The sequence below is a fragment of the Talpa occidentalis genome, unplaced genomic scaffold (genome assembly GCF_014898055.3).
Source record: "Talpa occidentalis isolate TD23 unplaced genomic scaffold, MPIMG_talOcc4v2.1 talOcc4.5, whole genome shotgun sequence".
Lineage (NCBI taxonomy): Eukaryota > Metazoa > Chordata > Mammalia > Eulipotyphla > Talpidae > Talpa > Talpa occidentalis.
The window spans coordinates 135,143,190-135,287,368 of NW_023604861.1; the positions used below are offsets into that span (position 1 = coordinate 135,143,190).

Consider the following 144,179-nt stretch of genomic DNA (forward strand, 5'->3'; position numbering starts at 1 on the left):
GCTTCCCTGGGTCATGGAGAACAATACAAGTTGCCCCAAGAATGCAGATGGGGGTTCCTTTTGGGATCCACATGCTAAGGAGCACCCAGCTGAAGCAGGATGACTCCTTTCTCCTGGTTGGTATAACTTGCACATCTCACAGCAAGTGGCCTCCACGGGGAGGGCACAGTGGTTGCCACAGCATCTGGAGTGCTGACACTGCCACCCAAGACGGAGGTCTCGCCTAGAGACCCCTTTCCTGAGTTTCAGAAGACACTGATGCTGTAGTACGATAACTAGTATTTCTCGATATGACCTTCTTCCCTGCCGCTCTGTGCAATGCCCTCCATGCTCCAGTCACAGAGGCTCATACTCTGGACTGTGTGAGATGCTTTTCTCTCCCCATAAACCCTGCCAAGAGTCATCCCGAATGTCAGCCCTTGCAGGGACACGGGTTGAGCGGAGAGGCTCTCCACTTAGCCTCCCTTGGCTGAGCCAGAGGATGCTGAAAGGATCTCGGCAAGTTCTTCTCTTCGACTTGTCAGTTCACGGAGCGTGTGGGTGGCGTCTTAGTCACGGTCGCATATAGAAAGTGTAAACACTGTCTGCACACCACAAATCACAGACAGCGCTTGCACACTCTCTTTCAAAGGGGTTCATTTTTATCTCTGAAGAACCACTGAGCTGTGGCTCAGAGAGGAAAGTGACTTTAAGATCACCCCACCACAGGGGCCCTGCAGAAAGACTTGCTACTCGTCCTCCCCGATCCCAGGAATATGGACTTCTCCTCGTTGGGAGGGAGGTGAACGCAAGCCCTCTTCTCCCCATGGATACATCTCCTTTGTTTCCATGTCTGGGAAGTGCCCCAGGATTCCCTGCTGCGTTACCCTGGGAGACTATTGCTCAATCCCAGCAGCTGTTCTGGAGGAAAAGCAAGAGCAGACCTTCTGAATGCATCCTACATACAATGCAATATTGAATTGAAGATCCCTAATGCGCGAGAACACTTTTATTGTGCGGTCTTCTTCCAGTGAGGTCTAGCTCTTAATTTCCAGTGGGCGTAGCAGGAAGTGCTGGTGTAAAAAATAAAACATATATATTGCTAATACTGTTGCTGTATAAAACAATGTTTGGCCAAGATGGTTGAGATATGATTCAGCCCTTGTTCATCAAGTTGCTAAATATTATTCAATGAGTGGAGTCACCATATGGTCTAACTGAGTTTCCTTGGAGGCTGGGTAAAATATTGTGTTGGATATAGAATTTGGAATCGTGCACGTCTCTGGCGGGTAGGGTCCGAGCGAGCAGCAGACGGCTAATGGCATCAGCTCTCATGCAAAGATTAAAATGAATCAGAGGACGGCAGTGGCAGAGATCGGGAGGGGTAGCTCTGCCAGGTCGGTTTCTCTCACAATCTGATGAAGAGTGGGCAGAGCCACACATCTAGACAGAGATGCAATCTTTAAAGAAAAATGTGTGCAGGCAAGTACATACCAGCTGGGAAAGTCTAAATGACTGAAACCTATGACTCAGAAATCTTAAATTGCCTGAAAATTAATGAAGCTCTGTGGGGATGACTCAGTTCATTCATGTCCCGAGCTTGCAGACTTTAAAGCCTGCAGAAGGGACCGTTGTGCAAAGTTGGGAAGATCAGACCCCACAGAGGGGGTCCTCACACCGGGAGGTGGTGTGGGGTGCAGGTCCCAGGAATCTGGGCCCGAGAGGCAGATGCCTGGTGCTTTTTCTTCCCACAAGATGAGAAAGAATGGATGGCCTCAGGCAACTGAGTCTCTGTCACCCCATGTCAGTCCGTGTACAATGAAAAGTAAAGGTCAGATGATTTCTTAAGTTTCTGTCAGTTTCAACATCCTGAGGAGCCAGGGTCCCCAGAGGAAGCAGGATTTGCCCCAATGGTTCAAGCATTGAGATTTTAATGAAGGGCCTCTCTGGACGTGTGTGCCAGGTTAAAAGAACAAAAAGAAAGTGAAACGCCCAGAGATAAGTAAAAGCATGACTACTACTACGGCCAAAGGATAAAAAGTCATGAATGCTCCTGCAGCCCTATGAGCCCTGGACCTCTGGGGTGGCTGAAGAGGAGGGGGTGCCCCTCCGGGGCCTTCCCAGACACACAGTGCTAAAGTGAGAAGCAGCAGAGAAGGAATAAACTAATCTTTGTCTTGTCTCCTCCACGTACCAGTTCCCCACAGGGCCCTCTGTGGTGTCCCCCCCGTCGGCCCCCGCCCCATGGAGGGATCAGGGGAAAGAGCCCAGATCATGCAGGCCACGAGGATGGGCCTCCTGCAGCGCAGGCAGTGCACAGGAGCGGAGAATAAACCCGGAGGAGTGGACGCAGAAATAGCCGCGCGTAGTCCACCACTTGGAAGGAGCGGCCTCCCAGGATGTTCAGAATAAGCATCCCCAAGACACACGTCACTGGCATGTGGATTATTCTGAGCCCAGGTCAATCTAGGCTCTGAAGACTCGCCAGAAACTTACACCACTCTCTTAACTACTAAGAAGAGTGAAGATAGAGTGTTACCCAAATTAGGGTTTACTAGAAATAACCTTTCTACTAAATAAGCCCGTCTCTACAGCAGGACAAATGCACGCTTATTGGAAATCTGGTCTTCACGGTTCCCCTCCTTGAAGCCCCAAGCCCCTATCCCATCCCTTTGTTTGCCTTCTATATCCTCAATTTGCCCCACTGACTTTGGAATCCACATCGATGTGGGTTCTTCGTTTGTATGTAATTAATTTTTTCTACCTCTAAACTGTGATATTAATTTGATTGCCTGACCAGACTAACAAGGACATAGAGGGGTCGGTGGAAACTTCCTCTGCTTCCCATAACTTAATACAGTTCACATGTGACTTCCTAGTAGGGAAAAGGGCAGGAAATTGTTTTCTTCCTTCTGGAGTCATTCAAGGGTAATTGTTAGGTGACAGTGTTGCTGAGGGTAGGAGTCTTTTTGCTTCTTTCTTGAACTTTTCAGAACTATCACAATATCTGGCACATAATAGATAATCAGGAAATATTTGCTGTAATAAAGACTCATCACAATCAACATTTATAAACATCTATATGTGTACAGGGCTTGCTGCATGGCAGATACTCTGTTAATATCTGCTGAATGAATAATGAATGTGTAGGTTAAAAACAAATTACGTAATCTTTTGGATGAAAGGTTTTGCAAACCTCAGGCAAACCCTTTGGTATTTTTAGTCTCAGTCATTTTGAATGTGATTTATGGCTATCATTGTACAATCTGTATAGATTTTCTTGACTATGAAAGTGGGCCTGACAGTGTGAGGCCTTGCGAGGTAATAAATTAATAAATAAGAGACGACTTGAAAGAGACATCTGCCGATTATCGGTGCTGAGTTTTACCAGCTGGAGTGTTTACAAAGTAGAGTGGCACATTCAAATTTTTGTAGACTCGCCTCCCAGCAGGTCCTAAAAGGTTGCTCTTTAGAGTCACGTGGGCCACAGAAGGACACCAGCTCTCTGACCTCACGGCTCTCAGACTGGTGATAAGACTTGAGCTAGTAAGCCTCTGTTTCCTGTTAATGCCTGCCTCATCATGTCAGTGACAGGGCTAAATGAGACAACGTCTCATTTAGGAAAGAGTCTGGCATGTACTAGATCTTCGCCTGTTCTTGAAACCATGACTGATTCCCCAGATGCATGTTTAACTACCTGATGATCTTACAGAGACAACAGAGCGTGATGTTCACCTTTGAGTCATATAATCTGAGCATGCACAGAAACAATGAAGTTTAAGCCAAATTCCAAGCCCATCAAAACAAAGAAACTACTGACACGGAACTCAGAAAACAGAGGACAAAATGGGAAAACCAAGACCATATTTTGAAGTGAAGGTTCATCCCAGCCATCCAGAAACCCTTTCCATATGTGGACCAGTTTGTAATTAATCCGACTTTGCTAAGTCCATCATCTTACATTTCTATCGTTTATCTCCTTCCTTTCTCCATTGTTATAAAATCATGCATAGATCCCAATTTGGGGAGACATATTTGCGCCTTGTCTCCTATCTTCTTGCTAGCCAACTCATAATAAAACATTGCTCTTCTCTCAAAAGCTGGTGCCACAGCGATTGGCTTCTAGGTGCATCGTGCAGCGATCTTATTGCTTTATTTCATTCTTGGTTCCATTTTCTTAATGTAGTCATTGACAAGGTGTAAGATCAAGGAAGATAAAAGACATTTTCTGCATGACTGTGCATGTGACATTTAAGAAAAAATTCATTATTTATCATGGGGAGACCCTTCCATAGAGGAGAAGCACAAGAAATATCACAGGTTGTATCATAAATCTAAAGTATCATTTACTGTTCCCATTTGAGAACTGAAGTTGACATGTGTCACTAAGCAAACAGAGACTCATCCCACATCTGTATTAGCAAGTCTTCTCTGAGTGTTCACATAACTAATGTGCAGATACCTCTGCCCAGAGCCAGTAGACATTCCCCGACCCTTCTAGGGGCTTCCAATTCTTTTCCTTCCAGAGGCTGAAATGCCAGATACATTTTCCTCCAGGCTTCCTTACAATTTAACAAGGATATGTGATAAATCATGAATGATGGAAGTCAGGAAAATATATTGGGAAATATGTTCCTGTCCCTTATGACTTGAATTCATTGTGCAAGGTAGTGATGCTTGAGGCTTTGGCTGTATCATGAGACCATTAAGGGAAAGCCATGATGTGACAGGTGATTTATAAGAAGGAATATGTACTTGGTCTTCATCCACTGCTCCTGACATACCTAAAATCTTTGTAATTTCCTACACTCTAGCCATAGGGACACCATGTGCTATAATATCTAGCTTTAACCTCAGTTTCAGAAATAGTTCTAGAAAAATAAAGGTGAATTGAGTGTCTTCTGTAACACATAACTCCTTTTTAATTATACCCAATGTCTGGTTAATAAGATAACTTTTGGAAAGCCCCTAGGGACAGGGACTGGTTGCCAGCGAAACCAGCCTTGATTGGAGGAGTAGAAATTTTGGCCCTAACCCCCACCCTCCAGGGTGGGTACAGGGGCTGCAGATTAAGTTCAATCATCCATGGATGATGATTTAATCAGTCCTCTTATGTTTTGGAGCCTCCATAAAAACCCAGAAAATCTCTGAACATAGGAGTCACCAGGTTGGCATCCCCATGCCAGGAGGTGGCCTAGACTCCCCAGGACAGAAGCTCCTGGGCTCAGGATCCTTCTGGACTACTGATCTGTATACTTTCATATCCTTAAACTGGCAATCTGGTAAGTAAACCTGTTTTATAAGGTATGTGAGTAACTCTAGAGGATCTTGGGATCCTCTGATTTAAGTCAGAAGCACAGACAGAAATTGAACTCGTGGTTAACCTTTGAAATGGGGGCACTATCGCAGGCCTCGGCCCTTGCTTTGGGAGATCTGAAGCTAGAGAGTGTCAGAATTGAGTTAGTAGCAGGCAGCCCGGAGGGTCCTGCAGAACTACCTGATGCACAGCAGTGCACACCTTGGTGTCAGAGAGAGGCAGCATGTGGAAGAGCAGCATGAAAGTAAAGGACACACCCCCATGTTTCCCTCCTTTGTACAAGAGAACAGGAGAGAAGATGGCAGCGACTTGGCATAACTGAGCGAGATACTCACATTCCTATCTGAAGAATTCACGCGCTTACAGATTCCTTTACAAACTCTCACTGATTATGCCACTTGCAGTTACGCATTCCCATCACCTGTCCAAAAGCTTTCTAATGGCATTAGATTTGTTCTGGGCCAATAGTTGAGTCCCACTCTTTTCCTCTCTCCTGCCTTCCTCCTTCCGACATCAATTTAGCCAAACAAAAGGTGGAGAAATGCAGAAATAACCCACTCCGAGGCCCCTGGTGAAGAGAGAGGACCTGTCTCTCCACCTCAGCCCCCATGGAGTCTGACAGAGGCGCCCTGCCTGCTCGCTTGGTGGAAAGTTGGTTCTTGTAATAAATTCCACTTTCAATTCATTAGTTCCGTGTGACTCCAGCCACCTTGGGTAGAAAAGGGGTCGAATTTTTATCCTGTTTTTTTTTTGCCATTAGATTATTTTCAGGATCAACGGAAGCAATGTGAATCTTGAAGGGGGCGCATAGAGCAAAGTGTAACATCGGCCCGTCTACCTCATGGGTGACTTTGTATGTCCAACGATACATTAAAAATGAAAATGGAGCCTCTCTGGTAGCACAGGGTTTAAAGTCTCAGTGCCAGCAAGTTACTGCCAGCCACCGCGGCCTGAGCTAGATCCTGGCCAGGGAGCTACCCACACGGTACAGCAGACCTCTCCTGTCTCCCCGCTGCTCCCCTCAGCAGTGGATTTCAGTAGATCCTCTGTTCTGTTCCCCACTCTGTCTCTGGTGAATCCTCTCACTCCCTGAATCTCTGGCCTACACCCAAGTTCTTGCATGCATCAATAAATAAAATAAATCGGGCCTCCCCGGTGGTGCAGCGGTTGAACGCTGGGTTGCGAAGCTGCCCGCAGCCTCTGCAGCGCCTGTTCGATCCCTGGCTGCTCCCCGGCCACTGGAGGAGGGTCCCACATGGCGCGCAGACCTCTCCTGCCGCCCGCTGCTCCCCTCAGCAGTGTCCTTCGGTCCTTCTGCCTGCTCTGCTCCCCGCTCTGGCTCTGGTGAATTCTCTCACCCTCCCGCGCTTCTGACTGTACCCAGTGTTTGTATAAATAAATAAATAAATCTTCAATAAATAAATAAATAAAATAAATCTTAAAAAAAATAAAAATGATTCTTCAATCATTGCAATTCTATGAGATGAATATATTAACATATGTAATTTTCAAATAAGGAGACTAGAACTTTTTGGTGAGTGGATGACAGAGGCAAATTTCTCAGGTCTGAGTGACCTCACAGTCTCTCCTGTCAGCTCTTTTGCTGAAAGCCTCTACCTAATTATCTGGCACAAAGAAGCTGCTTTCCTCACTGTTGCGCGAGGTCCTGCTAGCAGCTTGGAACACTCATGCATTCTCATCTGAGCAGATATAATTATCGATATAATTTTGAGCTGCTGTAATTTCATTCTACTGAAAAATCACAGCAGGTCTCTGAAATATTAGGAAGACTTTGGGGCTAAAGAAAATAAAATGTCTGGCAAAAAAGCTGCCATATGCCCAAGATCTCAGGGGCATCTGTGTGTGCTCATCACCCTCCGCCACTCTCCCTGTTCAATTTGTTCACCAGGTAACTCTAACAGCTCATGGGGCTAGAACACGTGTGTGCGGGGTGTCTGCTTCCAGCTCATGCCTGGCAAGTGGTTTATTACTTCATGTTGTAACACACAAGGAAACTGTCCTTCTTCTGTTGGCCACTGAATAAATCTCCTCTCAAGATACAGTTTCTGTCTACTGGGAGGGACGTGTTTATCAGAACACTCAATGAGTGTCTCCACCCCAGGCATCTGAGACTCATGGTGTGAGCTTAGCAGCGGGTGTAGAGGAGCAAGGACCCAGGCTGGGAATTGGGACAGGATTGGCAGGAAAATAGAAGGTTGATGGGGAAAGGGATCATGTAAGAGGAGGGACGAGTCTACATATTGTAAGCTACAGAATATGTAGCTTGTGTGTGTGTGTGTGTGTGTGTGTGTGTGTGTGTAGTGTAGAACTTCCTTCTGTTTTCAAGTTAAAGAAATGACAGGGACATGTTTATTAGGGCACATGTTGAGTCTCCTCAGCTCAGGCCTCTAAGATCCACGGTGTGAGCTCAGCTGTGGCATCACCAGCAATTCATGGCGCCTTTCATTTCTTTAATTTGTAAACATAAAAATTCTGGAATAGACTCCAAATCCCAATTCTGTAGCTTATAATAGGTAGCCTCATCTCCTCTTACATGATCCCTTTTCCCATCAACCTTCTATATCACCGCCAGTCCTGTCCTAAAAATGAGGGAGTGGTTTGGGAATAAGGTAATGGGTAGAAGCTGGAGGAATCTTGAGGCCCACACTAGAAAAATCCTAGATTAAAGAGACTACTGGTAGAAATATGATGTTATAAACACATCTGGTGAGGTCTCAGACAAACACACGCAGAGAATTATATGTGATAACACAGGCAGATATGGGGGGTGATGATATAAGCCAGGAGACTCCTGGGACTCCCAGAAATGGGAACAGATGAGAAACTGTGGAGAGACCTCAGTGCCTGATGTAGGACTTCCAGACCCCAGAACTATGGGGAAATAAATTCCTCCTGTGTTCCACCACCCAATCTGTGGTTCCTTGTAATACTCCTAAGAAATGAAGGTACCGGGGGCCCTATTATGATTCTAGAACATTGCTGGACTCTAAGGCAACCAAGAAGAATGGACATGGTCCTGCTTCTCAAAAATAGTTTATACTGGGCCTCCCTGGTGGCCTACAGGTAAAGTCTCAGTGCTATCACCACTATGGCCTGAGTTCGATCCCTGGCCAGGGAGAGGCCCTCATGGCGCAGCAGACCTCTTCTGACTTGCCTGCTGCTCCCCTCAGCAGTGTATTTCGCCAGTCTGCCAGTTCTACTCCCCACTCTGTCTCTGGTGAATCCTCTCACCCCCCACCCCTCTGGCCTGCACCCCAGTTCTTTTACACACACACACACACACACAGGTTTATACTTACCGTATTTACAAGTAGTCAGCTGGGGGCTGGCCTCGCACAGCTCTGCTGAAATAGGAGGAAGGACGCACTGGAGTCTTCAGACGGCTTCATCCAACACCAGTTTCTGACTTGAATCTTGCAAAGGTACAGTTCCTGTCCCATGTGCCGTGAATTAGAAGTGCCAGGTCCATGTGGACTGGAAGGGCAGGGAAGACTTCTGGGAGGAATTATTAACTGAATATGGTCTGGACAGATAGAGGAGTTCAGCTAGACCAGCAGTCGAAAGGGGCACGTTCCAGAGAAAAAGCTCTGCAGGCCAAGACCGGGGACAGACGAGCCATTATTAAGCTCCCATTGTATATTGCAAACTGTAGGTTTTGTGTCAGTTACTCCGCAAACACCCCAGCAAGGTGGCTATTATTTTCCACATTTCAAGCACAGACAGCGAGACTGGGAAGAGGCGGGGTCCCAGTGACCCAGAATTGCTGGTGTTGGGGCATGGGGAGAAGCCAGGTTGGCAGGATGGAGGGTCCCTCTCGACAGGGTTGCGAAAGCCCTTTTCTTTCATTCGCTCTGTCTGCGCCTTTCTAGATGTCCTTTTGGTCGGTTCAGTTAACATGATAGATTATCTGAAAATAAAGTGAAAAAAAAAAAAAAAGATCAAATTCCAGACTGATGTAGCCCAACAGTCGGCGACGATGTCTAGAATGCTGCGCCTATTACTGGGCAGACGGAGCATTTTCTCCACCCTGGATTTGTTGCTCTGGCACCGCGGGCTCCCGTTGGGCCCATCTGCCGGGTAACTTTTCTCTGCGATGGAATCATTAATTCTCTAGCGCTGAGCCCAATTGTGCATCGCGACTTTATGCCATTTTTTAAAAATAAATCTGTCCTGTGCCAATTTCTAATCTACAGAACAGAAAGGACTTTTGAGCCAGCAATTCATCCCCTGTGAAGCTGGAAGCCGAGGCAGTCGGGACAGCAACCTGGGTTTCGTCATCCAAACTTGCCGATGGCCGCCGTCCTGCTTCCTACTGCCTGGAAATTGCAGCAGAGCTGACATTTAGTGAGCTGCGCTGATGCCGTGTTGGGCCAGAGGCCTCATGAGCAATGTCTCATTTTGTCACCAGCACAACCCTCTGACTCAGTGCTCGACATGTATGAGCGGAAATGCCATCTGGAGTGGTAGAGTCTGGAGCCTCCCCGGACACGGTGGACAGGGGGACAGGTGTTCACATCCAGGGCACTCCAAATCCAGTCCATCCCTCGACCGCTCCCCTACACGCCCTTCAGGGTACATAGTAGGTGCTCAAGAAATGATTGGGTTGCTGAACAAAGGATGTTCTGTGTGACATGCATTCTCGGGTTCCTGGTTTGGTGCCTCTGATCATGCCCTTTCGTTTATTCACTCCCTGTGGTCTCTCCTGCCTAAGGATTTGAGAGTTAAAAAAATTAGGGAAGAAAAAAAGAACAAAGTAAGAGAAAGAGAGTGGAAGGAGACCAGGGCAGACTCAGGAATCTGGGCACACGAAGGATGGGCCTCATCCCTGTGTCTGCTCCCAGTGGTCAGATGTCCCGGCAGGCAGAGGAGGGGCTCCGCATGGCCTGGCTTTATAATATGCTCGCAGCCCGCCCGAGGGTGATGCCAGGCAGAGAGCCCAGGACGGAGCCACCTGGTGGGCGGCAACAGTTCCTGGGTCAGCCCTCTCCCTGCTGGGCAGCGGCCTGGGTGGGCTGGGATAGAAGGACCAGGCCTGGGGCCCATGGAGCCTGGACAGTCTCTAGCGGTGGTTGCAGCACGTGATGTGCCCGTGGGTGCTGGAGGCAGGGGGAGGCTGGGTGGTGGAGGACAGAGGGTGGGGGGTGGTGGCTCAGGCGGAGACTGCTGATGTGAAGTCAAGTTGCCGGTTCCTGGACGGAGGTGAAGGACTAGAGCCGAAGGAGATGAAGCCAAAGGGGACGATGAAGCTGGAACAAGGAGGAGCCAAGTGGGCAACCTCAACACACCTGGATTCCAGGGCAGAATGCGGTGACTGCCTGTCTCTGCAGGCGCTTCCCGTGTGGACTTGGGGGACCATGCGAGTGGATTTGAAGAGATGAAGCAGGTGGGCGGGCGATGGGCCTGGCAATGCCCCATCCTAATGCTGGGTTACTGTCTTAGGAGGTCCTGCAAGGGGCTGCGTGGACCCTCCCTCCCTTCCTCCCTCCCTAACAGGTGACCCTGGCCCCCTCACCATTCCCATACGATTTCATGGGAAGCCTTGGCAAGGGGCTGACGGAAACTGCCCAGAGCTGTGTGCCCGAATGCACCAGAAGGAAGCAGCCTTTTGCTTTCAGGATGCGGCCTGTTTGGGAGAGGCCTGGGTCCCGGACAGAAACACAGCACGACCTGTCCCTGGGTGGGTCACAGGCAGGGGAGAGCCGGCTTCCAGGACTCCTGCCTGGAGGAGGCAGCGGCCTGGTGTCGTGGTGCCTGTCGCTCATCAGATCAGTGTCCCTCTGCCCAAGATGCAAGGCCCCTCCCCTGGCAGCTGCGCTTGTTTCCAGAGCAGCCCCTGGAGAGCGGGGACTCCTTTCAAATGGAAGGTCCGCAGGAGCCCTGGCTGGGCGGATCCGCATGATCTGCCTTCCCCTGGCATGATCTGCTTCCCCCTCGCATGACCTGCCTTCCCCTGGCTCGCACCACTTGCCAGTGGAGACTGTTTGTAGACCGTAAAGTGCCAGTGATGACATCAAGGTGACTCCCTCCCGAGACAGGTGTTCGCCGGGGATCCTGCCTGGTGCAGAGGCAGGGCCGAGCCCTGACCTTCAGCGCTCGGCCAGGACCGTCACTGGCCTCAGGACTTGAGGGGCCCAGGGAGAGAGAACGAAGCGCATCATCACACTCAAAGCCACCTCACGCCAGCCGAGAGTTCTAACAGGAGCCCCGAGACCCCACCTCACCTGCTGGAGACCCAGAAGGAAGAAGGTTCTGGGACTACGTGTTGAAAAATAGCCCAGGTCCTGGGTGGGGCAGGAGGCGTCCTCAGCAGGACGGGCAGCAGGAGGACAGAGCTGGAGGGAGCCGGGTGGGTGAGGGAGGGGCAAAGGTCCCAGGGCTCAGCGGAGCGCGGCGCGGAACAGGGAGAAGGAACAGGATCAGGACGTTTGGAGCAAGGAAGGCAGCAGGCACTGAGGGGCTGAAGAGGGGTCTGCACGTTTTCATGTGTTATTATTTGTATTTTTCAGGGCACGGCGCTATACATCAGTGGCTACATGCCCTGCGTCGTGGTCACCATGGAAAGTCTAGTCTCCATCCACCACCTTGCAGGCGACGCTTCACCCATTTTACCTGCCTCTCCCCTGCCCCCCCACACTCCCCAACACTGTTCTGTTGTCAGAGTTTCTGTTCACACCACTCAGCCATAAAAGAAAGATGCACTGTTGCCATTGTGACAACTTGGATGATCTTGAGGGGATGATGCTAAGTGAGGTAAGTCAGAGGAGAAAGACAAATGACTGGATGATTTCACTCATGTAGAAATGAAGAAATTAAGCCAAGCAGCCCACACAACCACGCTCTAGACCCTGACGGCAGATTGGACGTTTGAAAATAGATGCCGGGGAGCTGCTCCATTGTTTGTAACAGGGAGAGCACGTTCTTTCTTAACCCTCGATAGTTTCATGATCATCACTGTTATCATTTCACAGTGAGCACTGGCCCCACTGGACACTCTCACTTCTGGATAGGCCTGAGAGTAAACGGGGTTGTTGTTTAAAATGCGCCAGGATGGACGCACTGCAGGGGTGCAGAGCCAGAACCCCTCCTGCAGTGAGAAGTGCTGCTGATCCAAGTGGGGCAGGAGGCGCCAGAGCAGGGGACGTGAGAGGAGGCAGCTGTCAGGGTCTACGTGCTCATGACTGGTGGACAGTACAGTGTGGTCATTGCAGTTGTGTGTTGGCCTGTTACCCAGGACTCGAGTGACCAACCCTCACCACTGGTGAGCCCCTGGGCCCCCTGGGAGATGGTGGGTGAGGTAGCCCCGGCCCTGCTCAAGGGGCATGCAATCCTGTGTGCCCCGATGCACTTGGAAATCATGTTCAGAGATTTAAAAACGTAATGGCTGGGTTTCACCTCAGGCCAACGGAATCACAAACCCATGGGAAGGTGGAGTTCCTACCCCAGGTGCGAGCTCAGAGATGCAAATATGCCAAAGGCTGGAGGGGGAATGGGGTGATGCTGGGAGTGTGCAGGGAAGGGAGGCTCAGGAGGCCTACTGCTGGATGGAGACCACAAGCAGCACATTAACCGCAGACCAAATCGGGTGCTCACCGAAAAGCCCTTGCAGAACCAACTACATGCTCTGACCCGCCACGGGCTGAGCTTTCTCCAGAGGCCTGCTCCATGCACGGTGTCGTGTGGTGTCCTCAAACGCAAACAACCACAGGCCGGGCAGCTGCAATAACAGAAGTGGATCATCTCGCAAGGTGGAAGATGGAATCCAAGATGCAGGTGTCTGCAGATGGGTCCCTCTGAGACCGGGCGAGGCAGTCTGCCGTGCTCCCCCTGGCTTTGTTAGCTATGAGCAACCTTTCCCCGACAGGCAGAGGCGTCCTCTGCATCCTCCCAGAGTGCTCCCCTTTTGTGGATGTCTGAGCGACCCCATCTCCAGGCAGAACCACATTCTGCGCTCACAACCTTAACCTTATGGAGGGATGGTGTCCAGCCGATAGCAACCCGAGATGAAATTACTGTGGTGGTTATTATTTTTACTCACTTTACAACATCAGGTCCCAGACTCTGCATAACAATGTCTGCATAACCCAATCCTCCCCAAGACACTGCGCGCCGGGTTTGACCTTATTTTGGAAATGGAGACTGCAGACTGCAGAGGGGTATAGTAGCTGGCCTGGAGGTCAGGAGCAGGACGCCACTGGGGAAGACTTCCCGAGCCCAGGCCTGCCTGTGTGTTGTCCTGACCCTCCCATCCAGGATGGGGCACCTGCGCTTGAGCTCGCAAAGCCCTTCCAGCCTTTCTGAGATGCGTATTTTCAGGAGGGGCAGATGGAAAGATTATTTGGTTTTGCCATTCTCAAGAAAACGCAACTGCAGGACTCACAGGAAAGGTATGCACTTATTGAATTAGTAATCGGATCCCGACATACCAGCTGCCTCTCTTTACTCCTAGCTGTTCAAAGCTGGAGGTACAGTATATGCAGGAGGACAGGAGGTTGTGTAATTCTTACAGGAAGAAAGCCAAAAGGAGAAGGGAGAACACAAGCCCCACCGGCACGCGGGCGATCTCGTGCAAGTGAGATGAGTGTTGGGCTGCGTCCTGCGATGGTCATGGAGCGCAGGCCTGCAGGGACGGCTGCTGCCTTTTGCAGCTTTGCAGAGGCCTTTTCTAGACTTTGTGAATTATTAGCTCAGTGAAGCTTTGTTCAAGAAACAGACATGGAGAAGCCATCGAGGCTGCCAGAGGCCTTGCAGCAGGGGCCGTAGACCCCACAGAGATCACGTGGGGCCCACCTGCAGACAGCAGAGGAGATGCGGGAAAGCAGAGGAGGCTCCCCAGTCCACCAACAGGAACAGGGGAAGGAGTCAAGGAAGGCTTCCTGGAGGAGGTGATGGTTGACTCTGCAGATTCAGAATAGCTGGGTAGAGATAAGGCAGGCAACAGAATGAGCAAAGACACCCACACACTGAATGACACCTGCCTTGCAAGGCAACCAGCACACACGGGCATTTTAGTTTGAACTGCAGTGGCATTTCTGGGGAGGTGCACCAAGGTGGTCTTCAAGGGTCAAGACAGAAAACCATCCTTGCTTCTTTCTCTAGAATCTCACAGGGACTGGGATGTTTTCTCCTCCAACATTACAGTTTTGTTTTGGCACAATAGATTCGGAGTTGCCAAATATATATTCAGCTGAATATGAATCAGAAACATCAAAGCACTTGAAGGAACAAATTAATTATTAAAAGCCTATCTATTCAAGCTTAGCACTTAGGAAGTAGCTACAAATTGGTTCTGAGGAGACCAGCAGGGAGACTCAGGACCCATTTGTGAGGTCCCGGGGCCGTCCTTTCTTGCCAAATGTTAGCAGACCCAGGTAATAAAAAGAGAAGTTCACGTAATCTCTGCAAACTATTAAAAGTCTTCCATTACCTTCTCCTGAGATCACCCGAAGATCTGCCAAGCTTGAAGGAACTTCCTGCTGTTGCAAAGTTTTATGCTCTGTCTTCCTGCTGGTTTGTAGAAGTAGCAAGAGGTGTAAATTCAGGGGAAGAATCTGCTGTTCGTACAAATACACGGCCCTCCCCGGTATTGTGCTGGCAGATAAAACAAGAGATACCCCAGAGATACATTTTTCCTTGGAACAAAAGCCTGTTTTCTTTGGAATGTTAATCCTAATGTAGTTTTTAGAATAAAATTAAATATTGATGAAGCTTTTAGAAAAGTTGCGCATCATAATGTGTCTGAATTCCTTGCAAAAACTTTAAGAAACGGGTGATTTTTCTTTCAGAATTACCTGACTGGAAACACTGGCCTTCTCTTCAGATGAGATCTTTGCTGATCAGAGGGACGTCTGCGATGGACGTCACTGTTCAGGCCGGTGCTTTGAACACACGAGTGTTGTTGTTAAGGCGGCACCTTTAGGGGAGCGTGACTGTCTATTATTTGAAAGCAGACCTGTGGGTCATTCCAGAAAAGCAGAAGCCTCTTTAAGTTTTTAAAATGGGAAGACTTCAATGCAGGGAATTAGCGACAGGGGCAATGGAGGACCAGAGAAGCTGAATAGAAGAAATAACAAATGGAACACGGAGACTCAAAGATTAGCAAAAGGGGGAAAGTGGAGATAACCCTAAACTGGTAAGAGGCCAGGGGGCCAGGGGTCCAGGGGGCCGGGGGCCAGGAGGCCAGGGGACCAGGAGGCCAGGAGGCCAGGGGGGCAGGAGGCCAGGGAGCCGGGGGCCAGGAGGCCAGGGGACCAGGAGGCCAGGGGACCAGGAGGCCAGGGGACCAGGAGGCCAGGAGGCCAGGGAGCCAGGGGGCCAGGAGGCCAGGAGGCCAGGGGACCAGGGGCCAGGGGGCCAGGGGACCAGGGGACCAGGAGGCCAGGGAGCCAGGGGACCAGGGGACCAGGAGGCCAGGAGGCCAGGGAGCCAGGGGCCAGGAGGCCAGGAGGCCAGGGGACCAGGGGCCAGGGGGCCAGGGGACCAGGGGGCCAGAGGGGCAGGGGGCCAGCACTGAAGTCCCTTAGTGTCAGCCTGGCGGGGTTCCCTGAAGCAGCACTTCTTGCCCTCCCTTTCCAGGCCCTGTCTTTCTGCACTTCCTTTGACACTTCTTGAACAGGTGGGGAGAGCAGGATGCTAAGAGGACCAGGGCCTGAGTTAGCCTGTCTCCCTACAGAGCACTGTCTGGGCTCCTTTGCCTGGGGTGCAAGACCGCTCACCCATTCGCCAGCCCACTCAGGGCTGCTCACGCCTCCCTCCAGCCCGTTGCCCCGGAGGCACTGGCCCTCTACAGCATCTCTGGATTGATTAGAGAGCCTTCCAGAGCATCAGGTTTTGAGTGATTCATTTCCCCTCCCCTAGACAGAGCTCAGGCTGCTTGCATAGTCCTCTAGGCTATGGCCTCTCAGGGCCTCATGGTCCTTCCAGGTGCCCGAAGCAGAGGCCCAGAGTACGGGGAAGGGTGTGGAGCGTGGGGATCACCCAGCCGCCCTTGTTCTTGGTTAGCCGCGTGACGTGTTCTGGCTGACAGGGCCGTGGTTGAAAACAACGTGCATCCCTCCAGCCTCCTCCCGGCGCCCTGCAATCCCCAGCGGCCAGAGGACAGTAGAGTCACACGGTGGACACAGCCCAGGCCCCCCAGTGGCCCCTGAGGGCAGCCACATTGGAGCGCCATGAATAGAGTGACTGTGTGAGGGAGGAGAAAGCCTTGATGGTGGAAGCTCCTGCACATTTTGTGGCTATTTGTCAACAGGCCACCCATCACAGATACATGCTGATCGCTGCGATGTTGAGATCCACAGGGTGATGCTTAAAATGACCCAGAACCTGCCCCCAGGGAGCTTGTAGCTCAGCGTGGCTGACAACGTCCCCCCAATACCCGGGCAGTGTACAGTGCAGGGTGTTCGGGAGGGCCTGGGTCCGGGTGGAAGGAGAGATGAGTGTGTGCATGAGATGTCAGGGCACTGGTGAGAAAGGGCATAGCTCAAGGTTCTGGAAGGATCCTGGCCTAAGGGAAAGCCAAGGGAAGATGCGAGGGGGGCTTCCTGGAGCAAGGAGCCGTCTCAAGGTGGCCCGGCAGCTGGGCGTGCTGGAGGGAGGTGGGTTATCTGCACAGGCAGTGAATTTAGCCTGTCATAGAGATTAAGACCTATTTGCGAAGCGAATCACCAAATAAATGCGCCTGCCATTTAACTGATACTAGGGAATGATCAAAGGAAATAAAACCAAAAAAGGGAATAAAAAATTCAGAATACAAGGAGGTACCTTCTCAGGAAAGAAGAATATACGTATCTATCAGAAAGAAGCCATGGGGAGTGTCCTAGTTAGAAACTTGACGCAGTTGGCAGGACTGTGAAGGTTTTCCCAGTCTAGCTTCCGTGCGTGGAGCTTTATAAAGGACTTACTCTGTATCCAGTTCCCATTAAGGGGATTCCTCTAAGGCCAGACCCTCCATAGGGGCTGGGAGCTCTTGGGGGCTATCAGGCAGAGGAGAGGCTTTTCACATATTCTATAGAACTGAAAACAATTGATTGGTGGGTCTTGATGGCAAAGCCGGACACAACGTTTGAGAGAAGAGGCACAAATCTATTTCCGGCCCATGGTCGAGAAACCCCATGTGCTGTCGGTGGTTGAGGAGCAGATGATTTATATTTTATAATGCCAACTGTCAGAGTTTCCTTTATGTAAGGATAATAGATTCTACACAGCTACCTTTGTGGAACCTAAAACCATCATCGCTTGGGGCCAGATGTAATGTGCAATAAATAATTTAGCAACAGAGCTCTCTTCATTCTATTTACAGTAAGTTAGAGCGCATCTCTGTGGCCAGCGTGGAACACCACTTAGTGGATGGCAAGATCCAGATCTATCTCCAGCATAAGCCAACTCACACTGAAGGGTTCCAACACTTGCAAACACACTTCAGAGTTAGGAAAGTCTTCCGGTCTCAGAAGCTACATCCTTTTTTGATTTCTGGCTGTGTTTACTCCAAATTAACTCAATGCATGAGATATATCTCTCCTTGTTTGTATCTCTAAATACATTGCTCACCACCTGAATCTTGTGCATTGAACTGTAGTGCCACAGTCCCTGGCTGTGATGTTCATATTTCATGTCTAAAACCTTTTCCTATTCCATATGTCCTCCCCCCAATAATGTCACTGGTCAGGGAGGCCCTTTAACAGAAATGGAAACCAAGGCTTGCTATGCTTAGGGCTTCCCCAACGTGAAATAATTGGTGTCTCCTTTCATGCAAGATGTTTTAATGAGCAACTACTATTTGCAAGGGGTTGTGGTGACAATGAACACTGGGTTCTAATTGTTAGCACACAACCAAGGGGTAGCCAGGGACCCCAAACTGTTAAGGTGTATGCTCTAAAAGGGACCTGGCCATAAGCATGCACAAAGGCAAAGAAAGCAAACTCTTAGTGTGAAATATTCTTAATAGAATTAATATGCAGAGAGAGAGAGAGAAGATAGGATGTTCCTAGAAAGACCACGAAAATTACTTATTCCCTCATGGACAAATAGCCAACCAAATAGGCTCCACCTAACGTGGGGAAACCAAGGCCCAGAAATTTGCTAAAAGACTAAGGTCCTTCTGGCAAGGAACCACAAGAAAGGGGTTAGGCAGATCCCAAGGAGCTGGTACAGAAGGAAACATCCAAAATTCAAAATGTAACATATAGCCCAATATGAGGCCAAGATAATGGCAGCCATTATCTCCACCAAGGACCTGGTCCTTGGCCTCCTCATGAGTCTCACCCACATGTCCCTTCCAAGTGTCTCTGCAAGTCTGTCTTCTCTGTGTCTCCTTCATGTCTCTCCTCCAAGTCCCTCAGTGCAAGTTGAAACCAGAGAAACAAGAAGAGATGGCCCACTTGCCTCCTGTGTCCACCTGGCCTTGGCCTCACCCCTAGTGCCCAGTGACTCCTGATCAGGAAATCTGGTTCCTGGCCTACTGGAACTTATTACCTCAGGCATCTGCAGTGAGTGGGAGCAGGGAATCAACACCCATTCTATGCTCCTCCCTCTTTCATGGAGGTGAGTCTGCCATACAACGTTTAAAAAGACAGAGCTTCCTCATGACTTCATCAAACTTATACTCTAATGATGACGATATGGACTAACATGCACTGATGACTTCATGGCATCTGGAGCAGAGCCGTGGACATGCATGGGGGGCAGTCAGCATGGAGCTGGGGCCCCGTACACTCCTGTGGGCCGAGGCCAGTTCCTGAAGTCGTCCAAAGAGAAGAGGGAAGACTTCAAGGAGAGGTACTAGTGGTGGAAAAGCCACAGCCAGGACTTGTTTGAGCTTGCAAAGATCTCATCAAATGCTAGAAGTCTTTTTCAGATCCACACTTTAGATACTGGTCTCTTTTGCTCTTATGATGGAGAGTTCTGGCGGCGTTTGGCCTGGCTGTGGCTTGAGAAGTCTGGCTCTACTTCCCTGGAAAAGACTCTGTCTTCAGTCTTCGCACACAAGCTGTTCTAGGACATGAGGGACATTAATAACACCCAAGGTAAATACACCCAGGCGTAGGAATTAATTGCACACGATAGCACAGCTTATTTCCTGCAGTGCAATGGAAGCCATAACGTCTTAATTATAATCATGTCATAACCTGGGGTAGGATGGAAGCATGTCATGTTGCCCGACCATTAATAGCAACACACAGTTTGATATACTTTCATATATAATTGCTTGTCAGCCTCTCAGCAACCGTATGAATGGGTGCATTTTATAGCTGAGGTTGCTGAGGTTTTAAGATTCTTGTGCATGTGACTTGGCTGTTGAGCAGGATGACTTGAATCCAAACCTTTTGCCCTAACTATTGCATTTCCCATCGCTAGCATGGATTCTGGAGGCCGCAAGTTTGATTAAATAATGTAATCTATGTAATGTACTTAGGGCAGTGGCTAACACATAGCAAAAGCCACAACCATCCTAGCCATTCTGTTAATCTTCCTTGTTATTATTACCTGGTTCCAGAACAACTTGGTTTAATATGTTAATTGTATGTTAACAGTATTTGACCCTTTTATAAGTTTATTCTGAAACTAGCCATCAGTAGATAAAATCACCAATAAAGGATATATTTTCTTCTTCTTTGATAAATGGAATCAATTAAAATCAGATTAATGGACTTGAACTTCAAGAGAGTCATGAGATTCTATGATAAAGTGATCCCTTTTCTAACAAATCTGCCAACCACACAGAAATAGCTAATATCTGGCATTCATTCATTCAGTCCTTCATTTGCAGCCTAACATGTGCTGGGCACTGGTGGTGCTGCAGGGCGTGTTCTAGATACAGCAGTAGGCAGAACAGGGAAGACTGTGACACACACTGCGTTACCTGTGTCCCTTCACCCAGGGACATACAAATAAAGCAGAAAAGGGCACGGGGAGGGCTGGTGTCTTATAGACAGTGAGCAGTGAAGCCCTCACGGAGGTGACAGCTGTGCCAGGACTGGAAGTGTGGGAGGTGACCCAGGCAGCTTGCCGGGTTAGCGATGTCCTGGACCGCTTCCTGTGTGTCCTCAAATTGCTTCATATTGATTTCTTTGAGGAAAGACACTTTTACAGTTGATTAAGTAAGTAATCATTTCATTCATTTACTAAGCGCTCTACGATGACTTGTTCTGTTCTCAGCCTTGTCCAGGGTGCTGTGGCTTCAGATGAGCGATACACCATCTGGCCATTACTGTGTCATTCAGTGCAACCCGGAGAGCACAAGTCAGTCCACAATGATGACCCGTACGACCAGGGCTGTCCCTCAGGGAACTATGGGAACAGAGGGCGAAGCTCCTAAAGACCCATGTGAGAGAAAGGGTCAGGGTCTCAGATCTGTGGAAAAGTCTCAGGTCTGTCTGAAGTGACAGTCAGAGCCTTAGAAAATGAAGGGACCTTCTCAGGAGCCCCAAGGGAGAGGGGCATTGCAAGTGGAGGACCGAGAACATCAGTGACAGGCACGGTGTGGGGACCGAAGATGGGCAGAGGGCGCCATGTGGGGCCAGAGCCCACAGGGCCTTACCTGCCATAGGGTGTGACTGTTTCCCTGGAGCAGGCAGAGGTCACAGAAGAATTCTGAGCAAGAGAAGAGTAGGGTGTGATGCTGTTTGTTGGTTAGTGTGATGATGTCCACAGCTGGGACCTGGCAGGGACTGGCTCCCTCACAGTACCGGGTCACCAGACCAGCTGGCAGTGTGAGCCATTGTGACGTCAGAGCCACACCAGCGGCCCGGCCCCAACTGGGTCCTGTTTTAGGGTTCCATGACTCACAAAACAATATGCCGTCTCCCCACACACGGAGGCTCGGGCTCATCCTGGTGCACTGGCTTTGCCCTTATAGTGGCCACTGGAAAGCTTGTCCCACATGCTGAACCCTGTTGGCACCCTCAGCTGCTCTCCCCAGGGTAGGCACTGAGGCTATTTCCTTTTGATAGAAGAAGAAACAGACTTTGAGGGGTGTATGCAATGTCTCAAGTCACTCAACGAATCCCAGAGTCCAGACCTAGGTCCAGATTAGGGGACAGCAAACAAGTTGCGCTTGGGTTTTTGTTGTTGTCTTGTGTTTTGCTTTTTTATTCATTTTTGTTTTTTTGACAGTACCCTTAAAAGAAGGAGGTCGGTTGGAAGCTGGAATTATGTGAAAATAAACTACTGTTGAGGAAGTGTTCAGTATAGAAAGGAAGCCTGGAGAAACATTGGTCCTCTGTAAAGAGGATCCCATAAAAAGCTGGTTGGCACAAGAAGTAAAACTCCGGGTCTCTTGGCGATGTCCCAGAAAGATACATTGGTTTGTCAACCATCACTGGGCATCAGCAGATACCAGGGGTGTGTGAAGACCAAAGCAGCTAATCAGATAACTCAGACCCACAAAGAAGTTACCAGAAAGAGAAACCAATATAGCGTCTGCTGAACTGGGCCTGAACTGAGGTCCTTCCTGGCACATTGTAGAAACTAAAACCTCAAAAGCAAATTTGCAGGATTGATTGAACTGAATGGACTGTAAATGTAGGGACTCTATGTGCTTCACATAAAATATCAAAATGGCGGCATCACCGGGAGAGGTTCGTGCGCCCAGCACAGGCATGGCTGCTGCCCTTGGGTCTCCTGCACCTGGCAAGCAGGACAGACACTCTTCAGAGACTGTGGTGCTGCCATCTTGCCCTTGTGGGGTCATCCAGCCTAGATGCTACATTTTGAACTTTAGATCTCGCCTCTCCCCACCCTTCAGGGCCCACCTGGCCTCCCTGCCTGGATGTGACTTGGTTTGTTCTCAGGCAGGTTGCTGCGGGCCCTGGCAGCTCGCACCTGGCCCTGCCTATTTGGCTGGGCGCTTGCCTATGAGGAGATGGGTGATTGCAGAGCTTGATGGGGAGCCTGATCTTAAAATCCTTCCTCCTCCGCTCCTCTTTCTATATGTTAAACACCCTTGAGCCCAGGAGCAGGTGATTTCTCCAGTGCGTGAGTGCCGTGGACCTGCAGACCCTTAGAACAAGCAACGTGGGGCTTTCCCCTTAACGGTTTCAGATGCTTGGGTGTCCCTTGGGTTCACATGGTCAGGTTTGGACCCTGACCTGGACATGAGCCCCTCGTAGCACTTCCAGGGTGGACCTGCGGCACTTTCTACTGGGCCTTCAAATCCAACTCAAGTCCCCTCCTTGTGTTTCTCCCCAGCTGTTCTTCCTACCCTAGGGAAAGTCTTTCTCTTTGCAGAGCTTTTGTTTCCCCTGCCTAGCATGTACTTGGTGGTTTGTTGTTAGCTCCTTTTACCTTGGAGTGGCTCAAAGGTGGTGGTGACTAGGCTTGCTTAGGCTCTGCCATCCCCCTACTCAAGCTCGCTTAGGACCTGCAGGGCAGTGAATTTGGTAAGGAACTAAGTTCGTGATATCATGTACATGGCAATTTACCTAGAGAAAGTGATGATGAGGGAGCCACAGCTTCAATCTCCTCTTCTTTTAGACAGCTATTGTAAGATGTGTGTGTGCACATGAGTGTGTGTGCACATGTTTGCATGCAGGTGCGTTTGAATGTGTGTGTGCACACGCATGTGTGTATACAGAAGGCATTGGAGGACAATAGCTTCTTAGCTAAATTTGGAAATAAATTCGTAGACAGGTAGATGACTGATATTTTTTTAATAATGAGCTCCTCACTTTTCAATTGAATAATATATAGTTACTGACAAAGCGAGGTTAGAAATGTTAATTAAATCCAAATCTAGGTAGTCAGATACCTATTATGTAAGCGTAATTATTTAACTTTTTTTAGTTATCTCATGCTGACTCATGTTCCCCATTAACTGTCTTTCAAATCACAAACTCTTCTGCTTGTCAAACTTTTCAATGCCTAGAGATATTTCTATTTCATCTGCCTTCTCTTGTCAGACCATTTGTGGTTTTCTCTATCTTCCAATTAAGCACTAACACAGATTCGCAGATAATTCATTCAAATGCACATGAACTCAGTAGTCTAGGGAGGAATTTTTAAGGCAAGGGGATTCAGTCTTCATTTTCTTCCATGAGATAACTAAAAAAAGTTCAACAATTAAGCTTACAGGTTTTTCTGTGAACATGTTTGTGATTTCACTCAAGGCTTGACCGCCTGTTCTGGAAAGAAGAGAGAAATGATGATCTTGTGGTGGTTGAAAGTTTAGCAAAATATAAATCATAAGTGAATTTAGATTCACTTGCACAGTCGGAATGTGAGGGAGATCTGAGTGTGACACGTGTCCCTGTGGGTCACCAGGGTTGATTCTGCTGCTGGCTGGCTGGGCGGGTCTTTCCCACAGCTGTGCTGGGCCCAAGAGGCAGGCTTCCCAGAATAGAGACAGAAGGTTGTTTGGCCAAGGGTATGCAAGTAGCTGCGCTCTCCTGCTAGAACCTCCAAACAAGCTCTCACTGTACAGTCTGGTGTTTGTAGGTATAGGGTTGAGATCCCCAGAAAGAAAGTCTGTTGTCCCCACTCATGTAGGTCTTCTAGTTCTCACTGTGTTGACCTTCCCTGCACCATATGTCTTCGTCAGGTCTATGATTTTGGGTGTAGTCACCGTCCATTCTGAGCAGACATCAGAGGTGACAGGGCTGACTATTGGATACCTTGCTTCAAGAGTCTCTGTTTCCCTTTCTCCATCTCTCATTATGTCTAAAATCTCCCCCCACACATACGCACTCCTCAGATACAGTGGTATATCATCTAGACAGGACACAAATTTCAAACCAGAACTCAGAAGGAAAAAGGTCAGCTGAAATCAAAATTTTGACAGCAACAGTGCTGAGAGCTTACTCTATAGCTCGGCTTTCCTGGAACTGACAACTTAGAACTTTTCATAAAGATATTTTACTCACAAGCAGCCAATTGGCAAGACTTCTTTTTGAAAGAAAATGCTTTCATTTAAATAGTTCATAACAGAGTTGGCCTGAGAGAAGTTAACAGTGTCACTCATCCACTCGTTCCGGGCTACTGGCTGAGGGTAGGAATTGAGTATGAATTATTTAGAGAAGTCCAAATGGTAATGGACATGCCTTTGGTTGTGAATTGACAACTCTGCTGGGGGAACTTTTGAGTAAGACCGGAGAAGGTTGCTTAAGTAAAACCAAACATGCATCTTTTTAAACTCATGAACATATTGTAAATTCTTAGAGAACCACCATCTTCTTCCACCCCCAGCAGGCAAGAGAGCAAAGGCACAAAGACATCTGTAGAGGTTTAAAATAAACGAGGCTTTCCACCCCACTGATGACCAAGGAGCCAGGTGAAGAAGAACTAAACCGTGGGTGCCCAGCCTTTGCGTCTTCACAGTGCATTCTTTAAACATCAGGGAAATGATGAAATCACATTATTTGCTCTCCTTTGCACTTACATAGCATCAACTTGTCTTTAGGTCAAGAAAACTTAGGAAATCGTAAGATCTAAGACTATAGATGAAAACCAGAAGCTCCCCATCAAGACTAATTACAGTTTTTGATTTCAGTGACTCATTGTTCCTATCTGCACAAACTAAACTCAAACTTGTGATTGTTGGAACACACACACACAGTAAAATCTGCTGGGCTGCTTCCCAGATTTGGATCCTCATTTTGATTATCTAATAACTTATTTGTCTAACTATTATTGAAACTTTTATTTCATCAACAAGCTTACAACTATTAGTTCCAATAACTCACTCTTTTATAAAAACAGACCCTGTGTTAGCATTTTTTAAGGTCATCAAATGAGAGACACCATTAACTGGGCATTTGTTATAAGCTAGACACTCTGTTAGAGTTTCATATGAACATGGATCATCATAATGCCTTTTAAATAATGATACAAAAAAATGAAAATAGAATCATCCCACGTCTGCAAGTAACCATGGGACCAAGGAGGTGTAGAATCAGAGAAACCACAAAAGTCTTCTTTTTTTACTAATATCGAAAGCTTTTTTAAAGGGTAGCACCCATTTTATACTAAATGTCATGCAAAATACTGAAAGTATAAAACAGAAAAGCATGAACCTAGGAAGAAGACCTCTGAGGGACTCTACCTAGTTAGTCATTGATGGATCAGATCTAATCTTCATGGTTTGTTAGTTAGAAAACTGAGTTCCAGAGAGAGTCTCTGATGGTTCCCAGGGTGCAGAGGATCACAATTAATGGTAAAAGACTGAACGTTTCACTTCAAAGTTCAGAAACCAAGGATGTCTGCTCTGTACTCAAATACTGGAAGGTCAAACCACTACAAGAAAGCAAGAAAAAGAAATAAAAGCCATATAAATTAAGAAAGAATATAATTTGCATATGACATCATTTTCGATTAAAAAAATCTCCAAGGACTAGACCAGGGTGTAGGAGACAAGATCAACACACAGAGTCAATCATATTTATTTTGATTAACAATGGAAATGTGGAAACCAAATTGAAAATACACTATCACTTATGATCGGTCCGAAGGAAAATTGATAGGAATTGCATTACATTTATAGATCAACTTTTGGAAAATTGCCACTTTTATTAAGTTGAATGTTCCAATCTATTAACACTGAGTCCTCTTATCATTTGTTTAGATCATCTTTCATGTCTTTCAACACTCAGTGGTTTCAGTGCGCACGTCTTATTTTAGGTACATGCTGAAGTATTTTCTTTCCTTTTCCTTTTCCTTTTCCTTTTCCTTTTTCTTTTCCTTTTCCTTTTCCTTCTCCTTTTCCTTCCTTCCTTCCTTTTTTTTGGTGTGGAGAAGGGAGAAAGGCTGAACAGAAGCAGGTTCAGAGGTGGATCATGAGCCAGAATGCAAGAAAGAGACCAAAGGGGCCAAATGTAATACAGGAAGCAAGAGGTCCCAGTTCCAGAAGAAAGAGGTCTGGTTCTCATAGGTATTTGTAAATAAAGGGGAGAGTTAGTCTGTCCCAATGTAGGGAAGGATTATATGAGATTTCCATAGTGTGGGAAGGGGGATTCTAGAGAAGTCACCTAGGAGGGAGATATTAGAACAACTAGAAAGAGAGGTAGGCAGTTAGTGACTGGGTGGGATCCAGAACTGGGGGTCAGGTTAACCTCAAATAGAAAATGTGCCATGTTTTCCCTTGAGATACGAGGAAACGCGGACAGGGAAGACAGACTTTGGAGAGGCTGGGGCTGGTGAGGTAGTTCCAAATGAGATTGAGAGGCTAGGGCCGTGTTCTGCTTCCTCTTTCTTCTAATGGTAGAATCCAGTTTCTTCCAAAGTTCTCGAGAAAACTGCAGTTTGAGAAGCTCCATTGAGAGGAAGAAAAAAAAAAAATCCTAAGAGAAATGTTTCCTAGGGGACAGTGTAATTCATTCTTCTTTTTTTAATAAATTGGTTTACAGCTTGTGACATTCAGAAAATCAATGCCATTTCTCATGTTTACACAGCATTTGCTTAGCTGAATAATTCTCCAGGGAGTGAATTTCTTCATGATGGATTTGACGGGAGATATCATTAATTCAGGAAAGCTTCTCTTTACCTGTCTGTTCCCCTCCAGTTCATTGGCTCATGCAAAACTGAAATCTTTAGTTCAATTTTTTTTTTTTCAAATCAGCCCAGTAGACCAGATTCAGAACACAAAGTGGGTCTACATATTACGTGCCTGCATCTTGCCAAGTTTGTTCCTGGTGGAAGGGAAGAGCAAGCCTAATTCTACAGGACAGTCCGTTCTTGATGCTCTAGTCTGGATGCTCTGTTACATTCTCTGGTCAGGCAGATTTCAGTTAGTTTCAAACGCTGTGGGCAGAGGGAACTGGACTGAACTCTGCCACAAATTCACCAGATGACTTCAACCCTCCCTTCTGGGGCAGAGGAAATAAGGTATTCGACTTGCCCTTTGGGACCTGTTACTCTCTGGAATGTTCTGGTTCTTTCTGGACAAGATGGTCAAGCTGAGCACAGCCACTAAATTCTAGAAGCCCTGTTTTCCCCTTTCACCAAAATTGCTGAATACTTCAGCTCCTTTGGGATCCTCCTTCTTCACCTTGGTGTTTTTGGAGAGAGGTGGAGGGCCAGCACCATTCTTTACCTACTTGTTGCAAGGACACAACCCTTTTCCCCACGCCCTTCAGAAACTCACTGTCCACCTTCTGAAATGGAATGGGCAGCAGTTGTGCCCAGGTGTCGCTAGGAAGGGCTGTCCTGTGTCTGCTTTGCCCTTGTCTGATCTGCACATGTCCTCATCTTGACATGAGCTGATGGCAAGTGACCTTGGAGGCTGCCTGGAGAAAGGAACAATCACATAATGGGGGGCAGTTATGCTGAAGGGAGCAGAAACTTCAGGAGGTGGGCCTGCAGCCCAGAACGGAGAGGAAGCAGTGAGCACAACTAAGAAACCACACACGTCACACCATGAGCCCAGTGTCCACAGCACAGTGCAAATATGTTTTTAGGAAACTTTCCAGCTTATCCAAACATGTTCTTCTGTTAGACCGCATTGCCTTATCCAAGAGCACAAATACGGTGATTTTGGGTTTATGTCATCCATTGTTCATTATGATTACAAGATTTTATAATTATAAGTAGTCTAGACCCTTATGCAAGGTACATTTCTTACCGTTTAATGGAACTGAAGAAAAAACTTTCCAGAAGAGATTTGCTCATATCCTGCCCTCACAGTGAAGCATCTAGAAGTGAATTCTTTCCTGGCACTCTAAGTGGGTGATTTTGGCTCATTTGTTCCTTCTCTCTGGACTTCCATTCCCAAATTAATGAATTAATTTAATCTTTCACTTGCTCATTTATTCATTAAACATCTATGGACCATCAGCCACAGTCCATATGAGGGGAAAATAAAATAGAGAGAATGCCTGAAAATCACCTGGTGACCCTCTGTGCCTGGGTGGGAGGCAGGGACTGTGAGCTTGAGTGCCACCTCTCTGGTTCATAGAACCAATAAACGCGTGATGTCGTGACGCTGCGTCATCAGGTTAGGTCGTCATGTCACCAGCAGCTGTGGAAAGAAGAGAGGGCCTAGGCTCTGCCGGGTTAGAACCTCTACCAGGGTTGGGAGCTCTACCATCAGTGAGATCTTACTCCAGGCTTGTGGCTCTGACCTGTGCATGGTGGAGGGTGCCTGTCCTCTGCATTGTGCCCAGCAATGTCAGATGACAGGAGTTACCGATGTAGTCAAAGCCTGCCCGGAGTGGAGAACACACTGATATCTAGGAAGGAATCTTTCCCTGATGGCTGAAGTCCAAGGCTGGGTTGTATGTCCGGCTCAGTCTTCTGTTGAATGGTATCTGGAAGCTGTGGTTGTTCTTTGTATTAGTCAGTGACTTTGGCAAGGTGGTGTGGATTTCAGATGCCAGATACGCCTGGGAAAGCGTCCTAGAGGTTGTGAATGGAGTTTTGTTGGAAGAACTTTTAGGACCAAGATAGTCCAACCTGGGCATCTTCTGGTGAATAGAGTCCAGAGAATGCTCAGGATTTCCTCTGGAGCTTATAGGAATTTGACCCATAACTGGCGTGGGCAGTTGGTGACGGTCAGTTCTTATGCTTCCCACCCGAGTATTTGTTTGCTTCTTCCCCTTGCCTTTATTGCATGTCTTTTATTTATCCCTTTGGACTACAATCAGAGACAGACTATTCAAATGCTTTGCGCTTGGATCACTTCCTATTTACGCTTATATCTATTAGTGCTAAAATGTGGAATGCTGCGTTGGGCCATGATTTATTTTTTACTAGTTTTATTCAAGAGGTAGTACTATGTTGGATGGGAGTAGGCAGGATGCTCAGGATGACCCTTTCAGCATTTCTGAGTAATAATAATCTATTCCAAGTCCAACAGACTTAATGAGTGACTTTAGGGTGACCACTGAATAGGACAAATAGGCATCTCCATTTTTGTAGGAAGGAAGCCCCGGTATTTATTCTGTCTGAACTTAGGTGAGTTGCTTAATTTCCCTGAGGTTTCTTGCTCAAAAATGCCCGCAAAACAATGATGATGTATTAGTTTCCTTAGTCTTTTGTAACAGATGATCGCAAATCTGGTGACTCCAACCAACAAAAGCTTATTGTCTCACAGTTCTGGAGGTTGGAAGTCTGGAATTCAGCAGCGGCATTTTCCCTTTGGAAGATCCAGGGGAGAATATTTCTTGTGTCTTCCAGCTTCTGGTGGCTTCCCTGGCATTCCTGGGTTTATGGTGGCATTATTCCAATCTCTGCCTCCGTCTTCACCCCACCTTTCCCGTGTCTACCTGTGTGTGTCTGCTCAGGGACATCCTCACTGGCTTTAGGGCATATGCAAATAATCCAGAGTGACTGCCGCCTTTCCAGATCCTTCATTTAATTACTTTGGCAAAGATTCATTTTCCAAACAAGTCAGTATCCACAGGTTTTGGGAGTTTGGACGTAAGCATGTCATTTTAACGAGCCCATGTTCAATCCACTGCAAATAACACGGAGATGAAATGTGTGCTCTGTGTCTGGCCTGCAGAGACGGGGCTGCACAGTACGGTGGTCTCTTAGCCAGGCAGTGAGTGAACAGCCTAGCTGCCTATTTTTAAGAGTGGAGAATGATTTCCTTCCTAGATAAGTTGGTTAATGTTGAACCTAAAAGCAGTGGCTGTTTACCATACACCTGCTGTGATGCTGGGATTGTGCACTCGGGCCTGATGCCATCCTCACCACTGTCAGATTAGAGACAGGCTCAGAGAGGCCCCATCTCTGGCCTGGGCGCTGTCTGTGAGCAGTCAAGTCTGGGGTCAGCCCAGGCTGGCCCCACTGTTCTCTGCAGTAGACCAGGCTGCAAGTAACCAGCTGATCAGACCTCACACTCAACTCATTTGGACTCCTCAAAATGTGTTGCTCCCCAAAGGAAACTGGGAATACACCTCCCCACCCCCTTTTAGTTCTGATTTCTAGGCCACCTTATGCTAGATGAGGCAAAAGGCTTCTGAAAGGATTCTGAGCTTTTTCCTGAAACAGTGATGCATCTTCTAGCTTCTGAGTCATCTGCATGTGCAATATGATTAGACTATTAATCAAATTCTCAATAAATTATTTCTGAAAGAGTGCACACCGTGAATTATGGAATACTTGCCTTCACTTGCCTCATCTTATTTAAAAACAGGGAGCCCCGTCATTAAACATTTCTTCCATGAACATTTGTGTTTTCAGAAGAGCTTTCCACTGAGATTTATTGAAGTGTTTGGAGGAAGTTCTAATAAAACAGTAGACTGTGGAATCTGCAGCTCAGTGTATTGAGCTGATGGAAAAAAATATTCAGATGTCTGTGGGTTCTGAGGCTTGGGATAATTTTCATATCTGATCATCCTTCTCTGTTCTGGCCTCTTTTTCATTTGCCCTGTGGGGTTAGTGACAGTAAAGGAGGTCACTGGGAAGACAGGAAAGGTGCTATTTGAGACAAGAGTCCATCTTACTAGCATCCGCTTGGCCTGAGTTGGGGATACTCACCCTAGAATAAAGCAGTGACAGTCTGGCTTATCTCTGCATGGCTTAGTGCAGTTTTGCATGATTGTGTGTGGCTCTCAGCACCACACTGCCATGGGGCATGGTGAACAGAGTATGTTCAGAGAAGTCAGGCCAGAGAAGTTCAGAGAAGTCAACCAGAAACCAGATTATAGGGGTATAGTAGAAAAGCATAATGCTGGTCTTCCAATATCCACGTTCAACCATGGAAATGGTTGAACTGCCAGGGATGAAATGAGGACCAAATTAGGTGAAAGATGTAAGAAAACCACAAAAAGTAAGCATCCAATCTGCATGTTTGTACATAGTATTGTTCAGTGAATGAATGAATGAATGAGTATAAATCAAAGAGGATTTGGTGTAGAGAGATTAGACGTGAGTCAGACAGAGTTGGCTTTGCTCTGCTGTGTCTTAGCTTGTGTTTCCTTGGTTGAATTACTTTCATCTCTTTGAGTTGAGATGTTGATTTGGAGTGATACAAATCTGAAATGCATAGAACGTTATAATACAATGCTACTTCAAACAAAATTACATATATATAAATAAATGAGAACAATGATATTTACCTCACCAAGTCATTTGTTATGAGGACTCAGGTTAGACAAGGTCAAGTGCTGAAACCACCTTTGAAAGCCTAGTTTGACTTGAGGAGAGGACACTGAGGCAAAGACACTACAGAGGAAGCACCCACAAAACAGGAGCAGTGGTGGCCAGTGCCAGGGGCACCCCCAAAGTGAACTCCAGGAAGATGGAGTTCCTTTCCTGTCTTCATGACGGGCAAATGGATGAGCTGGGTCTACCAATGCACACACACAAGCCCATGAGCATGACAGCCCGACGCCATTAAGAAGTGACAATATCTTATTTCTTTGAGAAAAAATGGGAGATGCAAGAATCCATCAGGGAAGTGATCTCTGGAAGCTGGATTTTAAAAACTTGTTTTTCCCATAGAAACAGAAAGCAGACTGGTGGGTGATGAGATGGGAGAGGGCAAGAGTGGTTGTCCATGTGTATGGCGCTTTCTTCTGGGATAATAAAAATGTTTTGAAATTAAAAAAAAAAATCATTGAACTGTAAAAAATTTTTAAAAATTTTGTTTTTTAAGAAATGGTGTTTCATGATTTTTTTTTTAAATTTGTGCTATGATCCTAATCAGGATAGAAATCAGTTTTTAGGAAGTTAAAGATATAGAGGCTCCTTCCTTACATAAGTACCAATACCTTAATTCCTCAATTGATTGGTTAGTATTCACTACAATTTTTATGAGCATCAAACACTATTCTATTTGAACAAAGCTTCTGTTTTCTGTGGATGAAATTAAAACTGTTATTGTTAATTCTCGATTAGCATCAGTTACAAAACCATGTAGTTGTGTCCCCCCATCACCAGCATGGCCAAGATTAAGATGGAAGCCAGGTCAGGTGCAAGGCCAAGGTTAAAATGGAAGCCAGGTCACGTTGACATGGCGGCCAGGACTCCTGATGAGTCTGTGTCCCCAAACTCAACTCTTCTTCCTGTTTGAAACACAGACCCAGAGACTTCGGTGTTCCCTGATTCGGTGCATCCCTGAGGGCTCCAGGATGTTTTTTCCTGATGCACCTAAGCTGACTCGTGATTTCTTTTCTGCTGTGCTCACTGTATATTCTGCCCCCTTCTATTATAGCACAAACAAAATAATAGCAGTTCCTTTTTACAGAGAGCCTAGCAGGTAATAGACACTAAATCAAAATTTCAGAGTACACTGACTCATGACTCCCATCAACAACCTTGAGAGAAGATAGCACTGTTTTAATTTTACAGCTCTGAAGCTTCCAGGGTGAGGACGCTTTTGAATAATCACTCAGCTAATGGAGGAGAGATTCTGAATTTGAATGGAGGGTTGTCTGGACCCCAAATCATTTCCCACTGCTTTTTAGAGTATCCTGTGCCTCTCCACTAGCTGTGAACATTTCCAGGAACGATGCTGAATCTAATTCACTTCTGCATTTTCACTGTCTTCAATAGGGCCAGGCCTGCATGACATGATCTGGAAAGTTCTTTAGTATCATGAAAGTCACTTCTGAAGTAGATGGTTCCCAGGGAGGAGCAGAACACCAGTGGACACATTCACGTACATATACATACACAGGCCGTGCACACACACACAGAGACACAGTCAGATGCATATGCACACACAGATCCATGCACACAGAGACAGACACACATGACTCATGAAGGAAACTCTTTTTATAGCCTCACAAAATGAAAATAGAAAGTCCCGAATAGTTTGTGCAGAAGGCTCCAGGTGCCCCTGTGATGTGACTTCTGACCAGCACAGCAGCTGGGGTGGTAATGAATGTAAAGAATGTTATATTTTGAGTGCAATCATTGGCATATATAATTTATAAACAAATACATATATGTGTAAAAGAGGTGAAATAGAATTATCTGTAGACTACTGACCTATAAATATGAATCTAATTGATTGATTCTACCTAAGACAGACTAGAAGGTTCTAACTCAGTGATCCCCAAACACCGTCCTATAAATCTGTATTGATCAGCTTCATGAGAGCCACTGGTAAAAGGCAAAATTTCAGAAGCCATGCCTGGAATTTCCAGCTGCATAGGCTCAGAGTAGGCCAGGGCTCTTCACTTTCCACTGTCTCCCCAGATGGTTCCAGAACACAGTCAGTTCTGTTCCTTTCTGGGCCTTGTCTGTCCTGCCCACAGAAACTGGGTAAAAGAGAAGCTAAAACCCATTCTGTCCTTGCGATTCTATTAACTTAACTGGAATGGAGGAAAGGACATGGCACCAAGAGTCAGGAAAGCTTGATGCTAATTTCTTTTCACTAATTCACCCTCTGACAAAGCATCTGGGCATCTCAGGCCCCTCCTCTGTGCAGTAGGAATGATTACTAAATGCCAGGGATTCCTCACAGTGAATATCTGGAAACTCATTTAATGCATCAGCTTCAATGAAGCCCATCACTAGTGACTCAAGGAGAAATCAAGACAGAGAAGGTGGAACAGTTCAGCTGAGGACACAGTGAGCCTGCTAACCTGTCTCTAGTGCCTGCGCTTTTAAGCACAGTACAATGAGCAATGGGTGATGGATTAAAACTTAGGAAAATAACTGCCGCCCTGAAGACCAGAATCCACCCAAGTCCAAGACTACGTACGGTGGGGAACAGAAAGAAACCTGTTGATCTGCCCATGAGATCTGCTGAGTCAGGTTTGTCCAGTGGCCACAGCTGTGGGAAGAATTCAGAGCTGGTGGCCGTGGCCTGGGTACCAACCCTGATTTGGCACAAAATCAATGAGTCACACACTCCCTTCATGTTCTCTTTGACTTTGCTGTATGTCTGCAGTGCTCGAGGGCCTTCTGCCGCCAAGGATTTATTCTGTGCCTGGTGTTTGCAGGTAAAATTTTGGGAAAAATTGCTTATTTTAGGTGGGCGTGGTGACAGCAGCAGTCACGGCTGAGTTTGCTTTGCTGGAAGGTATCGGAAATGACTGCATCTCCCCATGCCTGAGGCCAACCCAACCACGTCTGGAGACTTGACAGTTTCTGCCTCTTTGCTCCGTTGGCTCCCACACTGGCAGCCCAGGCAGCCAAGGGCACGGCCCGCTGTGGGCAAATCCGACTGAAGGAGGTGCAGGTTATCGGGAGGCATGAGGTTATCGGGAGCCTGAGTTTTGGCCACAGGCAGCCCCCTGAGACCTGAAAGCTCCTTTTGAGAGCACATCCCCTGGCTTAAAAGTGAAAACTTTTGCACTGAAAACCTGTATTCCAAAAATCTTTCTCCCTTTCTGTTTTGAAATGTCAAAGGGCGATTTTCAAAGGTAAGGCCGTGACTTTGAAGAAAGAGAGGTCCTGAACGTCACCATGAACGTGCTCCTGGAGCTCAGGCTGGATATTTTTCTTTTCTCGACTTACAACTCTTGGGAGTTAGTAGCTTTCTTTTTTCCCCCAATAAATGGAGAAATTAAACAACAACAGTTCATAACCATCATGTCACCTGTGCCTGCTAGGCAGGTGTTATTTTGACACTACTGACGAGCTCTCGGGCACCACAGGTCACTCAGCTGGTAGATAAAAGGCTGAAACAGAAGTCTGGATTCTCCAGATTTTCTTGTCAGCTGCACCATGGCTGCCTCACTGAACCTGGCGCTATCACTGAGCTTATAATTATCTCCGTGTCTCCCCTCTCATGGAGAGCTCAGGGTACAGTGGGATTTGAAACAGAGTTTGTTCACCCGGTGGCCCCACTGAGGACCACCCAGAACAAAGTTGTTTCAGTCACAGCTGGACAAATTTAGGTCAGATCTGTAGAAGAATTTCCTGGCCGGGTGGTTAGACAATGGAATGAGTTCCTGAGCAAAGTTGTAATTTTCATCTTGGGAGGATGTGAAAATCGGAGCAGGTTTCCTTTCTAAGGAGCAGAGACATTAACTTGGCATCCTCTCCAGTTGCCTTTACGCCAGAAACGTCCTTAAAAGCCAGAAGATACAAAGCTTGTCCCTGGAAAAGGAGCTGCCTGGCATGGGAGAAAGAGGAGGAGGCCTGAGTGTTGTAACTGCTGTGCCTCAGACCTGCCGAGAGACCGGGGGTAGAGCAAGACGTGAATGCTCATCTGGGTGGAGATTCGATTTCGAATGAGAGGAGAAAAGCCTGACACGGATTAATGACACATGATAACAGGAGGACGAAAATAAGGTCATTTGACGGGGAGACCGAGATGGCCTTACTGGGGAGGCCCAGGTAGTCCTGCCCTCATGTCTTAGTTGCATCTTTGGAATTGTGAGCTGGAAGATGAAAAGGCAGCGTTCTCTGCACAGACAGGGAAGTAGCAACCAAAGCAGAAGGGGCAGCAGGTGCAAGGTCTAGGTCTGTGGCCACATCATTCCATCACTGTGTTTTGCTCACCTGCTGACTCCACCTCTGGGAGCGTGAGAGCCTCGTCGGTAAAAAGAAGAAAGTGACAGTGAACTGTCAGGACCTGTTTCATTGTCTGGCTGTGAGGACTAAATAAGAAATAGAGATATACATGACAGACACACATCTGACTCCCCAAATAGTCTCTAATCATAGTATTGGGGTGTGCAGGTGTTGGGGTGAACACATTGGGTAGAACTTCTGTAAAATGTGGGGTTAACAGTGGAGTGAATACCAAATGCAAAGCCAAGCAGACCCTGGATTGGGGTAGCTGTGATCATCAAGCGAGGATTGCCAAGTCAGCTGTCCTCGAGTCTCAGTACCCCTTCCGTCACTAGTGGATCATAGGCTGCTTCTCTCTGAGAGTTACTGGGAGGGCCGCACTGGGTTCGTTTTCAATGAACATCTCTTGAATGCGCGCTGTCTGCCAGGTCCTGCTATAGAAACTGTGTGGATCCAGCAGAGAACAAAGCCCCCTCCTCTTCCACTGCCATCCTGCCACACTCACATCACGTCCAATCTGGTGAGAAGAAAGAGACAAAAATGCAAATACAAATAACTGAGGTTCTATTTGGAAACATTCCTCACATGGAGCAGCCTTGGTGGAGCAGCAGGTGGTGGTGCACCCCAAGATGAGCTGAGCAGCAGGAGGAAAGTGAGCCCCCACACCTGGATTTCTTTCCCAGGGTTATGACATCAGCTCAGAGCAAATGCCACGTTCATTCCTCTCCAGAACTCCAGGAGGGAGGTGTGGTCACACACAAGCTACAATTTGTCTCTCAGTTCGAGGCCATGAAACATAGCAATTCCGTATTTGGAGTCATGGTCAGTATCCTGGCCTCTGGGAAACCTTTTCCATCTGTTTGGCAATCTTCATGCTGGTTTTTCTCCTTCCGATGTGCACAAACTAGGGTGCTTTTGTTTCACCTTTTGAGCTATGACTTCCTGGAGGAAGGACATTTGTAGCAACTTCTAAGAGTGTGCGAGACACATAGCATGATTGTTTTCTTACAGATGCCACATCATATGCATATACTACATCACATATGGAATATACACATTATTTATATACACTATATAGTATATGTGCTATATACTGTATAGTATACATATGATACATGATATAGACTTATAAAATATGTTTAATATATGTGATATAATAACATTATATTAATGATATACATATATGATATATGTGCAATATATTAATAATATAGGTGCATGATACTATATATATAATATACTATATACATACTGTTATAGGATATATAGTAATATAGTATATACTATATATTGTAGTATAGTATATAGCATGGTATATAATATCATATGTATAATATATATATATCGGTAAGTATAAATATATTCATTTTTGTACAACAAAATCCCACCTTTACTGAGGTCTACTCTTGGGTCTATGCTATAATGCTAAAAAGTAAAAGTAAGGTGCATCGTCTTCTTTCAGGCAGTCACAGTACAGATGATGGAGAGATATAAACAACTAAATTTAGAAAAAACAAATGAAATGCATGATCAATAGTTACTAAAGTCTGAAATCCTGGTATCTTCTGACACGCAGACCTACTGCTGCAACCCGACATCAGCTCATCCGAGCAATGAACATAAAGAGTGAATCAAATTCTGCTGAAAAGGCTTCTCCCTCTGAGGCACCCCTAATACACTGCATTTCCCAGTGTCCCCTACACCCAGAAAAGACTGAACATTTTTTAAATATTGATTTGTACAAGGAATCCGACAAAGAAGAAAAAGAAGTCTGAAGCATAAGTGCCAGTTGTTGCAGCCATAAATAATGAACCTGCAATTGTTTGTCTTCTTGCATGGGAGGTTGTGCTTGTATCTGATGTGCAAGGTTGTGCTGGTAGAGATGAAAACGATTGTCTAGTGTTTCCTTTTAAAGAGCCACAGAGCTTACTGGACCCAGGGTTCTCACCTTCCCAGGTAATTAAAGGCTACAGTTCATGCTGATTATGGCTTTATTCCTGGGGCTCCAGTTTTTATTTTTAGCCTGTGAAGACGGTGCCTATTTCAACTTTGGATACCAACGATGTGGTCTCATTTGGTGGTGATATTGAATGTCTTTGTATCAGCCAGTATGCCGTCATAGCTGAGGGATTATATACCAGGGGAGGGCTGTGAAATCAATTGAAGAGTAATCTCCTTGGAAAAATAGTGCTGCCGTAGGAAGCAGAATAATTGACTGTTCTATAATAAGGAGCAGAACACAGGCAGCCTTTGGACGCAGGACTTCCAGCCATAACCTGATAAGTCTCTGACGTTGGTGTGGGCATGTCGTCCAGTTCACACTGCATGGATGCTCAGCCTGTGAAGGCACCAGCTTGCGGGCCATGTGGGTCTCGTACTGGACTCACACACACTACCTGCGACCTTGACAGAGAGCGCTCGTGGCTCTCTCTACCTAGTTGCTAAATGAATAGAGTCAGAGACCAAAAGGGGTAAGAGGTGGACCTAACTCCTAGCCCTTGCTTCTTTGCACGAGACAGCATTAGGATTCATCTCTTGAAATATTTTGAATAAACTGTAAGATCCAATTCAATTGCCTACAACGGTGCTCAGCATTTAATGGTGACTATGGCTGCCCAGATATTTGGTGATCGCAAAGATAACTTGATCCTTTTCTGAGAAGAGACATCCTTTTCCATGTGCTTTAACTCAAATTGCCTCTTTACGGGAATGTTTTCTGGTCATTTAAATAGATCATACGCTCTGCCCAACATGACCTTCTCCTTTTATCCTGCCTTCTGGTAAATTATTCGTAGTCGTTTCTAAGAACTTCCAGATACAGGTAATCATTCCAGCCTCTGCTCCGGAGATCCTCCCTCCCCGCCTCGCCCACCACTGCGAGCTGTGGGATCTTGGCCGTGTAACCAGCCCTCGTTATGTCTCAAGGTCAGTGTCCTTGGAAAGGAGACCCAGGCCCAGTTCCTTTTTGTTTCCATGTTGCCTAGTATGTGCCCTGCACATAGTAGGTGCTCATGTGGTGCTTAAAGCCGAAAGGGAGTTGAGAGGGGAAGAGGGAGCTTGACATGCAGTCACCGTGTGGAGTCAGACGTCTTGCGGGAGCACACATGGGCATCTCAAGCCAAATGTGGCCGCGGCAGGGTGTGGGAACTGAGGGCTGATGGGGTGTTTTGGAGTCTACAGAAAGATGAGAGTCACGGAGCAAGTCTGCCCTGGGCTATAGGATGGGTGCTTCGTCCACAGCCATTGTTCAGACGCCAAAGACTCCCCAGAGACTGGAGCTCTTACTGGTTTTCATCTCAAGCTCCTGTGATAGCAGAGTAAGTGGGAAATAGGCTACACTGACAGCGTGGCCTCCCCTTTGGGCCGGAGTTACAAATGCCGGGCACCAGGCCAAGTTCTTAAAATGCGTTCCCTGTAGGCAGACATCATCCCAGCCCTCTGGCTGTGAGGGAGGAGGCAGGAGGCAAGAAGCTCAGGCCAGCCCCGCTGCAGTCCCTTTAGTTAATGGGCCACCCACAGTTGCCCCAGAGATGGGTAAGTCCTCGCCTCATTTCCTGATGAGAAAATCGATGTTCGAGGGGTGAGAGCTGGCCCAGCTGGGTGTGACATCAGGATCCTGCCAGGTCTGCCCAGGCCCCGTCCTATCCTTTCCGGTCCCCCTCTCTGGGCCTTGTCTACCTTCCCCAGCTCTTGGAAGAAATACAGTCACTCACTATCAAGCTGTGAAGCACTGCCCCGCCCCATCCCAGAAAATATATTTTTCACCATCAGCAGATCGTGACACTCTCACGAGCATTTGGACATTACAGAGACTCATTTGATGTGGATTCTGTCCTCAATGGGGAATGAAGTCAATGACAGACAAGACCTGGGTATTCTACCCTTCTCATAATTCACCACGGCTGATGCATGACCAAGCATATTCCATGTTGGATGAGAAGGCCCAAAAGATTGGCGGGTGGGGGGTGGGCCTGCATGTCTTCGGGCAGAGACTTGCTATCTCCATTTCATTATCTGTAAAATAAGTGTAGCGACAATCACAACAACAAAAAAAATGCTACAATCCCCTAGATCCTGGGCCTTTCACATCAAGTATCTCACCATCTCTTCTTTTTCTTCCTTGCCATTCTGGGAAGATTAATTTTTACATGTCAGCTTGCCTGGCCCACCAGGTATTTGGTCAAGCATTATTTTGGATGTTTCTGTGAGGGTGTTTTCCAAATGAGAGTAACATCTAAGTGGTTGAATTTGGAATAAAGCAGATTGTCCACCATACGGTAGATGGGCCTCATCTAATCAGGTGATGGTCTGATAAACCAAAAGACAGGATTCTGCCAGCAGATGGCCTTTGAAATTGAATTGTTACTCTTTCCAGAGACTCCAGCCTGCCAATTGCCCCCATCAGGCTTGCCAAATCTCCAGAATTATGTGAGCAAATCCCCTAAGGAAATCTGTGGTTTCTGTGTCTCTGGAGAGCCCTAACATACCTTCCTTTCTTCTTTATTCACCTCTTTACCTACCTCTTTTCTCCCTCTCTCCCTCCCTTCCTTTCTTCCTTCCTTGCCTCTCTCTTTCCTGCTTTTTAGGTGAGGAAATTGATTCAAGGAGATGAAGCAAATTGGTCAAAGTTTACTGAGAAAATGGGACTAAATTTTAGGTCTTCTTCCCTCCAAAAACCTCCACAGTGTCCAGAGCTCCAGTTTAGTGAACTGTAAAGTTCTGTGCAAAGATGTGGGCCTCTCCTCAGGGGTCTTGGACCTTTACGCAGGTTGTGGATCATAGAGCTAATCTAGCCTCAACTTTTTATCCCTTGTTGCGAATCCCAGGCCTGTGAGAGTATCATGGGACAGTCCAAGACTCTCACATCTTCTGGGGCTTCACAGAGTCTTGACACCAAGTATTTATTGTCTTTCTCTGTTACATTTTGCAAGCAAAATAGCATTTTTATGAAGGTGAGCATCGCATTTCATGGAAAAAGGAAACATTGCAGTCGATCAACGGGTCACGTCCACAGCAGGTGCATTAAAGCCACTCTGAGCTGTCCCTCCCCTCTCCATTCTCACCTGGGATGGAGCTCACACTTCCATCAGCTCTTCCAGAGCATTCTCTTCATCTGTCCTGCTAGCATGGTGCTGCATGCAAACCATTTTCCACACACAGACAGGGAGATGTGTTTCAGTTGGAAATATGACTCTGCTACCCTTTTCCCTCACTTCCAGGCAAACACCTACCACGTTTATGATTGTCCACAGGTTCAAATCCCAGCTTCTTGGTATTGTAAAGGCCCCTTGACACCAAGTCTCACTTCTCACTAACCCTCCATCTAGCCTTATGCTCTTGCCGTAGTAAGTGGCAGTTTCCCCTGAGGCAGACCGTGCTATTGTTCACAATGCCGAATGCTACTCCTTGCTGGGTCCCTCCACACTATCACTAACAGTCCTGGGCGGCCGTGTGTCTTGCCTTGGCCAATGAAATGTAACATGAGCGACAATGGGCACTTCTAACCCGCCAGGACCTTTTGCCATGTTCTCTCTGTGATCCGACACAACATCACATGTTCCAGGCGGGGGCTTCTCACGTCTGGGTACCAGAATAGAGACCGTGTGGAAATGCTCCCAGATCAACTGTGGTCATTATGTAAAACGAGCAAGAAATTCAGACTTACGGTAAGCCGTCAAGATTTTAATCATCCCATGATTTAGTCAGTGTTGACTAAACCCTTTCTCATTCTGAGTTAGGTCGGCCTTTTGGTAGTGCTCCCTGTGCGCGCTACTTTTCAGGTAGTCAGGAGTCACATCAGCCTCATCTGTGCTACACACACACGCATCTCTGGAGTTGGAGAAACCCACAGAAGTGCGCTCCTCACCCTGACCAGCCTGGCTCTGGAGCGTGCTGTCTGGACACACTCACTCAAGCTCTTGGCTGAAACCTCTTGCTACAATACCTATTATTGAATTAATAAGCATCAAAGAGATGATTATCACTACTTCGGATCAGAGAGAGGCGGTGAGTATGTGGCTAAGATCAGAACACTGTGCATTCGGGACATGAAGGAAACCTGGCATTTTCCAATAAATGGAAACTCTGTTTAGCACTGAGGAAAGAATTCTGGACGAGATAGCAGGGTCGATATGAAGTCATTCAAAAGACTTTCCTCTAAAGTCTTGAGCCACGTGGATTCACTTCTCATTTACAGTTGCCAAAAAGAAAAGTAACATCCACAGCATCCTTGCTTTTAAAAAGAAAAGATTTGATGATGCATAAAAGGGAAGGGAGCTGTCTCATAACCCCCCTGACACTCAACCCTTTGCTTTGGCTGACGGAGACGTCCCTCATGGAGGTGGCTGCTGAGCATCACCCTTTGTACCCCTTCTCTTGCCTGGTGCCAGTGTTATCCTGACACCAGCAATTTACACTGCCCGCGTTGATAGAGATGGCATTTATTTTATTTTTTTTTTAAACATTTGTGCTTTATTTATTTATTTATTTATTTTAATTTATACAAGCACTGGGTACAGTCAGAAGCGCAGGAGGGTGAGAGAATTCACCAGAGCCAGAGCGGGGAGCAGAGCAGGCAGAAGGACCGAGGTACACTGCTGAGGGGAGCAGCGGGCGGCAGGAGAGGTCTGCGCGCCATGTGGGACTCTCGCCCGTGGCCGGGGATCGAACCGGCGCTGCAGAGGCTGCGGGCAGCTTCACAACCCAGCGCTCAACCGCTGCACCACTAGGGAGGCCCCGGTAGAGATGGCATTTAAAGGTGAAAAAAGCATGCACGGGAAGACAATTTCTTGAAAATCAAACCCCATAAAATTACAGGGATGAACATGATTCATAAATTCATTCATTTAAAAATGAACATTGAGGGGCGCTGGCTGCTGATCAGGTGCCAGCTCCCCTGCCCGGGGGTCTCTCGTAACTTAAGACTTGGTTATTCAGAATAACCAGGATACCTGGATTTGTTTTCCTTTTCAGTTTTGCCGCCTGCTTCCCCATCGTGGAGGACAGTCAGAGATGAATGTACTTTTGAAATTATTGTCCAAACACTTCATCTCACTAAGGTTAAGCCTGAAAAAAATGACTCACTCAAGGTCAAACAGTAAATTTGTCATGAAAGTCAGAACCAGGCCAAAGAAGTTTGTGTCTCTTCTTTTTTCCTTCATTTAAAAATAATGTCTGAAGGATTTATTAAAGAGAGTTTCGAAGTGAGTCGAGGAGCTTGCCTGGTGTTTTACGGTAATTGTGTAGATGGTCGCACGCTAGCCTCTGAGTCTCTTTATCGGGATGGCAAAGCAGGTTCTAGACGAGGCCGGGAGCGGTGAGGGTGGGCAGACCGGAGCCCCCCGCAAGGCTCTCTCCAGACCACAGACCAGACCACGGTCTCGGACAGATCAGTGTCTTCATTCCCATTTCTGTGAAGCGGTCAGAGCGACCTCTCTGCTGTGAGGAGTCACGAGAAAAAGGCTGAGAAGTGGCTCTGAAACCGACCAGGCTCAGCCTTCGAGCCGTGGCCATGTCAGATGTGTTTTTCTCCACTGGGGCTCAGGAGGAATTAACATCTTTCTGTTCAACTAGGCCAAGTGTAAGCTTAGAATTTCCTGAATACATAATCTCATTGTTAGGCAGAGTGTTAGTATGTGGGATTTGAAAATACATATTTTTTTCCTTTCCTCATTAGTTACAGCATGCAATTTCGCAGTAAAAAACATTTCCTTTGTGACTTTCATGAAATCACTATGATTTCCTAATAAGGAAATAGACTCAAAGTCTACCCCAGGTCTCTATTTTCCACTATTTAGGGACTGCAGATTCTGAGCGTAATCACTAGTGCTGTCAGCTAATTCCTCATTTAAGTTTCCATCCTGAACTGCGATGGGCAGAGGAGAGCATTTAAAGAAACAAAACAAAAAGGAGTTTTTGTGAATGTTTTCAGATGTATATTTATAAAAGCTTGAATTCCAGTAGACGGGGTGACACATTCTGAAATAGACCAGAGAATATAATTTGGTTGTTCAGCCAAAGGTCAACCTTGAGGGATTGATTCATTCATTTATTCAGCAAGCATTTGCCAAGCCCTGGGGTGTGAAAATAAGTTGGAATATTTGTGCACCCAAGATGCTCACAGGCTAGTAAGAGGAAGAGGTAAACAAGTAAGTACAGAGCTGTGCTAGCTCTTCCCTGGTGGACTTCTGCGTGGGGAATAGAAGACAATTCTAGGAGTTCTGGAAAAGCTCCTTGGAAGGGACTGAAGGCCAAGTAGATATTTGGCAGACAGGTGTTCAAGGACAGAAGAGAAGGTGGATGGTCACCCAGAAAGGGGGCAGACATGGGAATTGCAGAGGACTTCAGGAATAAGAAAGCCATCCTGATGTCTACAGTCCAAGGTGGAGAAGGGGGAGTGGGAGGCGTGAGGACTGGCAACAGTGAAAGCCAGTGGATCCCGATGCCAACCCTGTCCAGACCACAAGCTGAAATCTGACTTCAAGAACAGTTATTTAAGTTCTCTCAGTCCTGGCCGCACACCTGGGTGAGCCCCTGGCCATGAAATATGCTGATGCACGTCAGTGCCGAGAGCTCCTCCCCCTGCCATGCTTCCTCGCTTTCGTCATGTTGGACACATCCCAGATGTCCAGGCTGAGGCCGAAGGAATCTCACTTCCTCCCACAACCAGACAGTCCCTCCCTGTTCCCATCCTTCCTGCCTTCCTTTTGCTACATCTAAATGACAGTCAGCATTTATTACCTTCTCCAAGACGGATTTTCCTCCTTGAAAAGTCTCCCTCTGCTAATGTTCTCTCAGGCATTTGGCTTGTTCACTGTCTCTGACACACTGAAGCTTTTATTTCCTCTGACAGCTTTTTTAAATTTTTTTTCCTTTAAAACACATTCCTGTTTCCTCCAATGTGGAAAAGACAACTCACAGCAATCCAGAATCCCCTTCATCTTGACAGGATTCCTCTTTGCCACTCAGTCTCAAGCAGTGTGATGCCGATACAGAAGTACCCCAGAAATATGTGGGTTCAGTCCCAAAGACATCAAGGACGCCAACAGGGCCAAAGGGGAGTCGCACATTATTTTGGGTTCCCAGTGCATATAAAAGTTATGTTTCTACTGTGCCATAGCTACGACGTGTACGTTATGTCTAAACAATGTACACACCTTAATTTTGAAAATGCTTTATAGCTAAAATTCTAACCCTCCTCTAGGCTTCCAGAGAGTTGCAGGCATTTTGAAGGCAGAGGGTGTTACCATGTATTGATCTCTGCTCACTGATCAAGATGGTTGCTGAAGTTCGGAGCAATTTCTTAAAATAAGATAGCAGTGGGGCCTCCCAGGTGGCATAAGGGGTTAAGTCTCAGCACTGTGAAGCTATCTGCAGCCTCTGCAGCACAAGTTCCATCCCCAGCCAGGTTGCTGACCCACCGGGCACAGCAGACCTCTCCTGTCTCCCTACTGCTCCCCTCAGCAGAGTATTTCAGTTGATCTGCTTGTTCTGCTCCCCACTCTGTCTCTGGTGAATCCTCTCACCATCATCCCCAACTCTGGCCTGCACCCCAGCTCTTGTATGCATAAATAAATAAAATAAATCTTTTTTTAAAAAGAGACAGCGGTGAAATTTGCTGCATCCATTGGTTCTTTGCTACCGTTAAGCCCTTAAAGGTCCTCAGAGGGCTAATAATTTGCCTATTTTAAATATAGTGTCTCAGGGAATAGAGGAGAGGGAGAGAAATGGGAAGTGGCCAGACTCCAACCAGAACTTTCTGCCTCCAAATTCTACCTTCAAAACGCAGCGTTTCTGTCATTGGGATGGGTCATGTCATATGTGCACAGGTCAGAAAAGGTGGGGACCTCATTCATTCAAAATGCATGAAAATCCGGCACTAAATGCATTCATCTAGGTTGCAGAAGAAATGACAGAGCTAAAAGGAGATCTACAAAGAGGCATTTTCATGTGAACTCGCTGAGGACACGCTGGGGAGCAGTGCAAAGCGTTTGATCTGTAATCTGGAAGACACTATTCCCTGTCTCTCATCTCTTTTATGTTTGAGAAACTTTAGACTCAGAGAAGTTAGGAAATCTTCCCAAGGTCACCCAGTGATAACTAGCAGAGCCAAGTGTCGGGCCCTTTTTGTCTTCAAAATTGGTTCCTTTTCATCATTTTCCTCAAGGTCTGGCAATTGTGCATGTGCACACACCCACGCCTTTATACTTCCTCAGTCGTGAGTAATGATGATAGGGCTGAAGGGCTATATCCTTTCTTTTTTTTTTTTAAAGATTTATTTGTTTATGCAGACAAGAACTGGGGTACAGGCCAGAGATGCGGGGAGTGAGAGGATTCACCAGAGACAGAGTGGGGAGCAGAACAGGCAGACTGATGAAATACACTGCTAAGGGGAGCAGCGGGCGAGACAGGAGAGGTCTGCTGTGCCATGTGGGTAGCTCCCTGGCCGGGGATCCAACTCATGCTGCAGTGGCTGTGGACAGCTTCGCAGTGCTGAGACTCAACCCCCTGCACCACCAGGAGGCCCGCATATCCTTTATTTTGTACTTGAACCATTTCTCCTGATTCTTACTCTGTGCCTTGTTCTTCATGCCTGTGTCCCTGGGATAAATTTGTAAGAAAATGAGTCTTCTCGGCAGTGACAGCCTTCTCTCCCCCAGACTTCTGTTTAGCAAACTTACTTGCACACAGTAGGGCTTTTGAAATGTGTGCCCACGTGGTACATACGTTGTGTTGCTTTTCTCGCATTTTGGTCCCAGAGTCCCATTTGCGCTGTGGAGTTCAAGGTCATGGGAGGTTTGATGGTCCACTCTTTAATCACTGGCTTGTCTGCCCCCCTAGAGCAGAAGCCAAGCCCCCAGCAGCGGCCTACTCCTCCCACCCCTAGTCGGGCTCTGCCCCAGCCACCCCACCTCCTTGGAGGGAGTTGATGCCAGTCAGCCCATTGACATTCTAATAAGATTCTGTCTCACTATCTTTATATCTTGAAAAAAAAAAAAAACGCCTTTGACAGTCATTCTTCCCTGATGAGGTGTCTAAGAAGCTGCCTCTCAGAGACAAAAAGTTACTTATCACAGTGTTTTACAAATAAGGAGAAAGTTGTCAAGGTTCAAATGAAAGTGGTGTCTACCGCTCCAGCTCTGATTCCAGGGGAGCTGGGGGGCTGATTGTGAAAGGGGGGCAGAGCAGCAGCAGGACAGAAGCCTGTGGACCACACACAGAAGAGCAGGGTAAGGGCTGGCTCAATTGGGGGTACTCAACTGCACCCAGCACCCCTTCACAGTGGAGCAGAACAAAGAGAGAACACTCAGCCTTGGACTTGGGTTCAAATCCTGGTTCAGCCCATGTTAGACAAGTCACTCAACTTTTCAGATTGTTTCAAAACCTATTCTTTGCTAGCAACACCACCTCCCTTTCCCTCGCAAAAAAAAATCTACTCTTATATATAAAGAAAAAGAAGTTATTACTTATTGAGGAAAGACCATGTGCCAGGCACTCTGATTGTTGTTCTGTGTTTACAAATGTGATCATGTGTCACGTAACAACACGGATAAATTTTGAGAACTGTTCTTTGGAGATTGCATTGTTGTGTAGACACCATGGAGCGCCATTGCATACACCGAGAGGGAGCAGGCTGTGTCTTGAGGTCACAGAGGGCAGCCTGTTGGGGTTATTGACACACAGGTAGCCTCTGTCACCGGAATGTCATCAAGCAAAGGGATTTTTAGGACTAATAATCCACCCACCGACAGTCTCCTCACAAACCTAGAAATTAGAGTCATTTGCCTTTTCAGAGCTTGGATTCTTTTTGTGATAACTACTTTCTACTTCCTTTTTTTCCCCCTCCAAGCAACCTAGGATTTCACATCCAACATATTCCTTCCTACCTTTAATGAGTAAGGTACAGGAAACCTGAATTTCACATGACCTGGGGTTCATGTCCTGAGTCAGGCAATTTGCATCCTTTTATCTTCAGTTTGTCCTTTTTTTTTTTTCATTTTGATTTATTTTATTGTGTGGTGATAACATTTAACATGAGATAACCTATTTTAATAATTATTTGTCTAAAATAAATATCAATACCCATTAAAACATTAAGTCTCTTGATACAATTTCAAAAAAACAACGTTTTGCATGTGGAAATGTGAAATGTCAATAGTTAACTTGCGATTGTGACTATATTATTGTGAATGTTCTGGAAAGCACACCCCCTCCCCCCATACTATCCCCCCTCCATCCTGACCTAGCAGGCAAGAGAGCAAAGTTATCTATCTACAACCCTAAGTCAGACCAGGGTCATTTCCTGTTCTGTGGAGAATCATGCAGGAATCTGCTCCCCTAGGTAAACCAGATTTTCCATTGCCACAGAGGACCAGGGAGTCAGATAAAAAAGATTTAAACACAGAGAGGATCCAGCCTTTGCAGCTCCACAGCGCATTCTTTAGAAATCAGGAAAGTGATTAAATTCAGCATTTGTCTCTGCACACAGATAACATCAACATTTCTTTAGGTTAAAATTACTTAGGAAATTGAAAGATCGAAGTCTACAGACAAAAAACAGACATCCCCTTCCCCATCAAGAATATCCATTTTTGTTTCAATGACTCAGTGTGGCTGAATCTATATAAACTACACTTAACTTGTGACTGTTGGAACAGGCACAGAATAACATAAGTCAGATTGCTTCCTGGGTTGGGAAGACTCACTTTGCTTATCTACCACATTCTTTTCTTAACTATTGTTGAAACTTTTGTTTCAGTTGACACTATCAACAAGCTGTCTGGGAGGATGGAAAATTTCCCTTTACCTCTCTAGGTTCTTTCCAGGCTGGTCAAGCAAACAAATTAACATCAGACAGTTTAGTAGGAGGAAACTAGCAAATCCATGTTTATGAATCTACATAGACAAATAAATTCCAAAGAGAATGAGGCAAAATGGGGATATATATCCTGAGTTAAGGAATAGGACAGCGGTCTGGGACCTCAGAGAGCAAAGAAGGGGCCACACAAGAAAAGGAGGCAGTGACTCACGTGATAAAATGTAGATACACAGTAAGGAAATGTTTGTCCTATCACACAACAGGTTTTCAGATAAACAGGTTATTTCTGGTATTAATCTTAATTCTAGGTAAACCCTCTTGGAGAGGACTAAACTTAAAAACACTTAACAATAATACTCAATAATAATAATAAAAAAAAAACCTATTCTAGGCCCAGGGCACACCAAAGCACATATATTTCTTTCTAGTCTATTCCTTGTAACTTAAAGGGAGTAAAGGGGAGCATAATATACCACCCTAGAATGTTTCTTTGGCATATGGATTATTTTGAGTTGGTTGTTTTTAAGCAACAGCAGACATAGGAAAGTCTCTGAGAACCCAGTAGAAGGTATACGTTTTTCAGTGATATTTGCATTTGTGAAGGAAATCTTCATTTGTGAGGGTGTCTCCCTCTTGCTGGATCAGGACACCTTGTTAACAGATGTTCAGGTGTGCAATACGTTATAGCTGACTGTAGCTACAATGCTGTGTGATAGCCTAAAGCTTGTTCATTTTTCTGAACTGAATCTTCATACCTGTTGATGAACCACCCCCAATATACCTACCCCAGCTCTTGGCAACCACAATTCCAGTCCTACATTCTATGCATCTAACTATTTTAGATGCCTCCTATAAGTGAAATCACTCAGCATTCATTTTCTGTGATTGGTTATTGCACTTAGCACAATTTTCTCAGGTACATCCATGTTGCTACAAGTGGCAGAATTTCTTTCATTTTTATGGAAACTTGCATGGGAGGGTTGGGCCCTATCTTCTATATGGATGGGTTTCATATCTTGGTATTGAATTGAAAATAGTGCTGAAATGCACATAAGGACAAGAAAATGTCTTCAAGATCCTGACTTCTACCTCAGGTCTAGAGGGAATGGAATCCCCATTTATAGAGGACCAATAGTGAAACTGCATCTCTAGTCTAGAGCTCCACACTTAGTGGTGACCAGGTCAGGATTCACTCCTGTCTGGCTACTTCTAAAATCTTTGCCCATCCTGCAAAACCGAGTTCTTCATTCTCTTACAATTTCTTCCAGGACTTCAAAAGCCTTTGAAAACATTCCATCATTCTTGATTAAAGATATAATTTTATAAGTCACACCAGTCAATCTTTATTAAAATCTTCTAGAAAATTCCAGTTTGTGATGCTGAGTAAGTGGTGAAATTTACAGTAGTTTGTTTTTTTTTTTTACTTAATTATGCTAATTGCTATTTCTAAGCATAATTAGCATTTTGAATTATTTAGTGTAATTACGTCAAACAACATGTTTAATTTGTCATGTCAAGTATAATAATTAGTAATAGTTCTTGAAAGGATGTCATTACAAGTTTGAGGTATTTACAAGGTATAATTATGTCAAATGTGATAATACTAAAAAGTAATACTAAAACTTATAGAAAAAATGTTGCTGCAAGTATTTTGAAGTTTAAGGTGGCCACTTCAAATATTTTTGTTCTTCAACAAAAGTCAGACTGGCATGGCGTAGTGGCCTGCTCACTGGTTAAATTAGGAGACTAAACATGGACTCCTGGATTAATATTTAATGCATTAAATCTCTCACATGCATGCACCCCTCCGTTCCCCTCCATCTTGTTTAAACTCCAGTTTAAACTCCAGTGGTTTTCCGTGTTAAATAGTTACACTTAGAAATGCCTTTAGGGAAATAAAAATAATCCAGAGACAAAGCTATTCCTTTCAAATATGGGAATTTCAGGCTAAAGTGAGAGGTGAGTTCATTGAAATGGTTCAACCACTTCTTGACGTTACCAAATTGCTATAAGATGGGAGAACACAGGCTGTGGTGGAGAGAAAATGAGATGATACTAAATGGATTGGCATTTTCAGGTGATCTACTGTATATGTTTCATTATCTGGATATTCTAGTCTCAATCAAGACTAAGGGCAGAAAAAAATAATTCCAAATGGTTCAAGTTCCTTTGTGGGTGGAGGTGAGCCCCCTAGCAGTGGGGCGTTCCTGGACAACCTGTTTTGCTTCCTGAGCTTCAGTGGTCCCACCCATAAAAGGAGGAAAATGATACAGTATTTAAAATCATACAAATTTCAAAAATAGATTGAGGAAAATAAGAACTGAGGGTCAAACCCTCTAGCTCAGGGCCAGCCACATGCCCTTTCCAGTAAACCCAGCAATGGCATATGGGGAAAGCTGGATCCAAAGTCTTCTTCCACCTCCATCCCTTTCTACCCAGCTTCTTGGAAAACTGAATGAGTGTTATGAATAAGCCTTTGGACTTAGGTGATGCTGACCTAGAATCCTGTTCCAAACACTTGCTCATTAAATATTGCAAATAAACATTTTCGCCCCAGTTTGCGTGTACTTGGGGCAGGAAGAGAAATGGGTGGTTTATAGTAGGGGTCTCCTCCTCATCAGAAACTGATCGGGAAGCCTTGCTGTTATTTTTATTATTGGGATGGTTTTACGTTAGAGACATCCCTCCTTGTACGGGAGTCACACCTAGACCCAAGCCCGGAAGGACCAATGGAACTTTCAGGAACTACCTGCACCGGGGGAGCCTGCTCCTCACCCGCCCCACAGTGGAAATTTTTTCTAACTTCCTTCCTCAATGCAGAAATGATCACTCCCTTCTCTGTGGCCCTAACCTACATGCACAGGCATCTATAATGTTTCATTGACATATTCTGATATCTTGCTGGTCTTTACCCAAGACTTCTCAGGGCTATCAGTTTTGCCAGCTTCGATTCTGCAGGACATTTGCAGTTCAATCAATCAACAAGGTATGAAGTGCTCACTGAGAGGTGTGTGTTAAAGATGTGGGGGTACAGTTTCTGACTTCCAGGAGCTCGTGATCCTATTGGGGACACAGCCCCGTATGTATTAGTCAAGGTCCAAGCAGGGAAACATCAGTGGGGGCATTACAGGAAATTGGTTACCCCGGGAAGGAAGGCTTAGAGCCCAGCAGAGGGTGTGGAAGGGGTAGGGAAGCTGGGACAGCAGTACGGCCCTCCCACCTCTCAGCGGGAAGGACGAGGGAGGAGATAGAGTGAGCAGGCTGGGGCACCTGGCACCAGAGAAAGGCATCAGACAGAGTCAGCTGCTGCTGGGGACACCTTTGGGGGTGGGCTTGGAGAGAGGGGAGAGAGAGCAGGAGGTCCCAGAGGAGCCAGGTTGGCTGACCAGGCAGAACCTTGCAAAGGGACGGAAATGCCATGAGATCACCGTGGTTTGGCACCTTCCCCGTAGATTTTTCCAGTTGAGATATTGAGCTTTGCCAAAATGCCCTTAAGTGAGCAGATTCTGGAGCTCTCAGCCCTGGGGATCAGATCGGGCGACACAAGTATAAACCAGACTCTATTGCTGGTGCACAGTGAGAAGGAGCCTCCTGGGGTAGCTCGAGCTCCCTGCCTGCAGGTCTCCCTGTTAGTGGCAGGTGTGTGGGCAGCTAAGTCACAGCCAGATGCTGACCTTGAGTCTAGAACAGGGTGAGGGTGAGGAGGAAACTGAGGGATCTTCCATTCAAATCTAGTGTCATTCAGCCACATCTCCTGTAGGATCACTGCGTCTCATTTTACCTAAGATTCTACCCGCACAAGAAGCATCATTATTTTATGAACTGCCACATAGGAGGAGGAGGAGAGAGGGAAGAAGGGAGAGACGGGAGAGAGAGGGGGCAGAGAGAGAGCGAGCTGGAGAGGAAGAGGAGGCGGGAGGAGGGAAACGCTGTCTGCACGGTGGTCACCCCGCCCTGCTGCACCCAGGGCCCTACTCTCCGCTGCGCCAGGGTGCGCGTGTTCAGTATTTAGCATCTTTCATGTACAAGTAACTTACAGCCTGAAAAGTTTAATCGTATTTTCTTATTTGGCCTCCACAGTAAAGTCGTGTGCTGACCCACAGGGCCATCCTTGCTGTCTTCATTTGACAGGGAAGGAAACAAACGTTGTGCGATTCCTTCTGCCATCTGCCAGGACTGCCGAGCGTGAGAGATTGGGGCAAATGCTGTCCCCAAGCATGAACCGGTTACTTTATCTTGTGGTCAACCCAATAAAACAGTGATCAGATGCACTGCTGGAGGAGAAAGTGCGCGCACGCACGCACACACACACACACACACACACACACACACACACACACTCACAGAGGCCAGTTGGCCTTATTCAAAAATAATGGTCCGTGCCATGGCATCTTCAAGGGCAGTTCGCCAACCTTCCTTTCCCTGTTCTGACCCTGCACCCTAGTTCACACGACACAGACTTTATCACATGTCCCTGGAGGGGCCCATTATCCCGAGCGCTCCACACGTCCACGGCTCCGTGCCCAGCCCCACAGCCGCCTCCTGTCCTTTCCACTGGGTCTTATGAGTCCCATTTGATGAGGTAAAGCAAAAAGGCCACGGTCCTGCTCAGGATGGCTTGCCCGGGAGGAGCAGCACTCCACACAGCCTGCCCCAGCCCGCAGGTTCCCCAGGGCCCAGGGCTCCCCTCACCGCTGTGCTTTGCTTCTTAGGCCTCCTGGGAAGGTCTTGTCCTGCCAACGGCACTGGGAACCCCCAACTCGCACTGGTCGGTTCTGCCTTGTGGCAGGGTCGGGGGAGTAGTAGCCTCCCCAGGGGTCACGCGCTGGACCCACTCACACCCTGACTCGACGTCCACTGAACTTCCAGCACTCCATTGTCCCCCCAACGAGCAGGTCCACTGGGGCTGCGTGGCGCGTGAGGGGTGGGGGTTGGCCAGGTGCTGGAGAGGAACCGGTTTCCCTTCACTGCCAGTGCTGAACATAGTGGTTTTCAGATCATCCCACTTTATCCTTGTCCACATCGATAGACCAGGCTTTCAGGGACCTATTGCTGGTGGATTCCGCGTATGCAGGAGAGAGTTTATCACCCACACTCTTTAAAGACACTGGGTGTGCCTGGCCAGCAGAGTGCAACAGACCGGGAGACCGGAGACCACATTGCTGATGTGTGCGAGTGTTCTGGGACCACAGGTTTCAAAGTCAAGATGAGCGATGCTTTAGTCAGATCGCCCCTCTTCAGGAGGAAAAAGGTGAGTGGCGGCAGCTCGTGGCTTGCATGGCCCGACATCTGTAGACATGGAATGGCGCATGCCCAGCTGCTCCAGCCACACAGCCACAGACCCACAGACCTGCTCCCCGGACTCCAGACTGGACTCTCACTGCTAATCATGGAAACTTCCATTCACTGCGGTTTGCTTGTGCGCCAGTGGTGTTGCATGAAAGCCTTTCTCTGACCATGCCTTTCCCGTCGGACAGATGCACAGCTGTCTCTCCAGGCCAGTTCCCCTCTGCTGTCTGCTTCCTTGACTCCTGGGGGCCAAGCTCACTGTCCTTTCCTGCCCCCCATCATTGATTTGCAGTTGCTTTTTAGCATATCAGGAGCATTTTGCAATGCATTGTTTCATACATTTCCCTTTGGCTTCACAGCGAGTTTTTCAAAGACCTTGTTCATTCCTCATGTGCTCACCCCAGAGCCCATCATAGTTTCTGGGACACGAAGGTTAATTCTGGGACGGACGTAAGGTAAATACTTGTGGGAGAAAGTTTCTTCCTAGACTTCGTTTATGAATGTCCTGCCTTGCTCAGATACCATTTAAATTGGAGAGAGGAAGGAAATGTGAGGAATGAAAGAAGAAGAGAAAGAGAGGAAGAGACACCAGGAGAGCCAGGGAACAGAGGTTTAGAAATGATGAGTGATGGGGACTAGACGCCAGGGATTCGGGGGCTGCCTTGGGGAGCAGCTCCCAAGACACTATGCCATGCCTCCCCCTCTGGATGAATGTGCAGGTACGTGGGAGGGAAGACAGTGCCAGGATGTGGTTTGACGTCTGTTCAGTCAATGGAATGGGTGGGATGGGGACTCTGAGCTCCCAGGTGCTCAGGGCAAAGTGCCTGCCCAGAGTCAGACCTGGAAGTTCTTCCCTGAGCTGTGTGTTGACTGTGGCACCCCCTCTCAGCCCCTTGCCCTTGTTTTAGGTTGATCTCGAGACCATTTTGGTTTCTGTCCTTCCTGCCCTGCCTGTCTACCCTTAGGCCAGATCTACTTGCGGATTTCTGGAAGCCAAATGAGCCTTCCAAGAGCTGAGAAATGCAGGCCAAGAACTAGAAAGAGCTGCCTTTCCTCCCACTGTCAAATAGTTGTGAGGGACACTTGGGTTTGGAGGGGCTCTGTGCTCCCCTGAGTTCTGTTCAGCTAAGCTGTCATTGTTTTTCCTCCAGGCTGTCTGGCGGTTACACCAACCAGATCAAGTGGAGCTGTTTAACATTCACATCCTGCAGCTGATTTTGGACAATTCAATCAATATTTCATCAGAATTTTGTTCTCTAGTCTCTTGGAAAAGTGATATTTTTTTTAAAGCTTGATTGTATTTTTAAGTAGAACTATCCATAAAAAACATATTAATTATTTTTATATAAAAGAAAGAACTATCCATAAAAAACATATTTTGTTAAGAATTGGCAGATGTATATGCTCTTGAAACGACCACCACAGTCAAGATAAGGAAGATATCCATCACCCCAAAAGTTCCCTGATCACTTTGTCACCTCTGTGTACTCCCACCTTTGTTGGCCTGTCTCTCATTCTTACATTCCTATCTCCTAGAATTTCAACGAGGGTGTTCTCCTTAGTCGGCCATCTTTCGCTCAGCATAATTATTTTCAGATTCATCCACAGTGCACATTATTTTGGTCACTCTCCTACCCACCACCCCACCTGCCATCAACACTGTGTGGATGCACCACAGTTGATTCACTGTTAGTGGCATTTGGATTATGACCTGGTTTGGTCTGTTATCACTCACTCTTCTATGAACATTTTTGAGCAAATGTTGGCATGCCCACATGCTTGCTTTTCTTGTGGGAAATTGGCCAAAATAACATAGGTAAGATGGCAGCTAGATGTTTAATATTTTAAGAACAAGCCAAAATGCCTCCTCAGATGGGTTCACTGTTTTCTATCGTATCAGAGTTCTGTGTCCTCCCTCACACGGGGTGGGGTGATCTTTCTAATTTTAGTAATTCTAAGAGGTGTGAGGTGTGTCCTAGCCTCTTGCTGAGACTTAATTTGCATTTCCCTAATGGTTAGTGAGATAGAACTTATTTTCATCTATTTATTTCACATGTGCAAGTATCTTCTTAATTCAAACATTTCACTCATTTTTTTGTTATTGCTTTGGGGGTCATTTGCTTGTTATTGAGTTTTGAATGTCTATTATGTATTTTTTGATACAAATCCTTTGCCAGATATATTCTTTGTAAACATTTTCCCCCATTCTTGGATTCTTCTTTTCATTTTTTTTTTAACCAATGTCTTTCAAAGAGCAGATGTTTTAAATTGTGACGAAGTCTCATTTATCAATTTGTTCTTTTGTAGATTTTGTTTTAGTGTGATATCTTTGCCTAAGCAAGTTTACAGAAGACTTTCTTCAAGAAATCTTATAGACTTAGCTTTTACATTTAAATCTATAATCTATTTGAGTTAAATTTGCATATAGTGAAAACATATGGTGGACTGTTTCGTTTTATTTTTACATATGGGTATCAAATTGTTGCTGCGTCATTTGTTGAAAAGACTATCCTTTCTCTACTGAGTTGTTTTCGCATCTGTTAAAAATCCATTATGTGTGAGTCAATTTCTGGACTCTATTTTGTTCTATTGATCTGTCTTTCTCTCTCTATTTGCACCATGTCTTGGTAACTGTATCTATAATAAGTCTTAAAATCAGGAAAAGGCTATCTTCCAACTTTATTATTCTTTTAAAAATGTTATTTGTCGGGCCTCCCGGGTGGTGCAGCGGTTGAGTGCTGGGCTGCGAAGCTGCCCGCAGCCTCTGCAGCGCCGGTTCGATCCCCCACCACTGGTGAGGGTCCCACATGGTGCACAGACCTCTCCCTGCCGCCCGCTGCTCCCCTCAGCAGTGTACTTCGTCAGTCTGCCTGCTCTGCTCCCCGCTCTGGCTCTGGTGAATTCTCTCACCCTCCCGCGCTTCTGACTGTACCCAGTGCTTGTATAAATAAATAAATCTTAAAAAAAAAAAGTACTTAAATATAAATTAAAAAAAAATGTTATTTGTCTATTGTAAGCCCTGCTTGATTTCACATGACTTTTAGAATCAATGCCTTGGCCATGACTAAAACACCCGTTACAATTTTTTATTGAAATTGCATTGGGGATTTGATTTGGGGATAACTGACATCCTAAAAGTATGGAGTCATCTGACCCAGGAATAGGGTCTATCTCTCCACTTATTTAGGTTATTTTAATTACTAGATTTTCATATAAATTGTCAGCATTGTGAAATTATTTTATTTATTCATAGTAAGATTCTTTCCTCTAAAATATTTTATGCAATATTAATACAAGCATTACCATTTTGGGGGGATAGCAGCATTCGTATGGTATACCTTTTATCCTTTTACATTTAAATTATTTGTGTCTTTTTATTTAAGGTATATGTCAGCATATAGTTGGATATTTCTTTTTCATAAACTACAACAACCTCTGCCTTTCAATTAGGATTTCTAAAGTATTTAAGTTTAGTCAGTTATATATGTCGGAAGGTTTAAGCCTATCATGTTGTTACTAAAAATAATCCAACTGCAATGTTTTATCCTTTTCTCCTTGTTTAGTTTTTGCTTTGGATTAATTGTGCACTTTTAATGGTTCAACTTTATCTTCTCCCTTGGCTTATTAGCTGTACCATTTTGCTTTTTGCTTTGTAATTTTAGTGCTTGCTGTAGGATTTACAATGAACATCTTTAATTTATCACAATCTACATATAAGTGAGGATGTACTATATCACATATGGTCTGAGAAAATTAACATAATATATTTCCATTTTTCTTCTCTCAGGCTTTATGTTTTCTTCATATTTCCTAAGTTTATAGTTTCATCAAATTCAAAATATTTTTGGTCATATTTTCTTCAAATATGTTTTCTGTCCTGGCATGTTCTTCACAGACTACAAATCACATATTTGGTTATACAAGATTCTAACGCTCACTAGCATTATGTCATTATCTTCTAATTATTTTTAAACTACGTACATCATTATTATTTTAAAATTACCATTTCATCAGTGGTTCATTTTAGTTGTTTTTATTGCTACAACTTAAAGTTTACTGTTATTTTTTTCCTGAAATATCCAGTCTGACATTAATCCTATCCAATGTATTTTTCATCTTGCACATAACTTTTCCCTCTGGAAGGTCAATTTGGCCTTCAAGAAACGTCTTCCACGTCTCTTACTTGACTTTGTGAGTTTGTGCTTATAATGATGAAGGTATTTGTTTGCTAAGTCTATCATGCATGTCAATTCTGGATCAAAGTATTTTATTGGATCCTAGACATCATAAATTTTACCTTGTTACATGCTGGATTTTTTTCACTCTTGTAAATATTCTTGAGCTTTATTCTCAGATGCAGGTAATATATTTGGAAAATGTTTGATTCTTTTGGGTCTTGCTTTTATCATTTGTTAGGCAGATCTAAAGCAGTTATGGCCTCCTCTCCATTGTGCGGGCAACAGCTTCCAAGTATTCTAACCCAGAACCCAGGGACACGGAGTTTTTTCCAGTCTGGCTTGTGGAAATAGGTCTTGACTATGGTCATGTGTGAATGCTGAGTATTATTCCATTGAATTCTTTGTGTGTTTCTTCCTTTAGTCTCGAGTTGCTTTCTCATGAAGGCGCAGGGCTGGATGGCTATTCTGGTAAACCTTTAAGGGGGCCCTCTTGCTATCTTCAGAATCTCTCTCTTCATAGCTCTCTCCTCTTCTGGTTTCCCAGAAATCTCACCTGTGTTTCTTTACCCACAGAATCTAGCAGGTGTAGTCTCAGTTTGCTTTTTCCACATCCTATTCTGCACACTATCTCAAGATAGTAACTGAAACAACTTTAGCAGTCACCTCATTTGTCTTCTGTTCTCATTGATCATTGTCTTTTGACGCTTGAAGTTCAGGGCACTGAAAACCATTGTCTTATATATAATGATAGTTTGATTTTTAGTTTTTCAAGTGGGAAGGTAAGTTTAGTCCTACTGTTCCAACGTGGCTTGGTGTGGGAGGTAAATGGTGTTACTTTTGATCCAGAGTTGTGCCCCCAATATTGTAATGAAAATCAAAGGACAAATATGTTCAATATATATTTGCTTTTGGCACCTTTCTTTTTTTTTTTTTTATCTGGATCCAATCAAAATACCATTATAATTGTTCTGGGACACAACATTATTGATTTGTGGCATGTTCGAAATTAATGTTGTATATTTGTTGTAACAGTCATTGAACATGTGATGCTGTTGTGGTCCTTAGAGTCAATGCGTAGATAGAACACTCTGGAGATGGGAACTCAGAGAAGTCTCTGTGTCTTGTACAGATTTGATTTTTTTTCTGGCCACATTCACAACAGGTGCTCCAAGACCATGGTTGAATGAGCAAATAAGCAAAGGGGACAAGATTATCAGATGATAAAGTTGGTTATTTTTTTGTGCCTGTTGGCATGGATGGAGAAAAAACCTGCTGTGGTGGAAAAGGAAGATAAACCTTGGATTCAGAGAGAACTGGGGTCAGCTTTTCACTCCCTTGTCCACCAGTTTAGTGAGAACAAGATAAAATGTCCAAGTTTTAGGACTAAGGGTAACATTGTCTTGCACTTCTGCCATGGAGATAAAATCAGATGTCAGACGTCCCCGACATACAACAAACATGGCAGCCAGTAATCCTCAGCACTCTCGCCTTTAAGCTCGTCCACGGTGGGGAGGAAGCACCTTTGCACATTTATTGCACAGTTATTGTTCAAAGTCTGATTTAAGACGTGGAGGAACAGACTTTTTAATTCCCTCACTGGTGTCAAATCTTTGAGAATGGATTTTACTTTTGTAAAGAGGCCAATATCATTTACAGATGAGCTATGAAACCAATGGCATGACTTACCAGTGGGGATAAAAACAGATACAAAAGGATGTAACTATACAATAATGTCCTATAAACTCAAGTGTTTCATAAGCAAGTACTCATATATCCATTTCCAACTCACAAGTCACATGATCTGAGGATGACTCCCCACAGACCTAAGCTTTGCTCTCTCTTAGAGGCAACCCTTGGGAGGAGATACGTTCCTGCAGATACATACCTTCTGGCTTATACTAAAAGATAGTAAAGAGATAAAAAAGTCGAATTTCATTACTATCTGATCATACTTTTGGTTTCAGTTTATAACGAGCTTTTGCATATGTTCATTTATAACCTGAGCAGACATTCAGATAAATTCTTTATGACTCGCCCAAGCTCCCTTAATTCTCATAGCTCTTCTCACTCTGCACCAGAGTCAAGTTTACTCCCTTAATTCTCATAGCTCTTCTCACCTCTGCTGCTCTGGCTCTGTCTCTGCACCTGAGAGTCTAAAAACATCTTGTTTACTAGAGCCAATTTACGTGGTTGCTCAACTGATACTACGAGAAAAAACAGTTTGGGAAGTAAGTAATGCTACACTTTTCTACTATGGTTCTTATTAATTTTTACTCTCCATGTTTCAAGCAGGAGACGAATTTAATCTGCAGGCATTCTTAAAGGGTGACTTCAGTTCTGTGGAGCTGTGTCTTGGCAGTTGGAAAAACACACAGAGTGACTTTTGTGAGATTCTGAGTCCTTATCTAGGGGTCTCTGGTGGCCTGTGAGCTTAGAAGGCAGCGGGAACCCTGTTCCCACACCTCTTTCTCAAGTTCAGGGCGCCGGGGGATGCAGCTGCATCCAATTAGATGCCTTGCAACAGGAAGGAAGAGGAGCTGGACTGCAGTTGCTACAGAAAACGCCCCGTGAACAGCCTCATTTCCACCGATGCCTCGCCCGCCTCGCCAGGGCATACTCAGACGCCGGACCCTGGAATGTGGCCATTTGCACAATGGGGCATTGTTCTCTGGCGTGGGGCTTTCTCGCAGTGGAAGCACAGTGCCCACACCGGGCAGCCGGGGAAGCCGAACCCTCAGCTCACTCTGTCTTCTCTGACCCAGATTCAGCAAAGTCTGATTTTAAAAACCATGCACCTTTTAAGAGCAAATCTGAGCTCTCCCTATTACTACTGGTAAGTAAAATGTGGAGGTAGGCCTGCAAACATGACATAAAATTAAGCAGCTGGGGCCTATGCCAAAAACCTCAGTAGGTTAGTGTGGGAAACCAGGGAGTCATTGGACTTTCAGAGTTTTCATTTGACTTAAGCACAAGAAACACATCTTAGCCTAAACTGGGTTTTCCCTCTGCCTTGTAAAATCTGTATCGCATGTCTCACCAAAAGACATGCTTGTTGGCTTCTGTGCTGGGCATGTTTTGCTTATCTCAGCTCAGGGAGAAGCCATGCATTGGAAAGGCATGCTGTGTAGTCTGCAGGGCTAAACTTAAAGGCCAGTCTTATTTGCCTGTTGATAGGGTTTTTAATGCCACTGCTGTGAAGTTAGTTAGCCTTAAACTAGACTGTCAAAGCGTCAAGATATCCAACTTTGTTCATTCCAAATGTATCTCATCCAAATCAACCCATGGCGTATGCTTTGAGACTGGAGTCCAATGTTCAGGAAGCTTCTTATTCCTCTGTTAATGTTTAAGATAATGGGACCAAACTGGTAAATTTAACCCATTGGGAACAGTATTGATGTTGAATTAAAAATATGGGAGCTAGGCATTGTTATCCCTATTATAAAGAAGAGAAGGTCACTAGTCAAAGGTTGGGGTGTGTCCTTTGTAATGATGAGGCTAATGACCAGCAAAGTTCACTTAAATCTGGCCTTGCTGCTACTTGGCATGTTACTCCCTTTGACAGCCCCCAGATTTCCCTTCAGAACTTCAGAGTAAAGCTGGAAATGAGGAGGTTGCTCTCCCATCCTGGCAGAGCCTCAGGCGTGAAACGTGGCCATCAGCTTACAGAAGTGGAAGGAAGGACAATAGCAAGTGAATGGGTCAGTTGTGCACAACCCACACCCCCTGGTCCACGAGCCAAGGGTGGGTCACTGGGTCCAGGTAGATAACAGGCCCCTGGCAAAGCTTTGATGGGGCCAAATGGGACAATGTATGTCAGATGTCGGTGAGGCACCATGTGTGTAAGGTCTGAATTTGAGATCTGGCGGGGCTTGCGGTGGGACCGCCAAGCTTGGAGAAGGCCTCATTCTTTGGGGTCTACTTCTGTGCTTCCACGTGGTGTGTGTGGATCAGGCTCCCTAGGGGTCCACTACTGGTGCAGCCAGGAGCAGGCAAGTGGCGCCTTTTCTGCCTGACTGGCTCCCCAGTGCTGGCGGCCAGAGGCTCACACCCCCAGCGAGAGGGACAGTTTCTCTGCAGAGCATGTGATGATGGCGGCCAGAGCCAAGGGCAGGCCCCTCGCTGGTGAGCTGGTATTGGCCGTGTTTGGCATCTCTGGGGCAGGATGTAAGAGGTTGTGCCGGCATGGGCTTCTGGCCTCTGTTGTCTGTCACTGAGATCTACTTTGTCTTCCTTTCAAAAAAACCCACAGAGTAGAACGCCTCCACAGAGATTCTCCCCCACCCCACCCTGCATCATGCCCCACACCTGTTGTCACTGTCCTTTCTCCCTCCTGTCCCCACACACCCAGGTCTCCTGGATTAGGGCCGGCCCTCACTGATGAAAAATGGCATGTTCTCGAACCTCCCATGACCCACGTCACAGCTAAGGGCACTGAGGCCTAGGCTAGGGCGTGGCAAGTCCTAGAATTGCCCCCTGGCAGAGCACGAGCTGGAATGGCAGCCAATCTGCTTATATTTCCGTGGGTTGCGCTGACCGGCTGCTGCCTGGTCCCGGCGAGCGGAAGCATTCTTGCCTGAAGGGTCAGAGCTGATAAATATTAACACATATCGATCTCCAGGACAGAGAAACTCTCAGAGCTCTAGGCCTTTCATGCCACCCACTGCTGCAAACTCTAATTGTCTCACAGGCATCGACAGACCTGAACATGCATTTATTAACATCCCCATCAAACCAGCTTCAGGTGCTGTGTTGTCCACAGCCAAAGAAGAGGCCCATCAGCTGCCAGTCACCCAAGCCGGACGCTTCCCTTTTCTCACCCCTTCGCCTGTTAGTCCCTGGGCTCACTCCCCTCCCCTCAGCCTCACCCTATGTACACTCTCACTGGCCTCGCTCCGGTCCTTGCAGTCCTCATTGCTTACCCGGACTGTTACAACATCCTGGGGAAAATTTAGAACCATAACAATTTCTGGTCCATTGGAATATTGGGGGGGGGGCATAGTCTGGGTACCAGTATCATTTTACAATCTTCCTAAGTCATCCTAACGTGGAGCTGGGATGGAGCCATATTCCAGTAATGCAAACTCACCCTGCCACTCACTCCATGCTTGAACAGCATTCTTTGATGCTGTTGTAAAAACTTATTTTTCAATTTAATTTTTAATCGCAACAAGGTGACTATGGTTTACAGCACTGTATGTGATTTGGGGATGTAGGTCCACACCTCTTCAGATGTATGTGACCACACCGCACCCACCTCCAAAATACCCCCACCAGAGAGCCCGGGGCTTCCTCCCACCGTCACAGCCCCCCTTAGTTGCCTCACGTCTGCAGTCAGACTTCTAGGGTTTGTTTTGGTTTCATTTTGTCTGCTCCTTTGTTTTGTTTCTTTAATTCACATATGAGTGCAATAATCTGATATTTGTTTTTCTCCCTCTTTCATTCTTGCCTGACCTCGAAGCAGCCTCCTAACTGGGCGTCTCTGCCATCTCTCCTGCCATGAGAAACCTGACCCATCGGCGCATCAGTGGTTGTCATTCCTGCTCTTTTTTTTTTTTTCTTTTAAAGATTTATTTATTATTTTTTTAAATAATAAATTTTATTTTTATATTCCCCCGTACAATTGCAACCCCCCCCCATTCTGACCCTAATCCCTCCCCTCCCACCCTCCACCCCCCAAAAAGTATCTCTGGTTCATAGTTTTTTGTTGATTCTGATTTTCACTTTCTTATAGTTATTCATTTTCCTGGTCCCTTATTTAAGTTTTCTAGATTCCTGCGATGAGTGAGACCATCCGGTATTTTTCTTTTTCTTTCTGGCTTATTTCGCTGAGCATGATCCCTTCCAGCGCCATCCATGTTGCTGCAAATTGCATGTGTTTATCTTTTTTGAATGCTGAGTAATATTCCATGGTGTATATGGACCACATCTTCTTGATCCAGTCATCTATTTTTGGGCATTTGGGTTGTTTCCAAAGCTTAGCTATTGTAAACAGTGCTGCTATAAACATAGTGGTGCAGGTGCTCTTTGGAATTGATGTTTCTGTGTCCTTTGGGTAAATGCCTAGGAGTGGAATTGCTGGATCCTATGGAAGCTCCATGTTTAGTAGGTCCAGAAATCTCCACACAGCTCTCCATAGTGGTTGGACCAGTTTACATAGAAGGAAATATAGGCGAAACACTACGTGATTTGCACATCAAAGACATCTTTACAGACACATCACCCAAAGCAGTGAGAGTGAAGGCAAAGATAAACAGCTGGGACTACATCAAATTAAAGAGCTTCTGCACAGCAAAAGAGACAATAACAAAAACAAAGAGAAACCCCACCAACTGGGAGAACATTTTTGCACCCAACACTAATGATAAGGACTGATCACAAAAATCTGCAAAGAGCTGATGAGACTCAGCAACAACAAAGAAAATAATCCAGTCAAAAAATGGGCAGAAGAGCTAAAAAGAAACTTCTCTGAAGAGGAAATGCAAATGGCCAACAGGCATATGAAAAAATGTTCAACATCACTTGTAATCAGGGAAATGCAAATCAAAACTACCATGAGATACCATCTTACACCAGTGAGAATGGCACATATTAAAAAAACTAGCAACAACAAATGTTGGCGAGGTTGTGGAGAAAAAGGAACTCTTCTACATTCCTGCTCTTGACCAGACTCTGTCCTGTCCCTCCTGGAAGCCAAGCAAAAGGGCCCTTCTCGACATCGAATGCGAGGGCTGTCACCAGACAATTCTACTAGAGCAAAATAAAGCAAAGCTTATTCATAGTTTATTTTTATTTGGGCACGTCCCAGTAGGATAATATCTTGAAAATCCCTAGTCTGGGAGGCAAGAGAACTTGTTTCTGCCCTGGATATGTGAATAGCTGTGTGTGATTTTAACTACGTTGCCATTTCTCCTGCACCCTGGGTCTCACCTATAAAATGAAGGAACTGAATTAGATGCTCTTTTACTAACATGTTATAAAATGTTATGATGATCTCCATTAATATGCATTTCCCTCGGAGCTATTTGTGTTCCTGGAACTTATTTCTTACCTTGAAGCATTTGTTTTGCTCTGAAATTGAGCTCCCTCCAGCTCAGATTTCATCATAACTAGTCAATTTTGTTTTCCATAGGCTTGAGCCTGGCAGAAATCAGTTTACCCATGATATGGATTCTATGGAGAGGGGTTTCATGGGGATGGGGGAGAGAGAGCGAGAGAAGATGGAGAGATGGAAGACTGGTCCCTAAACTTGCAGAGACACCACCCGTTTGGTAAGGACAAAGGAAGAAAGGTCTGTGCTTCCCTCACATCCTTCAATAGTGCAAATATCAGCAACCCCAGTTCTAAAAATAAAGAAATCAGCTATTCTGAGGCTTTCTCTTAGAGAGTACAGGTCTGGACACCAGTGAGGACCTCCGGGCCTTCCCTCCTGTCTGCCTAGCGGCCCACGCCATGCGCCTCAGCTTCCAGGCTGAGCAACCGCGTCTTCTCACGTGGAGTCCCGAGGCATCAGCGAGCACTTCACAAAATAGCATTCTGATGATGACTGAAGTCATCTGAATTAAAAACAGATGGTTCATATTGCCTCTTAAATATACATGTTTGAAAACTAAAGGGAGGAATCTTTGACACAAACTCACACGGGGTTTACCCAGTCTTTTAGTGGTGAGAATGCCAGTGTGTCAGCTTTGGTTGAATTTCAAGCCTCAAAAATAGGCTCTTTAGTAGTCACTGATCTCACCTGTGCAGATGAGCTGTGCTCCCCGCATGAGGATGCATCAGTGTTCCTAACCTTGGTGACGCATTGGAATCAACTGGAAAGCTTTGAAAGGCAAACTGAGGCTTCGGTCTTTCCCCAGCAAAGTCTGTGGCCCCTGGGCTGGGCCCTGGGGTGGGGTAAGTCCCCCATGCAGCTCCAGGTGATTCTAATGAGCAGCCAGCATATTTGGGATGCAAGTTGCCTCAGTACCTGGGCTTTGCATAACAAAGAACCAATCTCCTCAAATTCTTTAGCTGAATCAGAAAGAAAACAAAATTGATATATTCTGTATCTGTGAAGACTCGAATTACAGAAAATAACAATGACTTTCAAGATGGCCAGAGATAGAAAGATTGCCCGGAAGGCAGTCATTGTTCATCACTTGGGCCAAGGTAAGCCCAGAGAGGCTGTAAATGGGATTCTGGCAGCAACTGGAAGATTCGTGACTGGTGGAATCACACCCCCACCCCATTCATATGTGGGAGCACTGATTCCCAGTTTCCCAGAATGCGATTTAATTGAAGATAGGTTTGTTGTAGATGTAATTAGACAGGACACATATTTGTTTGTTGTTGTTGCGGAGAGAAGCAGAAGGAAATCAAAGAAAACAGCTTTAAAGCCCCTTCCACCTATTCTCTTAGGCCGCTAACCGTAGCCACCGGATGGCTGGCCTGGCCCCCGCCTGGACTGAGCGAGGCTGGTGCCCAGGCCTGGCTGGACCCACACCCAGCAGCTCACACCCCCAGACCACGCCGCTCGGGAGGGGCTGCAAGGCCGGGCTGGTATTCCCCACACTGGGAGCAGCACCAGCTCCTGCTGTTCGCTTTGGGACACAAGACGATCTATTTCTTTGGCCCCTTTACTGGCTGCTGCAGCGGGGAAGGAAGGGGCCTGGCACATTTCTGAGAAGAGGATGAAAAATCACTAAGAGGACTCAGTGATCCGCCTTGCACGGGACAGCGGCTGGGAAATTTTCAGTTAGTACTGAGGGAAGTCACGGATAAAGATCACCCACTGCTCCCCTTACGTGGAGAGCAGAGCGCACAGGATGAGGGTCCTCGGCTGCCTTACACAGAGGACTTGAAACTGCGCTATGATAAAAATTATCCAAGGTTTTCTTGAATCCAGTTCAGGTCCTTCCCGACACCGCCACGTGATGGGCTGACCTCGCCGCCCCTCGCTCAAGGTGCTCCCGCCGGTCCTGGGAGCACCCTAAAGTGCTCAGGTAAGTCCTCCCCCTCCAGAAAGCCTGCCCTGCCCCACACCTGCCCCAGGTGTTGCGGTGGAGCCTTTCTCTGCCTGTAGCTGTTCCCCTCCATGCACCAGGTCACAGCGTGAAGAAGGGCATGTGTCCTGGGGGCGGAGGATCAGCGGGCTGTCCTACCAGGCCATCACCCCGTGGCATCTGGGGGTGCTGTGCACTTGTGCAGGGCCTGACCGCAAAAGAAAGGAGAGGCCTTTTTAACTCCACAGAGAGATGAATTCGAAGCCTCAGGAATTGGTCTCAACTTCGAATCAGAGGACTGCCTTCAAGAAACGTCCATGTCCGGGTAGGACTCCTTCACGCCCGCTGACAGCACGGGCTCCCGAGCAGGCTTCGAGCCCACCAGCATTCTCAGGGTCTTCTTCAAAAAGGCTCCTGTGGTGGTTGTGGTTAGAGACCCACGTCCCATTTTCAAATAGAAATGATCTCAATGAGTTGAGAAATCCATGGACCTAGTGCCTTGGGTTGAGGTGCTACCTGTTACCCCGAGGGCGTCAGAGGCCAGGCAGGGGGGCACCGCCGGGCCGGTGGGGAAGGCCATTGCAAATTCGAGGCTGACACAGAGACCATGTCCCGTGACTCAGGCTTTAGCTGCGCCTGGGCGCATGAGTTCCACGAACCGAGAATTCTCTGAAGTCTAAGTCAGTGATTTTGAAACCTGCCTGCCTGTTGGACTCATTTGTGGAGATTGTTAAAAACAGGAATGTCTGGGGTACACCCTAAACCACGAGCTAGACCCTTTGGGGGGTGAAGCGCAGGCATCAGCGTTTGCTAAACCTTCTCTGAATGATTCCAATGTGCAGGCCGAGGAGAGACCCCCCTGACAGGAACCGGCGCTTGGGCATGGTGGGGAGCTCCTCCCTCCAGCAGAAGCTGCCAGTCCCGGCTCTGTTGTGCTCAGAACACTTAGCGCGAAATGTGCCCTCTGGAGTGTTCCAGGGCGCAGGGCAGGAACATCAGAGAGGGAAACACAGCACTTCCCCGCAGCTCTCCTTGGATACATCTTGTGTGACTGAGACCTCACACCACGGAGCGCGGTGTCCACCAGCAACCGGCCGGCTGGCTCTCTGCTTCTGTTCCCCTGTTTTACATCCTTGCTGTGTCCTCCAGCGCTGGCGTGTGGCCCTGAGCGCGGGTTCAGCCACGCCATGGCATGTGCAGAGGCCCCTCTTTTAAAGGAGGAATCGCGTGTCCCTGTCGGGACGCCCCACCTTCCCCATCCCCTCGTGCACCAGCTGTTTCCCCATCACGCTGTTGCCAAGGCGCTGCCTCTCCTGCATCCTGATTTCAGGTCTTTTCGTTATTTCACCCAGAGGTAGAATTGCTGGATCTCATGGTGATTCGTCCATGAAGGTCTCCCCATGTCACATTCCTGCCAGTAGAGTACACGGAGTCCAGCTTCTCCACATCCTTGTCAAAACTCCTTGTTCCTTTCAGTGACAGCCATCCCGGCAGGCATGAAGTGCTACCTGCACCGTCGTGGTTTTAATTTGCAGCAGCTAATTATTGGTGAGACTGTGCATCTTTGCATGTACCTGCTGGTGCTCGGCCCTTTATGTGTCTCCTGAAACGGGACCCTTATCTTACATCATATTCAAAATGGACTAACGAATTAAATGTAAAAATGAAAATGCAAAACTCCTTGATGAAAACAAGGGAAAGGCTTCATGACATTGAGCAGAAAATAAATCTTCAATATAACCAAAACCAAAGGAAAATTAGACAAGCAAGACTACACTCAGCTAAAAAGCATCTGCATAGCAATTAATTGAGTGAAAAGGCAGCCTATCAAGAGGGAGAATGCATTTGTGAGTGTGTATCTGATAAGGATTAATATGCAAGATATGTGAGAACTCACTCAATTTAGCAGTGAAAAAACTAACTTGATTAAAAAGTGAAAAAAGGACTGAAGAGACATTTTTCCAGAAAAGGATCATTATTGTTTTATTTTTTTAATTGTTTATATTAAATATTAATTTATTAATGTTTATATTGAACTGAACATTATGTCACATTATATTTTTTATTTATTTTTATATTGAAGTAAACATCATATAACATTATGTAAACTTACAAAACATATAAGTTTCAGGTTTGCATGATTAAAAATCAACAAGTGTATAGACTATATTAATTTCACTGCTAAAAGTCCAATTATATCCTTCACAGTATAATTAACTCCTTTTACCTAATTTCCCAACCGTTTTGTCCCTTCTTAGTAACCACTAATGGACTTTTAGACTAAAAGTTTATTTTTTTGTATTTGATCTGCTTGTTTTGTTTTCTCTATATACCACAAAAATGAGTGAAATCGTATGGTGTGTGTCTCTTCCTCTGCCTTATTCCACTGAACATAATACGCTCTAGATTCATGCAAGTTGTTGCAAATGGCAGGATTCCCTCCCTCCTCATTCTGTTAGGGGGAGAAGGCTGTCCTAAAACTAATTCCATACAGGCTTTGTGGACTCCACCCCCACCCCAGGTCAAAGCCAAAGACACTGGGAACTCCAAATCCCATCCCCACCCAAGGGAAGGTACCTGGGACCTGAGGGTGGGGTTAAGCAGCCAGGTTGATATAAAAGACAGACACATGGGCTTTGGGGGTCCCCATTTTGGCTCTCCGCCAGCTCGCAGCATCCGGCCAGCTCTGAGAGTGACTTTGGGTTTCCAAGTCGTCGGATCGGGTAAGACACATTAAAGACTTGATTTCCCTATTTTCTCCCTGAGTTGTACATTTTCCTTATTTCCTTTTCCCTTGTAAATAAACCTTATATTAACCTTTTGTGTGTGCCTGCAGTGGAGTATTCTTAAGTCCCTTTAAAGCGCGCGGGTGAGGACCCACAGCCAGGAACCCGTTCAATATCGGGGCTGCTCTATAACAATTCCATTGCGTCTCCATAGCACATCTTTATCTGTCTACCTGTACGTGGGCCCTTAGGTTTTCTCCAGCTCTTGTAAATAGCGTTACAATAAATGGCGGTGCATCTATCTATTTGAACTAGTATTTCTATATTAATCAAGTAAATACCCAGAAGTAGACGCACTGGATCATATGGAATTTCTATTTCAATTTCCTGAGGAATTGCTGTACTGCTCTCCATGTGGCTGCAATTTCCATCCCCACCAGCAGTGGACAAGGATTCTCTTCTCTCCATGTCTTCTCCAATACTTGTTATTTCTTTTCTTTCAGCAAATACCCATTTTCACAGGTGTGAGGTGCTAACCTTCAGAAGACACACAAAGGGGCAGCCACCAGCAGGTACACCAAAAGACCACAGTCTCACAGTAATTAGATGGCTGCAAATTAAAGCCACACTATGTATGTAGCTGGGAGAAGACATTCTGCCCTATGGGGTCGTGGACACAAAAAGCAAGTGTTTTTGCAAATCTTTGTCTTTCCTGCCCAGCAGGGAGGTGGTGTCCTGTACGCCCTCGCTAGAGCGTGGGAGGCAGGGATGGCTCCGCATCGAGAACATTCTCCCGACAGTTGACTCCATTGCATTCAGAGGTCCTTGCGTCATTAATTTTAAATGCACGTTTTAAAGAATCTGGGGAAGATGCCCAGTTCTGGAAGCCTTTAACAATTGCATTTGAGCGCTTTGAAACGTCTCTTTCAGGAGGGTTCCATGAGCCTGTGATTCACGTGGTTGCACAAGAGCCTGACCTTAGAAAGACCCCATAGTTGGTTTAATAATTTTGTCAAACTCTTTAAATTCATAACAGTTTTTGAACAAGGGCTGCACATTTTCCCCGGGCCTTGCAAATTCTGTGGTTGGATCCATGCATCTTCCTTCTCCAAAACAGACTCACAGTCCTGGAGGATTCTTGCAATACAAAATTGCTTAGACAAAACAATATGTTGATGAACTAAGTGTGAGTGAATCAGAAACATGTGCTAACGTGGACTGCCTGGGCTTCACACAAATGGAGATGAGAGAGGGGGCTGTGCAGACGCCCTTGAAGTTGAGCTGACCAGCATATATGCAAATAACTCTTACAGACATTGCTACAAAGAGGTTGTTCTCTTTATCTTCCATCTCTCTGGTGTTAGATTCTGAAAACCTTCCCCACATTACTGTCATCCGAGAGCAAGTGTTTTATTGCTCTCTCAGCTGCAGGCTTGCTTCACTCTGAGCTGGGACCTTGCAGGCTGCATCTCTGTAGCCCTCTACACCCAGGGAGGACATGGAGCGTGCAGGCCTTCTGGGCAGAGTGGGAGAATGACAAGAGTGAATGTGGGAACTGGTGTCGCCTGGTGCTCAGGACCTTTCTGGGAGTCTGGGCTAGGCTTGGCACATGGAAGTGATGGAGGACAAGAATAGAAAAACTGAAAAGAAGGTGCGCCGTAAGACCAGAAACCTGCCTCACACAAGGAGGTGGGGGTAGAAGGGATTAGCATCGCCATTGACACAGCTATGGAAACCAAGATCCTCAGGCGCAGAGGACACAGTTGGGGAAACTAGTATCCTTAGGCACAGACTGGTATCCCCAGGCACTGACGCCTAGATTACAAAGCACAACATCCAACCAGGTATCCAACAGTGCATCCAAAGGTAAAGATATGGAGATTGAGCCCATTGTAGAATCTCCTCCCTTTCAAATTCTACATAGTTATCCAAAATCAGCAACTAAGCTGAAGGCTCACAAAGGGTGACCCCTCCCAAACAGAAGAAGACTATATCAGTGCAGTCTCTGCACAGGCTGGGGCAGCTCTTCACTCTGTCTGCCCGCCAGTGACTATGCAGGTGCCTCTTTGCACCCACACTCTCCTCCACAGGGCAGCAGCCTCCTGCCTGCCCATGACCTGTACTTGCCGGGGCTTCTCCTCACTGACCTCCCGCAGAGGAGGCAGTTCTCCTCAAGGCCGCCTGCAGCCATGCAGAACTCTTAGTAAACCTGGCCCTTCTGGGGCAGCTCTTCCTGCCCGCTGGTGTCTGTGCAAGTGTCTTTAACTGCTTAATCCCTTCCCTAATAAACCTGCCCTTTAAATATAACTAATGTTTCTGTCTCGTGGAGAAACTCGCCGGGAAACTCGCCACGTGTCGCTGAAACGGGAGCTCTGGTGACACCTTTCCCAGATTGACCCCAAGGACCCCACACTCCAAACCACAGACTCCAAAAAACCACATCAGAAGGGTGGACACGTGTCCTTGGTTGCCCTTGTCATGGACCAGGAGGTTAAGAGCCTCACAGAAAGAACAGTGAGTGACTGGTGTCCACGCTCAGGTTATCTGCCAAGTGACACTAGAGCTTGGACCTGAGGAAGCTGCTAGAGAGGGGTTCCATGCCCCGTGGGGTGATTGGGCGGAACACTCCAAATTAAGCCCCCCCCACCATGAAACACTTGGGATATTTGCCTCGTAATTTAATCCATTCTTTCCCATGCTTCTCTGTGACCCTGACATTTGGCATACTTGGAAGTAAAATTTCTGATGGTGAAGGGACGTATCTGTTAAAGAAAAGGTAGGGGAAATCATGTTTGTTGAGTTCGAACTTATGTTTGTGTATTTTACAGTAAGTCCTCACTTAGCAGCCTTAATAGGTTCTTGGAAACTGCAACTTAAGTGAAATGACGTATAATGAAACCAACTTGACCACAGGCTAATTGTTATCAACATGCGTTAAGTTTCTACAGCATATTTCTGGTCAAAAAACATCACTAAACTCCTGTATAAAAATCCAAAACACTTTTAAAAGCAAGAGAGCAGTTGTGTTCCCTCCTTCCTTCGTTCTCCAGGCCACTGACTCCAGCTGAGCCTCTGGGTGTCTGGAGCCCACTGCTCCATCACAGGACGAGAGGCCAGACCCTCCCTGGATAGGGGGATAGGATGTTTCCATCGCAGTGTGGAAGGACACAAACACACACACACACACACACACACACACACACTCATACTCAGTCCTACTAGGACCACGGAGACATGCCAGTGAACTTCACCTGCACCTCTTTGGGACGTGGGAGGAAGCTGGCTTCCCCAGAGAAACTGCACACAGGCCTGGTCTCCAGCCCGGGCTGGAAATCGGTGTTTTTGCCACCAGTGGTGTCACAGAGCCATGCTGCAGGAAACCCCGTCACTGGAGGAAGTACTGGGCTTGCATTCAGGCTCGGTGCCTTCCAGAAATCCTGTGAGCAAAGCATTATTACCATTTCATACATCAGCAAACTGGGCTTTAGCGTGGAAGATAAAAGCAAAGCCAGAAAACAATGTTCTAGACTGAACGGAGCACTGACTCACTCCACACACCTTATTCTTTCCCCCATCAACCCTGTGGCCATGGAGAAAATTCAGCTCTGGTGACTCTGCCTCAAGCGGTTTTCACAGGATGTTGGTCCTCCCAGCTGAGAGCCCCAGAGCCAGGAGCCAGGTCCAGCAGCCTGAGGCTCCCTGTCACTCCAGGAGTGGCTTCCCCGCTGCGGCCACCCCCCTCCCTCCCCTCTGCCCAGTACACACAAGTCGCCCTGTCTGAGCTGCCTCACTGGGCTGCTCAGATTTAGGGGAGCACGTCTCAGGTAGAAGTCCTCAGGAAGAAGCAAATGCCACATGACTGCAAGGGGACTGGGGGTGATGTCATCTGTTTTCACGGAGAACTGAATAGGTTTATTCTGGAGGTGATAATTGGGAAGGGCTGTCCCTCACCGCCAGGCACCAAAGCAGCCAGGTTGAGCTCTTGAAATTGAGAATTTCATGCACAAGCAGGGTGAGATGATTAGCTTCTGTGCTGGGGGGTGGGGGGGTGGAGAGAGAGGGGGTTCAGTTTTAATTAATGTGGGGGGAGCTCTGGTTCTTAGTGAAGGTGGAGTCCTCAGGAGCAGCTTTCCTTTCCTTCCGCTGCAGCTCTCGGGCCTGGAGGCAGCTGTGCCTTTCCAGGGAGAACCACTGGGCTCCTTCCTCCCCACCGGGGACCTGGGGCGCAGGAAGGCCGGGTTTACATCCTAATCTCTAGGAAACTTTGCCTCAACTCCCCAGGCTCTTTCCAACCAAAAGGTGAAAGGAAACTCAGAGAGAGCTGAGCCAAGAGAGGCAGCCGCACTGACAGACCAGAACGTCACCTCACTGTGGCTTTCTGCTCCATCACCGCCATTAACACCTGGAAAGCCTTTGATTCTCACATTAGCAAAACATGCCATAAAGCAGGCGTTTCCCCCTCCCCCAGGCCCTGGTCCCCCTCTTGGGGGAGGGCGGTGGGAAGTCACAAAAGCACCATTCAGCCCCAGCCAGGCTTTCCTGATTAGGCCCAGAGGGGAGACTTCAAGGAGTCTTCTAGAAGCCTGGGCAGTTCCCACAGACCCTGCGGCCTGTGTGTCGGGCTCCTGGCTCGTGAGCCCACGAGGAGGAGGGACCCATCGCCTACTCTTCCAGAGAAGGCAGTTGACGCCTCAGCTGAGGGTTGAGTTTCCCGCGTGCCTGCTTAGCTCTACCCTGTGTCAGCTCTTGCTGAGTGGACGACTGGTCTGGAAAACAGCGCACTGGGAAGAGGAGACAGCTGTGTACGGGCCACGGGAAACAGTCACCCGGAGCCAACACACGGGAGAGTGAGTGGACACGAGCCCCGTCGTCAGGGTGGAAGTGGGGGCGTGAGTGTGTGCCCAGCTTTCTCCACCCCCGTCGCTCCCTGACCCGAACACCCACAAAATATTTCAATTAAATGACCTCGTTGATACCAGAAGTCAAATCTCTCAACTCTCATTCCACGCGCATTGCACTCCTGCCCGGCTGTTCTGGGGTCCCCCACCGAGCCTCCCAACTCCGTCTGTCAGGGAAGCAGCCCTTCTCGAAAGCTGAGGGGCTGTTGTCACTGGAAATTTTCTCTCAAGCCCCAAGTTTCCACTTGCTCGTCTCGGTCCTCGCGGCATCTCATGCTCATCTGCTCGTGTGGAAAGAGTCTCTGAAGGCCCCGCGCGGGACAGCGTGCCCGGGATGGCTCCAGAGTCGTGAGCCTCCCCCCTTCCAGAGGGGTAATCACGCCTAAACTAAATTTCTTTGCCCACTTTGTTAATAATTCCACGCGGTGACGTCTACGGGGCTCTGAGACCAACAGTCGCGAGGTGGTTTCATGCTCGCGTCTTTTCTTCAAACTTTGACTTTAAAAAAAGGATAGGGGCGTCCCCCAGAATCAGCTTTCTGTAGACTCTGATCTAATACAACTCTATTTTCAAAAGGCTAGTTTTTTGAAAAGATGTTTTGCTCTTTCATCTGGCATATGTGGTAAGTAAGCCGCAATTAAAGGGCGATACAGAGGAAAGTGTGATTGACTTTCTCCAGGATAGAGGGTGGGGGTGTTAAGAAACTTTCCACAGAAGGAGAGGCGCCTGCGGCTGACTTGGGAGGCCAGAGGTTGAGGTTCTAAGGGAGTTCATGGGGGAGCATCTCTCCGGGAAGGCACAGGGATGAAAGCAGAGTGACACTAGAGAAACATTAAGAGGCGTGAAAGCCTGAGGTTTTATCCTCTTTGCCAACTGACCAGCTAGCTGCCAGTTTCGTGGATGCTGGTGGGAGAAATGGGCCTCCTTTTCAGAGACAGAGGGCTTTAGGATTTACTCACGGGAGCAATGTGAGCTTCCTGGAGGCCCTGGTTCCCTGGTCCCCGATGCTCAGGAGGCAACACAGGTGTGGGCCCTGGGGATGCTGCACACAGTAGGTCTGCATCCCAGACCAGGAACCATGAGCTCAGGGGACTCTGTGATTTTGCCTGGACACTAAGCCCACTTGTGCCAACTTTGTCCTACAGGGCATGTGCTACAGTGGGGGCACCCAAGGGACAATTGTCTCCTGAGAGGAGAAGCAAATACACCAGCGGTCAGTTGCTTGAGGTCACAGAGCTGTTCAGACAGGCTCATGTTCTGCTCAAGTCACATGTACTGCACTCCCTACTGCCACCACTTAGGGCACTATTCTGGCAACCCGTGGCCCCCCTAGACACTTGAGCCTTAGGAGCCACATGATGAGGAGGGTCCATGTGGTTGGTAGAATTCTAAGATGACCCCAGAACATACCCTCCTTTGCTTCCCTGGGTGTGGGAAGAAACTGTATGTGAAAGATACCACTCTTACCATTAGATGATGTTTATGGTGAAGATGAAGCAAATTAAAGGGTGATTATCCTGGGTGGGTCAGACCTAATCAGGTGAAGTGTTGAAAGTATCTAGAAAGTGTTAGGGGGAAAAGGCAGTCCCAAAGCAAATTCCATACAGGCTTTGTGGACTCCACCCCCACCCCAGGTCAAAGCCAAAGACACTGGGAACTCCAAATCCCATCACCACCAAAGGGAAGGTGGCTGGGACCTGAGGGGGACGCCGTGAGCTGGCCGAGGGCCCCAAAATGGAGAGACCCCCAAAGCCCACGTGTCTGCCTTTTGTATCCACCTGGCTGCTTAACCCCACCCTCAGGTCCCAGCCACCTTCCCTTTGGTGGTGATGGGATTTGGAGTTCCCAGTGTCTTTGGCTTTGACCTGGGGTGGGGGTGGAGTCCACAAAGCCTGTATGGAATTTGCTTTGGGACTGCCTTTTCCCCCTAACAATTGTAGTCTTTAAAAAGCAAATGATCTTGTTCTGGAAGGAGCCACATGGCAGGAATGGTGGGGGCGGGCCTCTGGACACTACAGGTCTCAGTCTCACAACTCCAAGGAATCGATTTCTCTCAACAATAGGTAGGTCTGGAGGAAACCTCCAAGTTTTAAGGAGAACCCAACCCAGCCACATACCCTATTGGCTTCAGCAGAGAGTCTTTACAAGAACCCTAATAAGTTACCTTATACGGGGCCTTTGACCCCCTGAAACTGAGGATGAGAAGTTTGCATTGTTTGGAGTTATAAAATTTGTAGCAATTTGTTACATAGCAACCATTGCCGCCAACAACTGACTTCTGGATATTAATATTCTTATCTAGGCTTCTATGAGAGAGAAGAATGACAGCACACATATTAGTTAAGCCCTAAAAGAAGTTTAAGAAACCGAGTTTCCTAATTTAATCCATGAAGATTAAAAAGTCATGCTTCTCTTGCAGTATCTTCCCACAATCTCTTCTGGCCATTCTGGGAAAGAGCGCACATTTATGAAAGGGTAGTTCGTAACGCACAGTTCATCTGTTTCTTTCTTTTAGTCACAACATAGGCCTGAACTGAACACACAAGTATGTACCCATGGGTGAATCCTTCTAGAAAAGTCCTAACTTCACTTGCAGTATAATTCCTGCTCTTGTTGTGCCCTCTCTGCCGCAAATAGACCAGTAACATGCACCTACGAGCTTCCCTGTCCTCTAGGCCAGTAGCTTGTCTGCAAAGCTGTTCCCATAATCACCAATGAAGCATCAAAACAACACCCAGGTCTACTCCCCAAGCCAATCAAGAAAGAAACATGGGTGGTAGATGCCAAGCGTCAGAAGATCCTCTCATTTCCTATGTGATATTCATAAGTCTTGGGCTGAGTCATTGATTGGCAGTATAGATAAGAAAGTTAAGATCTTGAGGCTGATTACTAAGTGACCCAGACTCCTCTAGGGCCTCCTGCTTGGAGCAGAAGACAATTACGTTCGTTTAGTTGACTGAGTCAAAAACCTTGCTCAGTTTTCCTTTGTATTCTTGTCTTGGTCTTGAACCACACATCCAATCCGTCAGTAAATCAACTCTGCTATTTCTTAAAATATGTCAAAATGTCATCTCCACTGCTGCCAACAACCCATGCTAGTACCATCTCTCAGGTGGATTACTTCAGTATTACAAGAGTACCTAATTGGTTTCTCTGCCCATAAATTCCTCATCCTGGAGACAATTTTTAGAAGATACTCAGATAATACTCAGCAATTTTCAGCCCACTCTGGTAAGCTGCTTAAAATCTTCCAAAAGTTTTCTATTTCACTCACAGTCATTTCAATTTCTTAGAAAATTCTACAAGCTCTGGTCCTTGCCATTTTCCTTCTCCCCCTGTCTTGCTCTCTTCAGGATTTATGGATCATTCACTCCCCTTAAAAACATTATTTACCTTCTAAGGGCAGGTGAAAACAGAGTGGGAAATTTGACGGGGGAGACAGGAATGACTGGAAAGGATGAGCGAGTAGGGAAGAAGGGATCAATTCTCTGAACATAATTATTTCTATTATTTAGCCTTCTAGCCCTATGTTGATATTGAACATACGTAAAAATAAAATTAGCAAGAAGAGAAGAAAACAGCCAAGTGAAATGCAAACAGAAACAAGTGAACCTAACTATAGCTCAAGTGACTATCATAACCATACCAAAGGAAGGAAAAAAGAGAAAGAAAAAACCATCATTTGAACATAATATTTTGACTATAGTTTTGCAGACTAAAGAGAAAAGGAGCTATAAACAAATATTGAACTCCAGTTAGTAGGTCTATTTTTCACAGGTGGTTCATTAGCAAGTGTGAAATTATATTATACGTATCATAGCATTAAGTCAATAAATAAATATACTGTGAGTAAAGGAGCCAGATTGTTATTGTCACTGAAGAGAATGAAAATAAAGAAATAGAGAAGACTAGAATAAGCTATAGTATGGTTTGAATGCAATAATACTGGATGTATTATAAATCTTGGTTTTAAGATTGATTGACAGATAGGTAGATGGACAGATAGATGATAAACAGAAATGAAGAAAATATGACAATGATATGTATTAAGAGTGTGAGTACAACTCAAACATCTCCTACTTCTTTTTGCTGAGGCCTAAAATCAAGGCCCTGTCAGTAGCAATGAACAGACCTAGTAACCAGAGGCTGGTTTCTAAATACTATTCTCCATTTTGGGGAGAAATGGTTGATTCAAGGGCTGGGATAACTACAAGAGAAACCTTTAATTCCAGAAAGCAAGGGGTCAAAAATTACAGAGACATCTTAAAAAGATACAAAGCGTTGAAGTAAATAATATTATAATGAGTTGTATGCTATAAAATAAGGATATTTGAGTATATACTAAGGTAAAAAACAAACCAATACATGAGAAAGTAGGGAAAGCTCGCTCTTAGGGTAATCCCAACACATCTACGATAACCGGTTCCATTCCTGCACACAGGTGACATTTGAGACCACGAGAGCATTGTTGGGGTGGGGGGGTGTCTGTCCTGAACATTGTAGGATGTTTTAGAAGAATCTCTTCTGCTGCTTACTAGATGCCAATAACACCCACTGAAGTCATGACAAAAATAACTCTAGATCTTGAAAGTCCCCTGAGGGTGTTAAAATCACCCCAACTTGAGAACCCCTGCTATAAAAAATGCACAATATTATTAAACACATTACTTAAAAGTATTTTTAAGAGTTAAATACAGCTAAATTTTTAGAAAGCTGGTGGGTGATTAAATTACAATAAATTCGTAGAGTGGACTAATTTCCAAATTCATGAACAATCTGGAATGTTAGACTCCTTCCTATGTCATTTAAGAAATTTAGCATTCCTTTATTGGTTTATTTCTCAATTTCTGGATATTTTTAATCCATGATTAGAGATTACTATAATCATAAATGCTGCTATATTTTAATCACAGAATTTTCTGTTGTAACAGCACATTTGTAATTCTCTGTTTTTAATAGATATGTGATATCATTTAATGTCTTTGTTTTCTGATTTCTGCAATAAAAATTAATTTATATCTTATTGAGGTAACATTGGTTTATATCACTATATATGCTTAAGGAATACAGGTTCACACCACTTCAAATGTATATTATCACATGACCCCAAACACCAAACAACCAGTTACCTTCCACCACAGCCCATTGGATCCCCTCTGTCCACCACCCCTTGCCCCCCAGTAAACTTCATTCTGAAATAGGAATCCAAGAGCCTGTGTCGTCTCTTCATTTGCTCTGTTCCTTTACAAACGAATGAAATCATACAGTATTTGTCTTCTTCCTTCCTACTTCTTTTACTAAACAAAATACCCTCAAGTTTCATCCATTTGTGGCAAATGGCAAGATCCCCTTTTAAATAGCTGCATAGTATTCCACTGGGTATCTATGCCACATTGTCTGAAACTATGCATCTTCCATTGTTGGGTGCTTAGGTTTTTTCCGTATCTTGGTTATTGTAAAGAGTGCCACAGTGAATATAGAGGTACAACATACATCTTCTCAAAATAATGTTTTCATTGTCTTCAAATGGATGCCTAGGTATGGAATTGCTGGATCATGTGGTGGATCTATTCTTAAGTTTTAAAGGAAACTCCGTAATGTTTTTCATAGAGGCTGCACCAATTTACTTTTCCACCAAAAGTGCACGAGGGATCTTTTTTCTACATTTGTTTCTTATCTTTTTGACATGGGCCATTCCACAGGTGTGAGATGATATCTCATTGTGGTTTTGATTTGCATTTTTCTGATGCTGCATGACAATGAGCATTTTCATGAGCTTGTGGCCAACTGAATTTCTTCTCTCGAGAAGTGTTTATTCAGATATTCTGCCTATTTTTTGACTGAGTTGTTTTTAGTTTTAGGGTTGCATGAGTTCCTTATATATCTTGGATATTTATCCTTTGTTAGATGTATGATATACAAATATTTTCTCCTATTTGGCAGGATGTCTTTTCCTATTGGTGAGAGTTTCTTGTTTCTTTCTCTGTGCAGAAGATTTTTGTTTTTGTTTTTGTTTTTTGAGCATTTTTATTTTATTATATATATATTTTTTTACATCATTTTTTATTTTTGCACAATGTATAGTCCCCATACAATTCCCACCCCCCTTGTTGTCATCCTACTCCCTCCTCCCCCTTCCCCAGTCGTGTGTCTCTGGTATATAGCTGCTTGTTGATTCTAATTTTTACTTTATTATAATTAGTCTTTTTCCTGGCCCCTTATTTAGGTTTTCTAAATTCCTGCTATGAGTGAAGCCATCTGGTATTTTTCTTTTTCTTTCTGGCTTACTTTGTTGAGCATGATCCATGTTGCTCCTTCCTGCTCCACCCATGTTGCTGCAAATGGCATGAGTTTATCTTTTTTGATTGCTGAGTAATATTCCATGGTGTATATGTTCCACATCTTCTTGATCCAGTCATCTATTTTTGGGCATTTGGGTTGTTTCCATAGCTTAGCTATTGTAAACAGTGCTGCTATAAACATAGGGGTGCAGGTGCTCTTTGGAATTGATGTTTCTGTGTCCTTTGGGTAAATACCTAGGAGTGGAATTGCTGGATCATGTGGAAGCTCCATGTTTAGTAGGTCCAGAAATCTCCACACAGCTCTCCGTAGTGGTTGGACCAGTTTGCACTCCCACCAACAGTGCAGAAGAGTTCCTTTTTCTCCACACCCTCGCCAACATTTGCTGTTGCTAGTTTTTTAATATGTGCCATTCTCACTGGTGTAAGATGGTATCTCATGGTAGTTTTGATTTGCATTTCCCTGATTACAAGTGATGGTGAACATTTTTTCATATGCCTGTTGGCCATTTGCATTTCCACTTTGGAGAAGTTTCTTTTTAGCTCTTCTTGTGCCAAAACTTTTTGATTTGTTGTAGTTCCATGTGTTTATTTTTGCTTTTGTTTCTCTTGCCATTAGACCTAATTCTCTAAAGACATCTCTAAGGCCAATGTTGCATAAGTGCTGCCTATGTTTTCTTCTATGTATTTTATACCTTCAGACCTTGTATTCAAATATCTAATACATTTTTAATTGATCTTTGTGTAGAGTGTGATATGCTGGTCTAGTTTCATTCTTTCTCACGTGGCTGTCCACTTTTCCCAGCACCATTCGTTGAAGAAACTTTTCCTTTTCCAATGTATGCTCTTGGCTTTGTTGTACATTAACTCTCTATATATTTGTGAGTTTGTTTATGCATTCTCAATTCCCTGCATGTATTTTTATTTTAAATACTCTTTTGATTACTATTGCTTTTTAAGTCTGGGTGTATGATACCTCCTTTAATTTTTTTTTTCTTGTAGGGTCTTTTTGTGGTTCCACACAAATTTTAGTAATGTCTGTTCTATTTTCTTGAAGATGCCATTTGCACTTTCATAAGGATCACGTTGAATCTGTATATGGCTTTAGGTAATTTAGCCATTTTAATAATGTTAATTCTTCCAGTCTATGGTCATAGAATAGCTTTCCATGGGGGAGGGTTCTTCTGTTTCTTTAAAAAATGTCTTAAATATTTCATTGCACAGACAGGTTGTTCACCTCTTTTAAGCTTGTTCCTAGGTACTTAATTCTTTCTGATACAGTTGCGAATAGGATTATTCCCTTGCTTTCTTTACTTTGGTTCATCATTTGCATATAAAAATGTAACAGGCTTTTGTCTATTGATTTCGTAACCTTCCCTACCACTGTACTGACTTGTTTCTAACAGTCTTGAAGTAGAGAGTTAGGGGTTTCCTTTGTATGTTGTTATCTTTTTGCTTGACTTTTGCTTTAATATCTCAATCACCCTGAACACATCTCTATGTCTTTGTATGTAAATGTGAGTGACCAATTATTCCTTTGATCTGAAAAAGTAATTTATTTTCCTCTGCAAGTGATTATTTAGCAGGTTAGAAAATATGTAGAAAATCTCTTTTCTTCAGAATTTTGGTGATGTGAAAAAGAATTCTGAGAATTATTTCTTTGGTTCTTTTAGAAGTAGCCTGCTTCTGTTTTTTCCTTCCTTCCAACCTTCTCTTAGCTATTTTCCCAAAGGACTTTCTTTCCTATTTTTTTTTTAAACTCAAATGAAATATACTTCTCTTTTTGTTTGTGTTTATCTGGAACTTGGTGAATTCTTGTCTGGTCGCCACATTTTATGTATTGATATTTGAGGACAGCTAATATTCTCTAACTTGAAGATGACTGCTCTGTACCACGAATGTGTGAAATGATTTGCAAAGTTCTGGCTTTCCATAGCTCAATTTGTTACTTTCTTCCTGCAATAAATATTTTCCTTTTCCTCTTAGTTTTATTGATTTTCCTCTTCCTCTGGAGACACAGGTTTCTCTAGTAAATGTGTCCTCTGCATTACAAGTTTGCAGATCTTCCTCTTAATGGGTCACATGATAAATATTTTAGGCTTTGTGAGGTATAGAATCTCTGCCCCCTCCACAATCTCCATATCAGACACGCTCCATAGGTCAAGTATAATGAAAGTGGGTTAGGGTACCTGTGTGTCAATACACTTTATGTGTGACATTGACATTGGAATTTCAAATGTTTCATATGACACCACATTTTACTCTCCTTGGATTTATTTTTTGGATTGATTCATCTGTGGATTACAAGGACCATTGCACTCAGTGTGTTTTATGGGGTGATAGGAGGAGTCTGATCTCATCGATGATTCTCCCAGAGACACTGGCATGAAGACACAATTTAGAAAGGAATCCTATGTTGTCACAATTCCAAGTTCTCCAGCTATTTGATTTATAAGTCTAGGGCAGTTTGGGGAATAGTGGCGCTCATGATGCATATTGTAATCCATAAATTAATGAGTGATTAAAATCTTACTAAGGCAAACACATAGCCACAAATCTGAATGATGCACGGTTATTGCCAGCCATCGCCAGCAGATGTATAGAAATAATTGGCTTTTAATGCTCATTAGTCAGTTTTATTACAAATAATGCATTTGCATGATGTTTGTGAATGGATGTTCCAGTCGGTGGCACAGCGTCTTGCCTGGTGTAAATAGGCAAGACAATTACAGAATGTGCAACCAAAATTTATTTAAGTGTCCAAAGTTACATTTATTGATGTGCTTGTTTGTTCTTAACCTTGCCTCAATCCAAAACAAAATTAGTGAAGGCAATTTGAGGATCTATAACCATTATAAGAATTTTTAATGAATTTGGAACAAAGGAAAATGAAGGGCAGAGCACACATTAAGCCAGGGAGGGATGTTAGTATGCAAGACGGATGTCATGGTCCTCTCTGTGTATGTGGTAAAAATGAAATTTAAAATAACCACTGCTGGGACCTCCCTAGGGGCAGAAGGGGTTAAGATGCAGCACTATGAAGCTAATCACAGCCACTGCAGCACGAGTTCGATCCCTGGCCAGAGAGCAACCCAGATGGCACAGCAGACCACTCTTGTCTCCCTGCTGCTCCCCTCAGCAGTGTATTTCAGTAGATCTGCCTGTTCTGCTGCCCACTCTGTCTCCGGTGAGTCCTCTCACCCACCCCCCACACCTCTGGTCTACACCCCAGTTCTTGTATGCATAAACAAATCAATCTTTAAAACAAACAAACAAATCACTGCTGTAATTAGCATTCAAAGCTAAAGACTTGTAACTGAAGGAATCTTCCTGTGAAGAAGACACAGAATTAGCTTCTGCCTTTGACATGACATTCCATAGCAACAGTAGCTAGTCTAGCCTTGGTTTGGGGGTGACCCTGCTGCTGGGACTGTGTGCAGACTCTCCATCTCTGCCACTATGGCCACATTAGCCATGTGCCCTTGTGCCAACATTGGGTTGGTCTAAGACCATGGTTGACACCAATGGGCTAAGTCATTGTGTCTACTTTGTTCTTAAGTGCCTTTTCTGCTGTGGGTACTCTCTGATGGGTATCAATGCATGGTATGAGGTCTTCATACATTAATACACTTTCAAGTGTCCACAGACCCCTAGCCCACAGCTCTCCATCAATCTTCTTCTAAAATTTGCCCATCCAGATTCGTCAGGCTATTCATTACTGCCTGTATGCAAATCTGCATGCTCTGACATTTGGTCCCTTCTCTTCCTGCATCAAGTTGATGATTAGATGCTCTCCCCAAGGCTATGCCCAATGGAGAGAGGAAAGCTTTTCCTTCACTACTGTCTTTCAAAGATGCCTCCAAGTGAGGCTGTTATTTCTTACTTGGGCTCATATCGAGAACCAACTCATCTAGGGACCAAGACCCAGTATCTTCCCCTTCATCAACAGCTCCATATGACTGTTGGTATATGATGGGGGGGATGCATCAATGTGGATGACAGGTGTCAGGGTTACTTGTGCCCACAGCTTGCTGTGCCTCCTGGTTCTGCTCATGCTCCATCCTGATTCACCCCTTCCTTCTAGTATGTATTGTCAGGTGTGTACAACTTTATGTTTTTGTCAGGTGTGTACAACTTTATGTGCCACTATGTGTACAACTTTATGTGCTCACTATGGACAGTTCAGCATTCAGGGTAACAAAAGTCCCATAAGTCGGTGTTCCCTGTTTACTGGGGTGAGCAGCATGCCACAAATTGCTTTGCAAAAGGCGTTTATTTCTCTACTGTGTGTGCATTGTGCACTCTACTGTGATTCTTGCTCCAGAATTTCACAGGTTTTCTCTAATTCTTTTACTTGTAATTGTCATTGGCTCCTCATAGTATTTCTAGCATTGAAGTCTTTAATATCATATGACCCAAGTGGGAGGGTTGCCAGAACCACTGCCTACCTATTACAGTGCCTTTCCTGTTCTGAGTATTACTCAAGTCTGACAGCTTCTCATCTTATCCATTTTGGGTGCCACAGTGGTATCCCCAGGTGGGGATCAGGCTGTCTCCAAAAGTGAAGAGACCTACTAGGTGCTGCACTTCCTCCTTATGATAGGAAACATAACATTTTTGGCTTTTAATTTGGATGTGTATTAGGTTGAATGATTCTTGAAAAGACATGTCCACTCTCTAATCCCCAGAAATTGTAAATATTCACCTTTTTGGGAAAAGGTTCCTTGCAGAGTAATTCAGTTAAGGATCTAGGGATGAAGAGATCATCCTCGACTGGTGTGTGTGTCCTAAATCCATTGGCAAATGTTCTTACAGAGACACATGGGAGATCTGACAGATGCAAGAGCAGGAGACAATGTAACCATGGAGACAGAGATGGTCGTGATGCAGTCACAACCCAAGGAGAGCCTGGAGCCACCCAAGCAGGAGCTGAGAAATGAAATCTCCCTAAGAGATTTTGGAGGAATTACAAACCTGTCAGCACCTTAATTCTGGACAGCTGGTCTCCAGAACTGTGAGAAAATAAATTTCTGTCGTTTTTAACCCACCCATTTTATGAAAATGTGCTCTGACAGCTACAGGTAACTGATACAGAGCCAATCCTGGTTTGTCCTTTAACATAACACATTAAATATTTATATGACATAATAAATACTTTACTGATGAATTTATCTTTATAGGTTTATCTCCCACCCTCAGCTATGTGCCTATCTTACAAAAGCTTCAAGGAGAGGGACCACTTTTGCTCCTCTGGTCTAACCAATGTTCAATGTTGTTGGCCCATGTGGTGTTCAGTGGGATGTCACAAGACCATACTAACAAGGTGATGAGAGCAGAGGTATTAATGTCACCCGGGGTGCAAGGATGAAACTATGATTGAATGTCAATACAGACTTCTTTTAAATCTTATCTTCTGATGGGATAGGAAAGAATGGCCTTAAAACATGTACAGAAACCAAGTGAATCTGCGGTGACAAAGGTGCCCTCTGGAACAGAAGCTGCATTTGCAATTGGGGGCACCACTTGGTAGAGTCTGCTAATGTACTCTCTTCCTCCAGTCATCTGGTTTTAGCAAGAGACAGATGAATTAAATGGGTATTTGACAGGGCCAACTCCCCATGCATCATTCAGAGAGTTGTGAATGAAGCTAAAGTTTGCCCACTCCATGGGATGTAATATTGTCTTTGATTTACTATCTTGGTTTGGGGGGAAATGCAGGTTCAGCAGTGTCTGGGAAGGGGAGCAGACTTCATGGACCCAGGCTGGGCTGGCTCTTCATCAGGTTTCCATCTATGTACTTGGCTCCCCTCCAAGATGGGGGCCAGGATGGATTTTTGGGTCTCTGGTATCAATGTGAATTGGATTTTTCTATTCTTCCAGTATAAAGTAACCACACTAAATGCCTATTGATTCCTGTGGGGAAGCTCTGGGAAAGTCACTGTCAAGACTCCTAGACAACTCATCAAGGTGATACACACAGGCTCTTCTTACCTTCTGGCCTCTATTTCGGTAATGCGTTCCCAAAATCAAAATGGGCTGAAGTCCAGAGGTATACAGGGGGCCACATTTTTTTTTTTTTTGAGTGCAGGCAACTGTTTTCAATCTCCAAATTACTCATCCTTGATCTTGTCTGATAAGACGGGTTGAATATGACCTTATTGTCTTTCCATATATTTTCACTCCAGGGACACTGTTCTAGTATTTTCCTCTGTAACTCTCGGTGGGTATGGTCTTCTGGTCTTCTACTTGCTACTACAGTGCTACCACTTCCTACAATAACTGTGTCTACCTGTACTTTAACAAGAAATTGCCACCACCTCACCTTAGTGGGGATCCTTTCATCCTCACTACCAGCTAACCCTGGCTACAAGTGAGCCATGATGAACTTCTTGGTGATGTTAGTGCTTTCTCACCAGTGAATTGTTTGTTTCTGTTGGAATTTCCCATGGAATGTAACCATAAAGTGGGTTTCTCATACATTATACACCCCTTCCAGCCTGTTCACCTGCCCACTCCCTATGCCTTTGAACACCATCCTCCATCAGACACCACAATTCTGACATTTTGGCACTGAGATCTCACACTAGGTATCTAACCTTTTCCATGTTTCTAGGAACCTGTTTGCATGACCTTAAGAACAGTTTGCACCATTGTCTAGAGATGATGTTATATCACATATCAAGAGGAAGAGGTTCAAATCACTCATTTCTCCCTTATCTACTCTAATGTTCTGCCCCTTGGCCAAGCACCTTCTGATCTAATCCCACACATGCCCCTCTGGCTCCTGCTGGCCCATGTTAGTGTGTCTTGCAGCTTATTGTGGAGTGTAGTTTCTTTCCTCCTTTATCATACCTCTCTGGGCTATGCTGCAGCTAACGTCAGTTACTGGCTTGAAGGGGAAGGGGTCAGATCCTGAGGAGGAAGCTGATATCTTGCAGGTGAGAGACCTATCAGTGGCTCAGTAGGGAGGGGATGGCCACTTCTGCAGACTCAGAGATTTAGGGATGTCAGCAAATTCAAAATTTTCGTCAACCCACACATCTCTATTCCCTGAGTCCAGATCCCATTCTTTCCCATTGGAATCTACCAGTAGGACTAGCAGGCCCTGGTTATGCATTTACTCTTTGTAGCTCAGCTAACATGGTACAGAAGTTGTTGGGTTACTGCTCTCCAACTTTCTCTGACTTTCCACTGCAGGAAATGGGAGACTTTTTATCCACTTTGGCTAGAAGACCTTGGCTTTCATGCATGGACTTTAATCACTTATTCACACTCACCCTTACACACACACATGCACACATTTAATCTTACAAAGAGTCTAACATCAGTCATACAGTCCCATTGCCTATATAATCTCTATATTCTCCGTATTTCTCACATGCCTGGTGAAATGGACCAGCTAGTGCATTCCCCTTTGCTGGGGTAGCATTCCTCACCTCCAGTGAGAATTTTAGCAAACACATACCATTCTGTGCCAGGCCTATATATCACCAACCACAACTGACTGTATCCTAATTACCACCAGCTGGGTGGTGAGTAGTTCAGTTCCCAAATCCCATTCAGACTTGCATTGAATGAATCCACTGTTTGGATTTTCCAGGATACAAACTTTATGGGGAAGTTGAGCATTTAGTGGGCATATTAGGATAACACTATAATCAATCCTCATGGATGGGAAGTATAAAAGGCAGGATTAGACAAAGAAAAAAGTTGAGCTTTTCCTTTAAATAAAATATTCATCCAATAAAATATTTGACCCTTCATATTTGACTTCCATGAGGCCTTTCTGCCCCAGCCTTTATCAGTCATTGGATGTGAGTCACTGTTGGAAGGACATGACCTTGGACAGGCGGTTTTCTACAACTGAGGCAATCCCTGAACAGTTGACAACTGATGTCTGTCTCCCAGTAGCTCTACGAATGCCTCAGGGGGCAAGTTCTGACCTTCAGGGGATGTGGGTGCCACATCTCTATGGCTACCATGTTCTGGCTCTGTTTCAAAAAGATGTAGATAGGGACTGATCTCTTCCAACTTCAGAAGGACCAGTCTTATACCTGCTATTAAAATACAAAATTCCAATCCCATTCTGAGTGATCTTTCAATAAATGAAGCACAATAGATCTCAGAATTATTACCAATGCACCAGAGAATAACTTTCTTTAGGTCTAAACAGGGAATAGGGAAGCTAAACTAATAATTCTTTCAAACATACACATAAAAATAGTTTCAAAATGATCCAGTCAATAAGAGTCAATGGTGATGTTCCAGATACTGTGCCAGGTGGCAGTTATTCCAAGATATATGTACCAACTCCAGCAGGGAGACGGACAAAACACTCTTGACATTAATATTGTTCAGCTGGATGATAATTCAAAATTGTCCCAATTTCAGTGAGTGCTCAGAAGAGAAAAGACCAAGGAACAGTTACAGAGGACAGGTTCTCTGAACTGAGGCATTGGACACATGACACCGGCTCATTCAGTGGAAGCTTGTTGAATAAGTTATGAGTGGAATATTGATAGGCAGCAGCAAGTTGGCTGGAAGGTGGATTCCAAGCAGACCTTTGATGTTGTCCTTGCATAGGAAGCAGTGGCTAGGACAGCATGAATGTTTATTATGCGAGGCTAGAAATGAAATGTGGAGGGACGTAACAGTGCCTTGAATTTCCGTATGAGAGATATCAACGTGACCTCTGGAGACTGGCTCAGGGGGCGGGAGTGAGGGTTTCTGAGTTGGTCAAGGGAGTAGCGCATCAGTGTTTATTCTGCTCCCCTGGAAATGTGAGAAGAATGGGTTGGTTGTGGCAAGAATTAGGGTAGAATGATCAGATAGGAGTTTGCGCCGGCACTTGGGAGACTGATAATGAGGTCTAATGCATGTGTGTCAGTAGAGGTGGAGAGAAATAGGAGGGATACTGAAACCACATTTCTAGAAGACGTTCTGTGGGCAACAGCACCACGGCCCACTGACTCCCAAGACTCAGTGGGGCATGTACGTCACTTGTTGATGTCCCAACAACCCAGTAAGGTCAATATTCTGGTTTACACAGATGAGAAGCCAGCACACTGAGACCTCAGAGGGCCAGGGGAGGTAGGATTTGAATCCAGTGATGGCGGTCTCTAAAACCGCCTTTTCGGGGTGGGGACTATGATATATTACAAGGTAGTGGGTGTATTCACTGAGCTGTGCAGCACTTTGTCATGACTTACTTTTAGGTGAGTTGTCACAGAGCCACTGGCAGCCTATGTGGTGTCCGTTGTCTCCAGGGAGATGCCCCATCCTTGTGCTTCCAGAATGAGGCTGCTTCTGACTGGCCTGTTTCAAAATAAACTGATTTAATGATTTGTTTGTCTCTAAGCCCAAATTATCTCCCACTGACCAGCCAGGTCACTGGTTCTGTGGCCCTCTCCTCACCCCCGGGAACATTTTTTCCAGATACTGCAGTCACCTGAGCACAGACCTGGCTCTCGGTTACCTGCTCACTGGCTGACTGCTCACACCAGGAGACACTGCAGCAGGAAGAGAGGAGCCTGCTGCCTCCCGTGGGCCTTTATATCATAGGCCTCGTTCTGCAGCAGGAAAGGCTACTCCCTGACAGCCAATAACTCGGACAGCCATCTGCAGAAATCCTCCGGGGAAAACCATTGAGCTGAGCCCAATGTGCAATTATTCCATGGGGTAAGCCTGGGTGGACTCTGACCACAACTATTGTTTTAGGCAATGATCAAAGATTGGCTTGTAGTACACGCCTTTGCTTCTCAGCACATCAGTGTGCCACCCCCAGCTTTACACGGTCACCCCAAAGTACTCCCCACTAGCTGCAGCCAGCAACTGTACTTCACCAGATTTGAACTGGGTCGTGTCTGTTGGAGGAAAATGCCTGCCCCCACCTGTTTGTGAGAATAAGGTGAAATCTGTTTCCTAGTCAGTGGACATGCATCTGAATCACATCACTGCTACCTTCAAGTGCCCCGATCCCTTTACATTCCTCTTCTGCTTACTCATATTTGAGAGACAAGATCCAGCTGCACCAAAATATTCAGCCTGGGCTGGAACACAGCGTTTATCAACTCAAATCATCCTACATATTTGGTGGGTACAAAGAGACTCAGATACAGAGATAGGAAATGCTCAGACCAGGAGAGCTGAAACAGGAGCTCAAATGGGGAGGGTCAGTTCCCACCTTGACCCTCATGACTTCATGTTCTTGACCTTCATGACTCATCGTGACTTGCTTTCACTCCTATTTATGGCTCTGGCCAAGGCTACATATTATGCATTTCTGGATCTTTCTTGACCATATATTGCAGCAACATGTTGATTATATTTTACCCAGTTTCCTTAGTTGGTCATTTAAGAGTTTTAGACAGCCTCATAAGACTACCACATGGCCAGGGTATTCATGGCCAGCAAACAGACCAGTCAGTTTGTGAATTGCAAACAAGACCGTCCAGCTCAATGTAAGGATATGTATGATTTTCCACCAACATTTAAACATCTTTTCACTTACTGGTTTTTTTCTTTCCTTTTGGGCCACTGATGCAACTCTTTTCTCTCTCTGTTTGACCATGCCGCTTCTTACAAATAGCTATATGACTAACGAGTATTTCCATTTCTTTTCTTTGTACTTCTCACCCTCTGGGGAAGATGCTAATGGACAGTGGAATGCAGAGAGCTGTGCAGTGGGGGCCAGGACAAGCAGAAGCCTGAGTCTTGGCTCCTCACCATTTGTCACACAATAAGTAAACTGCTGAAGGGCCATTGCCTAAGTGTCCCTGTCCCCAAAACATGGTCTGTCGCATCAAAATTAATTCTCTCAGTTAATGACTATTCTCTTTCCAATTCCTTTGGGGAAATAAAAACGTGTTTTAAATTTCATCTATGTTTCTTTTTAAACAATTTTGGGGGGATGTCGTCATTTGAACATGTGCTTCTTGTCACCCCTTAGGAAAAGCCCTTCAAGCTCTTGTCAAAATGCCCATTTCATAAGAGAGTACATTTTCCTGGCTGTCATTCTTGTTTTGTATTCAAACTTTGATCTATCATTTTCTTACATTATGCTTTTACAACTTTCAGGATGCCTTGTAAATAATCCAAATAGATTCGCAGAAAGCAGATCAGCTGTTCCTGTCATTGTGGCATCAGACAATCCCCAGGAGTCAAATGCTCATTAGCAGTTATTACTTTGATGACATCACCAGTAATTTGCCTCATTCACTTTCTAACATGTTGTAATTTTGCTTTGAAAATGCTGCACATAATAAAGAGTTATTGGCAAGGGCTTTGAACTACCACATCTCCAGCCATCTTACAATTTAACTCTTCCCACCCTGGTCATTTCCTGCCAGCCTGCAGTGTGAGGGAAGCCTCCAGCAGCTGAGGACCCTGGTATGTGCAAATAGCATCTCATTAGCTCACAGTTTCAAAGGACGGGAGCCTCCCCTCAGGACCCAATCTTTTGCACAATTGCAAAGTTTAAAGCGGTTGGGCGCAGCGCTGTGAGGCTGTCCGCAGCCTCTGAAGTGCCGGTGTGATCCCCGCCGGCCTTGGAGATACCCACATGGCGAACAGACCTCTCCTGTCTCTCCCGCTGCTCCGCTCAGCAGTGTATTTCAATCCGTTCGCCTGTTCTGTTCCCCACTCTGTCTCTGGTGAATCCTCTCACCATCCTGCACATCTGGCTTGTACCCTGGTTCTTGTATGAATGAATGAATGAATAAATAAATAAATAAATAGATAAATAAATAAATAAATAAATCTTTAAAAACAAGAAAAGAAAGAAAGCAAGTGTAGCAGCATGGCTGGGCTTTCAGGGAGGGGGGTGGGGAGTCGAGAAGGCTCACACAACTTTGAGTCAGAAGATGCGCAGCAAACCTTCAGCCTTTGAGTCCCAACTTCAACTAGAATTGTAGGATTCACCCAAGAGCAGAGATGTAATGGTGATTAGTAAGACTTTTAACAATGAATTAAAGTGTAGCAAATATAGTAAGGTGCAAAAATCATTAGTACGGTGTTTGGTGAATTTTCCTTGCAAACCCAGGTTAGCAGCCACACAAATTAGGGCATGGGACATTAACAGGATGCTGGGGACCTGCCCTTCCTACCACTTTTGGTTATTATGCTTCTTCTCTCAAAGTAACCTCTTTTCCTGCTGCAATGTTCATAGTTTGTCTCTTTTGGGAAGCTGACGTTGATGAGATCATATGCCATGTACTCCTGTGTGCTAGGGCTCTCACTCTGCATTCTGTCTGTAAAGCAATGTCGCCTGCAGTCACAGTTAAAACTGTCATCAGGCATAGTGACTAATTGTGTGAATTACAATTGTGTTGTTGATATTTTGGAGCTATGATGAAAAATGCCCTTAAGAAGGCTCCTGTGCCTTTGGATGTAGATGTGTGAGCCTTTCTTAGGGGCATATTCCTTAAAGTGAAATTGCTCAATTATAGGATTTACATATGTTTAATCGTAGGTGATCCTACCAACAACTTTTCTGAATTAATCCTGCAAATTCATATTCCTTCTGTTAGGTCGTGATAGGTTTTTGGTTGTGTTTTGTTGTTGTTGTTGTTGCTTTATTTATCCTTTTTCTCTTCTGTTTAAAGATTCAGTCTTTCACATAGAGGTTTCTAATTGTGATTTTAATGAGCAGTTTTAGAGGATGTGATATTAAGCAGATTTTTTAATTGCTGGTCTTACATCAAGACTTTTCTCCATTTTTTTCCAAATGCATGTTCTGTGATTTGAAAGAAGATGGAATAAACACTTTTCCTATTTCTCTCACTAAGTATAACTAAAGTTAATAAGAGTAGAAGGAAAATAATAAAAATCAGATCAGAACTCAATGAAATAGAAAACAGAAAAAAAATAGAAAAAAAAGATACAACATAAAAATCACACTTGTGGAGATTAATAAAATTAATAAATTCCCAGCACAGCCATTGAAGACCCCAAAATAAAAAATAAATAACCCACAAATTTCCAAAACCAGCAAAAAAGAGATGTCCCAATCCTTAACAGAGATGTTGAGACGACACATCTTAAAGTAGATGCATTACACAAGAATTAAAAAAACAGCTTTTATGCCAATACATTAATCAACATTAATATATTACTAGTTTCATTTTAACTGAGGAGAGTATATCTTACAATGGAATTACTCTATATTTTATTCGTCCACCATAAGTTTTGTAATGATGAGCAACTAGACTATGTCTAGCATATTTTATTATTAATCAAAGTGTAATGATGATGTTTATATGGTTGTTTGGGTGCAAATGCAAGAGTTTCTCTAGGACACTCAGCTGAACGCTAAGGGCTTGCTCGGCATACTCCTTAGCTGATTGCTGTCTAACGTGATGGAGTCATTCACACTCACACCACGACTTGGTGTTATGACACTTAAAACTATTGGATCGCTGTGCAACTTCTCTTGTTTTATTTTAAATTTTGCTCCCTAACAAAAGGTTTAACAACTTTTCACATTATCATTAATAATTCCTATCTCCTTTCCTGAAAATTATTTTTGTATTGAGACCCTGATGCATTGTTGGTGAGAGTGTAAATGGGAGCAGTCATCATGGAGAGCATGATGGCAATTCATCAAAAAATTAATAACAAAATTACCATATTATCCAGCAATCATTTCTGGATATTATCCAAAGAAAATGAAAATGCTAAATTGAAATACCTGCACCCCCGTGTTCATTGCAGCATTATTTACAATAACCAAGATATGGAAGCAACCCAGGTTTCTCACTGGATGAATGGATCAGGATCGTGTGGTTCATATGGGCCTGCATCACTTAACAACAGGATAAGATTCTAGGTTGCAATTATACAAACCAACGTGACACAGTCCTCTCCACACCTACACCATGTGGTAAAGTCTTGGGGACCACAGTCCCCATGTGGCTCATTGATTTAAATGACTACACGTAACCCAGACAACATGAAGTTATCTTTTTAATACTGCTTTTGGTAATATCTTAACTATCAATTTTCAATCATATATTGATTTTATGAAAGCCAAACACTTATATCATTTTGTGGATTTATAAAAATAAGCTGTGTTGTCTTATACAGAATTTCTACTTTAAGTTCATTTTATCAGTATCACTCATTACAAGCTATAGTCATTGTGTTTTATATAAGAAATTCTTCATCGCAAATGCCAAGGTCATAATGTTAATTTATGTTCTTTTTCTCTAGCGGTTTTAAGGTTAGGGGTGTAGTTGGTTTTAATTATCTGAAGTATATTTATTTCTTTTGGATTTGGGTGGAAATATAATTTTTTTCCTAGAAGAATATATTTTGCAGTACCAATACTTAGATATTTCTTTCCCTTTCTCATTTAAATTGACCACTCCCTTGACAAGTTTCCATGCATGTGCCAATCTGTCTCCAGACTCTATTACACTGTAATATGCTGCTATTTTGACTTATTGAATAAATATGATAAATCGTTAATTGTTTTAGAGCAAGTCTTTCCACTTTATTTTTTTCAAATATAGATTAATATCCATGGCTATTTAACTTATCATGTGAATTTTGGGTTCACTCATTCAGATTATGTAAAAAAAAACTCTTGAAAAAAAATAACTTTATTGAGATATAAATGTACACACTATAAATTCACCTTTTGAATGTATAGCCCTCAGTGTTATTTAGAGGTATGGGTATGGTGTGAGAGGATTCACCAGAGACAGAGCAGGGAACAGAACAGGCAGACTGACTGAAGTACACTGCTGAGGGAAGTAGTGGCGAGACAGAAGAGGTCTGCTGCACCATAGCTCCCTGGTCCGCCAGGGATTGAACTCATGCTCCAGAGGCTACAGATATCTTCCTAGTGCTGAGACTTAACCCCTTAGGCCACCAGGGAGACCCTGTCTTTATTCTTAATTTGCACTCTTTACTCACAATTTGGGAAGGTTTTGCCCTTTGTTGGTTCCTCTGCTCTTTCTTCATCCAAAAATAAACTTTGCCCATAAACCGAAAACATCTTGATCACAGGGGCAAAAGGAAATGCCAGTCCAACACCCTCTCTTTTACTTCCTGATATTTGCTTTACATTATTTTTTCATGGTCCATTGTAGGTATATATATTTTTTTCTTACTGAAGAATTCCATTGCTTCTAAATTTTATGATATAATGTACAGTTTAGGTAACCGTAAGTACCTCAAACGGTTCACCTTAGATTTATAGTCAAGTGCCAGTCCTTTTATACCACGTCTATTTTGTTAGTTTGATTTATTTTAATTTACTTTGTAAGTTGCTTGCTTTCCTTCATGAGCTTTTTTGAGAGGTTTGCCTTTGTATCCTAGCATTTTTCACAATGTCTTTGATTTTCTTAATACCTTAATGATATCAGATTGTCTATAACATTCTTGGGTCATATGTTTTCCCACCCCTTATGCCTCCATATTCCTGCTCTGCTCCTAACATTAAATAAAGCTGCATAGATGTCTAAAGGCAGTGCAAGTTTTTTCCTCTATAGGATTCTTTCTTGTTCCCTAATATTCTGGAACTTTGTCAAGTTCTAAGCAGTAGCTAATAATTAAAATGAATATTCTTGCTCACAGCCAACTATGAAGCTGGTATTTTTAATATGCCCTTTTTGTAGACTAGGACTTAACCTGAGACACCTGTCCAAAGTCACATACCTGCTACTGGGAGTGAGGCTGCAGCCCAGAGTCACATCAGGAAGTCACTAATATTCTACTATTCCCTGGATGTGGATTGTTCTCGTAGCTGAGGACTTAGCGAAATTCCATTTCAGCCAATGTTCCTCTGTCTCTGACAGTCCCGTTTCTATGCCATCGCCCTCTCTTCTCCACTTCAAGGAAACATCTCCATGGGTCGCTTCTTTGAAGTTTAACTTCTGATCCTTCTGCCTTGTCGGTGGTTGCCCACTGTTCTTGCCATTGACGACCGTTGTGAGTCTCTCAATCCCCTCCCATATCACGCCTTAGTTTTCAGCTGCAATCAAATGTTTTCCTTTTCTCTAAAGTATGTTTACTCATTGCAGAGTGGTGATTGATACTTCACTTCTTTCCCTACTTTTGCAAATTAACTTGGGTGATCCTAGACTAGCTTTTTAGGGTGTCTGTGCACATAGATTTCTGTCTTTGTAAGGAACCTCAGATGCAGAGGTGACTATTTAGATTGGCGGATAACTCCTGCTCAGCAGCATCCTACTTCAGGGTGTAGCCTTCTTTTCTGGGCAGGTAAATCATGTTGCCATTGGATTGTTCTCCTAATGTATGCATAGCTTGACAGAACAGCTTTATACCACCCTCCGCCTGTGCTCGCCTTACCACTACCCCTCGCCACCAGCCCAAGCCCCTTCCAGCCAGAGGAACGGAAAATGAGTGAAACCGATTGTTTCAACAAGGTTCTGTAGGGAAAAACAACCTCAAGTTCATGGTTCTACTGCTTTCCAAGCTACTTCCTTTCTCGAAGGATGACAATGCCTGTCAAGGTTTTGCCTTATTTGGTGGTTGTTTATTAGTGGGTGTAGTTAGCTGTGATCAATCTCTTTACACTTCTTCTCTGCTTGGGGAAATTGATGAGCACTAATGTTTCCCTTCTTTGGGAAATTTCCCATCTTTGGTGTTGGGAAGGGTCCTCTATTTTGGAGTGGGCCCATCACACAGTGACCCAGGGGGGCTTCCAAGTTGCAAGCTCTCAAGCCTTGCAGAATTTTGCCTAGAGATGTCCTCCAGGGCCCTCAATCGCTTCTTAAGGAATACACAGCTATTTGTTTATTATTTTCTAGATTCCTTCTTCATTCTGGTTTCTAAATTATCTTCTTCAAAATGAATAATAATAATAAAATGAATAATAATAATAAACTAGGCTCCGTGTATATTTTTAGCCTCTTGGAGAACTGATTTTTAAAAGTTTTTTCTTTTTTCGTTTGTTTATTTTGTTAGACTGGGGGTTGAGAGTTTTGTGATCACACTTTTTGTCATGCTGTTTTTCCCAGAATTCCCCATCATCTTTCATCCTGTTTCCAAAGTCATCTTAACTGCCTCTGATTTCTTTGTTTGCATACAAATTATTCAAATATCGCCACTTAAGATGTCTTTCTGTCTCTAATAAATTATGACGTGTTCAGTTTTGTCTCACAATTTCTCTTCTTCGCCAAGAGGGCATTTTGGCCCCTTAACCTCATCTGCTGTTACAGCTGTTCAAAGGTACCCCAGCCACAGCAAACCCAGCTTTAGCCCATCTTCTAGAACAGGCGCTAGGCAGTGTGCTCAAGGACACTTACCTGAATCTATTCATTTGGGACAACGTCTACCCCGATTTTTTTTCATTCATTGGTTTAAGACAAAGAATTGCTTTTGTTCCAGCTGTAAACTGACAGAACAAGCAAAGGGTTTCACTGACGATCAGTTCAGCTTCTCAAAGGCTGTGTTGTGCACCTGTTGTCCTCATTCTGCAAGTGTGAATTCTGAGAACCGCAGGACTTAAGTGACCCTGAGCTGCTAAGATTGCCCAGCTGACTCTGGCGGAGCCAACATGAAGATCTAAGTTTCTTTCACTCCAAAACCTGTGCTCTATCAGCAGTGCTGGGTTCCAGGGGGAAGCATAATCGTGCACCTCCACGCCCCCCCACGTCATATATAAAGGACAACACTGCTTGCTTCCCCTGGAGGATTATATTCAAAATTCCATTTGTCTTGGCTTCTTGGGGGCTGCTGCTTCCTCCTGACTTGTGACTCAAGCTTTTCAATTCCTTCATCCTTCCAACCTCTCATTAGGGAATCCAGGGCGGGGAGAGTTCTAGGTACAGTTAAAAAGAGTCCCCCCTTCTTATTTTTGCTTTTATTTTTAACTATACTTCTTTCTGACAGGAACTCTGTTTGTCCTGACTTGAGTGTGGTGTTGTGAGTCATCAGGGAGATATAATATGCTGATTGCCAAACAGGTTATTATTTTTTTTTCTCTATGACTCATTCTCTTCAAAATCTCTAATTTATGATAAAAGCCAGTAAGATATAAGCCCAGAAAATGTTTCTAATGGGCTGTCTTATTGTGTTTGGGCTCACTTTGTCTAGTTTAACTCTTGGGGTGAGCTTATAAATCAGCATGCCTCTTGGAAAGAGTTGGGCCCCCCCTGGGCAGCTATGCCAGGAGGAGGGGGCAATTTCTGAGCAGCCAGGGAGCTCGATTCAATAGTTTTCAACTGTAACCCTCATGGAAAGAGGAGAAAACCTTTAATGAGCTATTTTAATGCTTCCTAGTTGTGCGCATCAAAAGGGCAAAGGGTCACGAAAGAAGCTTGAGGACATAGGACACTTCCCACAAAGGAACCAGTAGCTGGCGGCCTCTCACAATGCCACTGAGAATAAAGCCAACCCACATGCAAAATATGAGTGTGGATTCGAGAGTCAACTAAGAAAACACACTCAACTGCAGAGAGATGGGTTACGCGTGCCCAAGCTATTGTGGAAACAATGGCGGGGAATATTACACACGATCCCCGTCCACAGCCCTGAGGACAGGGCAGCTTCTGCATGCTCCCCAGTTACTGGGAGCTCCCTAGTGCCCAGGAAACAAACGCAGAGCTGCAGGGGCTAGTGGCCAAGCTGATGCTGTGCCTGACCGCTCCCTGGAAGGAAAGATACAAAGGGGATTTCCACGTCGCTGAGGGTCGCATCCCGGATCACTCATGTTAGCTGCTCTCAAGTGACCTGTCCTGTCTGTGTCTCTACTGAGAGTTTCTCCAGAGCCCCTGGACAGGCGTCTCCTGCAGAGCAAAGGTGTCTAGTAGCCAGCCCACATCCTCTTCCAATTTAAGGGGCCTGCTCTGCAGTGCACTGCCTCGTGCACCCTCCCAACCCCTATGTTGGAGTCCTCAGCCCCAATGTGACTGAATTTGGAGAAAGGGTCTTCAAGGAGGTAACTGGGTTTAAATCAGGTGGTCTTGGTTGGGGCTCTCATCTGATAGGGTCAGTGTCCTTATAAGAAAGTGGGGAGACACAGGACAGGCACCTGTACTGAGAACAGGCCAGCTGAGCCGGCCTGGGGGAGTAGATTAGGAGTTGATGGTGGACAAGAAGGAAGGAGAACGTAGGAGACTGTGGCCGAGGAGCACAGGGAAGTGAATTTAAGCAAGCCCAGTGGGCTGGCGAGGTTGGTGGGTCTGGGGCAGAGGTACGGGCTGAAATGGGGTTCCCCAGAGGATGCCCTTAAGGCGGAGTTACCGGTTCTGATCAACCGCCCTTCAGACAGGTAAGGAACTGCTCCTGGCTCTGAGTCCCGGTTCCCTCTGAAAAAAATCTTTAACACACGACAAATAAGCAGCTAGGCGTGTTTGACCAGCACTGAACCTGGGGGTGGGAGAGGCTTGGGTAAAGCACCTCCCACCACAGCCCTGGGGTGAAATGGCCCCCCAAATGCAGAAGTTGAACTTGGCCTCTGCTGATCTGTTCTCACTATCTCGTCCAGACACAGTGAGGAGCGGTGCTCTTTTTCAAGATCCCCCATCTGGTAAATAACAGGACATGGATTTCACTTCACACCTTTGTGACTCCAGAAGGAATCTCTCCACTGTGCTCCTCCCTCGTGTTGATTTTTATAAAAAAAAAAATGATGGCAGTTCAATATGTTGTGATAAATTATTTTTCTGACCTTAGAGAACTGTCTAACAGTTGCCTAAATTATGACAATACCATTTGACTGTGGAATTGTTGACTTGTGTGTGTGTGTGTGTGTGTGTGTGTATATGTAAGTTTTTAAACATACAGCAATTCTCATGAATGCATTACTTTAATTTACTCACATCTCCATTTCTTCAATAGCCCTTGAATCATCAATATCCTCTGGGTTTTTTTGAATTAGAATCTTCTTTTTTAATCATGGAAAGATCTTTAAGGTAAGATTTTATACTTTCATCTGTCTCCATCTATCTACTAGCTAGAGCTAGCTATTGTTGAGCTAACATTGAACTATTATTTACCTATTTATCCATCCATATATACATACATCTATCATCTGACTATCTATCTTTCCATCTATCTGCAGATTTAAATTATCTGTCACAATAATCTTCCTAGTTTGGTTCATATTCTTATTTCTAATTTTGTCCATAGCATATTGTTCTGCAATTTAAGTCTACTCAGGGAGTAGGGAAATGCCTGTTAGATTCTATCAGTCAATATGCATTCAGAAACCACTTTAGGGGTTTCCTATAAGGAAAATTTCATACATGGAGGGTATTACAAAGACAGGAGAACAGAGGAGAAGCTAAAGGGAGTGGCAGGAGCTGGCAGGAAGAAAAGTCTTTCCCTGCGATCAGAACATGCTAACACTCTGAGCGAGAGTTACTGCTACACCTGCGGCTGAGCCTCTGGAATTCCAGCCAGGCCTCACCTACCTAAGGGCTTCCTTGGGCCAGGCTGGGGCCACAGACGGGCGCTACTTCTCCTGCTCTATAGAACCTTCGAGCTCATGGCCAGCTCCTCCTAACAAGTACACAGTCAGGAGAGGAGCCCTTCTTCTTGCCCAGCCTGGAGCTGTCTGCCAGCACCTCCTGTTGGCAAAATTTAACAGGAAAAGTGCCATTCAGGGCCTTGGGAAGTGCGGATTGTGAATTCCTACTTTAGCAAACAGGCAAGTGCTCCTCGACTTTGGAGGGTCTCCTGAGTTTCTGATCCTGAGGATTTTCCTGCTGCCTTCACATTTGCCTCTGCAGCCTCTTTGTCAAAGCTACAGTAAAAGTTTAACTGAGTTAACCTGTTGCCAAGCAACTCACTTCTATCTCAGCACATTTCCCATTGCCAGTGGTGGCATTTTTTAATCCTTTCGTGACAAGGTACTGGCAGGTTTTAAGAAATTATACATACACCTACGATTCTCGGAGGGTTTTTTCTTTTCTAAAAAAAGTGCTGATTTTCATTGCTTTAGATAGAGGCCTTCATGAAGCCGGAGTGAGGCATCCCTCTGTTCAAAAGCTCACGTAATTTTCAGAGAGATTGGTGACGATATCTATTTTATAGGCTTTTTACTTCCTGGTTTTGAAAACAAAGCAAAGTCAGTGTTCCTGATAAAGTGAACCGCTCCGTCCTCCCTTCTTTCTTGGGGTTTTTCTGCTGAGCATTAATCACATTCCAGATTCGCCTTTGTTTCTGGAGAAAAAGAATATTCAAAACTGGCTGATGAATCAGAGATTTTGGACACTGCCATTCAGCTGCTCTGAGGCAGCTGTTAGAAAAGTCTCCATGCATTGTCCACCAGGAGAAGCTGACAGCACACGCTCATGATAAGTGTGCACATCTCACAGGGATGCCCTGCGTGTGTGGTGAAGGGATCGGTGTCTGCCGCGTGCTGTGGGTGATGGTGCCCTGCCCAGCATTTCCTCCATCGTCCCTGCATGGGTAGCTCGAGCTCCCCAATGTCTTGTCCCAGTGTCTTTTTGGGACATTGTGCAGCGAAGACGTGAGGATCAGAGAAGGTCAGTGACTTACCCCCATCACACAGCCATCTCCAGGGAGGAACTCAAGTTCCAGGGCGTGAGTGATAAAGCCCAGAGCCTAGGACCTTCAGTCCCTTCACATCCCGGGAGCATCCTCCGTGCTCAAGCCTAGGGTCATGGCGAAGGTGATGAATCCTAAGACCCTTTTCAAATTTGTGCTTTGAAAAGATGGCGCTATTTTCATTTTGTTCAAGTGTTTTTTTTTTTTTTTTCCCCTCACTGAGATCCTAACCACCATGCTTTCACCTGCCCAGTTGCAACATAACAAGGTCTCCAACGAGAGGATGGGGGTGAATAGTCACCCCAGAATCCTTCTCCTTCCACGCTCTGTCGTGGCGACAGTTTCCAGCAGGGTCTGCCTCACGAGCACTTGTAAAGACATGCTATTGAGCAAAGGCAGCCTGTCAGCCCATATGCTTGTCCCACCGACTGGATATTTTGATCTAATGTTCTGGGAGAGAAAATAGATTGCACCATGCCTTCCACACCCGCAGACGCAGCTAAAAAGAACCCAGCTTCCACTCCAGCCTAGCTCCTATCTGTATTTTTTGCCTTATTGCCACATTTTGAGAGCAGTAGTTAAAATAGGAGCAAGTATTTCCTTTTTGTTTCTAACTTGTTGGTCTGACCAAGACTTAGGGATGGGGACAATAAGACCATGTTTTGGTGGTTAAGTGAATTAAGATCCTCCAAACAAATCTACCAACCTTGCTGCATATTGCCACCAAGTGCTCCTCCCAGCACCCCCCACTTCGCCCCCCACCCCCACCACCCACCAGGGAAGCCAGGTCTAACGTGAATTAAAACAGCTTTCTTGATGTGATGGTTCTTTCAATGAATTAAAATGCCCGCACCCTAGGAGAGGGAAACTATCAGCCAGTTGAACTTTGAAAGGGAAGTTGCTGAATGGTTTTACATGCAGATGGGTCATTGTCAAAGCCTGCTAGGGCACATCTCAAGTCCAACACTGACATTCAAAACCTCTCCTTTTAGGGCCTCCCAGGTGGCCTAGTGGTTTAGTGTCAGCGCTATGAAGCTTTCTGCAGCCACTGCAACATGAGTTCAATCCCTGGCCAGGGAGCTAATCCACATGGCTCAGCAGACCTCTCCTCTCTCCCTGCTGCTCCCCTCAGCAGTGGATTTCAGTCAATCTGCCTGTTCTGCTCCCCACTTGGCCTCTGGTGAATCCTCTCACCGCGTCCCCCACACCTCTAGCCTACACCCCAGCTCTTGTATGCATAAATAAATAAATCTTTAAAAAACAAACAAAAACAAAACCTGTCATTTTAGATCTGATGCTATTTCTAATTCACACCTTTGAAATGCAAAATTCTGAGATAGGTTCTGTGAAAACAACAGGCATAAGTTCTACTCCTGTTGGAGAAAAGAAAAGAATAAAAAACAAAAGCTGGAAGTATAAGGTCCAAACAGAGAAACACCTCCCCTCTTGCCTGCCTCTGTCTGGGCTTTGGAAAAGCCAGGCTGGGGGGTTTTCTTCCATATAAGTGATCTTATAGTTGATAATTCTACTCCAGATCTCATGAGACATTTGAAAGTGCATTATTAAAATGTATTAGCACCTATCATAATTATTTACTTAATTCTCACAGCAGCCTCTCCCTCTCCAGGCTACAACATCTGTTAAGGTAGAGATGAAGCTCTTCCTTCCTCTTTGGAACCCTCACTCTCCCCACAGCACCCCGCATGAGTGTTTCTCCCACTGGCAGTTTCAAAGGAGCTGAGAATGCTCAGCCTCTTCTTCCTTCCTTTCTGTCCAGCTCCACATGCCTGCAGGGGGGATAGACTCCTAGGGGTAGGCGGTAGCAGGGCTGATAGTGAGAGGCTGAGTGAGTCTCACTACTGCTGGAGGTCAGGATGGAAAGCCCACTCTTGCTAAAACTCTATGTCACCTTCTCCAACATGGACTTTGTCTCTTTATTTTGATTTTCTTCCCCCTGGGTCCAGCGTTCTTTCTCTGTCAGTCCAGAACTTTATCCAATAGGCAGTCAGCAGTTGACTTCTTCAATCTTGAAATCGTGAGCCAACCACAGTACTAATCACAGACATTTGTTCAATTAATTTTTATAAAAATCCCCGAAGCTATAAATGGGGAAATGGTACCTCAAGGAATTAAGCAACTTGCCAGAGCTAAATAGCCGATTGTGGCAGCGCTGAGACTCAAAGCTCGTGCACTTGACTGTAAGGCTGCTGTCACCTACACCATCCAAGTCCTTGATGGCCGATGCCTCTGTCCTACGTCCACCTCTTCAACCGCGTTTCTCGGGGGAGTGAGCTACATGTCCCATGGAGGCAGAAGGAAGTCTCTTCTGGGCTCAGTTGTATATGTTGTCTTTCAGCATCACATCCGCCCATTGCACCATCAGGTGGGGTCAGTAAAGGAGGAATCTGACTTGAAAGTTCTCCCCCAGTTCTTTTATTGGATGGGTAGTTAGACTCATTGTGTGGATAACCTATGAGTGCCTCTCTACATTCCTTTACAACCAAGGATCTCTTTACACTTCAGTGCTGACAGAAGTATACTTCAGATTCTGACAGATAGGAAACCCTTTCAGGAGACAATGATTTTCTGTAGATCATTCCTATGACTAAGTGTGTGTTTTCTCTCCATTCATTTGTTTGTCTCCTTCTTAAAAAATATTTATTTGCTCAAGAGCAGATGAGTGGATAAAGAAGATGTGGTATATATACATTTGTGATGGAGTACTACTCAGCCATGAAAAAGGTGTTTTCTTGGCATTTATGACAACATGGATGAAACTTGTGGGGGATATGCTATATGAAATAAGTCAGAAGGAGAAGGACAGAGACTATGATTTTATTAATCTGTGGAATATAAAGAAGCAAAGTAAAAGACTAGCCAAAGCCAAACCAAAACAAATCCTTAGACTATGACACCAGAATGTGGTTACTGGGAGAAAATCAGTGGGAGTAGATCAGGTGGAGGGATAGAGTGGTTGGTGGTGGATATGACTGGGTAGTGGGTGTGGAATGCTATATACATTTGCTGAGGTGACAGACTGTCCCTAAAGCCTATAGAGTGCTATAAATTACTGTTACCCCAATAAAAAGAAAAATAAATGAATGACATATTGAGCCTAATTAATAGGAAATGTTCTATAAATGCAAACTTAAAATAATAACATACTATGAGCTTAATACTTGCGTTCCCCGGGAAGTTTTATGTTGGACTTCACCTCATCACCGTGTGATGGCATTAGGAAGGGGTCCTTTGGTAGGTGACCAGGTGGGAGGGTGGGGCCCTCGGGAGTGAGATTAGTGCCATGTAAAATGAACCCTAGAGATTTCTCTCTTCCTCTCTCTGCTTTGGAAAGACATCAGGGGAAGTCAGCATCCTAGAAAAGGCCCCTCGCCATAACCCAACCCCTCCAGGGCCAACTTCTGCCTCTGGAACTGACAGAAATACACTCTGTGCTTTATAAGCTGTTCTGTGTATGACACTTGGTCACAGCAACTGGAACTGACCGAAACATAAGAGCAAGGAACTTTCACGGTCATTTTTATTCCTTTTCTTTAGATGACAATGGAATTTGAGCATAATTTCTAAATCTCGGATCCCTGGTCTGCCAAGGGTAAGTGGGGGTTTGATGCCTTTTCCGCGAAAATGGTTCAAAGACAGCAGGAAGTTTGGGGGTCTGTCCCTCTCTGGGTTTCACAAGCAGGATGCTGGACTTGGTTCAAGTGAAATCAGATCTTGTCTCCCCCTCTCTGACTGGGATACACTCCGAGGCTGCTGGTACGAGCCATAACAGAAAAAACACAACAGAGCCTGAGCACCCCGAGTCCAGACATAGTCCAGAGCTCTGCCTGCCGCGCCTTTCCCCAGCCATGTGGAAGCACTTTCTGTTGCTCAATCGCCCCAGCACTGAAATATTTTACAATTCGGAGCCATGTGTTGCCACATACTAAACACAGATTCAGCAAACGCTCGGCTGGGCCTTCTCGTGGAATTGCAGGCTGAGGATGGTCAAAGTTTCTGACTTTGCAAACCAGAACAAGCTGCACTTCATCAGGGCTTCAACTGGGCCCCCTGGGAGGGGACATTGTCCTGCTTTTCTTTCTTCCTTTCCGTGTAAACTCCCCAAACACTTACCTCAGTCACCTGGATCGTCAGTCATTAAATGTGAGTTTCTTCAGCATGACCTTTAATGAGGATCACGTAGGTTGTTGGCAGAGCTGGAGAAGACACAAAGGAACAAAGCAAACAGAAGTCTGGGGCGGCAGTCCGTGGGGCTGGACCCCATGCAGACGAGTGTCCCCCCCCGCCTGTGTGCACGAGCAAGTAGAAACGAATGCTACAGAGAGCAGCTCTGGCTGCTGGTGTTTTGCTGAGGGCTGCATGGCATGGCTTTGACCACTGAGTCCCATGGCACAGGCATTTCCTGTCATAAATATACTGCTCCTACCTATGTCTGCCCTGCTAATTTCTCCGCATCTATGATGTTCAGCTCAAATGTCATCTTAGAGCAGCTTCCTTGTTCCATACCACACGCCCCCTCCAGGGCCTTCTGACACCTCGTGTGCACCTCCAGCAGGAGGATCTGTGTGTGTTAGTGCCTGCCTCCCACCAGCTCCAGGGGCCAGGGGCTCTGCCTTACCAAGACAGCATAGTACCCCAAAAGAGTATTCACCAAGAAATGATTCACTGCATGAATTAGTAGAGGAGTGAATGATCACAACTGAGAGGTTATTGTCTGCCTGTGTATTTTGGGTATATGGATTCATATTAATTTTGCTCAACTTATTCAAATTCCCCTAAATCCCAATTGTAATAGACCTGACATTGGAGTCTGGCCAATTCCTCCTGAAATTCAGGCTCAGAACTATGGTCTGCGTTTGAGAGAGTGGACTAAATTGCTACATCTCCACCTGCCCAGTAGAAATAAGATTTCGGGGGCCTCCCTGGTGGTGCAAGGGGTTAAGACACAACCTATGAAGCTATCCATAGCCTCTGCAGCATGAGTTCGATCCCCGGTCAGGGAGATACCCATACAGCACAGCAGACCTCTCCAGTCTCACCCACTGCTCCCCTCAGCAGTGTATTTCAGTAAATCCACCTGTTCTGTTCCCAACTCTGTCTCTAGTGAATCCTCTCCCCCCCCCAACACCTCTGGCCTGTACCCCAGTTCTTATATGCATATATAAATCTTAAAAAAAAAGAAAAATAAGATTTGAGTCCATTTCTTCTCAGAACTCATGCTGTGTACATTTTCTATACTAAGCAAGAGTATAGGTAGGTAGGTAGGTAGGTAGGTGGAGGGGGGGAGAGAGAGAGAGAGAGAGAGGCTGGAGATACACATGAGTACATGTAATGTTTTTGTGTGGTTTAAGGGATAATCCTATTTTATTACAGAATAATGAAATAAACATTCATGGCTGTCCTACCTAGCTTATGAAATAATGATCTGTGTCTTTACCAAACTAGAAATGAAATTTTAACATATGAGTATGTTTTCATTAAAAGCACAGTTTCTGGAAAGTTTATGTTTTGTTTAGTGAACATGGTTAACGTTAGCAAAACAACATATAATCAAGCAAGAGTGTTACTACAGTGTTACCAGAAAGACGTGGAAATCCAGTTCCAAGCTCTTGTCTCCCTGAGATACCCATTGTATCTCATGCTGCACCCTCGCCTTCCTGGGGTGTGTTGGGTGTGTGTGTGTGTGTATTGCCAGTCCATGGATCTCATCTCTTGGCATATTCGGAGTCCTCATGAATTTCTTTTCAAAAATGAAATGTATCATGAAATCCTCATAAACAGTGTTTGTTCATGTTTCTGTCATTCTGAGTGATTTGCGCACCATTTCTAGGATGATCTCTAGTCAGTTGCTCCTCAGTGACAGACACTGAAGGGCCCCGGGCCTGTGGCCGAGGGAGATGAGGGCTCACGGTGACGACGCGGGAGCCACAATGAGAGATGCTCTGAGAACAAAGGTGTTTCCTGACCTTAGTCTCTGTGGCCCCCTAAGGTCCACAGACTGTACAGTTGGGCCCAGCTGAGCGGTGCAGGGGTTCTTCTGCAGGGAAGGAGGCGTCTGGCTGGTCAGGACGCCGGACCACAGCTCCCTGGCTGCCCCACCACATCCCAGCACAGCACACATTTTCCCAACATATTGCTCCTCTTCCTTTTAAGAAATGCCTTCATTTCATCCAAAATGTCCAAAAATTTCTCCTCCCTCAAACTAAGCAAAGGTCTATAAATACTTATTACTCACTTTGCATACCCAAGGCGATTTAAAGGCACAGAAAAGACTCTACGAGAAGCCCAAAGGCTTCCCTTGAACCTCACCTGCCCCGCAGTCAGCCCCAGCGAACAGCGCTTGCAAAGCCGCCTCCACGATCAGCCTCCGTTCCAGTTTACCAGGAGGTTCCCCCGGCACCAGCTCGACACACTCTTCCAAGGAGAGATGGGCCTGTGTGGTTACTTCCGCCCAGCACTCTCCGGAAGAACATGGAGGCATCCAGAGGGTGCTCGTGCCAGAGCCCAGACAAGGGGCAGCTGCCGCCACTTGCATCACTCCTGATGGGCCGCCGTGTCTCCGGGTACTCACACCACCTGTGCTGGGTTTTGTTCCCTTTTTATTCCTCACATGCCGGATCCGCCTGTCCTCCACAAGTGAAGTCAGAACTGTTCCTTAGAAAATGCTAGAGCCTGCGCCAATCTGGCTCAGAACTGAGATTTTGCTGCATAACTGCTACCTGACATGGCAGTGGGGAGGGGATAGCTGCACCCAACTTCAATTTTCCAATGAGGGAAAGGCAGTTTATGATCTGTATTCTGGAACCAGGTTATGGGGGTCGGCAGGACTCCTGTGGTAACAGAAAAATGCCACGGACATTAAATGTCATTTCTTTGCAAACTTGTGATAACACATTTATTATTATGGCAGCTCCCAAATAATAATTATTATTATGGCAGCTCTGAGTCTTTTCTAGCTTCTCCTCCCTGCTCAGCTCCACTCTCCTGTGGCCGGGGCAGGGAACCCGAGGCTCCCTTTCTTGGGGGACTGCCCTGGTACCCCATCACCCCATCACTGGCCCCGCAGCCTGGCATGCGGCGCTGTTCCCGGCCCCGGCTGGGGCTAGAGGCACATGACCAGGACGGGAGTACAGCCCGTTGCCAGAGGAGCAGACCTGGACAACTGTCTCCAAATACTTGGTCTCGGCTTCCATCCTTGCCCTGCGAACACCCCACGCGTGTGGACCGCGCTGCCAACCTTGAAGACCGTCATCCAGGACACCAGGGGAGAGACAGGCACCTCCCCAGGCACCTGGTGGGAAGCAGGCGCGCGCCGCAGCTTCCTTGTGCCACCCCCTTTATTTGTGAGTTCTGCGCAACAGCAGGGCCAAGGCGGACACCCCGAAGTCAGCGCTGAGTGGCGCCTTCAGGCCGCTGTGGACGAACACTCTGCTTTGTGGTTTTGTTTTAACTCTTTGGGAGCAATAAGAGTAACCACCTGAAACAACACCTTTTGCCTAGTCCAGAGCCTTCTATTTTGCCAGTGAAGACTTTTTTCTTAAGGGGAGTTAACATTTGAGGTGCACATCACCTCACTCTGGTCTCCTGAAAATCTCTGCTCATTTCAGTGCCTCTGCCACGCCGCCAAGCCCCACCACTGAGCCCCACCTTACCCAGCACCTCTAAACATTAACGGGGCCAAAGACCCAAAGACCGTGCATTTGGCGACTGCTGCCCCACCGTGCCGTCCATCAAGTGGTTTCCAAAGGCATTTTGGAATTTGGAAACCCAGACCAGGGAAAGCCCAGCACCCTTGCAAACAGGCAAATGATGTTTTTGAAAATATTATTTACACAGAAGGAATCAGTGACCTGACAGATGACCAGTCCGTGGCTGCATTAAGTGCCTCAGAAGATTTAAAGAGATGGTTCTCAAAGTGCGACCTCCGGGTCAGCCGCGTCAGCATTGCCCGGGGAATTTGTTAGGGATGCAAATTAGTGGGCCCAACCCCAACTCTGCTGAGTCGGAAAGCTCAGAAATTTGGGGATGGGCCCAGCCAGCTGGTGATTCAACAGCCACTGGTGTGGACTTCACATTTTTACCCTGAAGAACCATAATAGTGAGGGTCACCCACGCGTCCTTCAGGGAGTTCAGGATCAGCTGAGATCGTGCTCAACTCACTTCCCAGCTCTGCCCTTGCTTAGTCATCTATCTTACGTGTATTTTGTAACACCCCCAAGCTTCAGTGTCTTTCTTTGTTTTTTTTTTTTTTTTTTTAAGATGTATTTATTTATGCATACAGGAACTGGGGTACAGGCCAGAGGTGTGGAGGGTGAGAGTATTCACCAGAGTCAGAGTGGGGAGCAGAACAGGCAGATCTAATGAAAGACACTGCTGAGGGGAGCAGCAGGCCAGGCCAGTCAGCAGACGTCTGCTGCGCCATGTGCTCCCTGGCCGGGGATGGAACTTGTGCTGCAGTGGCTGCGGGCAGCTTCATAGTCCTGCATCTTAACCCCTTGTGCCACCAGGGAGGCCCCAACACTTTCTTTGTTTGTAAAATGGCAGTGATGACACTGTCTGCTCTATTTAACTCCTTGGGTGGCACATTCTTATTAAATGATCCGTTTAAAAATATTTTGTTTTATTTATTTTTTTAATCTAAAAATATTTTCTTTTAACGAATAAAATAATACTGGCGATGTGTCCTGAAGCTGCTTCACAGTGGCACCAATGTCAGAGCTGACCTCAGGGGTGTCCACAGCTGTCAGTCTCACCAGCCAAGGGTGTATCTGAATGGGGGGGCAGACAGGCTACAGGTTGGTCGCGACCAGGACAGTGACAGAGAACACTCGCGTCAGGGGCTTGTCAGGTGTTTCTGAGGAACTGAGGAGACTTGAAAGAGGAGCCAAGCAGAAGGTGTGGAGGCAGGTATTCTCCGGAGGCGAGAGGTGAGGATATCCAGGCCTGAGCACTCCATGCCCATGGGCGCGGGGGGGTGGGGGGCATTGATGGAGACAGAAACGAAACAGAGACTGAGAGAGAGTGAGAGACGGAGAGAAACTGAGAGTGAGAAAAGGACAAACACATGAGAAGGAGGATGGGGGAGAAGAAGGTCACAAGGCAGAAGCATTTCCATGGCGTCCCGCAGTTCTCAAGGAGTTCTCAGAAGCTCCCTGTCTGGGCTCATCCCCCAGAAATGTCCTGTTCATGAACAGGACAGCATTGTGGCCCACTCAGTGCTCCCACCAGCCCCCTGGACCGACCCAGGAGGAAAGTGAGGCCCAGAGGACATCGCTAAGTCTGGCATGAAAAGAAGTTGAGGCCAGAAGCTCAAAGAACAGCCACAAGCGCCGCTGTGTCCTGTACCCTGCTCCCCCCGGACCTGGACAAGCAGGACACAGCCAGGCTGGCGAGTCGAGCGAGGCGGCCGGACAACTGTGTGGACCGGCCCGGGGCCTCCAGGCCGCCCGCTGTTGCCCCAGAGGCCGGACGGCTCCCCCTCAGGCCACTTCTTCGCAAGCGGAACCTCGAGAGACCGCGAGCGTGGTTGTCTTGGCCCCTCCACCTCCATGGATTCCATTGAAACAATAAGATAACAGATTTTGTCTTCCCATCATCTTATATATATAATATTTGGCCCCATTTCCTGTCCCTTTTCCCACAATTGTTTCTCTCACAGCTGGCATCCGCACACACAGCGCTTTGACCCTCGCCTTTGTCCTTATTATGACATGGTAAACAATGTCACCCGTTGCCATGGAGTTCCCAGTGCTCATTTTAATAGCTACATAATATTTTATTCAGGGAACACACCATAAATTATTAACTGTTTCTGTTGTTTCCTTAGTTAGATCCCCATTTTGGTGCTGAAATATTCATGGGAGTCTACATGGAATAACTCACACCATCGCTCCTCTGCCTTTTGGTTCTTGGGCGAACGCTTCTTTCCTCTCTTCGTTGGGTAGGATTTGCAAGTGCACCGTTTTCAATGGGATGCTTGTGGTTATCTTCAGACATTCCACAAACATTCTGGATGCTGGGATGGGCTATTTATATCCCTCCAGGTCAACTCCAGCGCTCAGCTCCCTTTTATGGCGTCCTGTGAGCTTTGCCTTCTTTTTTCTCTCCTCCCTTCCTATTTGTCCTGGGTCAGACAGGCCTCCTTAAAAAACAAACAAACAAAAAAAAAAAACACCACAAAAACCAAAATGCACTTGCTGTTTCTGTTTTGCATCCAGATCGAACAGGGACATGAGCTGGGTGGCAAAGCTGCCTTCTCTTGCATCACGATTCCTTCTTCGGTTTCACAGATCAAAATCTATCCAGAATGCCAACTGCATCCTAACGCAAATACATCCCCCAGCTCAGCCCCTTCTCTTCGCTGTACCTCACCCCTCATGTTAACTCTTCTCTTCAGGGGTGTTTTCTTCTCTTCTGTTCTCATAATTCCGGGGTTTGGGAACCTTTGGCAGGAAAGCCATCGGCAGAGCAGCACGGAAGGTGCTGAAGCGCAGGATACTGGGGCTGCCTTCCTGGCTTGGCCACTAGTCAGTAAGACTATACACGACCCTTGGTTTCGCCCTCGCTTAAAGACATCCCTGTGTATATTAAATGTACCCTCGTTTCTCCTTTCATTTAATTTTACTATCAACAAGTCCCTGGATTTGTCATTTCCTTATTGGAATGTACACATTTTTACAGGCTGTCTCAATGTCACTTTTTGAAAGAAATGGAAAGATGAATGAATTTCAATGTGATTGAATATACATAGACGTGTAAGTAAAAAATGATGCGTCATCTGAGATCAAGTTGACTTCCAGAGCCTGTTGATTCGAAGGTCATGGTTACTATGACTTAGAATACCGAAACTTGCCCGAGCGCTTCTGGGTGGAAGTCCCACCACCTACACCCCCTCCCTGGAAACGGAGGCCCATCCTCACCTGACATCTCTGCTCAATGCCAACTGCATGCAGAAGGCAGATGGACTATGGAGGAGTCATGGCTTCCGTTGGAAGAGGAGGGATAGACATTTGGGGATTTCTTCCACTCCTTAGGGCTGCAGGGACCAGCAGGTTACTTAGCAAACGCATGTCTTTTCTTTCCTGAACACACAAGTGAGGAGACATTCTCACCTTCCCTTGATGGGAGTTGAATCACATGACTGAGTTCTGGCCAATGGGTGTGTGAGGAGGTGTCAGTGCCATGCCCGCCCCAGCCAGCGACAGACTGCTGGTGACCCCAATGCGCCTTCCTTGGCCTCCAGCTTCACCCAGGTGCCCTGGTGTTGCTTGGGCCACGGACTGACAAGGCAGAACTGTGACATGGAAGCAAAAAGTCTGAGCTACTAGAGAGGAACATAGAATTTGGGATTTTTGTGAGGGAAAAATTTTTTTCCATGTTTTTTTCATTTGTCTGTTACTGTAGTGTTACTCTAATAAAATACATATCCCCACAATATTTTAAATCAGACTCCATCTGAATCCTAGATCACTTAACATTGCAGTTCAAATCCAACCTCGTGGTCTGGAAAGCTGTGTAAATGCCTTCCAGAATTCAAAGCACAGCATTTCAGTCACTTATTTCAGATTCTTCTAAGGACCCACACTTTTTTTTCTTTTAAATGATTCCATAAGCACCGTTCTGTCAAGTTAAGAGAAAAGGTCTCTAGGGCTTTTCAACACCTTCCCATCTTCCCAGGAGACCTATATAGTAATCACTTAAAACACGAGACAACCCAATAAAATGACGTGAAGCTTTCCATGAATCAGGGAACTAGTGAGAGCAGATTTTTACACAATATGCTGATGAGCGGATGAAAGCTTGCCAGAGTGAGCACAATTCTTTTCATTGAAATGCTGTATTCGCCAGACATTCCCTTCCCTCCTCTCTCACAGGCCCTGGCTGCTGAACACACTTTTTCCTTTCTCCTCTTTCCTCTCTCCCTTTCTCTTTGAACGAATCTGGCTTTTAAGATAGGTATGTCTAGCTTGACATAACCTGGCTTGTTCTTTCACGTGTCATGTGTACATGTGGAGTTTATTTGCTTTGGACTCGCTGCAGAAGTCCTCACTTCTCGCTCACGCCAGCAGTGCTCAGGTGCAAGCTCCCCATGCGTCGAAGCCGAGCATCTGTGAACGCGGAGCTCGACCCTTCAACGCAGAGGCTGGTTCTCTGGAGTTGACGAGCGACAGGCCCGCATTCTCTCCGGGCTTATCCATCAGCAGAATGATGGAAAAAGAGAGCTGGTGAATTTGTGGGTGTTGAACTGTGGATATTATGGATACAGGGTTTTTTTTTTTTTTTAATTTACAGTTTAATAAAACCCAGCTGACACCAAGTCTCTGTTTTTGAAAATCATGTTTATGGGACGTGAGTCAGTGATGACATCGCCTGAAGCCGCTCCGGTGGGGGAAGCCACAGAGGCAACGGTTCTGTGGGGGCCGAGCTGAGTGCTGTTCTTGCCTGTGGGTGGATTCTTTCCTCCTTCCAGTGAGATCCCACGTCTTCAGAGGAAGTCCCAAGGTGGATTTTTGTTGTTGTGATAAGGGGGAGTCAGAGACCAGTGTTGCTTGTCTGTTGTCATTCTGACTCTCCAAGCTGTCAAAGTGACGGCTTGGCTGGGGACTGTCATCCAGAGGGTGAAGCTCAGCCGTCAAGGACTCAGTGGCTTTTTTGACAACCTCAGCTGAAAGTGGTCTAGTGTAATGAGGGGGTGATCACTCTGCCTGAGCAAAGCGACCTGCCTGCACCACCATCTACTGCCCGCCCCGGGGCCTCAAGACCCCTCTCCTTACTAGGTCACGGTGCCCCTTGATGGGCTATCGTCAACACTGGCTGGGGATACCTTGCAGTTGTGAGGCAGAGAAAACAGCCAGTTGTCTTCATATTCCCCAAACAGGCGGAGCCTTTCACTGCAAGGAAACTATCGTTCATAGTTCATCTTCAGGAAGATAACACACCCGCGGTGTGGAAAACTTTCCTTTCAGTTTTTAGATTTTTCGTTTTCATTAGGATTTGGAAATAATAAAGCCAGCTTTCTCTTCAGACTTGAAAATAGGGAGTGACAATGACAAACACAATCCAGATGTGAAACCATCAGTGCATAGTGAAGTAGGGTTTATCACACATTAACTGTGCATTGTAAGGTGACCTTGACTCAGTTGCTAGACAGTTTTTGTCACGCTTGGACCCCATACGGCGTTACATTGACAGGGTAACCAATGCCACAACCATGTGATTCCGGGCTGCAGCTCATCATCACTACTTGTGGCCAGAACCGAGGTTGCTAGTGGCTAAAGTTACTTTCAGGAAAGTTCTCTTCAAGTATAATAGTTATACACACAATAAAATATAGTAATTTAAGAGTGAAAAGAGGGGAGACGAAGGAAGAGGCAAAATGAAGAACGAAGAGCAGGAGGGAGAGTGGGCGTGTCAGCTGCCCTGACAGGTGTCAGCTGCACTAACCTTTCACCCTGCAGGAAGCCCTGGGGCTGATCTGGAAGTTAAGAACATGCAGTAGAAATTCACAGGGAGAGATTTGCGCTGGGATGTGTGTGCTCAACCCGGGATAAAATTGTGTTACTAATGACTGGGAAAGTGACGTCACATGTTTCTTCTCGAAATATTCCGTATCAAAGGTGGGTTACTGGAATGGAGTGCCTGACGCAGGCTGCAGGACCTAGAAGGCTGAGCTTGGGGTCCCCTTTGGGGTCCTTGGCAATTATGGATGATCCTGCCATAAATACAGGGGTGCGTAGCTGCTTTTGCATTAGTGTTTTCACATCCTTTGAATAAACCTAACAGTGTCACCTAACTGTGACATTGCTGGACTCACTGATGGCCTTTCTGTGCCAACGTTGGTCATTCATTGGGGACCTGAGTTTTCGCTCTAACTCTTGCCCTCCTAAAATCACACTACGCTGTGGCCAGCTGAGTGAGTGCTTGCCAGTATCCTGTCAATTCGTGTGGCATTTCCTTGTTCTTTAATTCCAAAGACCCAGAAGATTTCTTTTTCTTCCCTGTTGATAAGATTGTTTCCTCTACTATATTTCATATACTTGGAATGCTAATGAAAAGGATGCTGGATTTGGGAGATCTAGCCTTGATGTTTCTAAACTCTCTCTTCCCAGCTTCATATTTCCTAGTCCTTTTGCACTGCACTCTGGAGAGTCTCAAGCTCAACCTCCCAGCATGTTAGTTTTCTCTTAAGGAGTCTCCTATCTACTATTAACACCTATCATTTTTTTGTTTCAGGATCACATTTTAAATATCCAATATGAGTGATGAGTGGTCTAGGCTACAACCCGGGGTCTCCAGGTGGGCGCAGTGAGCATGAGGCAGAGAGCAAGCTGCCGGCTCAGAGAGACTCTCAAAGGTCACTATGTGACTACACTTCACCTTGGCTCATGTGGCCTTGATGCTGATCACATGACCTTGACATTGGTTAACCCATCAGACAAAAGCTTATCACTGAACCTATTACTGAACACAGTTAAGTAAAGCTGCTCTGCTTTGTACTCAAGGAAGATCATTCTGGGATCACACAAAGGGTTGATCTGAATTGGCATCAGGGAGGGAGGGGACAGCAAGTAGCAAAGCAGAAGAGAGGAGATTAGAGAGGAGCTCCCAGTATAACATCCTCCGAGCTATCTTTGTCCATTTTGAAATGGTTTGCAGATTCCTGCAAAAATACCTACAAGTGCTAATCAGTGGTGAAACCATGTCTTCATGATTGCAATAAACAGTGTCACAGCAAGCACCATGCTCATTGTTATAATTTACATTTTTATTCACAAGAGTGATCTCCTATGAGATGTGAATTAATTTCTCTAATTATGTGTGGCCTCAGATCATCTCAATGGTGGGTGAAATCTGGGAACTTTAAGGGTTTGGGGAACAGCAAGGAGCTCATTAATGGCCTCCTTGACTGAGGTGGCCAGCAGGCAAGAGAAGAGGTGACACACAGTCCCTGCAGCTTGGATCTCAGACTAGCTGAGTTATGAGCCTGTAATTTGAGAGAAGCCAGGCAGGATGGAAAACATACCCACATGCTTATATACAGAGGCATATGGGTATAAAAAACACAAAAACTCAGAACTTTTACGCATCTTTTCAAGTGAAGCAATGAGGGAGCGGATTACAGCTGCTTTGGTGGAAGTTGGGTGTGATGTGGTAGCACAGACCGACCTGAAGAGGTGTGAATGGACACTCGTAAGTCAGAGCCAGTGTTGTGAACCAGCGTTGCCACAATAGAAATAAATAAATAAGGTGACAAAAATAAAGTAAAACACTGAAGCATGGGAGAAAGAGTACAGGATTTTTCCTCAGCGACATTTCAGTACAATCCTGATTGTGTGACACTAGGCAAATGATTTGATGATTTAACTTAATGAGGCAAATGAGTCTGTCTATGATCATAGTGCAGGTCTGTTTTGGCGAGAAAAGCCTCACTGCAGCTCCAGTGTGGTCCAGGCGCCATGATGTGTGGGGTCACTCTGCTAGTCACAGTTCAGAGCAAACACCTTGAAGCCACAGCATCCATGGAGAGTGAGGTCAGCCAAGGGTCAGCGAGCTCTTCCTGTTGAGGTGAAGTGAGGAGGATCAGGCCCCTGGGAAGGGCAACTCGTCTCCACAAGATCAGCCAAGGTTTGACCCAAGGCAAACCTTTCTCTTCTCCTCAGGCTGGTCTTCTGTAAAAGACGTACAATCAGTGGTCGTCGGGATTGAATCAACCTAATATGTCTGCACGTTGTAGATCCCGACCCTAGCTTCTCTCTGACTGGAAGTGTCTGTGGCAGCAGGGATGGTTGTAAGCTGCTCTCAGACTCCCCCGGGCTCATCTCGGGAGCTGATATCATCTCAGTGAGCAGAGAGGGTGCTTCCAGCCGAGCTGCATTGCTAACCATTGGTTTCCTTGGAGGGGTTATCCATCAGAACGCCACAGTTCATTCGAACCAAACCCAAACAGAGAAAGCACCCCACATCCAGTCACCCTGAGTGGTGGGGGGTTGTTAATTGCATCTCTCCATTTGGAGACTCATCAAGGACAATTTTTGGAATTTAATGGGTGAGAGTATGAAGAAGGAAGAAAAAGACACACACACACACACACACACGATGCAATTCCTCGTCTGTTCCAAGGGTACATCTAGAGAATAAATTGAATGTTCCATCTCAGAATCAGTTAAAGCCACCCCAGGACTCCTGATGAATATTCTATCTGTGATGCTTGAACACATTCTAGTAAAAGTAATGGATTCGGTTAAGCTTCCGGCTGGATCACGGAGCAAGTCCTCGCCCTGAAGGGTCCTCAGCACTGATGAGTCACTTTCATCACCGAGCCCTTGAGAAGAAACAGCATTCCGGGTCTGTTCCCCTGCACCCTCTTATGGCCATCAGATTTCAAGACCTATTTCTGGTTTTCTTCTCTTAGGAGGTTGATTGCTTCATGCACGTCTCTCCCCAGTGATTCATCTCAGCATTCCTGGCTGATTCTAAAGATTAGCTGCTCAGCCTGCACTTGAATGGATGCTCTTTTCATTGAAAATGATCTGTGGCAGATGCAGATGCTTTGGGTGGAGGTTTATTTCTTGTGCGGGTCTGGACCACACACATGTACCCTGGCATTTGTGACTGTGATGCCATATCCCAGCAGTTACAATGACAAGCACTAGTATTTCTTTCCATTTCATTCTGCAAACTGTTTCGAGAGATTCCTGGGACTCCGAGGTAGAACCTGTCATGGGGGCAGGAGAATACGTGCAATAGTGACAGATCCATTCCTTGGCCTGGAGAAGCTTATGTTTGAGGCCCTGTGACTAGACTTGGGCATCCATGAGCCTAGTATAGTGAGGATGGGGCAATTAAATAAGGGGTTGTGATGAGTGAGACGGTAGGGGAGGTCCTCTAAGGGTGGACTTGATATTGCAAGTTGTGAGTTTAATCTGAGGATTAAATGTATAGAATATAATAGCATTCCACAGAATTCAGACTGGAAAAGCTGACAGTTAAGACTTCAAAGTGGTAAATCAGCATGAAACAAGCCAACAGAAGTGGTCAAACATATTTCCAGGACAGGGAATAGTGAGTGAAGGTCAGTGGTGAGAGAATGTGGGGTGATTATGACGCTGAGAGGATGGATTTGCTGCCTTGAAGGGCAGGAGAAATTGATGGTGACTTGTGAAACTGGAGGAATTAGCAGGGGTCAGATGGTGAAGACCCTTGTAAGCAATGGGTCTCCCGTGAAAGGCTTTAATCAAGACAGTATTAATATTATGTTTTAGACAGATTGATCTGGCTACTGTGTGGAGACTGGATTGGAGGGAGAGAGCTATGGAGGACCAGTTAGGAAACCACTGTGATAGTCCAGGCAAGAGGCAATAGTGACAGGACCAGATGAATGGGCTGGTGGACACAGACAGTAAATAGATAGGAGGAACAGTTAGAGGACAATAGGATTTTGAGATCCATTATAGGTAGGGGTGAGGCCAAAGGAAAATAGGCAGACATGATGAACCAACTGTGAGTCAGCTGTCACCATGAATTAAGTGGGAATGGAATTCAAGTTTCTGACCTTGCTGTGTGGTTTAAGGACAGTCTCAAACCAAAACATCTGGAGAATTCCACATTGTCTTAAAATGCCTGGTCTCTACCCTAGTTATACCAGGGAAAGTTCCAGTGGTTAGAGGCAGTGGTGTAATCAGCTGAGCACTGCATCTCTGGAGGAGTCTGTTTGCCTATCTTCAGGAGACATCTGTGCAGAGGCAATTGTCCCTGGGATTTGGCCCCCGGGGTGCTGACGCCTACTCACTCAGATCCGGACAATCCCAGCCCTGGCACAGGGCCTTCATCAGACTTGAATATGAGCTTCATGAAGATGTGCACACCTGGAAATGCCTTTTGGGGAAGGTTAACTTTTAAGCCATCAGGCCTTGGAAAAGTGGATTCTGGTTCCAGCTCTTGCTCATTCACTATTTAACTTCTCAGTTAAAGATGTGCCCTTTCTGGCTATATTTTCACCTCTGTAAACTGGGGTGTCTGGTCAAATAACATCAAGAGACCTCTGTAGGAACCCGACAGTTCCTATATTTATTTTATGATGAACAGATGACAGGAAAACCTTGGGTTTTGTCAGAGGTCTGACACACTGAACAATCCATTTGTGTTTTTGTTTATGTTAGAGACTTTTGTGAATGTACCAACAGGGATATTCTGGAAAGCCAACTCAGCGAGAGCCAAAGAATGGAACTGATGGAGAAAATAATCATCAGTCGTTGTGATTTCTGAATTTGGGGACAAACATGGGGCAGGGGTGGGGACTGAACCCTCAGGAATGAAGTGGCTTATTTATGTATTTATTTTTATTATAACTGAGTAACCACATACTGTGAACCAAAATTTGGGACACATTATTTAACAATGAGGCAAGTATTTACTATTTGAACTAGCTTCAAAAATCCAGAATATATTTTTTTCATTTTAAGAATTGACAAAATTGTCATAAGAGCCTAGCCTGGGCCATGGCATGCTCTAAATGCTGTCATGGTTTCTTTAATCCATGCAGCCAACACTACCTCCAACACATAGGCAAGGGTGCCAGGAGCCCTGCGGACACTGTGCCCTGCCAAGGACATACAGTTATTTTATATCAGAACTGGTGTTGGAAGCTGGGCGCCCCTGAAGCCCAAAACACTCTGTTTCTTCCAGAAGATGCAGAAGCAGTGAGGTCAGAACTCAAAGTCCTGACAATACTTTTCTTGATTCTGATTTAAGAACTCTCAGTAGCTGAAGATACATGCATATATCATATGGAGGGATGGAAACGCTGTCTTACTGGGTGATCTCAAATAAAAAAAAAAGGGGGGACCTCCCCGGTGGTGCAGCGGGTTGAGCACAGCGCTGTGAAGCTGTCTGCAGCCTCTGCAGTGCGGGTTCTATTCCCAGCAGGCCAGGGAGCTACCCACATGGTGCAGCAGACCTCTCCTGTCTCCGCGCTGCTCCCTTCAGCAGTATCTTCAGTCCACCTGCCTGTTCTGCTCCCCGCTCTGTCTCTCTGAATTCTCTCACCCTTCTGTGCCTCTGATCTGTACCCCAGTTCTTGTATAAATAAAAAAAATCTTTAAAAAAATGTAAAAACTTAAAAAAAAAGAAAAAATATCTCCTGTTGGAATAAATTCAGGTGACTCAAGCCTCAAGGAGCTTGCATGGATACCTGGCTGTGAGCAGACATCCCACGTGGCTGACCAGGTGTGGCCAGGGAGTAAATGCTCTGGGTGCATTTGGTCAGTGGAGATGATCTCTCTGGCTCGATAAAACCAGAGTAACCCAGTTGGCAGTTAGGCAGTTTGGGGAATCACATTAATTAGAAGCCAGATCAGGTTGTGATATGTGCAGCCTTATCTGCTTCTTCTCTAAGAGGGCTTAATAAATAAGCAGAAAGTGAAAGACAGTTTGCTGATGGCTCCACTCATTTGTGGAATATAAATAACTAATGAAGGAAAATCAACCGACAAAGCATGGCAAAAATAATTCGTGGACTCTGAAAAATGCACTGGTCACCAGAGGGGTCGGGAGAGGGCCAGGGGATGGGACATCAGCACAGGCTTTGTGGGGCGTGAGTGAGTCACACGCAAACGTGGTGGAGTGATGCTGTGCTCCCCAATTACAGTCATGTAAATGACTGACAAATTGATTTTAAAAAGGGAACACAGGAGACACCCATCACACGCCAAAAAAAGCAGGGGGATAATACATGAAAATACGGATAACAGTACGAGAGCATAGAAACATTTCCCCTTTGCTCCATGCATCCACACTGGCTGCTATTGCTGGAATTTAAACACGATCTTCAGTATTTAAGGAAGACTAAGAGGATCGGGAGGGGTGTGGTGGAGGACAGATTTGGACTTTCAGCGGTGAATTTAATACAGTGCATACACACGCTGATTCTCAACGATGAACACCGAAACTTATAGAATGTTGGATGCAATGTTATTTCAAAAAAAAAAAAAAATGTTCTTACCAGTTGAAAAAAAAAAAAAGGACCCCCCAGAAGAGGAGATGATGGAGCTGAGACATGAAGGAGTCCTGTGTGAGGGTGGCTGCGCCACCATAGAGATTTCCTCCCCCAGGATGGCCTCTGTGCACCCAGATCCCCACGGCTGTCTACTCCAGCACATCAGCCTCAATGTGCAAAGTCAGACTCCTGACAAAACATGGCCCTCAGGGAGAGAAAGTAAGAATGGTTTGTTGGAAATCAGCATCAAACAGGGACTAGCACATGACACATAGAGGATTCAGACGAGCATCACACAGCTCCACGCTCTGAATGACAGTGTTCCCAGCTAGAGCAGGGGTGACAAGGACAGGAATGCATATGTTTGGGCAATTACTCTAGTCACTCACCAGGGAGTTAGCTGGAGTGTGTTTTTATGAAAAAGTCAGTTTTTCATCTACCAGGGTTGGGGTTTCCCAAAAACAAAGGTAACAACCAACATCGCATGCGATCTGATAAGAAGCATGAAAGAGCTGAGAGGAAGTGTATTCAGCACTCAGGCATTGGGCTTTAATTTGCATTTACAGATGCTTTCTTCTGTGCACATCTACATTTAAGCCAAAGGTAAAAATCTAAGTTTCCTTTCTTGTCAGCCTGGATCTAGTTTCCAGAGATTTGTGGCAGACATTCTTCTCACCTCCAGTGATGAGAAGGAATGCTGGACATTGGCCTCTGTGCTGGTATAGCGTTGACTAAAATCAGGTCCCTGAACATACAGGTCTAAGATTTCCTGACATGAAGTGCTTGAAAGTGATAGGAAACCAACCTGTATACTGAGAAAAGTCAGATTCCCAGTGGGGAGATTTGTTTTTTCAGCATAAAAAGTCTTGTTTTTCTGCTGACTCTTTGATACTGGATTTTATCATTGATATTAACAAAGCCACAGTTACTTATAGTTTAAATGCATTCAAACATCCAATATGGAAGCCAATTGCTACATATTTTATTATATTTAAAATTAAATTAGAGTCTGTTCTTCTGTCACATGACCAACATAATCCTAGTGCTTAACAGGCACACGGGACCTTTAGTCACCATATCATATAATGCAGATATTGGACAGGTAGAGATCTTTCTCCCCGCACAGCTCTAGGCCAAGAAATTAGGTCATAGAAGAAATCATGAAGAAAGGAATTTTCAAAAAGGATGATATCATTTCTTTAAGAGACACCCCACTTTTCAGACAGTTCACCTGACTCACCTGTAACATACTACCATGAGGGACTTGGGCCTAGACACTGGTCTGTTATTTACTAGCCAAGAAATCTTTGAACCAAGTACCTTACCTAACCCTTTTATAAGTCTTAGGTTTGTTTGTACAAAAAATAAATATAGCTATTGCATAAAATGCAAAAGAGAATCATTTATTCAACTTACTTATAATAAATGAAAGCAAGACAATAGCAGCCCTCCCCCAGCTGTGTCTCTAGCACATAACACTAAATTGTGCATACTCAGCAAATAAGTATTGAATTCATGCATTCCTACAATCCACTCAATGAATGATAATTAACACATAAGTAAGTAAATATATTCACTAGGCCGCGACAAGCATAGTCATGTCAAAGTCAAGGTTCTTCAGTGGGATTATACAATAAACAAGAACTGGAGTTTCAAGCAGCTCATAATATGTCTAGAAACAAAGAAGCAGGTTATCAGAACCAATCTCAAGTTTCACCATGATAAGTGTTATAAGACACCTGAAGTGTTGTAAGACTAAAAAGACGGGTCACTTACCTAAACCTGGAAGGCGCGGTGGGAGGCCAAGAGATGGTCACATAGGAATGACTTTTAATTGTAAGCTGAAATATAAGTAGAATTCCGTTGAATTTTTTTTTTAAGATTTATTTATTTATACAAGAACCAGGGTACAGGCCAGAGGTGCGGGAGGGTGAGAGGAGGCAGAGACAGAGACAAAGCGGGGAACAGAACAAGCAGACTGACTGAAGTACACTGCTGAGGGGAGCAGCAGGCGAGACAAGAGGTCTGCCACACCATGTGGGTTGCTCCACAGCTGGTGGGGATCAAACTGGCACTGCAGAGGCTGCAGACAGCTTCACAGGGCTGCACTTGACTGCCTGTGCCACCAGGGAGGCCCCCTGTTGTGTGTTTTCAGGGTGGTGAACATAAGAAGGCTAAGGTATGAGGGGAATGACCATCTGTTTGTCCAGATAACAGTGGTTTTAGCACTGAAATTTCTGTACCCCAGGCCACCTACCCCCACACCCAGGTCATCTGAGCTGGTTGATCACCAGGAGGCCTGAGCATAACATTATCCTGTCAGGTTTTCTGGAAGAGGTTTGAGATAACCAAAGACTTTGAGGGAGCAGCCTCATGAACATTTAGCAAACAATGGTGTGCAGGACATACTAGGTCACCTTAGTCTATGTTTCCTCTGGATAGGGCCACAAAACATCAAACAAGTTATAAAGTTCATGTATTTTAAAGATATCATAGAGCTGTGGGAAGTATAACAAAAAAAAAAAAAAAACTTCCAAAATTTCAGAAAAGAGAGAATTATCCAGAAGGGAGCCGATGGTCAAGTGTTACCCCTCCCTCTGCCTCGGCTGGGTGGGATGTGGCAGACTCTGGGCATGAATGAGAGAGCAAAGCTTTACCCTATGGATGAAGCAAACCTACAACTTATATCAGATAGAGGAGTTATCAGAGAAAGACTTTAACCTATCCATGATTTATATTTTAAGGAACGAGTAAAAAAGATAGTAAGATAAATAAAATGAAAAATTTCATCAGAAAATTAGTATTCACATCAGAGAATTACCTGGTCATTGTAGAATGGGTTTGATAGCAGATTAGATGCAACAGAACACAAAATTAACTGAAGGTCAGGCAAATAGAAATACCAAATCGAAAGTAGAGAATAGAGAAATGAAAACAAAACAAGTAAACAGAAAGCAGAACCAGGACATAAGAGGTGCGGGGCATGCTCAGACAGGTTTACATATGTGTGACTGGAGAGAAAGGAGCCAGATTTTTCCAAAACTGATGAAAGACATAAATCCAAATATTTAGGGAGTTCAATGAATTTCCAGTGGGATAAGTGCAAAGAAAGTAAATACTCACCTAGAACTTAGACCCAATAAAAATATCTTTTAAACATGAATATGAAATAAAATATGTTTTCTGGTAAACAAAAGTAAAGAAATTTATCACCTGAGAAAAGAAAAATTGTTCCCTTCACAAACAATAAAAAGTATGAGGGAATGCAGAATCCTGGAAAGGGAAATACGGCGGTAAATGAGTTAGTGTTGGTTGCTAAAAATACAGTCACTGGACTATTCCGGGGAATGACAAGGATTGATCATGCAAGGCAGGAGTGGACAAAGGAAATTAAAATGCGCTAAGTTGTACTATCAAAGTAATAATAGGGAGTTTGCAGTGTGGCAAGATCCTCAATGTACCTGTGACAGCCAGTGAAAGAATATAAAGTTAAGGGGTTAAAAATAGAACAATTTCCAAAAGTTAGGAGGGAAACTGTGGATAAAGACTCCATCTGCAAGATGACTCGATGACTCGCCTGCACCCAGAAGGCATTCACACAGTATGTCAGCTAAACACACTGAGGAAAACAGGCAGCATGGAAACTCACCCAGCCCCTGCTTCCCTTGCATTAAGCAAAGTGCTTCTCATGTCAGTGCTCCAGCTTGACCTAATGGCTCTCGTTGTTTTCAAGTCAAGGATTTTTATTTCAGCTACAATTAGAAGGATCAGATCCTAGCCAGAAAAAAAGGTCTGTATTCCCTAAGGGCAGATGAAAAGTGGAAAAACAATGCAGAATCAGTGAAAAATCCCCAAGGTGAAAAGCTGGGATGGAGAGTGTGGGGGGATGTTCCCAGGTCTGCAGACCCAGAGGTACTAAACTTTGCTCTACTGCCTTCTCCTCAGAGTCAAGTTTTGGGGCATCATTACTTGACCTCTGGTCTCTGGAAATTCCTCACCTGGCTCGTAAATGTGTTGATGATTCAGTGAGGTTGAGAGCATGAAATCCTCCAAGGTCAGACTCATGGTTTCCTTTCAGGCTCATTTAGCCTTTCATTGCAAAAACCAGCGCATCTGCTAACCACGGGGCGTGGTTGGTGGACACTGGGGACAGAAAAGCTGAGTGTCGTTGCTTCTGAAAGGCAGCTGTGGACCAGGAGCAGAGCCAGTGTGGGAGGGTGTGGATGATGAAGCATCGACCTGGTGGCTTCTGAGGAGAGTACCTCCTGCAGAAAGCACTGAGTCTTCGCACCAGACTTGTACACCGACTTGTGCACCGACTTGGTCACAGGTCAGGGGCAGATGTCTTGAATTAAGTACAGCACAATTTGATCGGTGACTTAAAAGACACATAGAGAACCTGAGCCAGAAAGAGGCACTTTCGCTGACTGCTAGGATCTCCACAGGCCTGCCTTTGTCCCTCCATCAGCCCAGATTATTGCAAAGTCTTGGGTTCATGTAACCTGCACCCTGTTCTCTGGCAGGGCAGTTCAAAACGAAAACTCCCCACTGGGCAATTCAACAAAGCAAGTCTCCTTTGAAATTAGGTTGCATAGACGGATCAGAGCAACTCCAGGTGTTCTCCAGAATATTCTAGTGCATGATCTGGGCTGTAGTTTATTAATTCACATCCATTTTTAGATTATAAGTCCCATGGGGGTCTGACTTCATATAGATTTCTGATTATGTAGTCTCAGGACCTAGTAAGAAATAAGGAGTTTTACAATGACTTGGGGGAGGAAGGGTAGAGAGAGAGAGAGAGAGAGAGAGAGAGAGAAAAGGAGGAGAAAAAAGAATCTTTGCATGAATTAGTAAGTGCACCCAATTAACTGCCTAAGAATTTTGCACTTACTTCTAAAGTACCAGGGAAGCCAAAACAAATGGACACGGAAAGCAGTTTAGGAAACCAGTGTTTGGGTTATTATTATTGTCCAGCCGCTGCTCTCTTAATGCTATAATGTAAGAATTCGAAATTCTCTATGTGTTACTCAAACTCTTGCTTTCGGGACCCAAATTATGAACTCAAAGTATCTCCTACCATCCACCCCACCATCACATCCTTAAAGCAGCATCCATGTTGAAATCATTACTTGAGCCATGTGACGTGCACAACATTTTGCAACTGCCTCTGACGTGTTCGTGGGAATCATTATTTATCCTTCAAAATTTACCTTCAAAATTGCTTCCTCCTGAAACCTTCCCCAACACAATTATATTCACTCTTCCTATCTCCCCATTATTCTCAATGCCCACAATTATTGCAACACTTGTCAGCCTCATTTTTTAATCTCTTAGTTTCTTATCTTCTCTACTGGTATATGAGTTTTTCTAGTACGAATCCTGTGTTTTATTTATAGATCACCAGTGTCCAGAATTTCCATGGCCCCTGGCACACTCAGAAATGGTGACTTAATACATGTTGAGCAAAGATTACCAAGGGTAGGCTCAAAAACCAGCTTGAGGTCGCTGGGTGAGGACAAGTAACAATCACTGTACTCATACAGCATTGACAATAAGCCAGCCCCCACTGGGGTAAGAAAGGCTCCTGGGGGCCTCCCCAGTGGTACAGTGGGTTGAGCGCAACCCTGTGAAGCTGTCAGCAGCCTCTGCAGCATGGGTTCGATTCCCTGCCAGCCAGGGAGATTCCCACATGGTGCAGCAGACCTCTCCTGCCTCGCCTGCTGCTCCCCTCAGCAGTGTATTTCATCAGTCTGCCTGTTCTGTTCCCCACTCTGTCTCTGGTGAATCCTCTCACCCTCCCACACCTCTGGCTTGTACCCTGGTTCTTGCATAAATAAAAATAAATCTTAAAAACAAAAAAAAAAAAAAGAAAGAAAGGCTTCTGGAACTCACGAGTCATCAAAGATGATCATAATTATCATTACAAGAGAAAACCAGAGGAACCTATTTATCACCCTGAAGGTAGCGACACTGAAGACTCATAAAACTTCAGAAAGGCATCCTCAACAGGAACGCGTTTGTCCCTAGACTAACCACGCTGAAATCTTAGCTCACGTCCCCATGGTAGGCTGGAAACAGAAGATGGTTATGACAGAAAGTAGCAAATGTTTGTTAAACCACCAAAATCAACTTGTTCTTCTTGGGCACAGTTAGGTTACTCACCCGCTTACGCCTCGTGCCACTATTACCTGGATTCCGGCTGAGGGACTTTGAACAGAAAGTTTGTTTTTGGGCCTCCCTGGTGGCGCAAGGGGTTAAGCACCGCACTGTGAAGCAATCCGAAGCCTCTGCAGCACAAGTTTGATCCCCGGGCGGCCAGGGAATATAGTCTGAGCCATTGAAAACGTTCACGGTGCCCTTCACGCAGTGTTTCTTCCTCCATCTGCTGGACAGACCCAGAGGCAGATCCCAAGGTGCAGGGGATTAGGCAGGAGCAGTGGGAGTCTCTGAATGTGGGGAGAAGGCTCCCACCTTCCCTCTGGCCACCTCCCTAGACTGTGGACTGTGGTGCAAGCGATAAAGACTCCATATCTCAGTAGTTTGACATCTCAATGGTCTCTTCTTGTAGCAATTTGCCTACAATACTGACAAGCGCAATACTGACTCTCCAGCCCCTCATCTGACAAATAGAGCCCATAATTCCTGTATTGCTTTCTTCGCAGAGACAGTGTAAAGATGAGGCTAAGGTCTTGTCATCTGTAACGTTTTTAATACATGTTGACTGAGTTATTATTGCCTTTCTGACAGGAAGTTGGGCAGGGAAAGGGAAATCATTTCAGAGCCATTCTATTTCCCTGTGAGACTCCAAAGTGCAAAGTGTTGCTCTGGTCCAGGGAGAGATACAGGTAGCTTCTCTCATTCTGGTGAGGCTGTGGGGTGAGAAGGAGCTTTGGTAGAGTGATCTCTCGAATGTATATAGCTCCAACTCAGAGCAGGTGAAACTGCTCTAGAAAACAACACTCAGCAGGTGGTCACATGTCCTCAAGGTGTGGCCCTGGGTGACTCCTGCTTTCCTCGGGTCTCAGGTCATCATCCACTAAGGGACTGACTCCCAGGCCCTCTGTGACATTTTCACCCTCGTGACCCCCCTCCCTCTCAAGAAGTAGACCATTCTCTGTCTTCTGGTTTTGGAGAAAGTAGAAAATAGTTGCAGACATTGTAGAAGAGATTCCACCATTGGGTAGAACTGCCTGACATAACGTCCCTTTGAGTCCTTCTCCAGGCTGAGATTCGGGAGCTGGCTGTGGAAGAGGAGGTTCAGGACTCCCACAGGCCTCCCATTCTATTTCGGGAAACCCGCGGGAGGCAGTGCAGTCAGTGTCGGGCAAGAATGAGGGCACTGGAGTCACCCAGACCTGGGTTCGAAACCTGACTCTGGAACTCACACCCCGTGGAAATGCTCCTTGGACAGAATCTCAGTTCACTTGGTTGCAGATGGGAGCCACAGCCGCTGTGGCGAGGGTGTGCCCCACGGGGAGGCAGATGCCACCCCGAGCCCGGGATGCCCCGCCTGCGGCTTCGTGATGGAGGAGAAATGGATCCGCCTCCGGTGACCAGAACTGGCGTTGACGGAACACTGATGTGGAGAGTCACTGCGCTGAGTATTTTAAGTATATTTTCTTACCTATTTTTAAAACAAAATAATAAAATAAGTATTAAAGTTTTAATCTCAAAGATGAGGAATTGCTTTTTAGGCAACGGAAGGAACTCTTCAGGCAAGTCATTGTCAGAACCAGGATTCCCAACTGAGAGGTCCAGCTCCAGCATCTGCCCCATCACCAGGGGTCGACCTTGGTGTCCAGCTCTGAGTGGCATCGCTGAGTGGGGGAGGGTCTCCCGTCCTGGAGACTGGAATTCTCTGCTTGGAGCTGGCTTGGGGAGGTGAGGTCACCCCATAATGAGGATGCACCCCATAATGGGAAGTCCAGGTGAGATGACCCCTCCACGCCCTGAGTTTTTAATGTTGAACTTCCCAGACCAGAGGCTGAGATTTCAATGTCAACTCCCCCTCACTTGCATAAAATCATTCGCTCAGGAGTGGAGCACTCATCACTAGTCACAGAGAGAAGAGCAGTTCTGTTTGCAGAACAGCCCTCGGGTGTTGAGAGCTGGCACCTTCTGAGAGCTCTGAGCATTTGGGGGTGACTGTCCTCTCTAGTTGTGTGGCATCTGTGGATGAAGCCACAGCCTGGGATCGGTTAAAACATGATCAAGCCAAGTCATCGCTCTGCTCTTCCCTGGATTTCTGGGTGATACTCTTGACAACTCTGGGTCCCGCTGACTTAGACTTGTGGCTTGGGAGCTATTCTTGGTGAACCTCAAGCCAGATGTTTCACACAGGGAGTAGCAGCTGGATGGGGGAGGCAGGGAGGCCTTCAGGGGCAGAGGCAGAAAGGTTGAATCAGCAAAGGACATATTCTCATGCTCACACAGAAAGTCCAGGGTGGTAAAAAAGGAGAGCTGGCCCCGGTCAGGAAACCAGCTTCGTGCCGGAGCCGCTGCAGTCGCTGCTGTGTGGCTTCCCCGGCCAGTTACTTCCTCTCTCCAGTTCTGCCTCTTTCATTTTAAAGCTTTGCCCCATCTGCCAATTCTCAGAGTCTCTTGTTTATTCCATATTTTCTGATGTCAACACTGTGCCCCATGTGACCCCTTCCAGAATATTCTTGCATCTCCTGAAGTCTGCTAACACATCTCTTGAATTTTTGTGGCTGGTGTACATTCACGCTCTCCTCAGCAGTGCCTGCTGCCAGCTTCCGGATCCGCCCACGATCCAAGACTCAACGATCACTTTGCTCTGGGGGAGACCTCAGATGACGTGGGGCCGTGTTCTAATTCACCACTCTGAATTTTCTTTCTCTGGGACAATTGCATCCAGCAAATGTTAGACTTGCGTAGGGCCCTCAAGATGCCTAATTTTTTATAGGGAATAATTGAGGGCTGTATAGACTTGACACATAACAGAGGCCCCAGAATTCCATTTCTCCGTAGATGCCATCTACTTAGACTGTCCCTCTGAGGTAACTTCTCTCTTATCCTAGGCTGACCTCACGAACGCTTGTGGTAACCCTGCAAAAAACCAACTGTTGGTAAAACCCACATACTACAGAGGCTGTGGGGAGGGGGTGTGTGACAAAGGTTGGGATGAAAACCCTCATCTCTGTCTCTGACATCCACTCCCTGTGTGGCCTTGAGAAACCAAGACTCTGTCCTTATCCTATTTCTCTGTCAGCCTCCCAGGAGGAACCACTGAGTACGGTGGGTGAAGGTCTGTTAGCTGCAGGGAGCTGAGCAAATGCAAAATTCAGCTGATACTTGATGAGGCCAAGTCCCTGATAGGGTGTAGCCGTTGTGTCTGGGGTGGGGCGGAGTGTTGCATTTTTTTTAACCTACTTTATTATTTTTTAATATTTGCATAGAAGAGCTGGGGTGCAGGCCAGAGGTGTGGTGGGTGAGAAGATTCACCAGAGACAGAGTGGGGAGAAGAGCAGGCAGAGCAACTGAAATAGACTGCTGAGAGGAGCAGCAAGCGAGACAGGAGAGGTCTGCTGTGCCGTGTGGGTCACCTCCCTGGCTGGGGATCGAACTGAGGCTATAGTGGTGATGGTGCTGAGACTTAACCCCTAGGCCACCAGGGAGGCCCAGTTTTTAGCCAACTTTGTTGAGATGCAATTCACATATCACACCAGCCTGTTGCACAGAGTGTGGATGATGAGATGGGCATTTCTGCCAAATCGCCAAGGTTCCAAGTCTCCTCGTTTATTTTCTTGGCTTTCTGCGTGGCTGTTTTACCTCAGAGCACAGAAGGCAAAGCCCTGGCAGCGACCTTGAGGGGTGAGGCCCTGGGCTCCCTCATTTTCAGTATGAGTCGTCCTGACCTTCTCTTGCTCTTCAACCAGTGGAGGGGCAGGAAGGGGAAGGGCGGAGGGGAGCCCCCACCCTTTCCTGCATAACACAGAGAAGCAAACAAAGGAGCAGGTTTTCTACCTTTCATGTTCCTCTTTCCTGATCCCCGACAGGACACCTTCTTCTCCTCTTCACAAAGTGTCCTTCCTTCTCTTTACCTTTTGCTTTTCACTTGTCAAAAGTGCCTGATTATCCGCAAGGGCCTCCAGTATGGACCATTCCCAGAGAGGACAGCTGCCTCCATAACATCCACATCCTCTTCAGGGTAGGCTGACTGAGGGATGGCCTGCTTTCCCTGAAGTAGCTTTCTCTCCGGCTGGGAGCAACTTTTCTCCCTCCTGAGACACAAAAGTGCTCCAGTTGGTCTTGACAATACATGAGAAGTTTTGATTTGGACATTGTATTACTTTTTAAAATAGCCTTGTTTATCACATTGAATGTAGCTTCAGGAGAGCTGCCACTCAATGAGCCATTGATTGACAGCCTTCGAGGCAACTGAGAGTGGGCCTGGCCTTGGGGGGAGGGCCTGGGGGCCCAGGGGGGTGGGCAGCCCCAGGCGATGGCTCTGGGACCCCACTTGCTTCTCTGTCCCCTTGTTTCTCTCTGGCTTGGACTTTCCAGGCCCTTCTGAAGGCCGCGGGCTCCTCCCCTGAGCATGGGGACAGGGTGGTGTGTACATCCCCCAGGGCGAGGGGAACTCCCGGTTCTACAAATCCAAGCTCCAGATGGGAAAGAAAGCGCATGAGCCCCTGCGTTTCCACAGAAGAACGAGTCTCCTACCAGCACGAGGGGCCAGACAAGCAGAACTTCTTTTGCCCCTGCTCTTGCCCTTGTTTCAGAAACCCAAGGAACATTCCTCCATGTTCTGCAGCCATCCCAGGCCAAGTAGGTTGCTCATCAGTTCAGGCAGCTTAAAAGAGAACCTTGGAGCCCTTGGCATCATCCCCCAGGTCAGGGGAAATAGGCCAGCAGGGGGACAGCCACTTGGGCCCCCTGAAAATCCCTGTATCCTCACGCAGCCGCTCTGCGCAGGTCTCCACTGCACTCTGCCGCACCCCACTCTGCTGCACCCCGCTCTCCTGCACCCCGTCCTCTGTGACGCCACCTTACAAGCACAGCGCCAGGCCCAGGTGCGCCCACTCAGTGTCACACCATACTCCAGGTGTCACCCCAGGGCCGCGCGCCCTGGCCCACACGCTTCCTGCATCAAGGCCGCGGGCGATGGCCACAGAGGCCAGTGGCACAAAAGCTGAGCCTCTCCGTTACCCCACACCCCACTTTCTACACACGGAGCCAGAATGCAGCAGCATCTGCCCTTTGGCCTGATGAAATCTCATTTTAGTGCCACACCCCCCTCTCTCTCCCGCCCTCAGTTCTGTTAGCACTAGTGGAGCGCTCAGGGCTCTGCAGAATGCGCTGCTGTGAGGACCTGTGGATGTAAGGCTGATGCTCTCAGTGGGGAACAGCAAGTGAGGAAAGGAAAAAGCATCTGTTTTCCACAGTGAAGAAGGCATCATTGTGTCAGTTATTGCAGTGAGTCTTATGCAACTTTATGCGACTGCATCATGAATGAGAAAATGGAGGCTTCAAAGCACAGGTGCCTGGAGAGAGGAGCTGCAGGAGTGGAGTCAACCAAGTTCATGGGCTGGAGTCCAGGGTTCTTTCCAAAATACCCTCCTTCATGGATGATCAGGGAAGCACCTGAAGTGCAGGGCAGGGGGTACAGAGAAAGCAGGTGCTCTGGGGAAGGGAGGGTAAGCCCAGAGCGTCCTCTGAAGGACCAGGTCTATCCTGCCTCCACTGACAGAATCTGCAGCGCCTGCAACCCGGAGCTGCCTGAATGTTGAGTCCTGAGCCCATGACGGGGAGGGGAGCCACGCTAGGAGGGACCAGCACTGCACTGGACCAGAACAAGTTTCCTTTCCTTTCCAAGGGGAAATGTATCCAAGAGCAGGATCCATAGGGGTGGAAAGTGACTCTGTGGGTGCGGAATTGGGATTATGAAAGGAAAATGCGTAAGGAAAGGCTCTTATAGTGGCGGAGTAACTTCAGAGTTATCACGAGAACGTTGAACACTGTTCTCCAGGCACGGGAGACCCTAAAGCTCATTGTTTCACGTGATGCAATGACTCACTGGTGTGCGCCAGCGAGAGACTAATTACATTGCCACCAACAAAGATCTTCCCTTTTCTCTTCATCCTTGGGTGTGATCTTACACTCCCACAACTAGCTTACTAGTTGTATGAACTAATGGAAAATAAAACATGGGGGAAAAAGCAGACTAAAATCCACAACAGGTATCCAAGTGGGCTCCTGGACAGAGCGATGCCAGGGATGCAGAACCCCGTGCCTTGGGGAGACTCCTCTGCTCAGACTCTCCACAGAGCCCTGTTTTTTGCTTGCTGACTTACTCTTTATAAGAGTGGGAGAGCACCTTCCCCCAGCCCCTCTTGTACCCCATTGTCTGACACATTTGTCTGTGGGTTGTGTGACTGACTCGGCTTGGATTGCCCCAAATGTTCGTGGTTTCAGCAGTGAAAGTCTTGCTTCTGGGGAAACCGGTCCTCGGAGACATTTACTCTGTGCATGTGGAAAACTCCCAAATCTCAGTCTTCTGCCCTCAGATTCATACCCAAATCCAGCAATGCTCAGGCAGCTCTACATGGGTGACTCAGAGTTCATTAAAACCTAATGTGTCCCTGCTGATGCCATAACTCCCTGTGACCCAAAGCAGCTCCTCAGCTCGAGTTCCAGCACAATCCACCCCACTGCTCACGCCTGAAGCACAGGAGTGTCCTGGATCCCCCTCTGATGCACAGCTCCCTTCCATCACCTTCAGATGACCCCTCAGATCCACCACCCCAGATGCAGCCAGCATCACCCCTTTTCTTGCATTTTTGGCTTCTCTCAAGTAATTTTCACCACAACCAGATTGATGACGGAAGAATACAAATCTGATCCTATAACTACATCGTTTAAAGTGCCCATGGGCTCAAATCCAAATTCATCTCCAAATCACAAGGTCCCTCCGATGTGAGCCCTGTGCTCACTTCCAGCTCATTCAGAGATACCGTCCCATTCACGGGAGTGGGGTCGAGGCCTAGGGCTGAAGCCCTTGCTACTTCCTGTTAGTGATGTGAACTCTAGAAAATAATTTTCCCTTCCTCCCAAGGAGGGTTGGAGATGTTTGAAGATTTGCTTCCAGCTACCATCTCCCCCAGGGAGAGGTTTCATTTATCTGATTGGTGAGACCTTGGATTTATTAGGCCATGTTTTACGGGTGGACAGATAACACACACCTGAGAAAAAATACACCTCAGGCCCGGCCCGAAGAAGTGCTGGGCATCGCCTTCCCTCCCCTGGGGGCGGGGGTGCGTCTCCACAGGGAGTGAGCATCCCCAGGGCCAAAGAAGAGGCAGCCCACCTGGTACCTGGTACAACAAAAGAGCAAGAGGTGGCATGTGCTTTGAGGGCCTCCCAGGGTGTTCCCATAAGGGGAGCCAAGGGTGGGGCGGGGGCAAGGTGGCCAGATGGCCAGACTCCTGGGAAAAGAATGTTCCCCGGGCTGGGCCAGGAAGCAGAGACAGCCCTACCACCAGCCTCCAGCCTTTACTGCTCTGCCATGTCCTGTTAGTCATTTCAAATTTGTGGAGAGAAAACTCACCTGGACAAAGAGGACCAGGCCTGGAGCAGCCGGAGCGCCCCTGGCGGCGGGTGCAGCCCTGCCTTGCCTTGCGGGGCCCACACCCAGGGGTCGGGGCTGCACATTCTCATCCTGTTATGACTCATCTCTGCAGCATCACAGCTTTTCCCTGACAGCCTCAAACAGTCTGTTCTTCCGGCAGGCCCACTCCAGGGAGCATGGTCCTCAGGGCAGACTGTCTCCAGCTGCATTGGCTGCCTGAGGCCTGGTGGGCAGCCCCGAAGGCAGCCAACATGGCTGCAAGCAGGACCCCTGGAGCCTGCCCACTAGGGAGGCTCTGGGAGAACCAGTTCTGCCCTGTGAGCCTATTCTGGAATCCTGGGCTCCTCTGTGCAGTCAAGCCAGCTCTGTCCCTGGCACAGCCTCCCCTCCACGTCCCTACCAGGGCCTTCCCAGAAGTTTGCTCTGTGCAAACCTCTCCTTACCAGCTCGCCTCCAGCCTTTGGTCCAGGCTCTGCCTGCCGCCTGAAAGGCCCCTCCTCCTTGCTGAGGGACTGGAGATCTATTTCAGGGTCCCAGGCCAATGTCTCCTTCTGTCTTGTCTTCCCCAAAACAGGCTGCGCTCAGGGACGCCCCCGCAGCTCACCTGCGCTCTGCTCCCACCTGCTGCTGCTGCTCATTTATTCCACCTGGCAAGTGAGCGCGCCGCCAGCAGCTTACCTTCCCCGTGGGGGAGAGGAGCTCCGAGGAGGAGCAGGGAGCAGGACCGAGGTCTCAGGTGGTGGCAGAAGGGCAGGAGCAGGTGGAATGGAGGCCGAGAACAGGCATTTTGGGTGCAAAGTTGAAGGAGGCACCAAAAAACCTCAGGAAGTCACGGCGAAGATGGAGATGCGGGATGTAACAAGATCAAAAATAATTTAAAAATCCAGGCGATGAACAAAATATTAAAGTCTAAAAGACCAGCAGCGACAGTTGGTTTTCCTCACGGCCCTGGTGATCGTGCAGGAGCAAGGGGCCTTGGCCACCAGACCTTGTCCTCCAGCCCCTCTGGGTGGGGTCCTGAGGGTCACCCACCGGACAAAGAGATGGGGCAGCGTGGGTGGGGTGCAGTCGTTTCTGCTGTCTACGGCAGCTCTGATCAGACGTTCCAATCTGGATCAGAATAGAGGGGACTAGCTGGCCCGATCCATGTTTCCTTTATTCTCAGGCCCCTGGAGACTGTGCTGGGCCCCACTCCAGGGGGGTGCTCTCGGGTGAGGTGGGGGCACATTGGGAGGCAAGAAGCCTCCCCCCGCCTCCCTATGCAAACAGTCTGGCCCTACACCAGCTCCTGAGTCTCCGGTCCTGACGACCCCCTCACCAGTGCAGAAGCCCCTACGAAGTCAATTCCTCCTCCCTTTAGGCCTGGAATCTGTTAGTTCGTCATCATAATGATAGCAATGGCCACGTCTCGCCACCTTCTTTTTCTCTTTGTTTATAAACTAAATAGGATGATTTTATCCTGTTCAGATTTTTAAAATTTTCATGAGCTCTTGCTCCGAACCAGGCACTGGGCTCCTGATAATTCATGTGAGCACACAAAGGCGCTGCCTCCAGGGGCTGGCCGCCCACTGTGCCCATCTGGGTGGGCAGGAGGTCAGCACCGGGGATGTGGACTGTCTTCACCTCATCTCCCAAGGGCCTGGTGGCATTAAGCTCAGCGTCCACCCAACCACAGTGGCTAAGGGCAACGATTCAGCCTGCCCAGTGGAAGGTGGCTGGAGAGGCCAGCGTGCTGGAACGAGGTGGACAGTGACCACCTCAACAGGGCAGGTGACCAGGAAGGAGACGGTAGATGGGACATGGCCTTCTTAGCATGGCTGAGGTGAAAGACAACAGAATAACAGCAGCATCCAGAAAGCTTGAAGCTAGAGGGGCCCCAGGGGGCCCCCCAGGTAGGAGAGTGGAGAGCTGGACCCTCTGAGCCCCACCAAGGAAACTGGACGCGTGGGGAGAGCCCCGATGGGTCTCAGACTGGAGAGCGAGCAGGAGGCCCAGCCAGGGCGGGAGGGCAGCTGGCCGGGCCTGCGGGGGACTCACCGTGGTAATGAGAGGAAATAGAAAATGTAATTGACATGTCTGCCACCAGGAACGGGAGCTGAAGCCATTCCTCTCCTCCTCCAGTTCCTGTTATGAATTATTGTGTTTCAATTATGATTTTGAAAGTATTTCCTTGAGGAAATATGTCAGGGTTCCGCCTTGGGAATGAAGCAAATGGAGCCATGAAAGTTTAATTTATTGTAGAGACCGCCTTAAAAAAAAAAAAGGAAGTAGAAAATGAAAGAACAGAAAGGCAGGAAGATGGAGAGCTGGGGTTGGGCATCTCGGCGGGGCAGGAAGTGTCTTAGCCTTAGGGAGTCAGTCTGGGGGCTGAGGGACGGGACGGAGGGGTGGCATGCTCCCAGCTCCTGTCGGCTCCTCTGTTGCTCTCCAAGGGAACTTTCAGGAAGGGAACGAGGCTGGTCTGCAGGAGAATGAGGGCCTGGCGGACCCTGCTGGGGGTACATGCTGGACCATGCTGGACCCCCTGGGGGTACATGCCTCAGACAAGGCCCTGCCCTAAAACAGTTGCAATCCAGCAATTCAGGGAGGAGGCTGATATTAGGGGGATGCGTGGACAGAGAGCCCTATGGGGGCTTGAAATGGCGAGACCCCACAGCTCACTCCGGGCAAAGAAGGCCAGTGACACTGTGGACACCAGCCCTGAGTGCCCTCTCTGGGGAGCAGACACCTCAGTGTCTGCAGAAAGGAAGGATGCACTCAGGTGTGTGCCCCAAGGAGGCCTGGAATTCGACCCAGAAGAAGTTACAGGTCTTGTCTTGAGGACCACACAGACCATGGGGGAGCCCCTGGACACGGTGACCACATGGAGGCGGGAGCTGAGATAGTGGCGTGAGGATGGTGGCAGGACTGCGGACACAGCTCAGTGACTTCTGTCCAGGAAGAAGCCAGAGCCTTCTAGAGAAAGACGCCTTGGCAGGAGTCTGGAGGCGAGCGGGAGTTTATCTTCCTCGGGGAGGGATGAGCAGAAAGGCGCAGAAGGCGATGGCCCCGGCGGAGCCAGGCGGGAAGACAAAGGGGTCAAGCGTGACGTCAGGGAAAGTAGGGGCCCAGGATTGGTGTGGGGGTGGTGAGGAAGGAAGTTGGAGTCACACTCTCAGGGCCAGGTAGCTTGGTCATGCCAGGGGCTCGGGTGTCCTCCTGGGGACACAGGTGCCCTCGCTGTGCTCTTCAGCACAGCCGCATTTTAGGAAGATTTGGGTTTTAGGAAGATCCCTGCTGAGGGTGACCCAGAGGGGAGGGGCTAGCCCCATGGGGACTCCCAGCAGACCCACAAAAGCCCCTGGTAGGAGGGCATCCTGGCGGCCCTGTCAAGAACACGGGGAAAACTAGCCCACACTGCCGAGTGCTCACTGGCAGAAACTTCTGGCGCGATCAACACGTCAGGTTAAGTCTGGGAGATACTTGGATTTTCGGGGAGACATTGGTTGTAAATTGGAAGCCATTTTGTAATGACTTCAAGTCCACCTTGCATCATTTTCACATAACATTCGCTCTTCATCCCCAAAGTGATTCTACAATTCAAGTAGCTGCTCCCCTTTTGCAGATGGGGAGCTAAAGCTTGAAGAACCCAAATGCTGGTTGAGGTTCTACTTGAAGTAAGTTGTGGGGATGGAAACAGACACATCCCTTGCTCACTGCAGAATCAGAAGGACTCCCTCCCGCCCGCCACCTCTCCCTCTGAACCAGCAGGCACGAGGGGCATCTACCACAATGTGGGGGCCCAGGCCAGGCGCTGGGGAGGACACATTTGTTCGGAGGCTGAATGGACATTCTCCAGCAACAACCCTCACTTCTAAGCTCAGAGCTTTGCCACGAGAGTCAATTAGCAGAAGAATCGACCTTCCTCTGATGAGTCAGACTGGAATTCCCTGTTACTTTGAGCCTGGTTGATTGGTTTCTTGGCTGAAACTTTTCCTGGAGACCTCCTGTGCTTCTTTCTCAGATGCGTTTCCTTCTGAGGACTCGGCTCCCTTGTGGAGATCACGAGGTACCCGCCAAGGTCACTGGGTGCAGGCGGGTGTGCCCGGAGCGGGGTGACCTGAAACTCCAGGGCCCATCCTTCAGGGCTGAGATAAAACGTTTCTGTGAAGCAATCTCACCAGGTGATGCCAGTTCTGTTCTGCCGCCCCGTCCCTGGGGAAGCAGCCCAGCCTGTGAAAGGGCGCAGATGAGGAATTAAGTCACTGTTTACAAGAAATTCTAATCTTAGGCCAGTTCAAGGTAAGACAGACACTAGCCAGGAATAGCCAAAAACAACACTCCTGGAACACTCAGAGAGAGGCCTCCAGGCAGACACTGTTTTTTCTCTAAATATTGTCACCAAAAAAACTCAGAAAATCTCTGTCCCCTGAGCACCACCAGGTATCAGTCACAATAACACAATCATCCTAAAAACAAGGGATGATACGGCCACCTACCGCATGTCAGCCGTGGCCTCTATCTCTTTAAGCATCATCCCTCCTACCCCGAAAAATAATCTGAGTGGGGGTGATTACACAAAAGGAAAGAGAAAGGTTGAGAAATTGGTTGAAGTCACACAGTTAATAAGTAACAGCGTTAACTTTCCTCTGGAAGGTGAGCTGGAGTCTGCCTGCTGTTCGGATTTTGACTTTGATTTGCCAGGCAGGGGCTGGTTGTTTTCTTGCTTTCTGAATCTCCTACGTGGCATCTAGCCCAGCAGAACTCACGCGTTTGGGGATCTTTATTAAAACCTGAAAAATAAAGCCCGACTCTCCCCAACCCCGTCCAAAGTGCATCTGTAATTCTGGAAACTTCTGTGTAACATTTAAGGGTAATCATAGACTTTTATTTATTTATTTATTTATTTATTTTGAAGACCATCTGTGGACCTCAGGTTAAGACACCAAGATGAAACTCCTTTTGTGGGCTGATTTAGAATTATAGTGTCAAACCTCAGGTGGGCGTTCACGGCAGGGCCCCATGACCTGCCTTTACTCCCACTCGAAATCCATTCTCTTTCCCTCCCTCTTCCTTCGGGAACTGGAGAAGCCCCTGCTAGTGGCCCCTGGACTGCACGGGACAGGACGGGACACACAGCTGTCCCGGGCACGCTCCTCGGTGGCTGGGGCTTCATGTCCACTGCTGGGTGGGACATCGGGACACCCTCGCATGTCACCAGTGTCTGGTGCCACCGTCCAGAGGTCAGAGGAGACTCTACAGCTCACACAGTCTCTTTTACCCTCACTCAGGACAGAGAGGAAATGACAATGAACTTGTAGCTTTTCAGTATTTCCCCAAAATACCTTGTTCTTCAAACCTCTATTTCTTTGTGCTTGTCTTACCCTTTGCTGAGAGGTTTTTAGTGTTTCTAGAATAAAGGGTCTCACCTCCTGCAGGGCAGTGCCAGGCTGCTGTGCACCCCCACAAGTCCATGAAAAGTCACTGCTGTCCTTGCTGTTCTTCCCTTACAGGACAGCCCACCCCAGTCTCGGGCACACTTGCTGCCCACCGATGGGGTGGGCGGCACGTCTGGGTCCGAGCTTGTCCAGGGTGAGTTTATTAAGCAGCCAGAATGGGCAGGCGAGGCAGCGTGGGCTGGAGTGGCAAGGGGTGGGTGGCAAGGGAGAAACTCCCTTAAAGAATGTTGGTGGGTACTAGACCCCTGCCACTTTAGGCTCAGTTAATGCACTTTTAATGAGGGTTTTCGGTTTTTTGTGGTTTTGTTTTGGGGTTTGTTTTTTTTTTTTTGGCAGTTTTTGGACTTTTTTTTTTTAACCTGAGGCATGAGACAGTTTTTTCACGTTCTTTTGAGGTTTTTTGGGGTATGTGATCATGACGGTCTCCAGGAAAGGCTGCTTTTGAACCAAATATGCCTGTTGACATATTCTCAAGTTGGAACATCTACTACAGAGAGGAAACTTGCCCTGGAGGTGTAAGCATATTCAAAGAAGAATCAAGGCTCATCTATTTTTACGTTTAAAAATATCTTTTAAATATTTTCCCAGGTCTCTCCCACTGTTTATCAGGGGTCACCCCTGGGTTTTGTTTTATGAATCACAGAACAGAATAAAACAACATAAATCAGAAGCTATATTTTGCATTGTTTTAAATTTTGTATAACTTTGGGGGAAAAGGTTTCAGTTTATTTGCTCGGTTATTATTTATTTTACAAGCAATCTCCGTGTTTCTTCCTCTATTCTCTCTAAAGTTAATTAGGACCTTCCTTTCACAAGATCGTAAAGAAATAATCAGGACAGCCTGTCTTCCATGCGGCGGTATCTGTCAGTTGCCTGAGTTCATGGGGCTCTAAAATGTTCGAATGGGATTCACCGTGGCAACAGCTCCTCGGTGTGGACCTCATTCTCCTTTAGTCCCACAAGGTCAAGGGCGTTCTCATAATAATGCGGACACGTTGTTGTGTCGGCACTGTGTCAGCACTGGCACTGATGGTGTGAAAGCTATGCTGGTAAGATCTCTAGTGCCTCTCCTTGAATTAATTGAGAAAATGGCACCAAACTGAGCAGTAGCCATCGGTAGCCACTGCATTCTTCATCATCACACATTTGCCATAAACCAAAACATGCAAATAAACAACACTGGCGTGCCTAACCATGTCCTGGACGAAACGATGAAAATTCTTAATTAAATCCCAGTTGTCGAGTCACATCTCTCAGTGTTCTGTGGAACTGAATGTGAGGAACCCACACTCCTGCACGTTGGTTATTTCAAGGGAAAGCACAGATCTTTGTTTCAGTTACAAGCTCACTTCATTGACTGCCATGTTTACTTGGAAAAATGACCAATACACAATGTTTTTTCAGGTTTGGATATTTCAAAGAAATTTTTCTCAAAAATGAACAAAGTAGATATGTCGCTTCAAGGAACACAACTGACATCACTTGTTGCCAATTTAAAAATTCAAACTTGGGCCTCCCTGGTGGCCTAGGGGTTGAATCTCAGCACTATCACCCCTGTGGCCTGAGTTCGATCCCCGGCCAGGGAGATGATCCACAGGGCGCAGCAGACCTCTCCTGTCTCCCCGCTGCTCCCCTCAGCAGTGGATTTCAGTCAATCTGCCTGTTCTGCTCCCCACTCAGTCTCTGGTGAATCCTCTCATTCCTTTACTCTAGTTCTTATATGCATAAATAATAAATAAAAATAAATCTTAAAAAAATTCAAATTTAAAGTGTATGAAGAAATCCAGCCTCACTCACACTGCTAAGAAGTTATAAATGGTAGTATTTTATTAGCCTTTTTAGTTCATTGGATACTTTAGAAAATTAATAATTAGGAGATAATAATGTTTGATGCTATGTTAAAACTGGATATGTGGTAGTTTCATGGCTGGTTATAGCAACGTAGAATCTGAATCCACGTTAAATGATTTTCATATTCTACTCTGCTACTCCAGAGACTTCATCTCACGTCAGACTGCAGGAAAAAGCAGATATGAGGATCCAGCAATCTTATAATAAACCAGACATTGGAGAGATTGGCAAAAATGTAAAACAATATCTCTCGCCTCCTAAATATTTGTACTTTTAGAACAGTTATTTTGTTAAAATGTTATCTATGTGACTAAGTAATTGGCTTGTTGTTACATGTGCATGAATTAATCTGTGTGTTTTAACTTTATTTTAATTTCTAATATCATAAATATTTATATATTATACAGACAAACAGAAGTTCTTTGGTGTTCTAAATCATTTTAAAGCATGTCTACACATTCTGAGGTAAAAAAATTTAAAAACCACTGCATATAAAGTCTTTGAGCTTGCAAAATTATCTCAAAAAGTCATTTTTAGTGTGGAGTGGATGAAAAAGCTCAGTTCCCATTATTTTATGCCTTTCAGCTCCTCTCTGTGGTGCTAGCCCAGAGGGGGGTCACTGGAGGACAGAGAGCTGCAACCTAGGAAGCCTGAGGTCACATATCTACATTATGGTTCTAAAATGGCCAAATGCTACAAAATGCACATTTGTCCTATAAGCCCAAGGCACCAAGATTAAGGAGTAAGACCACATCTCTTTTCTATAATATCAATTCCAACTCTCGGTGTAGGAGGCATGACATCTTCCAGAACAGCAGGCACAGCCACTGGAGCCTGGGTTTGGAGTCCAGAGCCTAAGTTTCTGCTCTTAGGACCATCTCTGCTCCTCTCCAGGCCTCAGTATCCTTATCCACAAAATGGTTGATGTGTGGCCCAGACTTTCTCTAAGATGTTTCCCAACTAA

The 144,179-nt window shown here is 46.0% G+C and overlaps 4 long non-coding RNA genes across 6 annotated transcripts; 1 reads left to right on the forward strand and 3 right to left on the reverse strand.

The window, feature by feature from the left end:
• Positions 1–13,001: 13,001 nt before the first annotated feature.
• Positions 13,002–20,988, reverse strand: LOC119259547 (uncharacterized). Its single transcript, XR_008554181.1, has 4 exons — positions 20,850–20,988; positions 15,106–15,266; positions 14,742–14,905; positions 13,002–13,031 (listed from the first exon to the last, which is right to left on the reverse strand). It is a non-coding gene; the product is annotated as an uncharacterized LOC119259547 (long non-coding RNA).
• Positions 20,989–36,151: 15,163 nt separating this feature from the next.
• LOC129146871 (uncharacterized) lies at positions 36,152–96,583 on the reverse strand. The gene is made up of 3 exons (XR_008554184.1): positions 96,505–96,583; positions 90,054–90,159; positions 36,152–36,173 (listed from the first exon to the last, which is right to left on the reverse strand). It is a non-coding gene; the product is annotated as an uncharacterized LOC129146871 (long non-coding RNA).
• Positions 96,417–100,389, forward strand: LOC129146872 (uncharacterized). 2 transcript variants are annotated; one of them, XR_008554186.1, is made up of 3 exons: positions 96,417–96,438; positions 98,704–98,777; positions 100,301–100,389. It is a non-coding gene; the product is annotated as an uncharacterized LOC129146872 (long non-coding RNA). The 2 variants fall into 2 exon arrangements; XR_008554185.1 differs by lacking the exon at positions 96,417–96,438 and adding an exon at positions 96,687–96,777.
• Positions 100,390–105,914: 5,525 nt separating this feature from the next.
• On the reverse strand, positions 105,915–108,848 carry LOC129146870 (uncharacterized). 2 transcript variants are annotated; one of them, XR_008554183.1, is made up of 3 exons: positions 108,655–108,848; positions 106,459–106,541; positions 105,915–106,095 (listed from the first exon to the last, which is right to left on the reverse strand). It is a non-coding gene; the product is annotated as an uncharacterized LOC129146870 (long non-coding RNA). The 2 variants fall into 2 exon arrangements; XR_008554182.1 differs by having other exon boundaries at positions 105,915–106,098.
• Between the last annotated feature and the right edge of the window lie 35,331 nt (positions 108,849–144,179).